Genomic DNA, 135,067 nt, shown 5'->3' on the forward strand with positions numbered 1-135,067 from the left:
TTCCATCCCCCACATGGGAAAATAATTATTCATAGTACTAAATACCGGTATTATTAGTGTGTACCACAGTTCTTTTACATTTTTAAAAAAAATGGACAAGGAGAGAATGATAACAATCCCTTCATGTTAAATCCAATGAAGTGTACAAAGAATGCTTCGCGTCCCCTAATTCTTCAAAGTTTTACATAACTTTTGTGTAAGTTCAAGCCCACAAAGAATAAAAGCCGGAAGGATAGGGCTAGCCAAGTTGGTCAGGTCAATTTGGTAACCACAATGTTACAAGTTCAAAATGAGTAATAGTTGTGGGTTTCCCTTGCAACTCAAAAAACTCAAAGGACAGGTTTACAACAGAATATCTAAGAAATTCAAAAAAGTTCACATATTTAAGATCAGAAGGACAGTTTTACAACACAATATCTAAGAAATTCAAGAAAGGTCACATATTTAAGACAATAAAAGGATGCAATTAACAGGAAAACAAAAAAAAAAACATACGAAAAAGGCAATTGCACAATGAACAGGAAGAAAATACTAATCATCTTACCTTGGTCGTATAAACTTTGTCGCCCTTTTCGTTTATGTAAAAATGGAGATACATGTTTGCTAGTTGTCTGGCAAGAGCAAGAGCTGAAAAATAATTAGAAAGAAAAAAAAAATGTAAACTTTATGAATACAAACCTGACTTCAACACACGCAAAATAACTAAATAAGCACTATACAGACGAATAGAAACGGAGAAACAGCAAAACCCAGATGGGAATTAACAAAAAACTTTGATCTTTTTTACTTGGTTTTGCTGTTTCTCTCTTCCATACACCGAAACCAGGACAAAAACCCTAGAGCTAGTAGCTCACCTTATTAGTCTCCTTCTTCCTAAGCCGTGGATGCAGAGCAGCAGAGGTTTAAAACCTAAGTAGGGTTTTAGAACACCTTCGTAAAAGAGCTGACAGGATAAATAGACAATTGCAAAATATACCAGGGAAGCTTTTTCAGCTTTTACCCCACAATTATAAAACCATTCTATATTTAGTCCTATATTATTAATTTTTGTTATATTTGATTCTATAATTTTTAAATTATTATCACAATTTGATCTCTTTGATTTAATTTTCTAGGTGATTAACTTTCAGACAAATAATTTATTTTAAAAGGTAAAATTGTCATTTTCATTTCCATTCTCGAACAATTTAAGAAAAAAATATTTCCTCTATCTCATTTTATATATTTGATTCAGTTAATGTGTTCTATTAAAATTATTTTTATTTAATTTTTAATAATAGTAAGTTTAGTATTTGTATATAAAATGTATATATTTAGAAAATAATACAACAGATTAAATTTAAAATACTTAAAAATTACTCAAGAAAATCAACAAATAATTAAGAATTAGTTTGATAAATGAATAATAAACAAGACAAGAAAGATGGCATATAAAGTAATAAAATGACAATTTTATCCTTTAAAATAAGTCACTTGTAACTGAAAATAGTCTAGAAAATTAAATGCAACAAGAATTTAAAGGTCATATAACCAAATCTACATCTCCATCATAAGAGTCAATAATGTTAGGGTTATAACGGGAAGATAAAATGATATTGTAATTATTTACTTAAACGAATAGTTCATATTATTTTGATTTTAGTAGTCTTTTATGATTTTCCTTCTTTGTCTTCTATTATATTATTTTATTCCCTTAAATAACCTCACATTCCGTTAACTTTTAACTTCAGTAACAAAAATTATTCATTATGGACAAATTTAAAAAGAGATATAATTTCATTAGTTATTGATAGGGAATATACCCCGAGTATACCACCATACGCGTACTATATGTATGTCCATCGTACGGTTATTAGCCCTATAAAAAAGACTTGGGTCCTTCATGATAGGGACTTTTGGCCCATCTTCACACTTTCTCTCTCTAACAAAAGACTCAAGAAGCCATGCTCATGTCTCTAAATTGTTCAAGGTTAATTCAATAAAAGATGTGAATTCAGAGCTACTTGATGGACCTTTTCTTCATTATTCATACCACTTTCATATACACATTATATACATAGATGATTTTACGTTATCAGATATATAGACTTTATTTTTTACAATAAAAATTATTCATTATCAAAAAATTTTAAAAAGATATATAATTTCATTACTTATATTGTCTTTGTTTTTTACAATGCAAAAATTCATTACATTCAATTCAAATTCATTAATTAATTATATTTCACTACATTATTCATTATTTTCGTTTTACACTATCTTGTAATTAAATATTCTGTATCAATGTTATAATACAAAATAATGTTATATATTTATTTACCAAGTATTCTATTAATAACATAGAAAAAATTTTAAAAAAAATTAAAACCAATCATATTAACTACTTAGGGAGGATTTGTTAGCAAAGAAGACATTTAAATAACCCAATAAATTGAAGCGAGAAACTACTCAGTAATATTTTATGGACTATATCGCAGTTGTTTACTTTAAAGGTAAATCGTATTTATTTATTAATATGCTTTAAAATGTATACATTTTTATTACCAAAAGTAGTATTTATTTATACTATCGTTTTTAGACTAAGTATTTTGACTATGGTTTTTATAAAATTACAAACATATATTTTAGTGACAATTATAATCAATCTTTCATATATTATCTTGTATTCATATACTTTGAATTATCGATTTAAATAAACAAATTGAACATTTAATTACATATGCATGAACATCTCTGATATAATCCTGTATTGATATACTTATTTAAAATAAATATTGAGCATTGTGAAAAACTAATTTTTTAAAAAGAATGAATGATCCGAAATCTCATAGAGTCATAGTTATGAGATTTATTTAAAAAAAAAAAAAAAATCTATTCGAGGGTACAAAACTTATTTCCTTTTACAGTGAAGGGCCGAGTTTTAAACTATTACTAATTCAAACCCTGTTGAGTTTATAATTTTCGCCGACAACCCCATTGCTCAGTAGACGTGTAAGCATTCAGTCCCTGGATTCCTGGAAGAGGTCGATTGAGGTGATTGGAGACTTTACTTCGTAGGCTGCTTTATAACACGCCACCGGAAACCCCATTGATCGAATACCGGAGCACCGGAGGCCGACGGAAAAGGGGAGAACATGGCGGCAGAATCAAAGAGTATACAAGTGAGTGGCATGCAATTCGGGTACGATTTCCAAACGCCCTTGTTCTTCGACTTCAGCCTCAAGGCTTCTCCCGGATCTCGATGTCTGCTCGTCGGCGCCAATGGATCCGGTATGCCCATTTACCCGTTCTAGACCTTCAGCGCTTTCAATTTCTCAAAAATGTCGTTTTTTTTTTTCTTCTTAAAGGGAAGACGACTCTGCTCAGAATTTTGGCGGGGAAGCATATGGTGGGTGGGAAAGATGTTGTGCGGGTGCTAAATTTTTCAGCTTTCCATGACACACACCTTGTCTGCAGTGGTGACCTAGCTTATCTTGGAGAATCTTGGAGCAAAAATGCTGGCTCTGCTGTAAGTCAATTCTGCTGTTTCTTTGTTCAATGTTCTTTAATGTTTGAGGTTTTTTTTTTTATTTAATTTTTTTTATTTTTATAAGTGCACTAGCCGGCTAAACCCTGTGGTCTAGTAGCACCGGTCCCACTCTCATATGGGAGGTTGTGCGATATTGACTCTTTGTGATTCAGTAGGTTGAGAAAGTAGTTATGTAAAAAAAAAAAAAAAACAAAAAAAAAAAAAGAAAGAAGAAGAAAGTAGTTATGTCGGTAGTACTAAAAAAAAAAAAAAAAATGCACTAGGCCCGCTTGTGACCCTAGCGGACCAGCCTAGGAGTTGACTGGCTCAAACCACCTACCAAATAGGCCGCTTCTGCTAAGAGTCGGCCAAGTCAACAGCCTGACCAATTTAGTTGGATTGCCCCCTATGTTTGAGGTGACAACTGATGTATGTATGTACTGGCTGTCTGATCTTCCTTGGTAGCATAAAGGTTGTTTCTTTTTTGTCAATTTTCAGGGGGAAATCCCACTCCAGGGAGACTTCTCAGCTGAGCATATGATATTTGGAGGTGAACTAAATCTTCTATGCTTTTTCTCTTTGTTCATCTTTATATGGCTTCTATGAGACTTATGGAATCACAAAAAGTGGACATAAAAAGTTTGGCTGTGTTACAAGTGATTATGTAATGACTATTGAGAAACTCACTGTAATTGTTCGCCACCATGAAGTTAAGTTGCAATGAATTCAAATGCACGGTTGTGCTGTTCATGATCCAAATTCCTGGCTAATTTTGAGTTTCAAAGATTCCATTAAAAAAAAAGTTAATATATTACTCCGTACAATGTGTTGAGTACTTTGAACTGTCCTGTCCTTGGAAATCTCACAGCGATTGCATTAATCACCATGTTAATAAGATTGGGATTTGAAATTCATTATTGCCTTAACTTTTTAGTCAGGAGAAAGGATATGAAATCCACAAATCTGAGTTCAATCTAGTATTTTCATTTTTCAGGATGTAGATTTTAGCTATTGTTTCTTTTAATGTACATCAATCTGTTTTTCTGTACTGCTGTGTATGACCAGCCACTTAGCTCATTTTCTCGTTCCTTGTTGTGGATCTAGTTGATGGAGTTGATCCTATTAGGCGAGAGAAGCTGATTGAACTGCTAGATATTGATCTCCAATGGCGGATGCACAAGGTCTCTGATGGTCAGCGGCGTAGAGTGCAGATCTGTATGGGCCTTCTTCATCCCTACAAGGTAAATCCCGTCCCATGTTTGTTGCTTTCTTGTTTGTCTATGTCAATGTGCGAGACATGAGTTTGAAAGTTATGTACTCCTAACTTTGAAGATGCCCTTTATATTATAATATATACATTATAATATTGGCAAATGCATTCATTGTAATGCCATGTTCATCTTATTACTTGTTCTTTTTTTATTTTCAAGATTTGTTTATAAACGGGTTAGGATTCAGGCAAGCCTCATCCATTTAACCAAATAAAGATATTAATTTGATTGAAAAGAAGGTTCAGATTCTGAGAACCTTGATGTGAGTCATTGCATGTAACTCTCTTTTTCCGTGCTCATGTTGTGATTAACACTAGACAGTTTCCTAATTTCGCTCTGTTGTCATCTCATGTGAACATTGTATCAACATATTGTTTTATAAAAGTTATGTGGTCCATTTGAGTATTGTTTTTTGCACAGGTTCTTTTGCTAGATGAGGTTACAGTTGACCTAGATGTTGTTGCAAGGATGGATTTACTTGATTTTTTTAAGGAAGAATGCGAGCAGGTATTTAATTGCTCTCTTGTTTTTTTAATACCGACTGTTGTTTGTGTACATATGAACTAAGCCGAGCCACTGCATCCATGACTATGACAGATCTAGTAGCTACAAATAGGTTTTGGATTTTGTTTTTCCACGTGACTTTACCAAATGCGTGATCCTAATCTTGCTAAGCAAAATGAAAACGTTTTGTGGTAAACCACACATTACTTCTGATGCGTGATACTGTCATAAGAAATTGAGTCTGTTTGAATATTTTCTTTGATCAATTCGTTGACAACAGAGAGGTGCTACGGTAGTGTATGCAACGCATATATTTGATGGATTAGAGACATGGGCGACAGATCTAGTCTACGTTCAAGATGGTGTTTTGAAGAGGTCTGAGAAGTTATCAGAACTTGCCGAGCTGAAGACTAAACCCAATTTGCTCTCGGTGGTGGAGACCTGGCTTCGGTCTGAGACCCCGATTGAGAAAAAGAAAGCCAGCAATAATCCAAGTGCAGTTAAGACATCTTCCCCGTTTGATGCTTCTCCCTTTCGCTCGACTAGACACATGGCGTATTATCGCTGACTACCAGTTCAGGGTCTATCACACAACAATAAAGAGCAGTCCAGGCCTGGTTTGTAAGGAGTCATTGCTTGTGACATTTTTTTTTTATTCATTTGAGGAAATTGTTTACTATCTCCATACACCATATTGTCCTGTATGTATAACAAATATAAACATCTCTGGCCTGTAAGCCTGTAATTTGTCTTGTTTGATGCTATCAAAATGGAGTAATGTTATGATCCAAACAATAAAAAAAATGGATTTAAGCATCTTGTGTTTACTAGTGTGGTGTTGTTTTTATAAATGTCTAATCTTTTCTGACGAATTGAGTATGAACTTTAAAGGATGGCAAAGCGCTCATTCAAAGGTTTTAAAGTAGTTGCATTTTTAAGACTCAAACCTGTTGATTTTAGGAATTTCGAAGAGTAGCAAATCACTCCCACAAGGTTTAAGATAGTTGCATTCTTACTCGTAAGTTTTAGTTATAAGTTAGTTGCATTCTCACTCATGAGTTTTAAAGTAATTACGGAATCAGACGAAGGTTGAATGGCCATTCGATTCATTAAGGGGCATAGTGATGCCCTCGCTTAGCACTATTCCTGGACCTAGCAGGAATAGCAACAAATGGGTGAACTATACGCATGTACTTTGTAGGGCTCAAACCTAAAGTTTTAATTACGTTAGAAAAAAAATCACGTAATCTTATTCACACCTTATAAGTATACTTTTGTAATTATTAATTCTTGAACATTTAAAAGAATGGTCACACTTGACTACGTGAAGGCACATCCATGTGCTAATGTTTGAGATAGTCAAACTATATGACCACTAAACAATGCATTTATGCAGCCTGCAAAACTCTGTGCTTATTGATTCATAATAAGATAATCAATATCATGATTTGCGGACAACAGCAATGGAATGGTCATAAAGCCTCATTCTTCTAACATTTTTAAAAGAAAACCAGGCCACATCCAACCAAGTTTGAAGTGCTATGATGTTATTGCATCTGAATATTGTCCAATTTCATATCAAGAGTATTAATAATTTAAAAAAAATAAAAAATAAATAAAAAAATTACAGTCTCAACCTGTACCAATATCTGTTCCATTAAGTAAAACTTTCAAAAAAAAATTTAAAATGGATTTGTCACTATCCGATGATGTGCAATAGATAAACTCCACTTCACTCTCTTGTAATAAATAGAAAAATCATGTGTGGCTGGCTCATCAGGGTGAGTGTTGACAATAATCAATATCGTGACACTTATGTATTAGAGAATGTTAGTTATTCTACACCCACTCAACCACCCATTTTGGGGTGAAAACTTATTGCATTCACTTTTGTGTTACATCTAATGCAAGTCACTAGTAGTGATTGGCACCCTAAAATTTCATTAATAATTGGATTAATATTTGATGCACCGCCGGTGTATAGATGCTATACACCGGCGGTGAAGGAGAAGATGCCACATCATTAAAAATAAAGATAAATATTGATCGAGTCCTTTTTTGCAAAATATTTAATACTTATATTTTATTAGGAAACTCTTTATTTCTAAGTAACAAAATATATCTACTTTCCTAAACATATTTATTACTTAATTATTATCTACCTAATTTCCTAAATATTTCTATTACATACATTATTAATTAAATTGATAAATGGTGAATATTAAATTAAATATATATTAATCACACGATGATGAGGAAGTTTATTCAAAATTAAACAAAACTCACGAGGGATGTTTTATTCCATCATTATGTCACAATATTAGTCAAAAAATTTTAAAAAATATTAGCCTTGAAGGGCCGTTCCAATAAAAATTGGGGCCCTATGCCATATCTTAAATTTGACCTTTTTTTTTCGAGTAATTTCTATATATAAACAATAGTTGTTCAAAAGTTATATCAAAATATAAATATTGTATAAAAAAATACATATAAAATTCATAATATAATTAAATATTTTACTAAACAAAGTCGTCAGTAACATTTATCAATTAATTTTAATTGTGATTGTTGATTTATTAATAATATAATAAATAATAAAAANGGGGGGGGGGGGGGGGGGGGGGGGGGGGGGGGGGGGGGGGGGGGGGGGGGGGGGGGGGGGGGGGGGGGGGGGGGGGGGGGGGGGGGGGGGGGGGGGGGGGGGGGGGGGGGGGGGGGGGGGGGGGGGGGGGGGGGGGGGGGGGGGGGGGGGGGGGGGGGGGGGGGGGGGGGGGGGGGGGGGGGGGGGGGGGGGGGGGGGGGGGGGGGGGGGGGGGGGGGGGGGGGGGGGGGGGGGGGGGGGGGGGGGGGGGGGGGGGGGGGGGGGGGGGGGGGGGGGGGGGGGGGGGGGGGGGGGGGGGGGGGGGGGGGGGGGGGGGGGGGGGGGGGGGGGGGGGGGGGGGGGGGGGGGGGGGGGGGGGGGGGGGGGGGGGGGGGGGGGGGGGGGGGGGGGGGGGGGGGGGGGGGGGGGGGGGGGGGGGGGGGGGGGGGGGGGGGGGGGGGGGGGGGGGGGGGGGGGGGGGGGGGGGGGGGGGGGGGGGGGGGGGGGGGGGGGGGGGGGGGGGGGGGGGGGGGGGGGGGGGGGGGGGGGGGGGGGGGGGGGGGGGGGGGGGGGGGGGGGGGGGGGGGGGGGGGGGGGGGGGGGGGGGGGGGGGGGGGGGGGGGGGGGGGGGGGGGGGGGGGGGGGGGGGGGGGGGGGGGGGGGGGGGGGGGGGGGGGGGGGGGGGGGGGGGGGGGGGGGGGGGGGGGGGGGGGGGGGGGGGGGGGGGGGGGGGGGGGGGGGGGGGGGGGGGGGGGGGGGGGGGGGGGGGGGGGGGGGGGGGGGGGGGGGGGGGGGGGGGGGGGGGGGGGGGGGGGGGGGGGGGGGGGGGGGGGGGGGGGGGGGGGGGGGGGGGGGGGGGGGGGGGGGGGGGGGGGGGGGGGGGGGGGGGGGGGGGGGGGGGGGGGGGGGGGGGGGGGGGGGGGGGGGGGGGGGGGGGGGGGGGGGGGGGGGGGGGGGGGGGGGGGGGGGGGGGGGGGGGGGGGGGGGGGGGGGGGGGGGGGGGGGGGGGGGGGGGGGGGGGGGGGGGGGGGGGGGGGGGGGGGGGGGGGGGGGGGGGGGGGGGGGGGGGGGGGGGGGGGGGGGGGGGGGGGGGGGGGGGGGGGGGGGGGGGGGGGGGGGGGGGGGGGGGGGGGGGGGGGGGGGGGGGGGGGGGGGGGGGGGGGGGGGGGGGGGGGGGGGGGGGGGGGGGGGGGGGGGGGGGGGGGGGGGGGGGGGGGGGGGGGGGGGGGGGGGGGGGGGGGGGGGGGGGGGGGGGGGGGGGGGGGGGGGGGGGGGGGGGGGGGGGGGGGGGGGGGGGGGGGGGGGGGGGGGGGGGGGGGGGGGGGGGGGGGGGGGGGGGGGGGGGGGGGGGGGGGGGGGGGGGGGGGGGGGGGGGGGGGGGGGGGGGGGGGGGGGGGGGGGGGGGGGGGGGGGGGGGGGGGGGGGGGGGGGGGGGGGGGGGGGGGGTAATATTGTATGTAATTGAGAACAATTAAGAATGTATCTAATAATTTAAAATGTGTAGGAAATTAAATATATAATAATTAAGTAATAAATATGTTTAGGAAAGTAATATATTTTGATGCTTAGAAATAAATGAGTTTCCTAATAAAATATAAATCTTAGATATTTTGCAAAAAAGGACCTGATTAATATTGACTTTGTTTTTTAATGATGTGGCATCTTCTCCTTCACCGCCGGTGTATAGCATTTATACACCGGCGGTGCATCAAATATTAATCCTTAATAATTTGTTCAACAAACTTAATTGTCTTGATATTTTAAAATTGTGAATATAATTACGGGATCTCTAATTCAAATTCAACACGTGGTAAGGTCATATGAAAATATTAGGGGTGTATAACAATCGATTGTTGATTAATAATTGAAAAAAACTTTAAAGATAGTTATAACCAACTAAAACTCTTCAAAAATTCAGTATTTATTTAACTTGATAACATCATTGATTCATTGTCGGTGGTTGCGTTTCTTCTTTGTTAAACGGTATGCAAATCGCGCCGTCCACTTACTTTTTCAAGCAAGCCGTTTCTTGGTCAAAGTTAGTTTGAAATTGTGTTCCGCCTTCTTTAATTATAGATATTTTGATTTTTGATAATCAATAAATTCTTCTACCATAAAAAACATCATTGCACACCTCTAAGTTAAGTCCATGACAACAATCCATCAAAAAATCCAAATATTTTAAACAATTTATCAAAAGATTCAAATATTTTTAACTTTGTAACTTATAACTGAAATTGTTGGTCGGTCAATACAATAATTGGTCATCGGTTACAATATCAATTAACTTTTTTTTTCCTGAATTACTACTCTCTTCCGTGTCAATTTGGCAAAAATTACAAGCCCAATGGACCTCCTGGTCAGCTAGCAATATTGTACGCTCACTCCCCCCACGGCAAATGTTGCCATTAGAAGATTCACACATACAACACTAGCAATCCACATAATGAACTTGCTCAGTCGATGCCGGCTTTTATGGCCACCTGAGATCAATAGCGTTCAGCTTTTTACTTCAAAACAAGGATGACTCCTTTAAAGTAGCATAAATGGTTGATCTTCGATGCCCACACGACCCTTTTATAGTTGAGGCTATGGCTGTTCCTGAGGCGCTATCATAACTACAGAATGAAGGCTAATCAAATGTCAAAATCCAATATGATAGATTAATTTTTTGTTCTAGCCTTCAATCTTCTAGTTTAATTCGGTCGTATGTTGGTTCAGTAATTTATTCTTGTACACAACTAATTAGTTATATTCCAGGTTGCTTAGTTCAGTTTATTAGTAAAAACACAAATCATGCCGCTTATGAATTGACCAAGGTCATCGGAGCTAGCACCACTCAATCGGTGTGGAGTGATGTTCCACTCCCATTTTTGAACCATTTGTTATCTTAATATATTCTTTGTTAGCTTTCAAAACATAATATGTTAGAGAATATTTTTAAAAGGTATATATGGAGTTATATATCTTTGCCACATGCTTTGGTTAAAAAAACATCATTATACAATAAATTATTGTATGACCAAGTAGATGAAACCTTGTTATATTTTGAAACTGACGAGTTTGAATAATGTGACAATGGCTTGAGGATGGGTTGGACCTGAACAAACGAAAGAATCGTCGTCGTCATGCGAATGACGAGGAGAAAGCCAAAAGAGAGAAGTCACCGTAATTTTCAATCATCAATAATACCGCTTTTAAGTGTCTTTCGCATTGCATTTCACATTTACTCTCTATTTTTTTTATTAAAAAAAAGTGTTTAATTAATTTTTTTTATTAAATGCACTGTAACAATCTGTTCATAAAATATAACGATCTTAATTGAACTGCATATACATATCACCATCACATATCTCTGTGCATTTCTTCTACGGGGTATTCCGAGTATATCTTGACGTACGCGTATAAATTTACTGTTTCGGCAACTGGGTTGATATCTCCTTCTTCTTCTTCTCCGTCGTCAGAATTTCGACGGTGAGCAGATCCATATGTTCTTCTTTCTTTTGCATTGGTTTAATGTTTTTTTCAGGATTTTACCCAGGAAAAATGTGCTTCAAATACGTCTAACTTGATCTATGTTCTTCGACCTTCTTCGGGTTTCGATTGAAATTCATAGGTTTCCCATTTCTTGTTCCTGTTTCTGGGAAATGGGTCTCAATGTTCATTGAATTTGAACATTATCATCTTTAGCACATTAAAGGCATGATCTTTTAAAACCGTATTCTTAAAGCATAATTGTTAACAGGATTAAAAAAAAATTCGAAATGTTGGTTATATTGTTGGCTGATACCTAGAAACTGGAGCTCAAGTCTATTGTTTTCGTTAGAAATGAATTGATTGGTTTGTGTTCTATATTGAATTAATGCGTGTATAGGTATTCATGTTTTCCTGTATTGAAATTCTTGTGTAGGCGTTGGATATTTGGGGAATGAGAAGAGAACTGGTATAATGATTATGGTTTTAGGAGAATTCATATATATAGCCTCATAAGTTGAGGGAAAGTAAATGGATACAGCAAGGAGTTGGTTCCAGAAGTTCCAATCACGGGATCGTTTGAGGGCGTCAATCAAGAAGAAGGATTCAATGGGTAGTGGAGTAGAAGATTCTAAGCATATATCAGCTGAAGAAGCCTCCAGTATTACCAAACAGAAAGTTGCTGCGGCGAAGCAATACATAGAGAATCATTACAAGGAGCAGATGAGGATTTTGAAGGAGAGAAAGGAGCGGTATGGTATACACATTACCTTTTGTTACTAGGCCTTCCCCAACTTGTTGGTTATAAATCTATCCCGTCCCTGGGTTGAATTGGGTAGTTTCGAGTTTAATGCATCTTGTGATGGTAGAAAGTTAGTGGTTGTTTCTAATTTTTCTTATCTGGCATGTAGCCGAATTTTACTGGAACAAAAACTTGCTGATGCTGATGTCTCAGAAGAAGATCAAAGTAATCTTTTGAAGTTTTTAGAGAAGAAAGAAACTGAGTATATGCGGCTTCAGAGGCATAAAATGGGTGCTGATGATTTTGAGTTGCTGACAATGATAGGAAAGGGTGCATTTGGGGAGGTAAATATCATGGGTCATAGATGTAAGATCCATTGCTTTTCATTTATGGCCTTTTTGCTTAGAGTATGGTAGTTCATATGGTTTTTTAAAAGAATCAATCAATTCTCTTTATTTTCCATGTTTAATTGCAATGCATCTGCTCAGATGATTTATTAGCAATTGACTTCTTTACTGTGCAGGTCAGGATTTGCAGGGAAAATACAACTGGTCATGTGTATGCTATGAAAAAACTGAAAAAAGCAGAAATGCTTCGCAGAGGACAGGTTTGTGATTATCAGCCTAGGATGGTGTTATCATGGCTCTATGCACTATGCCAATTGGTCATTTACTTGTGGATTGTATCAGGTGGAGCATGTGAAAGCTGAAAGGAATTTGCTTGCAGAGGTTGACAGTAATTGCATTGTCAAACTGTATTGTTCTTTTCAAGATCAAGAGTATCTATACCTTGTCATGGAATATCTACCCGGTGGAGATATGATGACCTTACTTATGAGGAAGGATACTTTAACTGAAGATGAGGCAAGATTTTATGTAGCAGAGACTGTCTTGGCTATTGAATCAATCCATAAACATAATTATATACATAGGTCATTACTTGTTCTAATCTCCTGTGTCAATCTTTTATTTTTTTTAGTACATATCTGCTCTAACTTATGATGTGGAGATTTTATTTGTTGCAGAGATATCAAGCCCGATAACCTGCTACTAGATAGATATGGCCATCTAAGACTATCGGATTTTGGACTATGTAAACCTTTAGATTGCAGTACCATACAAGAGGGGGATTTCAAAGTGGGAGAGAATCTCGGTGGGGCTTCAAAAGGCTATGACCAAACTGCTGCTCCAAAACGCACTCAGCAAGAAAAACTACAACATTGGCAGAAAAATAGGAGGACGCTTGTAAGCTTTTCCCATGCAAACTTCTCTTTTCTTCGTTTTCTGCGCCCTTTTATTAAACTTCTTATTGTTTTTTTGCTCCACTAGTTAACTGATAGAGTGATAGGTAATTCTATTTGATGATATAATAAATTGTTGCACTACGGCACCAGTTTAAACTTTATTCTTTCAGATGGTGGTAGTTTTCTTTGAAATCATCTTAATTCTTAGGAGGCCTGTGTATTTGCTGAATTCCCATTTTTCTTAACTTCATTCTTCATACTGGGGCATTACAGGCTTATTCCACTGTGGGTACACCGGACTATATTGCTCCAGAGGTTTTGCTGAAGAAAGGTTATGGGATGGAATGTGACTGGTTAGTTTGTTGTATGTTGTGAGGACTTACCTGAATCTTTATGTTTTATCATTTTCTATATGGCAACAGATCCTTTAAAGTACACTCTTGAGGAGACACAGCTTAACTTCAGAGGATATTTATGGTCTTTCTGTGTGGCTAAATATTTAATAATGTTTTATTAGATCCATTGCCATCTTGGATTTATATTGAACTTTGACATCACTATGGTCCAACTCACAGGCTGGAATAGCATTTGCTGCTCTATAATTTCTTCATAAAGTTTTTACAATGAGAACAAACATTCTGTTTCTGTTCCTAATCTATAATCATCTCTCTTGTTCCCCGCTTATAAGTTTTTTCTTGTTTGCAGGTGGTCACTTGGTGCTATAATGTATGAAATGCTTGTGGGCTATCCACCTTTTTATTCCGATGATCCCATGTCAACATGTAGGAAGGTGTGATTCGGACTGCTGCCAAATATTCATCTTTATTTCTAGTTTTAACATTTCTTTTTGTTCCTCACGTTTGTCCAACAGTACTTTTCTCATAAATAAAATGTTTCCGCTCTTTATATATTAATGGTTTTGCCCGCGTACAAGCAGATAGTAAACTGGAAATCACATCTGAAGTTTCCTGAAGAAGCAAGGCTATCTCCTGAAGCGAAAGATCTTATCAGCAAACTGCTTTGTAACGTCAGCCGCAGGATTGGGTCGAAGGGTGCAGATGAAATAAAGGTGTTGTATGGTGTGTCCTATGCTATGTTCTTGGATCAGTTACGGGGATTAATGTAAACGAGTAAATTAGCTGGTGGTATTTTTATTCTAGGTCCATCCCTGGTTTGAAGGAATCGACTGGGACAGAATATATCAGATGACAGCTGCATTTATACCCGAAGTCAATGACGAGTTGGATACACAAAACTTTGAAAAGTTCGAAGACGTAGTGGCTTCTTCTTTTCTATCCTATGCCAGTCGATTTGTTTGGTTATTTCTTGTTTTCTTTTTCCAGTTAGATAACCTTTTTGTTTTTCATATTTTCTTGACTTCAGTCCGATTCCCAAAGTGTTGCTTCATCAAAATCGGGCCCATGGAGAAAGGTAGTCATTCTGGTGCTTCCCGTTCCTTTATATAAATGTTGGGTATCTTACTGAGTATTTTGCCGTTCATTATACTCTTAGCTCTACGGTACTTATAATAAGATATTGCTATTTACCATTTCCATTAAAAATAAGAAGAGTTGTTCGGTGTTGTAGATTACAATATGAACAGCTAAAGAGTGAATGTTGATGTAAGCTATTAAGAGTTAACAATGAATATGAATTTACAGAATGTTATGTGCCGATTTCTGCTAGGTTTATATTTGATATATTAAGTACTGTTCTGAAAAAAATGGCTGTGTTGACATATTATATGGCTAATTTTTCAGTGTTGTTATAATGTACTCTAGTATTATATATCATGATTTTCATGTCGTCAATATTTTCCCCCTCACTGTGCAGATGCTGCCATCTAAAGACGTTAATTTTGTTGGGTACACATACAAAAACTTTGAGATAGTCAACGATTATGAAGTTCCCGGAATGGGTAATACTCTCCTGTCCCTCTCTCTCTCTCCCTTTATGCTCATGTGCATATACACAGGGTTGCTTGTGAATCTGTGCAAAAACGCATTCAGTAACCGAGAATTAGTGCATGGTTGGCAAAAGAATTAAAACATAAATGAGAAACATTTTTAGTATCGTAAAAATTTATAGTGGAGTAGCGAGCTGCATTGTAAAAAAAATCTGAGTCCTTTCTGAAGGGGGCGGGGTATTAATGAGGCTTAAGTATATCTGCATGTTTACAAATATAGTGCTTGATTTCTATGTTCTTTTTCTTCTCGTTTTTTCCTTTTAATAGACACCCCAAATATATACTCCATACCAAATTAACTATGATATAGGGATTAGGGACGCTTATTATTAGTATTCTTTTGCTTGACTGAGGTCTTATTCTGTTTACCAGCTGAATTGAAGAAGAAAAGTACCAAACCAAAGAGGCCAACCATAAAGTCACTCTTCGGTATGCTTCTTTTCATACTATTGACGATTTATTTTCTCTTTCAAAGTGACTCTTATCTTAGAGTCGAGATTCATGCTCTCTATTGTTTCTACAATGTAATGCACACATCAACCTTCTTTTTCCCGTTTTGCTATAATTCCCCTCGCCCTCCTCTCAGTTTTTTACTCCTTCGATTCTGACTGATTGGAATTATAGAAATACCGTGATGCTTTTTCTAGAAGTTGCTAGGAATAGAGTATCGCTATCTCATGCTCGTGTTTCTATCAACAGAGGACGAGTCCGAAACATCGGAGACATCTAGTCAGCAATCGCAAGGTAGCGTTATGGATCTCTTGCCTCCTCAGCTTGAACATTCAGAGTCACAGAACAAGTACAGATAATCGTGCTCTGCTCTCCAAACCACGTGTTGTTGTCGAGTTGCATTAAACCCTTAAACCAATGTGAATTCTAGACGAGTCGCTTCTTCGGGAACTCAACCGCTGACAGTTTTGATGCCAAAAAGAAGTTCAGAAAAGCCGCTGCATACAAAGCATCCATGATCCATGGTCAGTCTCCCTGGGCCGGGATCGCACTAATGCTTTTCTTTTATTCGTTTAGTGGATAGCTTAGGGCGAATAATCTGTGTTTAGAAACCATCTCTCTCTCTCTCTCTCTCTCTCTCTATGTTTGAAAGCCACAATTTCAGTGTAAGACAAGTATAGAAATCAAATTGTAGCTGTTAAATTTACAAAATTTTTGACAGAGCAGAGACTACTTCACATTTCAGTGTACTGTTTGTTAAGGTCATTTTCATTTTAGTTGGTTCTGCTCATCAGACTTGCTTTTGCCGGCTTTGCTTGAAGACACTGCCAAGTCTCTCATTATCTGAACTAATTCCTATTACAAGGAAACCCACAGATATACCCAAAAGTACATTTTAAAGTGGTTGGTATTACAACAACTTTTATTGGTAGTCCAAAAAGTTGGTTGCAGTATGAACCCTAATTTTTAAAAAATTTTGAAAACCATGAAAAAATTTTCAAAAGGCCAGTATACAACTCATACCGAAAGTTGAACTTGAAATTTATGTCCGATCAATTTGGGTAGAGTTGTCTCCTTTTTATAAACTCAGTCTCGTGCATGATAGTGGCCGAGTACGCACATGATATGATGATGAATCACAATATTGGCTGCAACCCAATGCATGCAAAAGGGCATAGTGCAAAGGTGGTGTTAGCAAATTAAAGAAATTTTTTTGTCATCTGATACATCCAAAGCTTGCCCATTTCAAGACCCAAATTAAAACACGTTTCATATATAGATTTTAAGGATTTTGTTACTAACGTCGAGAAAAAGGGTCTGTTTGTGAGATACATCCATGCTTTTGGAGTACTTCTAACCTTAAATTAACAGAAAATCACACTTCTGTAAATGACCTGTACTGTACTGTCATCTGCAGTCCTGCAGAAACTAGGATGTTATTTACTGGACCTTAACATTAAGCTTTGTGTTCGGCTTTGGTATGACCAATTCGCGTTGTTTCAGCTAACCACTACAACAAGTGGACATGGCTTTGTAGGATGCCAATTGCCAGTCCATGGTTGTTTCTGTTGGATGCTGCCATGCTGACAATTTTCCCAACTCTCATCTACTATCTCTACCATTATGAAATTAAGTCGAATTTAACTCGAGCCATAAGTGCTAACAAAATTTGACTCTTACTTGAGAAATGTTTGTCTCAAAACTCTTTAGCATGACACACTCCTACAAATTAAAGTATCTTACAATTGTATTAGTAGTCCACTCCAACTATCCAGGAATTCATTTAGCAAATAGTTTGAATGGGAAACTGAATATTACACATTTTTAACAAATCAATTCAAAACTAAATTCATTACCCAAAAAAAAAAAATCAAATTTATCTATAGAAAAATCAATAAGTAAATTTGAAATTTGTAGCTGGTGGATTGGATACAAGAGGACTAGTGGTTAGGCCCATTTTTCATTTCTAATCGCTGATGGGAGAAACGTTGCAGCACACCTATAGAAGGTACAACTAGAGGATATGATATTTTTCTAGAGATTGCGCCATCTAGAAGAGCACTTTACTTATTTCCGAAATTAATCAAATTTGTAATTAATAATTTTCTATTTCTATGTTACTTTCCTATTTTAGTCCAACAACTGTATCCCTTCGTGTTGGCAAGTGGCAAGCCAACGTTGTTAAAGTCATAAAACCAACAATAGGTATTTAATTTATCAAATAGATTGATATCAGTAGATATTTAAGTTTCACATATATAGCTAAATCTATAAATATTATTTACTATTTTCTTATAGTTATTATATATATTTTTGTATAATTTGAAGTTAGTCTTACTTCATTTTATTCTTTATTGGCTAATATGTAATGAAATGGATCATTGGTTATTGTATAGGGATGACCAATTTTTTTCTCTTATATATTCCTTTAATTTAACTTTCATCCAATCAATACAAATTATTATGTAACGAAAATAATATATATACTTTCTAAAAGCACATCTCAACATTTGTCCCTCATACATACACTCCAATAGTATGGTCCACTATACTCTTCTATAATCTATAATCTTAGTCTGCTGCATATTATATATTTTGATATTATATTCCTCCAGACCAGGAGACCAAGCATACACATATCTGGTCTATCACGACTTCAACATTGAACAGATAAAAGCAAATCTGTTTTAGTAGAATACGAAAACATCATAATAATTTGACGTGGTTTTGGATATTAGCAGCTTGTTTCATCTACTTGTCTGTGCCATGCCGGCCGCTCCATTCCCAAATAAACAATTCACCCTCAAATTTGTTGCGTTTGTGACGACCTTCTTCTTGGCTATAGCTTTCTGCAGGTTTACCTTCATATATGGCCTGCTGCATTATATTGTTTCATCCCACTAATCCTCCCTCCACTCTCCTTCTGTTCCTCTGATCTTTTTTCAGTGACGAGAAAAATTCACAGTCACTATCCAAATACATTTTAAGTAAATCCATTCACTTGTTATTTTAGTTGTCAATAGACACATAAACCTAACCTACAAAAAAATACATAAACCAGTCTTGTAATCCTTCAAATGACACGTGATCTTGTGACCTTAGGCAGCAAAAGACAGGTAAATCAGTTTTGTGGTCATAGCCAACAAAAGGCACAACCATAAACTAATTTTGTGATCTTAGTCGGCAAAAGATACATAAACCAACATAGTTTGCTTATAGCTAACTGGCTGAAAACAAAGAGTTTTCCTTGGTTTCATGATGAAAGGGGGAGGATTTGAAGTGATTCAACATGAACAGTTGTGGGATCATCATCATCATCATCACCGCTATGGTGATAGTGTGAGTGAAATGGGAATTTCTATTGTTGGTGGTGGTGGTGCGAGCTCTAATGGCGCGGCGGGGGAGCTATCCCAGTGGGTGGAGCATGTCACGCGCCAGCTGATTGAGGACTTGCCGGAAAGTGAAGAAGTTGCAGCGCCGCCGCCGCCGCGCGGCGAGGCGGTTCAGCCTTCTACTACTGCAGGCTGCCAAGAGAGCAAACGGAGCTCCGGCGACGACGACGATGATGGCGGTATGAGGCTAATAAGTCTCCTCTTGGAATGTGCGGTGGCGATTTCCGTCGATAATCTCGGCGAAGCTCACCGGATGCTCCTTGAGCTAACGCAAATGGCGTCCCCGTACGGCGCGTCCTGCGCCGAGCGAGTAGTGGCGTATTTCGCCAACGCCATGGCGAGTAGAGTCATCAATTCATGGCTGGGAATCTGCTCGCCATTGATAAACCTCAAAACTCTCCATTCCTCCTTCCAAATCTTCAACAACGTCTCCCCTTTCATAAAATTCGCTCATTTCACCTCCAACCAGGCCATCCTCGAGGCGGTTCACGCCCACGCGCGCGTCCACATCGTCGATCTCGACATCATGCAGGGCCTCCAATGGCCCGCGCTCTTCCACATCCTCGCCACGCGCGTGGATGGCCCACCTCCGCATCTCAAGATGACCGGGCTCGGAACCTCCATGGACCTCCTAGTCGAGACCGGAAAACACCTCTCGAGCTTCGCTAAGCGCCTCGGATTATCCTTCGAGTTCCACCCGGTCGGGAAAAAGTTCGGAGAGATCGACGATGTCTCCGCGCTGCAAATCCGGCGAGGAGACGCCGTCGCCGTGCACTGGCTCCACCATTCCCTCTACGACGCCACCGGGCCGGACTGGAAAACCATGCGGCTCCTCCGGCAGGTCTCCCCGACCGTGATAACCCTAGTGGAGCAAGAAATCGTGCACGGCGGTTCGTTCCTGGACCGGTTCGTCGGCTCGCTCCATTACTACTCCACCGTGTTCGACTCGCTCGGCGCGCTGCTGCCGAGCGACGACGCGAGCCGGCACACGGTGGAGCACTGCCTTCTCCGGCGGGAGATTAACAATATCCTGGCGATCGGCGGGCCGGCTCGGAGCGGGGAAGACAAGTATAGGCAATGGAGGAGTGAGCTTCTGGGGAATGGGTTTTTGCAAGTGGGAATGAGCAGAAACTCCATAGCTCAAGCTCAGCTCATCCTCAACATGTTCCCTCCCGGTCATGGCTATAGCCTTGTACAAGGAGATGGAACCCTAAGGCTTGGGTGGAAGGAGACCAGCTTGTACACTGCTTCTGCATGGACTTCACCTGCACCAAATTCTTGATAACTTTTATTATATTCACTTTGGGACATAAGTCAACTGGTTTATCACACAAAAAATGTTAATATCTCTAATATATTGGCAACTTCATACAATATAATGCTATGTTCAATTCTTACCAAGAGTACAGAATTAGCCCAATTGTGAATGTACCTATTTACATCTTGTAATTTATCTTTTTTTATTCCGTCCTTAAAATTAAGATAGTTGATTTTACGATTTTAGATAGTCAGGACCCTAAGATATCCACTTTGTAAGGTCAAGAAACAAAAGAATACTGCAAGGAAAGTAATCCGATAACAACAATAGTATTTTTATTGCCTAAAAATAGCTAGAAAAATGAACCTCTTACACTCTCCTGACCTCCAGTGGCATTTATATGTCTATTATACTCGTAAATTGTACTAATCATTACACATGAATTTAAGAGAGTAGTTGACATCATTTAAGCCTAGATCCATTATTGATTTAAAAAAAAATAAAAAAATTAAAGAACTATCTACATTTACTTTGTAACCGCCCTGCCGTGTTTCAAGTCCTTCTAACTACTACTTGGGTTGACTGGGTGAACCATCCAAATAGAACTAGTTGACATCGAGTACAACCTCTCGAGATGGGAGCCCATGCCCAGCCCTCCAACCCATCAATGATAGTTTCTAAACACACTCCGCAGTCGAGACAGTTAAAACATCATGCTTTGAGTTTAAATGACTTTAAGAGAGTAACTAACATCATTTAAGCATCCATTATTGAGGTAAAACCAAAGAACCAATTACATTTACTTTGTAATCGCCATGCCACATTTTGAGTCCTTCCGACTACTTGGAAGATTGGGTGAACCGATCAAGTACAACTAGTTGACATCGAGTACGACCTCTCGAGATGGGAGCTAATGCCCATCCCTCCAACTCATCAATGACAGTTTTTAAACCCACTCAAGTCGAGACAAGTATACTCTCATAATTTAGGTTCATTCTTAAATGATTTTTACTCAATATATACTAAATAACTTTAATTTTTACCTCACGTCACTTTAACTTTTAGAAAAATATACAAGGAGTACTTTACAAAGTTTGTATTGATAACAAACATGTAAGCATGCACAATGTACATTGATTTATTTGATTTCGTCATATAACTAAGCTCAATCAATCTATAATATTTGTCCTCTTTAAATTTCTCTTTCTGCTTTTTCTTGGCTTGTTCCATTTATTGTGATCAAAAAGCCCCATTAACATTGCTACAAATGTGGTTGGTTCCACATCAGATGATGAATTGGTTAATTTGGCATTTCGGATTAGTTGAGTTTGACAGTTTTGAAGCAAATACAAACTAATTAGTTAGTCTACAACATCATCATCGTAGTTCCTACAAAAATTTGACCCAAAAAACAGGAAAGAATTCAAAGAATACTGCGTATCTTTGCCACTTGGTTTCCTTTTTCAGGCGATACTGTACGCAGCACACCCGCACGTATTTCACTCCATCAATTCTCTCTTTCTCCTCAAAGCTCTTACCTTTTTCAGTTCTCCCTCACGCCAGAGTTGTTGGATTGCTTTTATTCCATCTCTCTGTTAAGCAACTGATAGATATATTGTTTTGCGTTGTTGATTCGTAAATTGATTGCCTTTTGATTGATCAAGTAGTACCGGTTGTGCTCGTCAATTCAGGGTTTGGATTTCGATTTTGGCGTTTCGGAATAGATAATCGAAGGATGTAGTTGAACAATACAGCAGCTTTCTCGATCGAAAATCTTAGGTTTCTTTTGGTGATTTTATTTTGGTTTTTGGTTGAGTAGTACAGTTGATCATTGTGTTTCTACCTGTTGGAGTGTTAGAGGATTTGACCGTTCTGTATTTTCACCAATTTTGTAACTCCAAATCCGAGTGGCAATCGGGGTTCTGGGCGTTGAATTTTGTTCTATATACTGTTCGAAACTCGGTTCTTTAATCGCCATGGAAGCTCTTATCGGCGATAAGTTTAAGATGGTGAGGAAGATTGGGAGTGGCTCTTTTGGTGAGCTTTATCTAGGTATGTCCTTCACTGTTGCATTTCTTTTCAGTTTCATTTCATTTGATTTAGCTCAGTAATTGTGCTTCTTTTCATTTACTTCCAGTACCCAAATTATGGTCTTCTACTTCCAGAAACTTTTCATCTTTCTTGCCCACAATTTCCCACCCAGAAACCAACTTAGCTTCCAGCTCTCACAGTTTTCATCTAAATTCATACTATTTTTTTTTTAATTGTTTGTAAATGATTGTGGTGTTTGCTGTTGGTTATCTGTAGGTATCAATGTACAAAGTGGAGAAGAAGTTGCCATCAAGTTGGTAAGCTCCTTTTCTTCTTTTATGTCTTAGCATGAAAGGAGTTGCTGTTAGATTGTGTGTTCATTTCATGATGTCCATGATAAATTGTAGAGATGCACATGTTTTAAATGTTGCTACAATTTCTTTCCAGCAGTTCATGTAAGGCTACACAATTGAATGTTGATGACTGAATCATTGTTCATCTTGGTGTTTTAGCTAAACGCGTGGACTGAAATAGTTTTACTTTGTAAAATTCATTTTCTTGGAGAAAGTGTCTAAATGGTGCAGGACACACCAATATACAGGCGTATCTAAGAAAATGCACTATCGTTTTCTCACGTTGATGGATGATGAACGGGCATTTGTTGTGTTTGTACTTACCTTTTGTACATACAATGTATTTAAGTTGTGTGCTGCTTCTTTATATTTTGTTTGACGGCAAGAACATTTCATGGAGAATGCATAATGCAAGAGTAACGTCTGTTTATTAATGTGGATAAATTGTTTATTTGTTTCCTTTTTTTGAGTTTTTGTTGTTGCTGTGTTTACTAGGAATCAGTCAAGACCAAACACCCACAGCTTCACTATGAATCAAAAATATATTCGCTTCTCCAGGGAGGAAGTATGTTCTCATTGTCTCCTTTTCTTGTTATCTTTGCACTTTCATTATCAACTTTCTTTCGACCTTCTTGGCCACATGCCACTGGTGAAGCAATGTCCAGTTAATATTGCAAATGAGATTCATGCTGATAGTTTACATCTAATGAAGAAAAAATAATACATAAAAAAAAGGGTTTTAATGAAGAATGTAAAATTTGAAATGTTTGTTTAATAATGTTAAAGAGTTAATTCCCAAAATGATCCTCGGACTATGGTCTTTTTTTAAATTGGTCCATTAACTTTTAATTGCACCCAAAGTGGTCCTTCGACTTTTGAATTTTAAGCCAAAATGGTCCTCCGTTAGCTTTGGGGTTAAGTAAGTGTTAAAATGAAGGGTAAAACTGGAAATTCAAGTTTTGCGTTCCAATTTAAAGCAATATGTGATTCCTTTTAGCAGTCTACGCACATATTTCTTAAAATTGGGTTTTTGCTCTCATAAATCTGCAATCAAAATGTGGGATAATCAACTAGAAGGCCAAAAACGTTGATCTTCAACTTCATCCACAAACTCTCCAAGACAAAGATTTCTGGCCTTCTAGTTGATTATCCCAAATTTTGATTGCAGATTTAGGAGAGCAAAAACCTAATTTGAAGAAATATGTGCGCAGGATGTTGAAAGCAGTCACAAATTTCTTTAATTTGGAGTGCAAAACCTGAATTTACAGTTTTACCCTTCATTTTAACACCTACTTAACGCCAAAGCTAACGGAGGACCATTTTGGCTTAAAATTCAAAAGTCGGAGGATCACTTTGGGTGCAATTAAAAGTCAAGGGACCAATTTAAGAAAAGACCATAGTCGGATGACCATTTTGGGAATTAACTCTAATGTTAAATTAGCAGCACATACAAAATTATGAATTGGAAGTTGAAGCTAGATAAGGAGCTGATCTTTTCATTTTTTGATGTTTTGATGTAGCCGGTATTCCCAACCTTAAATGGTTTGGAGTTGACAAGGAATACAATGTTATGGTCATTGATCTTCTTGGTCCTAGTTTGGAAGATCTCTTCAACTACTGCAATAGAAAGTTCTCTCTAAAAACCGTTTTGATGCTTGCTGATCAACTAGTACGTAATATTACCTATATACTCTAGATCTACATCATGACATCTACTTGGTGTCTTGGTTTGTTGCTTATCTATTTTAGGTTACAATTCTATCATGTTTCACGTTCAGATTAATAGAGTTGAATACATGCACTGTAGAGGATTTCTACACCGTGATATAAAGCCAGACAACTTCTTAATGGGCTTAGGTCGCAAAGCAAATCAGGTTTTTTATTTTTCCTACTTTATTTTGAAAAGTTGTGTTTTTGACTCCCTTACTTCCTTACATATGGCTTAGATTTTCTAAATGCAGTAATAAATACTTTGTAAAGATTTTAGCATGTCTTTAGGCTTGATAGCCAGATTTTAACAGTTCAAATTCTTGAGCAGGTTTATGCAATAGACTTTGGCCTTGCTAAAAAGTATAAGGATCTCCAGACTCATAAGCATATACCATACAGGTCTGACGCTATTAACTCTTTAATGCTAATGATCAGAAATTTCAGAATTTGAGTCTAAGCAGACGTTTTGTTGATACTCTAGGAAAAAAAAAACATTTTCTTTGATTAGTGCAATGTTTGAATCAGTCAAGATATATTAATACTTGTATATATCATATATGATATATATATGGGTAGGATTAAATGAGAACATGGTCCTCTTATAAAAAGTGAGGACTTATCTCAACCATCCATAAAGGTTCATCAATGGTTGAGGGTTTTAATAAAAAAACACGGGGTCAATTTTATAATTATTAAAAACTTTTAAGAGCGGAGTTCATTTTATAATTATTGCAAACTTGAAAGTTTAGTAATGGTAAGATACTAAGATCCTAGCCTTTGATTTATTAAGATGGAGGATGTGGATGTGTCCTCACTTTTTATAGGGGAGGTGTTCTCACCTGAACCATCCCCTATATATAGATCATTAGTCATTAAATATTGGCCTCGATGTTTACTATGGGGAAAGGGTATGTATGTTGCTGCTGCACTCTCTTTCTCCATGTTTGGGCAATTTGTCTCGTAACAACATCCTTTGCAATGTTTTTCCCCTTTTCAATATCCAGGGAAAACAAAAATCTGACAGGCACAGCTCGCTATGCTAGTGTCAATACACACCTTGGTGTTGGTGAGTTTACTTCCTAGGCAAGTTGTTTGAGTTTACTAAAAGGTGCATTTATGAATTACTACCGGAATTTCTGTTTTTATTTTCCTGACAGAACAAAGCAGGCGGGATGATTTGGAGTCATTGGGTTATGTACTTATGTACTTCCTCAGAGGAAGGTTGGATTCTGAGAGTTGCTACCTTTTCTTCTTCGTTCTTGTCCGGAGTTCTCCTCCCAATGTATATCTTGATCATATTGACATAACTACAGAGCTTTATGCATTGTTTTTTCTTGCTTCAGCCTTCCTTGGCAGGGATTAAAAGCTGGTACTAAAAAGCAGAAATATGACAAAATCAGTGAGAAGAAGATGTTAACTCCTATAGAGGTACTTCCTATGCCAATGAAAAATGCAATATAGGCGCATATCTAAACTTGTCAATATTTCTGAATTTTGACGGCACCTTTTATTTTGACTCTCAATTGCAACAACGGGTGCTTGATATCTCTGACTTTATGGGCTGGGCTTACTAAATGATTTTACTTGATAATTGTGGAAACAGGTGCTGTGCAAATCATACCCCTCCGAGTTCATTTCATATTTTCACTATTGTCGATCATTGCGCTTTGAAGACAGACCTGACTATTCTTATCTGAAACGGCTTTTCCGCGACTTGTTTATTCGCGAAGGTATGGGGAAAATGTGACTCTGTTCTCTTTTAATAGTCCAACAGACATAAGTTGTGGTGTCTGCATCTTGACCGTCTTATCTCCACAGGTTATCAATTTGACTATGTTTTTGATTGGACAATTTTGAAATATCCTCAGATTGGCTCCAGTTCCAGAGGGCGAGTAGGTGCTCATAAATTTTTTCCTGTAATTGTTGCTTAAATTTGCCTATGTATGTCGGTTTTACTTTGCATTTTCATTTTGCCAGAATCCTATTGGATTAAGTGCTAGGCCATCTGCAGAAGGACCGGGAAAGACAGCAGGTGTTTCTCTTGAAACTCACCAAATGTTATCTCGCCTTTACCAAAATCTAATCATTCGATATTTGACCTTTGCCCATTTCACCAAATACCTGGACCCTTTGTGTGAAATTTTGACCATTGCATGACAAGTGATATTTGATATTTTGATTCTGCAGGTCTAGATATTCGGGACAGGTTTTCTGGTGCTGTTGAAGAATTTTCTAGGAGAAATGCTTCAGGTTCTGGTCGGCATGGTGAACACTCGAGACACAAATCAGATGATGTACCTTTGTCTAAAGATGTGGTAAGCATTTCTTCACTCTCGCCGATGTTTTAATTTATGGGGATAAAAATTTCTGCTATCTTTTGTATGGTAAGAATTCTGTCTTCCATCTTCTCTTTCCTTTATTTAGGTTACCCAAGTTGCTAAACAGTCCTAGCAATGCTTTTATCCTATCAAATGATTTCTAAGTTTATCACGACCACATGTACTAAAAGTGGTTGTAATTATTATCTGCAGCAAGCCAATTCAGAGAAAGGCCAAACTTCCCGAAATGGTAGCTCTTCAAAGAGAGCTGCGATTTCAAACACCCGACCAAGTTCTTCTGCTGAAGCTACTGATGGTCACTCTAGCAGAATAGTGCCGAGCATTGGCCGTTTGTCTTCCACGCAGAAACTCAAACCCGATGGCAAAGTTAAACCATCATCCTTCTTCCGTACTGGACTCTCAAAGAGCACTCGAGATGATGCTTTTCGGAGCTTTGAGTTCCTCTCGTTAAGGAAGTAGATACATTTTAAAGAGAAATACCTCTTTCTCTAAGTTGGTGTTCAGGCCTGCTCAACATGTATCAATGCAAATTTCAAATGTGTCTCTGCTGCAACCGGAGCCTCTTCTGTTGCGTATCAATGTCTCGTTTTGTGGCCATTGCGATGCGCTTAGAAAACTCATCCAAGGAAATAATTTGAGTATAGCATAAGAGCTCTCATGTATTGTTGTAATAAATATTGTTTATGTATCAAAAATGTTGTGTACTTTACCTATAATCTGACAGGACATTAAAGTTGAATGTATCTCACCATGTTTCTTGTTGAATTAAGCACCTTTTCCTAGTGCCAAAGTAAGCTTTTTAATATGTTTCCTTTTCAAATATAATAATGCTTCTGATCTTGAGACCTCTTATAAATAGTTTCACACTGACTAAATACCATACTTTGAAGTAATAAAGATTTGAAATGAAGTTAACTCTCCTCCATATAATCTTTCATGTTTATTATTCATTGGTCACTCTTTCTTCTTTGCTTATTTACTTCAATTAAACCTCTATTAATTAAACTAGACACAAAATGGGACAGAAAGAGTACTTTTTGTGCATTTTATGCAACTTTCAGACCAAAACACTTATATAGCTTACAAATAGCTTTGCCTGTTTGCAAAGGCAAATGTTTACACAAATTAGTCATGTAATGACAAAAAGCAAGAACTGAGTGTCCAGCTGCCATAGGTGCATATGGGTGACAATTCAATCATCAATCATTATAGAGATATATCAAATTGCTGCATACTACACCATTCACATTGCTGGAGTATATCAACCAAACCAAATGCCAAACAAACATAATTTTATAGTGCCTGATAATATTTCAACAATCAACATAAGATCCACTGCAAAAAGGTTCCAAAAATGCATATGATAAATGATATGACAAAATTGTGTCTTTCTCGGTACAAGAGAAGCATAAACTAAAGAGACAATCCTTGATATAAGGCAGAAGACCTAATATTCTAAGAAAATGGATTTTAGGCTGTGCTCTCCTTCTTAAGCTTTGCAAGCTCCTGTCTCACAATTCCAGCCTTCTGCAGATATTGAATAAAAAACATGTCAGTTTGTTGACGGAGAGACAAAAATAGTCGCATTTTACTCTAACTAGGACAAAAAATAAAAATAAAACAACCCCAATATTTTATGCAAAAGCATGGAAAAGGTGAGCAGCAGAAAACATATGAACTCAATTTGATCAATGAAATTAAGATTTCGTTGAACAGAGTAGGTAAGATGATTCATTAAATACATAACAATCTATACAAACCTTGATTTTTGCCAACATGATCTTGAACCTGTCAAAATCATTTAGAGAAGCCCTCCTCTTCTGCACAATCAACTTCCTGCCCCAGGAGCTGTTCTCCCACTTGTTCTTGACATCTGACAGCAAATAGAACATAGAACATAGAACATAAATTAAATAACAATAATGGAAAGGAATAGACCCATAGTTTAAGAACATGGGCCCACCAGCAGCCTCCATGGCAGCAATCAAAGTCTTCTTCTTTGGGACCCTTTTTATGTCAATTGTTATATCTGTGAGTGTAAGCCTCTTGAAGTTCATTTGGCTCCGCACCATGTCAGGGGCATCAACAAGTGCCTATTAATTTGAAAAATGAACAAAACAACTTAAACTCCGAACAAACAAATGGAAAGATATGTATATAGAATTATCAGCACCCTAATAAAGCTACACTACCTATAGCACATATAGGCCAGGTAAAGATCAATACAATACAATAATTGATTACAAAATGCTATGCCCAAATCTATCAGTGATTCTAAAATCCCAGTGAAGAACATATAATATCATATATTAGACATGGCCTCAGATCATATACACATCTCTGTCATGTAAATATGATCAGACAATGTAGGCAAATATATATTTTCCCATCACAGGCCAAACTATAAATATACTTGCTTTTCAGCTAAAATCAACAGAAACACGAAATGAAATTAAGCCTATTACACCAATACTTTGCAAAGAAAATTCAGGCAAAGACGGAAGATATATCAAAACAAATAAGATTACCCTGTTCTGATCAATAACATCGACGATGACGACGAGCTTTCCATAGTCCTTTCCGTAGTTGACGAGAGCGACCCTTCCAATTTCAACGTACCTCTTGAACGGCTGCAAAATAGTATAAGAACGAAGATATAATCCAATGACACCAATATCAGAATTGCACACAGAAATAACTAATAGATAACTTCAGTAAAGACTCACCATTTTCGTCTACTGGAATGAGCAGGAGCGCCGGTTTATGCAGAGCGAGCTATCCCCGGTGTAAAATGCGGAGTTTTAGGGTTTGGATGGGAGGGTAGCGCTAGGGTTTTGCGGTGCTTCTTTGCACTTATATATACACTGAATCTGGGCCGAGCTGTTACCAACAATCCAAGATAATTCATCACTGGCCCGTTAGAATTTTAGATTCTACTATGTTTTGGTCCACTCATATTTATATCGTGGACTCTAGGTCAATACACCAAATTTGAGGTCATAATGTACAAAATTCATGTTCTCATAATAATACACATAAACATGATATAATGAACATGAATTAAACATTTAACATAATGCACAAAATTCATGTTCATAATACACATACACATAACACGGTATAATGAACATAAATTAAACACTTAACATAATACACATAATTCATACTCATAATGCACATATTTCATGTTCATTGTATCATGTTTATGTGTATGTGTATTATGAATATGAATTCTGTAGAATATGAAGTCAAATTCGGTATACTGTATCAAGGTATATAACGATTGTTCGTTATTCATTTATTATTGTATGCATTATGGTGATGTGAATCATAAATTTAAAAAATACGGAGTATATATATATTATTTGAGTACTCAACATATATTGTTTTGTATAATATCAAATAATGTATATTATTTGAATAATAAAAGTATTATTTTATACAATATACATTCAGTGTACAAATAATATACTTTGAGTACACTTGCTTATCTAACACTTTATAATGTGGACCATGGTCTATGGTATAATAAATGTTTGTTATTAACTAAACTGTTAAGCCGTTAATAAACCATAAAATTAGACCATCAAATCTTGTTATCTTTTAAAACATTCATGATTCTTTACAAAGTAGTATATGTTCTATAAAATATCAAATATTTAGATATGTGTCATGTTAAAATAGCTATAGGTCATACTTTAGTATCGAAAGATGTAATGAAGTAGATGGAACGTAATTTTATTATAAAGTCATAAATTCAATTATTTGAGAACACACTTTCAGTCAAACTTGTAATTTGTAAATACAGTCTTTCTAGTGTTATTTACATTTTTTGTGTGCTTTTCGAACGATTATACATGAATAATGTTTATTGTATTTATTGTACAATTTTCAAGTTATCGTACATAAATAAAAAATTGTAAAGTACAAAATATTGAGTCACTATGAATATTTTTCATCAGAGTAGCACTTGTGAGATACTGTGTCATGTGTCTTAATCTGTGAAATATATCGGATATTTAATTAATAGGTCAGATATTTGACCTCATTAATTAAAAACTCAACATGTTGACATATTGAGATCCGTGAGACAATATAACACAAGTTTTTGTATTTTCATCAAAGTGAATTAAATGTTGTGAACATAATAACTTGATGTATTCAGATTCACCTTATATAGGGTGAAGAGAAGGGGTACTTATATACTCAATCCTTCTTCCTTCTATATAATAAAGTCATATCACCATAGCCAATCACATTGCAGCATTTCCCGCCCATAAAAAACGGCGCCGTTTTGGTCACCTACATCTGTACACACATTTTAATATAAATGTATTGCTTTATATTCATTTCGTTCACACTAGGCCTGAATCAAATATTTATGTCTTTTGCATAGCTCGATGCACTAAATGATTCATTGCAATTACCGTTAACAAAATCCACAAAACGAGGAGGGGATAAAGTTATTGATTATTACTTGGGTATTGATCCATAATAAATATAATTCTTTATCCTTTCAAAATTAGTTGCTTATCTCTATCTCAGAGAATAATATATCTATAGATATGTATACATCTCTACATGTATATATATCCACCCTACCCCTATTGAGGACGTTTACAATTCCGTAGCAAAGTTAATGATTCATTCATTAATGCTGGAAGCCTTTACCAATGTAAAGGCTCCTTATATACCCAGATACCTGAGATAGGTGTAAAGGCTCCTTATATACCCAGATACCTGAGATAGGTATCACCAGTACGGTACACATCATCCCAGCAAGTCTCTCTCTCATTTTCTCTTCTGCTTTCTCTGATCTTCTCTTCTGCTTTCTCTGATCTGCATTCTTTTCTTATCCTTTGCTGTCCAAATGTCTCAGCTTCACGTCCTTGCAAGTAACATATGCCCTGATTACACGTCTAAAGCTATTAGACTACGGTTAGTAAGGACATATATTGTTAGCGAAGAAAGAAACACTGATGTAATCAAAAGTCAAGAATGTCTATTTCACGACTGTGAGGTCAGTTTATTATAATGCATTCACATCTATTTGTTTCTATCCACTGCAATGTTTTTTTTTAGTGTTTATGTACTAATGATTAGTAATATTTTTTTTTTTTTGAAAAAATGATTAGTAATATTTGATACAACTGTTTTTAAAATATTAAAATAAATGTTTGATATAGTCACTTACCCAATAAATCTTCATCTGCATTGCATTTGATAGGGTGATTCTGTGCCTAAACTTTGTTTTATTCAATCAAAGTTCGTATTATCTGCAAAATATGTAATACTGGACTTACAGTATATAAAGCATTATGTATGATTCACATATTTGTAAATGCATTAGGTATGATTCACTCATTGTTTCAATGCAAAGTTAACCAACCTGTAGGTATTCGTTCATAAAATATGCATTTCCTCTTATCTGCATTCTTTCATATATATATACTTTGCCTACTGGAATGCTAATTTACAAACTGATTGTCTTTTTTTTTTTTTTGTTATGTAATGCAAATACATTAGCTATACATACCAAGTTTGAAAGTAAAACTACAGTTACTAAAATAAAACTACAGTTACAAATACATTAGTAAGTGTTCTACCTATAAGTTCATTGTGGTAAAACCACAGATTTGTAGACTGGAGAACTATTAAAATACTAAAACTGTTGGTAAATTGCAGGGTTTTATGTGTTGAAGCTTACCAAGTCTGACAATGACAAAAATGGGAGATGCCACTGATTGCTCTGTCAAGAGATGTTTGCTAGATGAATTCTTAACTATCAAGGCCCAAGGGTTTCAAAAAAGTCAAAGAGACCTCCGTGAAACTGAAAAAAGATTTTACTTTATTGTGTTGTGAGGTCTAATGAGAGTTACACTGTTCTGGCCTGTAAATGCATAACTTTTAAATGTATGGCTTGGCATTTTTGCTTCATGTTGCTGAGTGCATGGGCTACTGTTTTCATTGTATGTTTTATGTGGTTCTGTGGGAACTAAACATATGTAGAACATTTTATTGGAATGTCTTAGGCCTTAATTGAAGGTTGTAAGTGTCGGTTGTTTATAATCCAGTGTCCTATATTTTAACTAAACATATGTAGAACAGTTTATTGGAATGTCTTATGCCTTAATTGAAGGCTGTAAGTGTCGGTTGTTTAATATGATTTCGTCTAACAAATGAATCCTATCACTGACTGTACAAAGAATTAATAAAAATTTGCAGAAAATCTTATTATCACCTGCAGAGACTATGAACAATGGTTAGAACATACATGCAACATATTATGAACTCAGTAAAGTAACACAGTTTGATACTTTAATTCCAAATGAAAAAACAAACATCCAAATGAAAAAACAAACATCCAAATGAAAAAACAAACATGTTCGAAATAATCTGTATGTACTGGGAAAATTCAGTTCAGTGGATTCAAATGGAAAAATATGTACTGTAAATTCAACTATGACAGATAATGGTTTTATTTTGAAAAAATCTAAACATATGGGATGCATGCAACATATGGTCCAAAGTTAATAATATTATATAAATATTTAATATATATTCACATTAACATTAGTAGTATATAAAATTAGTTAATTCATTTATATTAGGAGTTTAATGGTCCAGAATTATATTAACGTTATTAATAATAAAATTTGAAAAGTTGTATACTAAAGTATTTCAATATTAGTAGGATATTAGTAATATTAAGTAATTGGTATGCAATCAACAGTATTATAAAATAAAGAACAATGTTCAAAATATTAGGACAATTTATTATTGCTATATTAGGAGTTTTATATAATTATTGTATAATTATTGTTTGAACATATTTTCTTATACCATTGACTTACTTGGGGTGAGATGTAATATTGTTAGATATAACAATTAGCTTTATTTGAGACGTGAATAATTAATTCTCATTGAACCATATTAGAAAAATTATGTTTTGATTGAAATTAAGAAATTGCTTAATACATAGAACAAGTCATCATTAGATGATTATTCACCTATGCCAGTACCGAATGGAAGTAATGCATGCATGTCGAGTAATTGAAGGAGAATGCAATGATTCAGAAATTGCTTGAGAGAAGTGGGAGCACAATAGAGAGAAGGCAAAAGGTCGGACAATGCTTTTTAGGATCATTAGAAGAAAATATTTTATATATAATTTTATTGGGTTCGGGTTATGGGTTGCATTACTAGGTTAGTACTGCGCCAAATTATATAGAAAAAGAAAAATAAAGCTTGGCCAAGAATTTGTTATATTAAGTAGTATATTTGTTTATTAAATATTTTAAAATAACATTTATATTGATTTATTTTATATAAATCTGTAATTTCTATTTATTAGTTAAGTTTTTTCTAAATTGAAAAGTAATATGAATTAGATTCATGTATTTTTTACACTGTTTTTAACATTATTGTATGAACTTTCTTGAATTAAATTCATATAATTGTTATACTATATTTAGTATTTTGTTGTATTGCACTTGGGTTTGTTTTTAGAAAGTCTACCTTTAATGATGGTCAAATATACACATCACTTTGAAGCTAAGTAATTCAAGAGGATTAAAAGTTTTGATTTGTGGGGATAATAGACAATCTGTGAGTACACTAAAAATGTTGTATACAAAAAACAAAAATCAATAATGTGTAATACAATTTCAACGTTAAAATGTTATTAAATAATTTACACTATACAAATTTTCTTATTATTTTTATTATTATGTTATATTGTTTAATTATATTATTATTATCTATGGCCGTGCATCGCACGGGTGCAAATACTAGTATATCAAAACAGCAATAAACATACTCTCCGTAATCTGTTACGGAGGAGTTACGGTCTTGACACAAATCGAATCGGAGCAACGATGTGATCTCATCACATTACGTCATCGGAAGAGTAGAGCGTAAGCTTTACCACCATCATTTCAAAACCCCTACCAAATACCAATACATTCCTTTTGTCATTCTGCAAAACTTGCATCGATTTCCGAAGCCACTCAAATCCCTGCTATCACCGTCGTGGGAACTGGGAAACGTCGCGATCTTTTGATAATTTGAAGAAAGCATCAAATCAAAGATTAATATATTTCAATCAATTTATCAATTCGGATGGGAAACTCTTCCTCCGGTGCCTCCTATGGCTGCGGTGGGTTCACTGCCTTTCAATGACTGAATCTTTATTATTTTTTTCACATCCCATTTTATAGTATTGTTGAATTTTGAAATGTGGATGATATATTAATTGAGGATTTTTTTTTTTGGGAGTGGCAGTGAGTTGTGTTGGGAGGAATTCGTGGTATGAGGATTTGGATTCATATTTCCCTATTAGACCAGAATGCCAGGCTGATGTTCCCAAGACCCGCTTCAAAACAAGGGTCTGTTGATCTTGCCATGTTTATTACATTTCATTTCATTTGGACATTTTCTTTGTTTATATAATTGTTTTTAATGTTGTGTATGAGTGTTAAGTTAATTGGATGCAGTGATCATTGAAGAAAGTTTCTTATTTATTAGTATTTATTAGGTCTTTTGGCTTCTTAAATTCTGTTCTATGCCCTATCAGTTTTGTTATCAGAAAGCAGGAAAATCTTTTTTGATTGTAGTTTATACTTGGCAAAGCTGTTTTCTAGAAGTGAATGCATCTTGAACTGAAGCATTGAAGTTTGCCTTGTCATTTGTTTAAGATATTGGTTTTTTTTTTTTCCGTTCGTTTCTAATGCCATTCCTATCCTATTGTATTCATTGTTGTTGTTATGTGTCTTTTACAGTTCCAATTCACGCTTGTTTATGCTATTTATAACAGGCAGGGAAAACCCTTAGTCAGAGAAGATGGAATGCTGCATTCTCTCTAGATGGCCAATTGGATATAGCGGCTGTTCTTAGAAGGATCCAACGAGGGGTAGAGTCATTGTTAGCAGTTATTTAATCCTTTAAAAAAAAATTGTTTAGCTAATGAATTTGACTATGAATTTGAGCAGTTTAGATCATGTACTTAAGAGCTAGATTGGCACATTCATGCTTGCAAAGTTTCTTTTAAATGCAGTTGGAGCAACCATTTCTTTTGTAACCATTCTTCACAGGTTTGTCCATCATTAAGTATTCTGAACAGGCATTGATCAGTTTTGTTTATTTCTTTTACATGCTAGGGTATTCATCCTTCAATCAAAGCAGCAGTATGGGAATTCTTGTTGGGTTGTTTTGATCCTAGTAGCACATTTGAGGAGCGAAATGAACTCAAGCAGCAGAGGAGGTAAAATGAATTCATTTCAGCTTATTTTGAACAGTATGATACCAGACCACCAGTAACAAAATGTCAAAATCACTCCTAAACTGGTTGGTTGGATGGATTATGGATAAGCAGCTACTTTCTACTTCTGAACTTATGATTTCTCTACCAGAGCCTATGATTCAGTATCTAAGTATATGATTTCTCAACTTATGGTGTCTTGCTTCTTTTATTTCTCACAATGTTATGCATAATTTTATTCGCTTGTCTATCCATTTTATTTTTGAAGTAGACTAAATATCTTAAAACGTGACTCTCTAGGGAGAAGTATGCTGCATGGAAGGCTGAATGTCAGAAGATAGAACCAACCGTTGGTAGTGGAAGATTAATGACATCAATCACTGATAATGGCCAAAACTTAGAAAACATTACAGTTCCAGGTTTCTCACAAGGCAATAATGATTCTTTTGACAAGACACTGATCCAATGGAAGCTGAGCTTAAGCCAAATTGGTTTGTATTTGCTCACATTTATTATATTTGGTGGTGTTCCAAAATATTGTCCATCTCCAGAGTTTATGCATATTCATATGAATACTTTGTTCTCTTAATAACTCGAGATGCAGTTTGAGCTTTACTATTCCCCCTCGCCCTCTGCCCCGGTGAAACCTAGAACCTAATCTCCATTGAACATGAACCCAAGCACTTTTATCTTAGTATAATTTCAATATTGGAAGTTGAGTCTCTCTGATACCTCGGTGACAAGCTCCATTTTTAACTACAAGCCTCCCCAGGGAGTTCATGCAGGCAATTCATTTATCACTTATTGACAAGTTAGAATAATAATAAAAAGAAAAAAGTATTTGCTTCTATGATTTCCATTGGTGTTTTACTCAATCACCTTACTGTTAATGGGTTTGAACCTATGTAATTGGTCCTTATAAGTTATATATATAAGAGGGTCATAATCTTTAAGTGTATATCCTGTTGATTGACAAAGTCAGTTTGAAGATACATATTGTACTACAGGTCTGGACGTTCTTCGCACAGACCGTAGTCTCGTTTTTTATGAGAATGAAGCTAACCGAGCAAAACTATGGGATATCCTCGCCGTCTATGCCTGGGTGGACAAAGATATTAGCTATGTTCAAGGTAGAATATTAATATCAAAACATACACTCTTAAACGTATATTTATGCAAGGTTTTCATAGCTTTTCTCTTTGATCAGGAATGAGTGATATATGCTCTCCCATGGCAATTCTTTTTGAAAACGAAGCAGATGCATTCTGGTGCTTTGAGCATGCAATGCGGAGACTGGTATCTTATCGTCATTTCCTCTAGTGTTTTATTATGATCTTTGTATCTTGTGTAAGCTCTCTTCTTATAGCACTTATGTTTTTCGTTTCCTGGATACTGAGTCCTACCCATGTTTATTTGAACAGCGAGAAAATTTCATGTGCACTGCAAATTCAGTGGGAGTGCAAGCTCAACTGAATACCCTTTCACAAATTGTTAAAACCATTGACCCAAAGCTTCATCGTCACCTTGGTATGGGTTGCTAATCCCAGTATGTAACTATCAATATGAAATGGATTGTAGAGTGCAAAATCTTGTGCACGTTAAAACAGGCCATTTGGAAGGGGTATCTCTTTCCTCCCTCTCTTTCTCAGGCTCTAAGTTTGTTTGACAGAGGAATTGGATGGCGGAGAGTATCTATTCGCCTTTCGTATGCTGATGGTTCTCTTCCGCAGAGAGTTATCTTTCGTTGATTCACTGTATCTTTGGGAGGTGCGAATGCTACTATACTCTCTTTATATTTGGTTAGGAAGCATAAATCTGTGTAGTGGGATATGATCATTTTTATTTAGCCGCTAATTCTCAGGTGATGTGGGCAATGGAATATAATCCTCATATATATTCATCATATGTGGAGTCCCATCACACGACCGAAAATGTCAAGTTAAGCAACAAGGAGCTAAAGCAGTACGGTAAATTTGAGAGGAAATATGCGAAAACTGGTTGGACAGACCACAGAAACGCTCTTGCTGTTTTCCTTGTTGCTGCTGTCCTCGAGACTAAGCAGAAGCGGCTTATGAAGGAGGCTAGGGGCCTAGATGACATTGTCAATGTACTCTCTCTCTATCTATCTCGACTTATGTATACATACATACACACATGTCCATACACACATATATGATATATGCACACTTGCATATTATAGATTTCTAATTCCTGTCGTCTTTTACATGCATGTTCTACCATACCTGCAACTTCCCCTAATTTGGTCGAGCTTCAGATCATGGGTGAAGTAACTGGGAACTTGGATGCAAAGAAAGCGTTAGACGGGGCACTGAAAGTTCACGAGAAATATTTGAACAAGGCGAGTTTTATTGCACTGATAGTATACTGTTAGTCTTTTCTGCCCCACTTATATCTTATGGCATACTGTTTTTTGCAGGTCAAAAATCAATAATTTTTTCAGACAGGTCACAGCAAGTTTGGTTGTTCACTGATATGTTGTGTTGATTCTTTAACTCTTACATTATTATTATTATTATTTTATTCAAAGATTTTTGTTGTAGAATGTGATGTGAGAAATCCATTCATACACTTTGTATTACAAATATATGATGATATATGCAATGCCTTGGAAGGTTGTCTTTTTCCTTCTCCATTTTCTTTGTGGACATTTCCAAATTTGGTTAAATAATATCAAATTAAGTTCAAAATAATCATAATTTGATAATCGGCATTTCAATTGTTGTCTATTGTTAAAAAGATCAAACGTTAATCATTGTCTATTGTTAAAAAGATCAAACTTTAATCATTGTTTATTGTCAAAAGATCAAACACTAATCAATAGGTCATTTAGAATCCACAAATCAATTAAATTGCACATCATTATCTAATTTACAAGACATCTAGAATTCACAAATTAACCAAAGTGGTGCAACCATGAATGACTCCGATAATATACACTGATCAACTCTCCTTGACAATATAATCATGCACAAATCCACCAACACTATCATTACCTTTTCTGAACACTCTACACACAAAAAGTTTTTATCACATCTGCTCAATTTTTTGTACTTTGGGTCTCCTAATAACCCTTCATGTCTTCAGTGGGAATCGTTCCCCCACTTGTCTTCCCACACTCCGTTGGTATTGACTTTTAATATTTAAGTGCATTAGCTTGCTCCATCCTTCTAAACTCCAATAAACTCTTCTTTTTGAAAAGCAAAGAGAACAATATATATTAAAGCTCATCAAAAAAAATTGGGGGAACACTGTCCCAGTACAAACATTCAGTCTGGGATCCAACAACTCTAGCCATCTCATGAACAAATTAGTTCCTAGAACGTGGAATAAAAACAAACGAGATAGACAAAAACAAACTACTAATAGATCAGATAAACAATTGAAAATAATACTACCATGGTAGGATCTATTGGCTTCCCTCCTACATAGGGCATGAACCAAATTTAGACAATCAGACTAGACGCATACTTCTTGAACATCACGAGCCTTCAACCAAGACAAGGCATCCTTACATGCCATGGCCTCAATCAACAGGGGGCCTTGCAAACAATGTAACCTTCATGGACAAAAAATAAAAATAGACAATACTCTTTTGTTTGAGCCTGTCACATGAATCTTTATAGTATGATTAATCTCTCTGGTGATTTGCAAGTTACTACACAACAACAGAGTTTACATAGTACATACCATTGAGCAATTAAAAAAATAATTTTTTATTATTATATTTTATTTATATATCGGACATTTTTATAAGCTTGTTAGGTAAAGTCCTACCATGTGGGACATGGAACAAGACAGCCCCCTGATATTGAGCATCGTGGCAGACTACCCGCTTTCATGGCGACGGATAACCTCGTACGACCAAATTCCATTTCATAATAATGCCTCTCCTATTTATTTATCGAAACTCCTAAATTATCGATGAGCTTCAGGTTTGGATTAACGGGCATCAGCACCCAACAATCCATCGCCATTGAATTAAGGAAGCATCAGCTTTAACATCATTTTCCTTCCCAGAAGAGTCAACCTGGAGATTCCAGTCAACTTTTTTTTCTGTCCATAATCTTCCGTACAAAACCCAATCAGATTCTCAGTTTCAATAACCCCCCAATTTCTTTAGCGAAGGTTTGTGGTTTAAATTTAAAGATTCCGTTTTTTATGCTTCGCTGCATTTAATGTTTTATGATGTTCTTATCCCTGTCGGAAACTTTCCAGATAGGATATTAAGAGAAAGCTGGGGAAAAGTATATGATTTCCACTCGGATTATTGTTCATTAGAGGTGAAGGACGATGAGCACAAAGGTGAAAGGCCTCATCAAGGGCATCAAGTACATATCCCATCAGATATTTGGTGAGTTATATGACCCGTCTTACAACCAAAAGCCAAAAACATGTATAGTTTGTTTCGTTTCGATTAAAAAAGTTAGCATATGCTCAATATGTTTCGTCAAGATCCCAAAATATGTGTTGTCAAAGAATGATTTTGTTTCAACTAAAAATTTACATATGTTTCATTTCGAGATTAAAAAAAAAACCTAAATATTTATTGTTTAAATTAAAAATTTGAATCTGATAATGCAGATGAAGAAAAAGAATCAGAAATACAGATTGGGTTTCCTACAGATGTAAAGCATGTGGCTCATATAGGGTGGGATGGACCGTCTGCTGTGGATAATCCTACCTGGGTACGATGAAATTTTTTGATTTGGTTAAGAAAATTTGTGTTTTGTGTCTTGTTTTTTGAGGCAATATAATGTTGAATGGAGGAATGTGCAGATGAATGAATTCAAAGGATCTGGAGCGTTGAAGTCTGCGCCGTTAGGCCCTCCGACGGACTCCAAAGAGAACCCAGAGATCAAATGGGTGTCTGAAGGTTTGATTACGCCAAGAAATTGTCGTTTGAGGATTTTTTTTTTGATTATGTTAAGGATTCTGTTCGTTTAAACATTTTGATTTTGTTTAAGAATTGTGTAACGTTTTTCCATTTGGAAAACAATTAATGATAGATTCGAAAGGACGACGTGCGCCGAAGTCGGAGAGCAGAGACGCCGGTGTGGAAGGATCATCGAAACCCAGGCGCCATTCTGTCGCCAACGACAGTACCGCCGCCGCCGCCGCCGCCGCAGGCGGCGGCGGTGGAGATTCCCCAAAATCCTCCAAGCCGCGGCAGACGAGGCGGAGCAAGGCCTCTTCCGACGGCGCCAAAATCAAGGACCCCGCCGCCGCCGCCGACGGCGGCCCGGACGTTCCGAAGAAGTCCCGGCGAAAGAAGTCCAGGGATTTCAACGCCGACGGCTCCATCCGGTCCACACGAACATCCAAAAGCTCCGGCACCGCCGCCGGCGCGTCAACACCAGACGCAGCCGCCGATCAATCCTCACAGGATTCAACCAACGCCAACCCCCCTTCATCAAAGACTCAGGAAGACGGCGAAAACCCCGTGCTTTTTTGAGCCAAACCCCATAATCCCCACCGATCCTATTCTTCAAATTTTCCCCTGACTAAACTCAACATTTGTAAACATCTTAAGACCACGATTCATGTTATTTATGTAAAAGAATTACTGTTTCCCTTTCTTGTACTGTCTGTAACTTCATCATCTCCATTACTTCCCAGAAACCATATTATTATAAAGCTTTTATAGTTGATCATCACTGTACCTGAAAATGAACAAAACAGAGTTCTCTGCACTCAAGCATTCATATGTATACACTTATCATTACATTAATTACCCAAACAATTCCAAAAATGTCCTATCAACATGTCATAGAATTGAAGTGTTCTTGTAAAGGTGATTAGGAATTTTTCTAAAGACGTTTTTGGAAGGTTTCTTAAGGACCAGGGTAATGGGTGCACGGGAGTCGCACGAAAGATATAGAAATAAGAAAAAAAACCAGATTAAGACTACGGGGGAGTTGGAAAGAGGGGCAGATTTGGGAGTATAACGTCTAAGTACATAATTTGAGGTTTTTCAAACTGCCACTGACTTTAGTAGATCTTAGCCCTTCATCCACGCAGGGGGGAGGGTTGCCGTGTAATTTCAACTTCTCACCGACCCTGAGGGCAAATTTGACAGAAAATGAGATTTTTCCGCTCAGATTATTGTTTTCCAAATTTAGCTCGTTCACAAACTCTAATGCGCCGAACTCCCCGGAACTGTTCCTTCCAAATAGTTGTTGTCCAACCCAAAATAACACACATTTCTCAAATGTACCCCATGAAAACTGGAATATTCCCAACGAGTCCCATCCTTGATAATCCTATTCCCTGAAGACCTCTCATGTTTTCTCATATTTTCGGAATTCCCCCTCCCAACTTATTCCCGCTCAGATATACCTCTTTCAGTTTCGGCATCGTCGGGATGAACGCCGAAAACTTCAGCGAGTTTAAGAAACCGAGAGTTTCCTATTGGTGGTCTATCGAGTGATAAGGCGGTTCGGCCGACCTAAGAGCCGTGGTCGAGGTAAAGAAGGCGGCGTGAGGAAGGCAATTACGAGGTTTCCTAAATGCGTTTTTGGAAGGTTTCTTAAGGACCAGGGTAGTGGGTGCACGAAAGTCGCACGAAGGATATGGAAATAAGATCAAAACATATTAAGACTGCGGAGGAGTTGGAAAGAGGGGTAGATTTAGGAGTATAATGTCTGGTACATAATTTGAGGTTCCCCAAACTGCCAATGACTTTAGCCGATCTTAGCCCTTTATCCACGCAGAGCAGAGGGTTTCCGTGTAATTTCAAATTCTCACTGACCTTGAGGACAAATTCGGCAGAAAATAGGACTTTCCCGCTCAGATTATTGTTCTCCAAATTTAGCTCGTTCACAAACTCCAATGCGCCGAACTCCGCAGACACTGTCCCTTCCAGATAATTGTTGTCCAACCCCAAATAACACACATTTCTCAAATGTACCCCATGAAAACTGGAATATTCCCAACGAGTCCCATCCCTGATAATCCTATTCCCTGAAGACCCCCCGTGTTTTCTCATATTTTCGGAATTCCCCCCTCCCAGCTTATTCCTGCTCAGATATACCTCTTTCAGTTTCGGCATCGTCGGGATGAACGCCGAAAACTCCAGCGAGTTTAAGAAACCGAGAGTTTTCGGTTGGTGGTCTATCGAGTGATAAGGCAGTTCGACTGACCTAAGAGCCGTGGTCGAGGTAAAGAAGGCGGCGTGAGGAAAGCGGTTACGAAGTTTCCTAAATGCGTTTTTGGAAGGTTTCTTACGGACCAGGGTAGTGGGTGCACGGAAGTCACACGGAAGTCGCACGAAGGATATGAAAATAAGATCAAAACATATTAATACTGCGGAGGAGTTGGAAAGAGGGGCAGATTTGGGAGTATAATGTCTAGTACATAATTTGAGGTTTCCCAAACTGCTAATGACTTTAGCAGATCTTAGCCCTTCATCCACGCAGAGGAGAGCGTTGCCGTGTAATTTCAACTTCTCACCGACCCTGAGTGCAAATTCGGCAGAAAATGGGACTTTCCCACTCAGATTATTGTTCTCCAAATTTAGCACGTTCACAAACTCCAACGCGCCAAACTCCACAGGCACTGTCCCTTCTAGATAATTGTTGTCCAACCCCAAATAACACACATTTCTCAAATGTACCCCATGAAAACTTGAATATTCCCAACGAGTCCCGTCCCTGATAATCCTATTCCCCGAAGACCCCCCATGTTTTCCCATATTTACGGAATTCCCCCTCCCAGCTTATTCCCGCTCAGATATACCTCTTTCAGTTTCGGCATCGTCGGGATGAACGCCGGAAAGTCCAGCGAGTGGTCAGTGGCCTAATTGCACTTTGTTTTCATTCAGTGGCCTAATTGCATTTTGAAGTTACGTTCAGTGGCCAATTTGAACCTTATTCATTAAAAATAATATTATTTGCCTAAAAAAATAGGTCTCCGGCGAAGACCAAACTTATGATTTTTGTTGAAAACCTTGTTCTGAGTGTGACAGAAATGACTTCCGCCAACATGACTTGATTTTTCCCAATCATCGAAAATAATTTTCCGTTGACTTAATTTTTCAATTGTATTCAAACACTGAAAATTCGAAAAAATGATTTTTCTGAATTGTAAAACATAGCCTAAAATAAACTTGTAATACATTAAAAATGAATATATAATATATACTAAAAATGCATACGTATCGAGAGTATCACGTATCGAGAGTATATCTTGTTACGTAAATCTTAGTCCATAGTATAGGCATTGAATTTTTAGGGGTTTAAGTGAAATTATTACAACATAGGAGGGGCAAGCGTGCAACGTGGGAAAGAGGTGGGGCAAAAAAGGGACTTCGAGCGGTTAATTTAGGCGGGGTTTTAATGGCGGATGGAAAACGCCAAAAGCTATCAAACCCTTGGCAGAGCTCGGCAACAATGGCGATGGTTAGTCTCTACCCACGAATCCTTAAGTCATCTCCGGCTATCGGTTTCGCTTCCGTTGAAGGAAATGTTAGTTTCATTCATCTCTTCTCTTTTCTCTGCATTGAGCATTTTGGTTTTAGCTTTAGCTTGAATGTCCGCCTTAAGCTGTTATTTTATTACTCCTCTGTCCTTTTCGTTCTTTGCCGTCAGATCAGCTGTCTTTGAATTGATATGTATATTGTGTCATCGAACGGGAACTGATCAAAAATTTCCAGTGCTGTACACAGAAGTAAGCTTTGTGTTTGTGTTAATGCTTCACAGAGCTCCAGCGCAGCTTTATACACTGTATGATTCAAGTAACTTCCATAGCATCCCTAACTTTTCATCACCGCGTATGAATATGTTGAGTCTGAACAGAACTCCTGATTTTCTTACACGTTCGTAGACGATAAAAGGAAACTGATGATCTGTATAAGCATGTGACGAATACTAGCTTTTATCTTTAGAAACATCTATCTGCGAGATGAGAGCGAGATTCTGTTACATATACATCAATTTGCCTGATATTGCTGCAGGAAATTACTGCGAATGGGCAGAGATTTTTGCCTGGAGATCTGATCTGGTTCATCTGATAGGTTCTATTGTCGGGAAGCACGCAAGATGTTACAGATCAGAGCTGATGGTAACAGGCCTAATAAAGTCATGTCTGGGATGGTCCGATGGTCCTAAACGGCAATGAAGCACAAGGCTGGAATGTTTTTTTTTTTTTTTTTTTTTGAGAACACAAGGCTGGAATGTTCTTGTCTCCATATGCCATTTAAACCTAGCTGTTGTGGTTCTGGCACTGTAAGTTGCTCACATGCATGTTCACTCAACAAACAGTGAAGTACACAAGAGTCATGGACTGATATCAACGACGAGAGGTTTTACACTTTTACGGCCGGGAAGCATACAGGTTCGTTTCAACAGAAAACCTCGCAAATATCACTATATCAGCTAGCTAGAATCTCATTTGTTTATTTATTTAAGAGTTATTTATAATTTCAGTTCATCCGCTGTTAAAAATATACTACTTTTTAATCATTTATAAAAGACTAAAAGTGACATATTTTTAATACTCCTAATTGGGAATCACATTTTGTTGATTTTGAATATCAAAAGTGAAAAGCACAATAGTTAGGAGGTCAAAAACTTAACTACTCCGTATAATTAACTCCTTACATAATGACATATTATGTCTTTAAAAAATTAGTGTACAAAATAAGGTAGTGTTTGGTTGGAGTCCACTCTGAATAGAAGCCCTTACTTTATTTTTGTTTTTTTTTTTTTAGTTTGTTAGTTTTCTTTTTTCCTTTTAGTTTTTCTCCTTTTCTTTTTCTCCATCTTTTATTTAATGTCACTTAAAAAACTAAAAAAAAAATCAATATTGATGTGGATACTCTTAGCGCATGGAAAACCGTTGAATTACCCAATCATTTTTTTCAAAAGATAGACTTTTTGACCAACTACCCATCTTATCCTTCAGTTTTGGTCTTTTTGGCAAAACCTGACTGTAGCCGAAAGGGATACTTTTCTACACTTACCCTTGTTTTCATGAACACACAGTAAATTTGATTTCTCGTGTGATACGTGCTTCAGTTATGTCTTCCCAAACCTTATCTTAACATCTTGGAGTTTGACATTATTGATGATATAATATGGATGTATTGGAAAGAATAAAATATCTCTTGACTGTCCTTTTCGTGACTTTTTTTTTATTATTATTATATTTTGGGGAGTTGTCATCAGTCCAAATCATAATTTGAGTTCGATACGTTCACGGAGGAGTTTTGTCCGAACCCCGCATGTGATTTGTGCAAATATGAAAGGTTCAGTTTACCAGCATGAGATTAATGCCTGTGGAAAAAAAATAATTAAAGAAAAATCAATCCCTTTCCAGAAGAAATTATAATTTAATTTGAATTTTAAACGTAGAACTTTATCATAATTTGGATTAGTCTTACGTGGACTCTGTAGTCCGTATTTAGCCACACAGTTCATTTAGATCGTAACCTATTGAAAGGGCTATTCTTACTGCAGTTCCTTTGGCATTATTTAGCTGTCAGAGGATAGCATAACTGCATTATTAGAGAAAGAGAGAGAGGGGGGAAAAGATTTTCAAGAGAGAGAAAAAGATGAATGAAAGAAAATGCCATCCATTGTTGAGGGGAGGAAGGAGAAGAAACAGCTATAATCATGGCCTGTCTTCATCTCAGTATCAAGCTTTAGCTGCTATTTGCGAAGCTCTCATACCTCCCATTCCACTCCCTCAAGATTCCGATGATGAAGCTGTGTGTTCCTTCTACAGCTCTTCAGCCTCTCAGCCTCCTTTCCCTGATGAGGTGACTATTTTTTCAAGAATGAATCAAAAGTTCTGGAATCTAATTATTAAATATGTGTATTTCTCTCTGTGTTTTTTCAATAATAGGTAGCAGATGTGGTGGCGAGGAGGTTCTTACCTGATGCAGTGTTTATATTCAGATTGGTTCTGATGATTCTATCTACCAGACTGGGAAGTCTTCTGCTTTGTGGGTTTGTTTGCTTTGATGGAAGATGGCCCTTCATTCACAACTTCTCTGAGTTACCCTTGAAGCGAAGAGAAGCCATTCTCCAAAAATGGTCAAGGGAAACCCGTATACTTCCTCTAAGAATTGTGTTCATGACCATCAAAATTGCCTGCTATTTCATTTTCTTCTCTTGGGTAATGCCTCTCCCCAATTTTACTTCCCTAATTTTCGAATTTTACTAGGCTGATGAGTATAGAGAAATGTACTGTCTATTCTTTCAATTCAGCTATGCATTTAGTGTTCTATTCTGGATTTTCTGCAGACTGATGAAAATTCTAATAATCCGGCATGGGAAGCAATTGGCTTCCATGTAGACACCAATGAAGTTCCCCCAGAACAACATAGAGAAAGGCCATTAGAAAAGGGTATCATTGAAACCATAAATGAAAATGATACCACCTTGAAAGAATCCCTGATCAGGAAGGGCCTAAATGTTACTGAAAGCCAGAATGCCAACACTCTTACAATCAGATGTGACGTTGTAATCGTTGGTTCTGGTTGTGGTGGAGGGGTGGCAGCAGCAGTCCTTGCAAACTCCGGTCAGAAAGTTGTCGTGCTCGAGAAAGGTCACTACTTTGTGTCAGAAGATTATTCAGGCGTGGAGGGACCTTCCTTGAGTGAACTATATGAATCTGGTGGAATGTTAACTACCACAGATGGGAAAGTAATGGTTTTCGCTGGAACAATGATAGGTGGTGGGTCTGCAATAAACTGGTCAGCTTCCATTAAAACTCCTAACAATGTTCTCAATGACTGGTCTTTGGAACAAAAGATTCCACTATTCGGAAGCTCAGAGTATCAATCAGCCATGGATGCAGTCTGCAAACGGATCGGTGTTACTGAGGTTTGCTCCAAGGAAGGACTTCAGAATCAAGTGCTAAGAAAAGGGTGTGAAAATCTTGGGCTTAAGGTTGAGTCAGTTCCAAGAAATTGTTCTGAGAAACATTACTGTGGTTCTTGCGGCTATGGCTGCAGAACAGGTGACAAGAAGGGAGTTGACACCACTTATCTAGTCGATGCTGTTAACAATGGTGCAGTCATCTTAACAGGTTGCCAAGCAGAAAAGCTCATATTGGAAGAAGATGAAACGGCAAGAAAGAAATGCTTAGGAGTGATTGCCACAAGCAAAGGTAACAACAAGATACTTCTTCGTATTGAAGCACGAGCAACAGTTTCAGCTTGCGGATCACTCTATACACCGCCACTGCTGATTTCCAGTGGATTGAAGAACAAAAACATTGGCAGCAACCTCCATCTCCACCCCGTCCTATTTGCGTGGGGATACTTCCCAGAATCCATGGCAGAAATGGAAGGCAAAAATCACCAGGGAGGGATAATCACCTCTATCCACAAGGTGGTCTCTGAAGAAACAAAACAACAGGCAGCCATTATAGAAGCTGCTGCACTAGGACCTGCTGGGTTTGCAGCTGTGTCTCCATGGACTTCAGGTCTTGACATGAAGGAGAGGATGAGGAAATACTCTCGAACTGTGAACATATTCTCAATGGTCCGAGATCATGGCTCCGGCCAGGTGAAGAAGGCCGGGCGGATACAATACCGTATGGATCAGATTGACAAAGACAACATCCGAACTGGTTTAAGACAAGCATTGAGGATACTGGTGGCAGCAGGGGCCGTTGAAGTAGGCACATTTCGAAGCGATGGCCAGAAAATCTGCTGCAAAGGAATCAAGACTGAGGAGTTGGAGTCGTTTTTGGACGGAGTTGTTGCCACGGAAGGGCCAATGTCTGGAGGAGAAAACTGGACTCTGTACTTTTCAGCACACCAAATGGGGAGCTGCAGAATGGGGGTTACTGAGGAAGATGGTGCAGTTGACAACAATGGTGAATGCTGGGAAGCTAAGGGACTGTATGTCTGCGATGGAAGTGTGCTTCCCACTGCAATTGGTGTGAATCCAATGATCACCATCTTATCAACTGCCTATTGCATCTCAAATGGAATAGCCAAGTCGCTCAATAGCGGAAAAGCGTAAAATTTGATGAAAAATTTTCATCTCTATAATAAAGATCTTGCAGTCTATTGTCATAACAATTAAAACTCAATGAAATAGTATTCCTTGGCAGAACAAAAAGAAAAAATGTACATCGTCCGACACTATGGGACTTATTGAAAATTTTTATGGAAAAAACACAAGCAAATCACCACTTTCTTAATGTGGTGTGAATATAGTGCGTGCATTTAAACATTTAATCACCCATCCAAAAGTAGAATCATTGTCAATATCTCGTGTAAAATTTCTTTTAGAAAAAACAATAATAAGCAAATGAAGAATGTTTTATAACTTACAGGACCAGCAGATGCATGATCAAGAATAATGGAGAAGTACATTTCATTGACTAAAGACAGTTTTTCACATAGATAAACCTGTAATAGAAGCAATTGCCAACATCAACTTCTTATATTTCAAATGGGGCCCAAAATAGGCATCTACACCTTAATTTTCAATTCAAGTTACATATTTTGATGGTAAATGAATGAGAGGTCAGAACAGTCAATTAATTAGCCTACTAATGTTAAGTATTATTGATAATGTTGTAAACTTTATGAAAAAGTTCCATGAAACTGATGACGGAAAGACATGTCAAACCTTGCAGACAATTTTCCCTTAGGCCCCAGTTTGTTTAGAGCATCACCATCAATGGTGATTTTTGGAGATAATGTTAGATAAATGTCATGTTAGCATGAGAGAGGAAAGGAGAGAGAGTGAGAAGTGAGCATATGCAAATTGGAGTGAATAGAATAGTAATTTAGATGAGCATCTAAGACAAGCCTCTTCTTGCTGTGCGCGTTATGCCCACAGCAGGTTCACGGTGGGCGCCGCACGTTATGCGCACAGCAGGCGCACGGTGGGCACGGACCTGACTTTTAATTTTTTTTCCTTCTCCCCATTTTCTCTTTCATACTCACACTTATAAAAAGTTCTCAAAAGTCGCGAATAAACTCCATTGATAGCGGAAAAAGAAGGTAGCAAGTTTTATGAAACGAATAAACTCCATTGATAGCGGAAAAAGAAGGTAGCAAGTTTTATGAAACAAGTAGCTTTGTTAATAGAAGTTCCACCAAAACAAGATCTAAATGTCTCATAACCATATTCCAAAACATTAGGTCACAAGTATTAGTGCTCAAAGCACTATAATAGCTGAATTTCTTGATTGCTTTGAAGCAGTTCAACAAAGATGATTTTACATGAGAAAGTGAAAGAAAAGCATGGCAGGCGTCAAAGTTTCAGTACTAAAGCATCATTGTACCTGAAAATGAACAAAACAGAGTTCTCTGCTACTAAAACATTCATATACATGCACTTATCATTACATTAATTACCCAAAAAAAAAAATACAAATCCAAAAATTTCCTATCTAACATGTCATAGAATTGAAGTGTTCTTGTAATCACCTTCCAAGGGTGAAATGACAAATTTACCCCTAAGAAAAGAGACAGAGAATCCCAATGATCAGGAAAGCAGTGGAAGAGTGTAAGACTGGAGAGGAGTTGGAAAGAGGTGCAGATTTGGGAAGATAATGTCTACTACATAATTTGAGGTTTTCCAAACTGCCACTAACTTTAGCAGATCTTAGACCTTCATCCACACAGAGAAGAGGGTTGCCGTGTAATTTCAACTTCTCACCGACCTTGAGGGCAAATTCAGCAGAAAATGGGACTTTCCCGCTCAGATTATTGTTCTCCAAATTTAACTCGTTCACAAACTCCAATGCTCCAAACTCCGCAGGTACTGTCCCTTCCAGATAGTTGTTGTCCAAACCTAAATAACACACATTTCTCAAATGGATGCCCATAGAAACTGGAATATTCCCAACAAGTCCAGTCCTTGATAATCCTATTCCCTGAAGACCTCCCATGTTTTCCCATATTTCCGGAATTACCCCTCCCAAGTTATTCCCGCTCAAATATACCTCTTTCAGTTTCCGCATCGCCGGGATGAACGCCGGAATCCCTGAATTGGTGAACCTGTTGTAGCTCAAATCGAGAAACTCTAGCGAGTTTAAGAAGCGGAGAGTTTCCGGGATTCTCCCGGAGAATTGGTTGAAACTGAGGTCGAGTTTCAGGAGCTGAGTTAGGTTTCCGATTGAAACCGGGACAGCGCCGGAGAACTGGTTCTGGCTCAGATCAAGGACTCTCAGCCTGTTTAACGCCTGGAAATTTGTCCGGACATAGCCACTGAGTTTGTTCCTCGAGAGAGTGACTTGCTCCACGTTGTATAAATCCCCAAACCCTACCGGCATTTCTCCAGAAACATTGGTTCCGGTGAGAACAAACCTCCTCAGGCTTCTCAAACGGCCAATGTCGCCACTGATCGAACCATACAACGCCGGATTTTCCACGAACACCGCCTCCTCAAGCGAGACAAGGGAAGATAAATCCGGAAAGGAAACAGGAGCTTCCGTAAAGCATTGGAAGAAGAAGAGCTTCCGGAGATGCGTAAAGGGAGCGAGAAGCGAACTATGGATGGTAGCTTTAGGACTACAGGGCGGGTTTGGTGTATAATCGGAGACGTAGCCGAAGTTGAGCTCAGTAACGTGAGAGACACCGCCACTATCATCATCATCTCCTTCGTCACAAACGACGCCGTGCGGGGCGGAGGAGCAGAGATCGTCGGGGAAGAGAGACCGCCATGGAATCTCAGGGTTCACAGCCTCCAAAACCCTATAAACACCTTCCTGCTCAAACAAACCGAGAGGCGGCTGCGAAGCAGCCAAGGCGGCGGACATCACCATAACGAATAAGGAGCAGGAGAAAACTGAGCAGAAAGAAGAGGAGGAAGAAGAATAAGAAGAAGCGATCGCCATTAGAGTAGAGTTTTGGAAGAAAGGGGGGAAAAGGTTGTTGGTATTTAAGAGTGAGAAAATGATAGATGAGGAAAGGCGAAGGGGCATAAAAGGAGCAGAGAGAAAAGCATGTTTGTCTTGAAAAATGAAAGAGAAGATCAGAGTTCAGGTCTGCCCCTCGGATTTGCTTCTCTGTTACCACTCCTACCCGATTTTACCACTTTGACCCTGCCTCTACTGCTGCTGCAGGAAGCTCTGAAAATATTGCTTCTTTTTTTTTTTTTGAAAGTATTGTTTTTCATTCCCATAAATACATTGTGCATTATTCTTTATTTATTCAAATTAATAATTATATATTTTGGTTTTACAACCTAAGCAGTGATTACCTATCAATAGTATCAGTTGACCAGAGCAATTGCTCGAAAACAAAGTATAAAAGTTCAAAACAATTAAGATAAAATAGGGTATTGTTATTACTTTGAAGAAAAAAAAAACTTTGTTCATTGTAGCCTTGTAGGTCATTTTTAAGAGCATTTATACCATTTAAATTATCAATTACAAACTCAAAAGTAATATGTAAAGTAAATCCCTTCAATCAAGGATATTAATTATAAGGTCATCCCTATTAATAATTTTTTCACGAGTTTTTATGCAAAAAATACTAACTTGAAAGAGGAAGAGCGAGGAGAGAGAGTGTATTGATACTTCCTGCAAATATGGAATTTTATCACATATCATGGGACCCACCATTTAAATTCAGAGTTGTGTCTCACGTTTTATCACTCAATAGTTTTATCACATACTCCCAGCATTTATACCACTCAAAATATTTTTTTTATTTTTTTCTTGTTTTTTTTTCTTTTTTTTTTTCACTCTCATTTTCTCTTTTCTAATCACACTTAAAAAAATTCTCAAAAATCACACCAAAATCTATACTATTGAGGAAGGCCTAATATGATGTTCTTTCTCACAAAATTTTATCGCATTTAGCTTTTCAAACCCCAACTCGATAAGATAATAAATGAGTAAATAAAAGTGAATCAGCACCCCAATAGGTGAAAGGATCAATGATTAGTGCCTATAAGAATCTCAACTCCCAATCTCCCATATTACGATTGTCAAAACTCAACTAATCTTCAAAATTGAACATTTTCATATGCAATTTTTATAAATGATATTTTATATCTTCCCAATTTCATATTGTATTGAAGTTAGATCGACCAATTTAATTGAACTCGAATATTAGATAACCTATATTTAACCCAACACGTAGAATTACATCTTTTTCTAAATGTTTTGTGATATTGGGCTAACTTTAAAAATTGCACAAGAAACAAAAATGAGGGCCAGAAACGTCTTTTTCACTAGAAGATAGTACAACGACCCTTTTTGCATGAAGAAAGAAGCGTGTCGGGGTCAATGCCAAGGATATGTACAGTGCACATTACCATTAATACACACACGCCGGATATTCGAAGGCGCCGGAAAACGAAACGGCGCGATTTTCGAATCTGCGACGGCCGGCTTTATTTCATCCGCGGCTCGAATATCGACGGCGCTTGCAGCCTTCCTGCTGCCGTGGAACGACACACACACTCTTTTAGCGAAGAACCAGCGGAAATAAGGTTGTCTCACTTGTTTGTCTGTCGTGGATCGGCTCGGCGAGGTTCAAAAAGCAACCTGCGGGCATCCACTACTGCACCGCCGGCATCCGCCGACCTGTCTCCCCCAGTTGTGTGTTGTTGTGTTCTTTTGTCATTTTTTCGACACTCGAAAGCGACGTTTAACAAATTATGGCATCTTCTTGACACGCGTCTTGTCTGATTTGGGGCACCCTATAGTACCGCCCTGCCCAATTCCTTTTCCAATCCGGGCATTTCATTTCTCCCAATACGGATTTTGGGTGTGCACTTTATGCTACATTGTATTAAGAATGTTTTTTGACATATATACAAATAATAATGTAATGTCTTGTGCTTATTTTAACGTTACCATTTAGGATGATTAATTGATATCGGATAAAATATTCGTTGGTTTGATCAAATTGTAAAATTAATTACCAAATTTGATGGGAAAATTTGGACCAGATTAATGTAGGGTACGTGTATTTGTTATGTTCATAAGTAAAATTAAATTTGATTCGATTAGTGATAAACTACTATAAAGTATAAAAATAAGATATTTATATTTGGATAACAGAGTCAGCGAGCTATTTTAGTAAATCTCAATAGATTATGATATGATGGAAATCTACAAATGAGCTGATGAGGACACTTAACGGTATGTCATCGTTATCAAATAGCTATGACTATCTAGTTCAACGATGTGATAGACATAAGTTGCACGAAAGTTGGGAGAAGTTAATTTGGTCATCATCTATAATGATAATTTTTTGAATTTGATATTTAACATGTGTTATGATGATAATTTACAAGTAAATTAAGGTGACACATTCAAATAGGTTAATATGATTGGTTGGATAGACAATGTGTCAGTGTTCTCAAATAACTATGGTAGCCTAGCTCAGTGATGTGGTAGACATATGTCGACTAAGCTAGTCTCAATATAAAAATTCATAAGACAAGTTGGCAGATCAATTATGTTGTTCATAATGTTCATTATTTAAATTTGATATAATATATCTCATGTTTAGATTATAGAATTAATTAAAATATATATAACCAAGTAAATTAAAATAAGTTCTCGAGTAAATTCCTAGCTAGTTAAATTTCTAATTACTTTTACAGACATTTGAACAAATAATTTGAATGTTTGTATTACTTTTTAAAGTATGATATTGTACAGATAAATATCTTTATAAAATTTACCTACTTTATTGTACTTACCTTCTCATTTCAATATTTTGTCAGGGACTGTAAATGCTTTTTGAGACGGTGAAAAAGTCGAATAGAATGGGTTAACGTAGAAGTAGAAAAAAGAGTAAAAAGGAGGTGGAGTGGGTGAATTCCTGGGGTGGGTATTTACTTGTCCGCCACGGTAGCTTGGTACGCCGGTATGTTTGTCCGGCGGCGACCATTTTAGAGGCATGATTACATCGTGAGCTGCTAAAGTCCGCCATTAAGATTTCTACTCTAGCAGTGGGGTCTCTGTCGGAATCGGAATCTATCAAACGTCAATTGTCAAGAGGTTTTGGTCGTCACTATCAAAGCTCAATAAATTGGACAATTATTGATGATCCAACGCAGCAATTGATGTATTTATTGAACGAACGGCTCATGAGCCAGGTTGCAAAACTGGGCCACATATAAAAGCCCACAATAAATTGTAACTTTTTTGAACAATCATGTCGGACAAACTATTGTTTGGACCATGGACCAGTCCACATACTATGTGGACTATAAATATAATATACATTTTTAATATATTAAAAGTATATTATTTGTGTACTAAATGTACATTATTTGATTATATATAAAAATAAATCATGTAATCTCAAATAATATATTTTTAGTATATTAAAAATATACTTTTTATTGATGGTGAACCATGGTCCTTGGAATAATTATTGAAAAATCCGTGGTCATTGTGTAGTGGATAAAACATTGTTTATGTGAGCTAAATCACATTTGGCAAATTTTTCGTGACAAGGGTGACACAAATCAAACGCATGACCTTTTTAAGTACAAAAATTATATTTCACCCATTTGAGCATCATTTTTTAGGCACAGAACCACAACCAGTATGACTATGGATACAGACTTGTAACACACAAAGTCACGAGTTTGAATCTAATCCTTCTTTGTTTTATCCGGTGGTTTTTAGCCGGCTAAGGTCACAAATCAAGATTTACTCAGTGCATACTCTCGGATAGTGGCTATTGATTTCCTTTTGTCATCCAAAATTACAACTACCAAAATCCTTAAGGCAATTATATTGTACTATCCGAAGTCTATCTCTAAACATGTTTAATACACTGTTTGTTTTCATTGTATTATATGTTTATTTTTTTTATGAATTGCATTTTTGTTTTTAATGTATTGCAATTTAAAATGTGTAATACATTAAAAATAAATATATAATATATACTAAAAATCAAGGTTGAAAAATCGTTAGGCACTTTAAGTCTTTACTCTTTACACTTTAATAGTTAAATAGTTAATACTTAATAAGTTAATAGTTATTACTTATTATGTTATTAGTTATTATTTATTAATTATTAGTGCATTATTTATTAGTTTAATTTATTTATTACTTATTATTTTAGTAAGTTATTACTTATTAGATATTAGTGTATAAGTTAATAAATTATAAGTTTATAAGTTAATACATTATAACATTAATAGTTTAAAAAAACATTCGGTAAGCCAACCGCTTAGTCGGAGACCAATTTTGGCCTTCCTCAACGCAACTAAGTGCCACCCCCTTTTGCAACCTTGCTAAAAATATATATGTATCAAGTGTATATCTTGTCACCTGAATGACTGAATCTTAGTCTACGGTATAAGCATTAAATTTTCATCTCTATAATAAAGCGTGAAATTTGATGAAAATTTTTCATCAATATAACAAAGATCTTGTAGTCTATTGTCACAAGTTATAACAATTAAAACTCAATTAAAACTCAATGAAATAGAATTCTTTGGCAGAACAAAAAGAAAAAATGTACATCGTCCGACACTATGGGTTCTCATGCCCATCCAAGGGATATCCTCTGTATAACAAAAATGAGGCTTATTGAAAATTTTTATGGAAAAAACACAAGCAAAACACCACTTTCCTAATGTGGTGTGAATATAGTGTGTGCATTTAGACATTTAATCACCCATCCAAAAGTAAGCCAATGAAAACTAATAATATTTAAGCAGTAATTGCTTTAACTGCTTTCTCAGCTGCATCGTCCAAATCTTCAGCTGTAATAAGGGTCAAACCACTTTCCTGCAGACACAACACCAGAAATGAAATTATAAGAAAAAATGGCGTAACTGAATAGGTGGGAATCAATCTTGGGGCGAGAATAAGGATCTACCTTGAGAATTCTCTTGCCTTGGTCAACGTTGGTTCCTTCGAGACGAACCACGACTGGTACTTTCAGTTGAACCTTGAAATAGCATGACCAAAAGAGTCAGCATTTTGTAGCATGTATAGAAATGATCAAAATTCAGTTGCACGATCAGGTAAACTAAATAGTATAAGACTATTATGAACGAGTAATGATGACATCCATCTAACCTGTTTTGCAGCATTCACAATTCCACTGGCGATTACATCGCATTTCATAATCCCTCCAAAAATGTTCACCAAAATTGCCTTCACCTTGTCATCTGAGGTTAAGATTTTAAAAGCTTCCACGACCTATACCAAATAGAGCAGGAATTAGTTTTTCACGGCATCAAACCTCTCTGGATAAACATGTCAGTTAACATAAATGTGTGTATATTGAAGCATATGTATATAAGATTATTATTACAAGATTACCAAAGACTATAGATATCCCAAAAGACATACCTGGCCTTCACTAGCATTCCCACCAACATCAAGAAAATTGGCTGGAGTTCCGCCATGTAGTTTAATTATGTCCATGGTAGCCATTGCCAATCCAGCACCATTTACCATGCAACCAATTTCTCCATCTAAGCCAATGTAATTTAAGTCAGCTTTTGCAGCAGCAACCTAAAAACCATACGAAATACCATTAGAAAAAAGTATATATAGAAAATAAAAACGGATGCTTGTAAATGATGATCGAGTATTTATTAATAGTTTTTTTCACATGAGCTCCAATACTGTAAAGGCGGAGTGTTCAGTCTCATTGATATCCCAAAATTGCAGGTATACCTCACGAGGATCCTCCTGTGTTGTATCACGTAGGGCAAAGATTTCTTTCTGACGGTAAGCAGCATTATCATCAAAGTTCATTTTTGCATCAGCAGCTACTAGCTTCTTATCAGAAGTTTCAGCAAGGGGATTGATCTGATCAAAGGAGCAAGTAGTGAAAAATCCAGAGAAGAAAAGGCTTTAGTTTGAACCCTACATATCTACAAAAATTTGCTAGATCAAAGAAAACGTTTTAAGCAAGAAATATCAAATGGTCACCTCCAATAATGTGCAGTCACATTGACAAAAAAGATTGTACAACTTCTTCACTTGTTCAATTGAGTCATTTCTATCAGCAACCTTAGGAGCCAAACCATCAACAACCTTTGCTGCATCTTCATCCGTAATGCCTTTAAAAACATCAATAGGTACCTGGTAAAGAAATAAAGTAACAGAAAAACTTAACTACCGAATAACAACGGCATATAAAATAGATAAAGATAATGGACTTGAAAGGAACCTTTATAATCATATCAGGGAACTTTTCTGCCAGGTCTTCAATACTGGTTCCTCCCTTCCTGCAGGCAATAATAAGCTGCAGTGGACAAAAGACAACATGCCATCTTTAGATTAGAATCATTGTCAATATCTCGTGTAAAATTACTTTTAGAAAAAACAATAATAAGCCAATGGAGCATGTTTTATAACTTACAGGACCAGCAGATGCACGGTCAAGAATAATGGAGAAGTACATTTCATTAACTAAAGACAGTTTTTCACACAGATAAACCTGTAATAGACACAATTGCCAACATCAACTTCTTATATTTCAAATGGGGCCCAAAATAGGCATCTACACCTTAATTTTCAATTCAAGTTACATATTTTGATGGTAAATGAATGAGAGGTTAGAACAGTCAATTAATTAGCCCACTAATGTTAAGTATTATTGATAATGTTGTAAACTTTATGAAAAAGTTCCATGAAATTGAAGGCGGAAAGACATGTCAAACCTTGCTGACAATTTTCCCTTGGGCCCCAGTTTGTTTAGTAACAAGTATCTGCCCAAGCATCTTTGCTGCAGAAAAAGAAGGTAGCAAGTTTTATGAAACAAGTAGCTTTGTTAATAAAAGTTCCACCAAAACAATATCTAAACATCTCATAACCATATTCCAAAACACTAGCAAACACTAGGTCACAAACATTAGGGCTCAAAGCACTATAATAGCTGAATTCCTTGATCGCTTTGAAGCAGTTCAACAAAGATGATTACATGAGAAAGTGAAAGAAAAACATGGCAGGTGTCAAAGTTTCAGTACTAAAGCATTGAGTGATATCCATAGTGGAAACGAATGGCGGTATGCATTTACTCTAGGCCCTCAATTACTAAAATGTATAGAAAGATGATACGTCAAACCACATTCTAGTTAATAACAGAAAACAATCTTTATTACCTGCAATATCTTCAGCTTGATCAGCCTTGACAATATGAACTCCACCTTTAAATCCATTTTTGAATGTCCCCAGACCCCTTCCACCAGCAAGCACTTGAGACTTCACAACAATCTAAAAGACCCAAATAAAATAGAAAGCACCATCTTTTATCTTGAAGCAAACAAATATAAATATTACCGGTATATAAATAGAACAACAAATTTAGGCAAGTGAAGTTTAGGTTCCCACTAAAGGTGAAACTAGATGACACATTTTGCTGCAAACATTCAAAATGTTCTTCAAAATTACCTCATTTTCATTGGGGAATACATCCTGAATCGCCTTTTTCACTTCTCCAATGGTACCAACGGCAACACCCTTTGGGACATTGATCCCATATTTTCCCATCAACTGAGCACCCTGTTATCAAATGCCCCAATAGAAATATTAACAGCTATATATATATTAAAATCTCTCTGAATACTTCCCTAACTTTTTGCGGCATTCAAACTGTACAACCCTAACCCTTAAACAATTAAGCCAACGCTCCATTAACACAGATAACCTCCTTTCTCATCCGAGTTTCGTTTTGAAAAGTCACAAAAATATCAAAATTGAGATTCAAAAGCATCATAGCCACTGTATGCGCATCGGAAATGAGATCTACGTAGTAAAAACAGCATAGTATGGGAGGGAAAAAATGCAGGGAGGCGAAATAAGATACCTGGTATTCATGGATATTGAGGCGGCGGAGCTGTTGTTGCTGCCATTTCCCGGCGACGGAAAGCGAGCGGGCGGCGAGTTTTCCAAGCAATCCTCTCACCATTCTTCAGATCCTAAACACGATTGAATCGAAGAGTATAGAGGTGTTTAAGCGATCGGAGAACTATGAAGCAGAGAAAGACGAGGGTGGAGGACTCGGAGGCTCAAACGACATCGCGTCCGTCTAAAGGTTAGGTTCCATTCCTTGACTTTTCTTTTCGGCATGGCCCTTGTAGTTTAAGCTAATTCCAAATTATGCATGGATTTTCTTGAACTTTACAAATTTGAACCCAACAAAGTAACTATCAAAGTGGATGACCGATTCATACTAAATTTTTGGTTTCCTCACACAAGATGATAAGATACACTATAATTGCGCATACCGAAATTAATTATATTCATATCGAGTATGCTTTTAAAATGCGACAAAATACTTATGAGTTTTAAAGTAATTGCATCTGACTTACGACATCTCATACGCACGTCGCACTACATGAGTAGTCTATTCATGAATTTTAGTTAGGTAGTAATGCATTTTAAAAAAACTCTATTATAGTTAATCTAAATATGAACTGTATACTTTTGTCCGTTATAATTCTCCACTATAATAGGGTCAAACTTTTGTAGGAGCAACCTCAACTAAGTTGATTAGACAATTAGATTGATAACCTCAATATTTTAAGTTTGACTCTCTATGAAGACTATATATTAGTCATATTAATTTAAAGTAATCATCATGAACAACTTAAGTTGTTTTAAGTCCTTGTGATACTTTTGTTAATTTTGGTCATAAGGCAATTCTGTTTGTCACCTTTTATACATATCAAACTTGTGTTAGTTCAAAATTCATTTTACTTTGACGAATAATATTATTATTTAAACATAAGATAATGTCATCTAATATATCAAAATTTGAATATTTCAAATATATGAGATGAGATAATTTAACCATCAACTCAATGTGTTATTATTGACAATGTCAATTACATCACGAAGATGTTCATAATACATTTTTAATAGATCATTGGTGATAACACAAAATTTTAACATTTTTACGCAACTATAACCAACATATAAAACTTAACAAATTAACAGTAAAAATTATATTTGTATTATATATCTGAAACTCTAAACAAAATCAACTTTTTGTATTGGTTGATTGTGTAATGTTTTAACTTCTTCTGTTTTTGGTAATCTTTTTTTTTTTCTTCTTTTGTGATGAGCGAAACACACAATTACTAGAGGGGTATGCTCTGAGTAAACATTCTCATGCTTAATAAGCAACGAACTGTACAATAGATATAAATCACATTGATAAAACAATATACAATGACATAAATCAAGAAAGTATTGACAATAATTAATCTCATGACATATTAATTATTTTATAATTTTGTATCCTGCCCCCTAATAAACAACTCTCATAACATCTATAGTCTCTATCGACATTAATGGCTAAAGTCAGTTCATCAAAGATGTGCATATGAGATTGAGAAATGTCAAAAGTACAAGCGATCCAATTTGTATGTCTATTAACGTTTTGTGAAAATATTTTTTGTTACACCATAAAATGTCATGAATATACCCTACAATTTTATTATTATTATTATTATTTTTGTGTTAGTATTTAAATTATATGAGAAATCTCATTATATATTTAAAAATTCATAGCTATCAGCCACCATTGTCTATTCGGAGTTGCAACAGGGGAGCTTGTTTTTATCTTCACCGATCTAAATACACTTTTTTTTTAAGCACAAATATAGCTCCATAGCCCATAATATACTGTATAAAAATGTAGTGGATAATAGATGCTCCCACATCACATCTAAGAATCCCTAACGACTCTTTTAACTACCACCCCTTCAAGTTGACTTAAATTGTAAATGATTATATATATATATATATATATATATATATATATACTAAAATCATCCTTGGAGTTTTTTTCGCGGTTATTGAGGAGTTTTTGTAAGTGTAATTAGGAAAGAGAAAATGGGAGGGAGTAAAAAAAAAAAACAAATATGATTTTAAAAAAAATTAAAAAGAGTGGGCGCCTGCTGTGTGATGAACGCGCACAACAGCCTTCCTTTCATTCCTTTTGCACTGTTCCAAGCACCCATATTTTGCAAGAGCTCTCCACCCTCTCTCTCATCTCTTCTCACATATCAACATGACATTAAATCTGACATTATTCAAAAAAAAAATCATTGATAAGGGTGCTTTAAAAGATTGTGGTTTAATGGCATGAAGTTGCATTTCCATATGAGAGATATGAGTTTGAATTCTAGTAGAGACAATATTAATTATTTGTGCTTTGAGAAAGTAATTATAAATAAATACTGTATTCAAGTTTTAATTAGCAACAAAGACGGTCCAATAAAATATGTTAAGAGGAGAAGAATTTCTCGATCGGGGATCTAAAGCAATCATCCAGTAAAGCGTCTGAGCATCATATGCACTATAAGATAATGATATGTAAGGAATTTCCTTTAACCACGTAATTAATTACCAATTACCAATTAAAGATTTGAGAGTAAATGGACAATTTACATTACCAAAATTCATCGACTTCAAAAGAAAAAGAAAAAAAAAAGAAGGTAAATCCACGTGGCAGAATATTAGCCTCAACAGCATTACAAAATTTCCCGATCGGGCCCCACAAATAAAATTTCTTTCCAGAATTTCACCTGTGCATATTTTATTATTAAATCATTTTATCATCTCTCAAGTCTTTCATCAAAGTAATCATTACGTTTTCATTCACGATTTCTTTCTGCGAATGCGCTTGTGGGCATTTCTTGATAAACCCCTTCCTTTTCCACAGCCACGAACCGGGAAAATCATCATTGAATTCCGAGACTTTAACCCAGTGGTTTGCTGTAAAATCAGCGAAAGAAGGAATAGTTCCCAAGAAAAGGAAAAGGGGAGGGGAAAGAAAGGTTAATTGAAACCTTTTAGTGGAGTATTAGTATACTCGCATATATTTTTGGGTTGATCAGAGAATTTCGCTTTCAAGAAATTCGGAGAGATAAGCTATGGTGCGTGGGTTTTTCAACCACTGCTTCCTTTACGCTTCCAACAGTGAAAGGTAAAGATTCTTCTTTTGTTTGTAGTTGCATCTCCTTTTTCTTTTGGGTATGTAGGACTTTATTTCATTTCAAATTTCACTGATTATGAACTGTTGGTTGGAGTGGAAGCTTTTCCCCTTTCGCCTTATCAGTGTTCTAGGGTTTTGTGAAGTGATTTCCAAAAAAAAAAAAAAAGGGTTTTGTGAAGTGTGATTGCCAGTCCTGTCAAGTTGTAGCTGAAAGTTCTGATTTTTATGAACTTTAGTCAGAATTTGGCTGTTGACTCGTTGTTGATTGAGAATTGGGGGTTTAGATCATCATGTGATAATTGTTTGCTATGATGAGTTCATAAGTATTTGTTGGGTTGTTAAGTTATCAAGCATTTCTTGACAATGTGGCAATACCTTCAATGAACTCTATTTGTAAGTTGCTGTCTAGATGTGCATGTGCTTGGATATAATTATATAAACCTTCTTTGTGGTTTATCTTATCCCTGTATCTAGATGATGAATTGCTCATAGTGATATCAAAGAGCTTCTTGGTAGAGTATATTTTTCTTAAGAGGTGATTGTAATTTGTTGCTTTTGGTGTTGCTCTTTGTTAAAGAGTTGCTAGAAATGTCGTATGGTGTGAGGAATGAGAGATCGGTTAGAGAGCCAAGGAGCAGGTCTACTTATGCAAGGTTGAGGAAGATAATGAAGTGCCTATGTTCAGGGGAACAATTAAGGGTAGATGAAATGATCCCTTCTTCTGAGTCACTTGCAACGAAGGATTATTCAGCAAGTATTCATTCATCCCTAGTTGGAGAACCTGAACAGAAGCCTGATACTGGCAACATTGAAGAAGCAGAATCGTCTTTGCGTGAGAGTGGTTCTCTGAATTATGAGGTTGGTTTCCCCCTTTTCTCTTGTTTTTGATTACCTCAGTTTTTATATATAAATCAATCAATCTTGCTTGCATGTTCCATAATTGGCTGTATTATTCGTTGTTGCAAAATAGTGCAGTAGATCCATTTGGCTTGGGAGGGACTAACTAAGTCATGTATGTTCTCTCCAGGAAGCAAGAGCGTTGCTTGGAAGATATGAATACCAGAAGGGGAACATAGAAGCTGCTCTACATGTCTTTGAAGGGATAGATATTTCTGCAGTTACTCCTAAGGTGAAAGTCACGCTTGCACAAAGAGCACAACCTCATAGGAGGCGATCACAAAATTATGCTTCAACACCACTGTCCATACATGCTGCAAGTCTGCTCTTGGAAGCGATTTTTCTGAAAGCAAAATCATTACAGGCTCTTGGGAGGTATAAAGGTATGGTGCTCTTTAAGTGTTCTCACCTTCTCCCTCTTCCTTGTTACATCTTTGTTGCTGGGAAAACATTAAACATATACTCTGGTAATCATGTTTGAATGTTTTGACAGTCAGCTGGCCCAACTGCTGTTCAGATGTTTGCTTCTTTCTTCTTTTTCGTTGATTTATTTTTTAGTCTTAGATTTCACTTCTTGCCACACACACACACACACACACATATATATAGTATGTATGATGTGGACGTAGCTTCAAATGCTGTGCAATATGTTCACTATGATGTGAGATTTAGATCTTATTGATTATTATTTGAGTCTATTCTCTACTGTGTTCATGGTGAAAAGGAATTGGAAAGAACTTCAGGGCTTGATGCCCTGTCAATTTTAGATGTTTAGCTAATATGTCCCCAATCATTTTGCAGAAGCTGCTCAATCATGCACGATTGTTCTGGACATTGTTGAATCTTCATTACCCACAGGTTTGCCTGAAAATCTTGGTGCTGACTGTAAATTGCAGGAGACTCTGAACAAGGCTGCTGAGCTGCTTCCTGAATTATGGAAACTTGCCAGTTCTCCACGTGAAACAATCGCGTCATACCGCCGGGCTCTTCTTCATCAGTGGAACCTTGACACTCCAACTATTGCAAACATTCAAAAAGAATTTGCCATATTCCTCCTGTATAGTGGAGGTGAATCAAATCCTCCTAATCTTCGGTCTCAAATGGGTAGTGCTTTTGTACCTGGAAACAATATAGAAGAAGCTATTCTACTCTTGATAATTCTATTGAGAAAAGTCTCTCTCAAAAGAATAGAGTGGGACCCAGAAATTTTGGACCATCTATCGTATGCATTGGCCATCTCCGGGGGCCTAAGAGCTCTAGCTAATCAGGTGGAGGAGTTGCTTCCCCAGACGATAGATCAGAGTGAAATGTATCAAATACTTGCGCTCTGCTATTATGGAGAAGGTGAAGACCAGACTGCTTTGAATTTGCTGCGGAAGTTGTTGAGAAGCACAGAGCACCCAACTTCTGATCCAGTGTTACTGTTGTTGGCTTCAAAGATCTGCAGTGCAACTCCAGAATATGCAGGGGAGGGGGTAAACCTTGCTCAGAGGGCCATTGCAAACATGCAAGGGAAATGCGATGAGTTGTTTGGTGTTGGCAATTTTGTATTAGGCCTTTCACTTTCAGCTCATTCCAAGTCTTCTGCACCAGATTCTGACAGAGTACGGAGACAAACTGAGGCACTTCAATCACTCGAAACAGCTGGGAGAATGACAAGAATGAACAATTCAAATATCATTTACCATCTGTGTGTAGAAAATGCTGAACAGAGAAAGCTAGATGCTGCCCTTTATTATGCAAAGTGCTTCCTTAAATTAGAAGGCGGATCTACTGTCAAAGGATGGGTGCTGTTGGCTCAGATATTATCAGCTCAAAAACAGTTTTTGGATGCTGAAACTGTAACTAATGCAGCTCTTGAACAGACTGGAAAGTGGGATCAGGGAGAATTGTTAAGATCCAAAGCAAAACTCCAAATTGCTCAGGGTCAAGTGGGAAATGCCATAGATACATATTCTCAACTGCTTGCTGTTCTTCAGGTTCAGTCCAAAAGCTTTGGGGCAATGGCGAAGCTCAAGGTATGAGATGTTACTTTATTAGCTGGATGGAGCTTTTAGATGTAGCTTCTCAGAGTTTAGTCGAATTTACCGTTAGCTCCTGTTTTTTTTTTCCTGCATTATCTTTTGGTGAAAGAACTAATGTCTCTTTACATTTCTGCTAACATATGGAACAGGATGGTCAAAACCGTTGTCGAACTTTGGAGCTGGAAATCTGGCTTGATCTTGCATCCATCTACATTAAGCTGTCTCAATGGCAGGATGCAGAGATCTGCCTTTCCAAAGCAAAGACTATTAACCATTATTCTGCTTCTAGGTTTTATACTGTTGGTATGTATATATGATTCTAATAATTCAATTCTTAAACTTGGGTTCGGCATAGTCAGATATGCATGAGATGTTTTGTTTCATGCTTATTTGATTGCTGATGATTCTACTCCGGGTGGCTCTCAGGTTTACTTCATCAATCGAAGGGCCAACACAAGGAAGCACTAAGAGAGTATAACAACGCTTTGACTGTTGATCCAAATCACGTTCCAAGTCTAGTCTCCACCGCTGTGGTACTCAGGCGGAGTGGTGGCCGATCTCCTCAAGTTGTCAGAAGCTTTCTGATGGAAGCACTGCGGCTTGACAAAATGAGTGCTTCGGCGTGGTATAACCTTGGCCTACTCTATAAAGAAACGGGCGTGGGATCAGCGTTAGAAGCAGCTGAGTGTTTTGAAGCCGCTTTAGTGCTTGAAGAGACTGCGCCTGTTGAATCCCTCCAGATGACCCATCAATCCTGTATATGATTCTGCTGTGATTAACTCTCCCATCAAAATATCTGATATATAAAGTAGAATTTTTGTTTACCATTCTCCCCTGCCTGACATTATACTTGATTTTTGAGTATACTTCTGTTGTTGCAGAGCAATTAATATAGATCAATTGTTTATTTCTTCTGTTGGAATGTATCATATCATGGAATGATTGATGAATAGTCAAACTGTGACAGGTACTTGAATCTGCAGCATTTAGACAAGGATTGATACCATAAATTGGTCAAAATTTTGAATAGACAAACTTCAAGTTGCCCACTGACAAAATGCAGAACTTCTTAGGCCCCACATATCTTTGAAAAATTCAATCTTTATGATACCCTTCAAGAATCAAGATTTACAACTATTTAGGCAAAATTCAACATTAGCATAGTCTAAAGCTCACATTTTAGACTTGTTTGTTTGATTGTTGAATCTTGTTTCTTTAAATCATTCAGTACTGAGGTGTAGGGTCAATACAGAGAAAAGCCAGAAAGGTGATGATGGCAGACACAGTCAGACAGACAGGCAAGAAGACAATAATAGCATTGGAGACTGGGAAGTGTGAATGTTTAGAGAGGGAGAGAGAAAAGGGACTGCAGATTTTGTCTGTCTGACTGACTGTCTCTTCAAAGTTAAACCTACCACACTTAAGATTCTCAGTTGCCACTTTCCACAGCCTTTCTTGAATGAAACTGTTGAGGCCTTGAGGGAAATCCCAGTAACCTTAGTATACTGAGATTTTCAAGGAGACCAAGTTTTCAGGAGAGAAATGGAGGCTGGACCATCATTCTGTGGTGAAGAAGTGGAGAACCAGAAGGTGGCAGAAGATGAGGAAGAAAGCATCACAAGCTATACCCCTGGTCCTTTGCTTTCTCTTAAAGACCAAATTGAGAAAGACAAGGTTTTTATTTTCTTGATTCTCTATATATAACAGTGCTGTCAGCTCATTAGTCTGAGATTGATTGTATGTGTTTGTATGTGTATCAAAGACTGTATCATTCAAGGGTTCACCTAACCTATGCTTATATCAAGATATATGTTCTTGGTTTTCTTCAGGCGTGCGATGTAAGTACTTTATTTTGTGATAGCTATTACTTTGCCCACATCAAGAAGTGGGCTTCTTAGCTTGAGAAAAGAGAATGTTTCTTGATTGGTGATTTTGGGGTTCATTTGCTTTATGGCTCAATGGGATTGAGATATGTTTATAAGCTTTGCCATTAACTTCTTTGTATTAGTCAACCAATTAAACTGTCCCGGGATTGTTTCTGCCTCCTGGCTGATAACATGATTCTTTCTTAAATTTGTGACAGTTATCCATTCTGACTTGTGTGTTGAATATATTTCTTCCAGGAGGATGAGAGTCTGAGGAGGTGGAAAGAAAAGCTGCTTGGATGTCTGGAAAGTGACTTAAATGGTTTGATCTAAGGGTCTGAATCTCACATTTTACAAATTTGGGTTCTTGAAAACTCCATCACTAACTTGGTCTGTTTGGTAAGGGCAAATGGAGGCTGAAGTGAAATTCCATTCTATTGGAATCATATCCTCTGCCACTGGGGAGATTACTGCTCCATTACCCATTAACAAAGCCCAAGAAGGAGCTGTGCTGTTCACTCTAAAGGAAGGGTCTGAATATCAGCTTAAGCTGGCATTCACTGTAATGCACAACATCGTATCCGGCCTGGCATACACAAACACTGTATGGAAGGGTGGTCTTCAAGGTTAGCAGTTTCTACTCATCAACTCCATGGTTAAGTAGATATCAAGCAGGCTTAGATTGCTGCAGTTATGATTGCAACCTTAAACTGTCATTCACTGTTTTGTTTTGGTTGATTTGAATGTCAGTTGATCAAAGCAAAGGAATGGTGGGCACATTTGCTCCTCAAAAGGAGCCATATGTACATACTTTGGAGAAGGAGACAACTCCCTCGGGTGTACTTGCCCGAGGAGTGTATAAAGCAAACCTTAAGGTGAATGCAAACGTATTCTCTGTTCTGCATATTTTGATTACTGTATATTTCATAAACGATAGATAGAAAGTCATACCTCTGGTTTCTCGTGGCCATTGTTTCCTGCAGTTTGTGGACGATGACAAGAGATGCCATTTGGAGCTCGGTTATTCTTTTGAAATCAACAAGGGCAAGTAGTCAAGTTGAAGCCAAACTGCTTTTTTGTGCCTGTTGGTATATTCATATTGTCCATTTCATGTGGACATTCCCGAGAATTTGATTTACCATCATCATGTATACACAGGGTATTATTGCTTCAAATAACACTCTGAGCTTTATTATCCTATGGGACTTTGTTGGTTAGTGCCAAACAACTATAATCTGGGCATGCAATTTACTGCCTTTTATAGATTACTCATATTCACCTGGCCATCCATTTTCTCACAACTTAACAAATGCAAACTAGGAGCAATACAAGTACACTATCTTTTCATAAAGTATATTCATCACATAAGGTTTCATTCACCCATTAGAATAACAATAGGGTCTTCTATCAATACTGACTATGTATTTACCGTGTATTCTCACGACGCCTTACATAACGTGTTCTATCACTATATCTGGGTCTATCTTGTGCTCTTTGGGGGACTGGCTCCACTCTCTTCTGTCGTTCAGGTGACCTTTGAACTATCTCTCCATTCACAAACAGCTCGGCTGGAAAATCACCGTGTTAAAAGATATATCTAGTCTATACTAAAGCAACGTGAAAGAAAAAAGAAGCATTTTTCAAAGAGCATCATAATTCATAAATAACTCCATATGGACAATAAATGTTGTTGACTCGGTTCATAAACAGTAATGGGCAAAGAAATGCAGCAACTATATGTTCACTTTGGAAACAAGGTCCAAAGGACTGGACTACCTGGCTCAAAGGCTAGCAAGTGAGATAACATGTAGTAGGGGTTCAATAATCATTTCGTCCTAGTCCAAATTAATATTTGCAGCTAAGCAACTAATATCAGTGACACAAGACTAACAAATCAATGCACAGATGAGCATAGCCTGCCAAAAAATCAATGTCTTCCAGAGTTCATGAAGAATGACTAAAATTGTAAGGTTCTTAATTCAGATCCTACATTTAGAGGAAGAGACTATGCCCCTAGTTTCTTCCAAGAGTCTCGTTATAGACGCCTATTTGTTATATACTTACATGTACTATACAACAAACATTTTTCAAGTTCATTCTCAAAATAACAAGTTAGACTCTCAACGGGAGCAAATTGGCCTTCTTGGTTTGAGTTGCTAAACTATGGGCAAGCTAGGTTGGTTTAGCTACTTGTTTGTGGTCTTTTGCCAGCTAAGGGGTCTCATGTAGTGAAGGAGGGTTAACAAGATTCAAGGTGGCAAAGCAACAAAGTAGTAATGGCACAGCATATTTCCATAATTGACTCAAAAAAGTCCAGAGTGGATAACTATAGCAAATATATACAAGTTTTCAACTTAGAATGAAATATATAAGCAAAGTAGTAAAACATGCATATACCTCCATAGTCCTTGTTTTCAGGGTCAACATATGAATCTGGAAGAACAAAGAGAACTCCAGGCAAGCCTGCACAGACTCCACAAAACAATGTCTAAGTAAAAATTTTCACATTAAAAAAAAAAAAATTTATTTGCATCCCAAAGAAATGGCAAATTAAACTATGGAACATTGATAAATGTTCATTTTTAGTATTCTAATTTAATATACTAAAAGTTCAATTTTAAGTAGTATAACAAAAAATACACCTTCAACAGACTAAAAATGAACCTTCAAAAATTGAAGGTTCAATGTAATGAATGAACATTACACAATTGCTCCACTTCATGGTATAATGATTGCAACAAAATAAAAGCATTACCTTCAAGCTTATTTGATGTCTCCTCATCAATCTCACATCCAAACCCGAAATACCTCTCACAGGAAACATTGTATATCTTCTTCTTAGCCTCCTCTTCACTGACATATACAACAAAAATCAGTACCTTTAAAGCTAGAGATAAAGAACAATACAGATTGAGTTTTTACTAACAATTACTGATCAATCAATACCTTCCGACAACTTTGGCTAGGGTTTGAATGTAACAATCAATCATTTGCTGCTTGGTAGCCCCCTCGCCTCCAGGTTTATCCATGACTATGAGCCAGTGCTCGTAGTCGCAACCAGGAAAAAGCGGAGCCATCTCGGTGGGCGGGCGGTTGCCGAAGTTTGAACTGGAATTGAGAGGCGAGTAGGAGGAGCGGTTAGCTCTGCATCTGAAACCATCGAACCGCGCCGGGTCAGAAGCGATAACCCGGAGCGAACGAGTGGGAGAACCGGAGAGACTCGAGTTCTTGGGTAGAATAAACGGTCCAAACCGTTTGTGAGTAGTTATAGAAGGAGTGATGGGTGTGTTGGTAATTACTGATCCGGTCACGGTTGCCGCCGTCGCTCCGGCCATGGTGTGTGGCTTCGCAGTAGGAGACTAGGAGTGATGGTGTGAGTGACTTGAGTGCGAAGGGGATAAGGATTTCCACTGGGCTTTGGCTGTTTCATATGATATTTTCCATTTAGAAATATTACGGTTTCTTGATGGGGTGGTAGGCCAATTCGTCTTGACGTGGTATATACAACCGTTCTCACAAATACGTACAAATAATAAATTTAGCTTGTTTGGTTATCAGCGATTAGCAGTTAGCCATAGCGGATTGTGTTAGCGATTATCAAACAGTAAATTGTATTAGCAAGTTTGACCAGCGATTTGTAAAAAATTATTTACTAAAATTATCTATTTAAATTAGCGGTTACTATGTAAAATGACTTAAAAATGTATTAATAATAATAATTATTATTACATAATAATAAAATAAAATTTACAATAACAATTACAACAACAACAATAAAATAATAATAATAATAATACAAAACAAAAAAAATAACAAAATAATATACAAACACAAACGCAAGTTCCACTTGCGTTGCTTTTTTCAATTTTTTTTGTCTCCGTCGACCAAATATGTCATCGGCTTCTCCGACGAAGGAGAAACCAACGACCTCTAGCAAAGGAGAAGGCTTCTCCTTTGTTAGAGAAGCCATTGACCGGCTTCTCCAACGACATATTTGGTCGTAGGAGACCAAAAAAAAAAATTGAAAAAAACAAAGCAAGTGAGACTTGCGTTTTTCGAAAATGCAAGTCTTACTTGCGTTTGCGTTTAACCCATTCTAACAATAAACTCATTTGGGAATGGAGTTTTTCACTTTTTTGTCCCAAATTTTAAAATGTCATATTTTGTTTCAATTGTATTGTTTTTGGTTTCATTAGTGTCTTTTGCCCTCCAGTTTTGAGACTCTATTTGATCCTTATCCCATTTTTTTTAATAGTTTTTTATTTTTTTTCGAGGAAGGCCGTAGGGAGTACAAAGTTTGTGGGCCCAATATGCAGAGTGCCAAAGTCGGATCACAGCGGCCCGCGTGGGTGAATGAATTCGAAGAGGCGGGAGAAACATCATCGAAAAACTGGTGGCGGGTATGGCGGGAATTTAGAACTGAATCCATGCCCACGTCTATATCTGTTCCCGCAACGCCTCTTCTTCTCCTCTGCATTTACAGTTTGGTCTTTGGATGCTTAATAGCACTATAGCAGCAGTCCACTGAAGAAGAAATCTGTAATGGCGGATTCTCAAAGCATCGCGAGGTTTCTCAACCCATGGACTCTTCATCTCCAGAAGCTCGGCCTTGAGCTCAAATGCCCTCTCTGGTATACCCATATTCCGTTTTCTCTCTATGTATTCAGTATACAGTGTTCAGACCTTGTTGCTATTTCGGTGTTTCCTGATTTGTTTGGTGTTATGTGATTTACAGCTTAAAGTTGTTGAATAAGCCCATCCTGCTTCCTTGTAACCACCTTTTCTGCAAGTAAGTTTCCATTCCCTTATTTTTTTTTTTTTTTCTGGGAAAAAGTACTCGTTTTTACAATTAGTGAAAACTCGACGAGGCCATATTGTTACAATGGAAATAAGGGTAAAATTTTTAAAGAAGATTTGTTTTTGCCAAGTGTGAACTAGCAACATGTGCATCTGCTATGCCTTATGGAGATTGTGGAAATTTACTTTTGCATAATATATGTGTTTATTTGTTTTGAATTAACAAATTTTGTTTCTTTCTGGTATTCTGATTTTCTCATTTTTTGGTAAAATTGAATTCTTGGTTCAGTTGTTGCGTTCCAGATTCAACCCAATGTGGATCTGAATGCCCTGTTTGTAAACATCAGTTTGCTGATAGAGGTACTATTTTGAAGCTTATTATTGTTTTTTTTTTTCTAGAAATTTTCTATTTTTTTTTTATGGTGTGCAGTTAAATTCTGTCTGTTGATCCTAGTGGGCAAAAGACTACAAGCTCATAGCTTATTCAAACCAAAAAAGCTAATAGACTCATCATGCTAGGAGCCACACTTGTAATCTTGTTGCTACCTATTTAACCATCTGACCAACTTGGCTTGATTATCCCCAATATTTTTCAAAGCAAGAATTGAACTCCACCTAGGGGATTGAAATTTTCTGCTCCCTGGGATTATAGATATCTAATGGAGTGATAAACTGAATGATAATGTTCTCTCTTTGTTGGTCTGTGCAGACATAAGGCCTGCACCTTATATTGAAAATATGGTGTCTATTTACCAAAGCTTGGATGCTGCGTTTGTTGCCAATGTCTCGTTGTCTTTGTCTTCAGGTAAAGATATGTTTTATTCTCATAGGATCTTTTTACTGTCAACATGATTATGGTGATTATGATCTATTTATTGACTTTTTGTTGGATTTAATTGGGCATTACTTGCCTTTGATAACTGCATCAGCTGTAGGAAGATCATTGGAGCAGTCTCCTGTTTCTGTTAGTTCTGCTCAAGGGAAATCATCAAAGGAGATGCGATCTGACAAAGCTGTAATGTCTAACCCTTGCTTAAACAAGGGACATATGCAGAGGGATGGGCGCAAAATAGTTTTGAATGGTGAGAAAGGTTCCAATCCCTTGCCAACTTCTGTCTTGGCAGGGTATATAACTGATGGGAGGCCTTTGGCAGAGGAAATAGATGTGAATCAATTGCCACAACAATCACCAGTTAGCTATCTTTCATCAGATGACAACAAAGATGTGGATGGCAATACTTGTGAATTGGCGTGCAGGGATTTGGTAAATTTCTAACCTTGAAGAGTTATAAGATCAGTCGCCACTTGTTGCCTTTCACTTCTACTCGCAGGAATTTCATTTTTGTATGCTGGTGATGTTAGGATGAATTAACTCTGATAATTAAATTGTGACTTATAATGTGACTCCTGTTACCAAATTTTGCGAAGTGGGATAGTACAAGCCATGTGTACTCTTCCATTGAATAGCTAAGCTCATTAAATTATTAACCTTTTCATTGAAAGTAAACTACTTTGAAGTATAAAATTTTACATACTCCCTACTAACATTAGAACACAACAATATTTTTAGTTTAAAAGATCTGGCAGGAGATTAAGCTATGGTAAAGTATACTTGGCCTTTCAAACAGTATTTGCTATATTCATAAATGATATGTTGATCATGTTACAGGGTTTTCGGAAGACAGCAGTAAATGTATCTGCTGTGGATGGTCGAGATATGACTACAAGTGAAATTTGCTGCAGAAGTACAGATGATGATGCATCTCTAGAAAGGGATACTAAGAGACAGAAGAAATTGAACTACAGATTGTCAGGGATGGACAGCCAGATTGGTGGCAATACTAGGAAGGAAATTGCTTCTGAATGCAATATGGAACATATAGCAGGTGGATGTGCTGCTGCAGATTCTTCCCTTGATGTGAAAGCTACTTGTGCTTTCTGCAAGTCCTCAAACACAACAGAAGTGAGTTTTAATATGAAATTGAGTTTTCCTTTTCCTTTTGGTCTCGAATGATATTGCTATACTGATTACTGACAATCAATTGTCTATTAGAATTGATTTTTCTAACTAATCTTGTAGGTTACCGGACCAATGTTGTTCTATGCAAATGGAAAGGAAGTTGTGGACTCATTTCCTGATGCCACACCTGCTCACAGGCTATGCATTGACTGGTATGCCATTCATGTGAATTTTGCAGCTATCTGTATTAAATTTGTTAAAGCAGTTATCCTGTATAAAGGGTTAATTTCTTGCATATTATGCCATAAATTGAGAATTTCAAACTGCAGCTCATAATTTCTTTGGACTTCATATCTCCACTAGAATGATTTTGATTTGTACTCACCAAACCACTTGTACCAGACCAATTTGCTTATATGAAACATTCACCATAGTATACTTCAAAAGCCAACCCTCTCTATCAGTTCTGGTCATTACAACTTTTGCATCAACAGTACCTTTTCTCAATTTGCAGGGCACCTCAAGTATATTATGATGGAGAAATCATTAAGAATTTCAAGTCTGAATTGGCTAGATCTGCAAAACTCAAGTGTAATATCTGTGGACTGAAAGGGGCAGCTCTTGGCTGCTATATGAAATCTTGTCAAAGGACTTATCACATGCCCTGTGCATTTGGAATCCAAGAGTGCCGGTGGGATTTGGTAAGTTTCCAAACGGTTATAGATGATTTATGATCAAACTCTACAAAAGCTCACTTTTATGCTCTAGTAATATGACATTTTCTTGTTAATTTGCAGGATAACTTTTTGATGTTGTGTCCAAGTCATAAGTCTGTAAGATTTCCAAATGAAAAGCTGAAGTCTCAGAAGTGTTCCACAGTGGAAAAGAACAAGTCCTCTAAACTGTAAGAGCACTCTCATATTTCCAGAAATTAGCACTTGTAACTGACTACCAACTAAATTGTTTTTAACATTATCCCCTTGGTGGAAAATATGTATGGTGGGCTGCTGGCTCATAAATTACCATAGTTTGAATAGGTGTTAATTTATGAGGTTAGCCTTGAACTTGGCAAACTTGGTAGAAAATATGTGAACTTGAAAGTTGAAACACACTCCATTCTCCCTCTACTACTGGATCATATACCTTTTTTTTTAAAAAAAAAAAAAAAAGTGAAACGAGAAACAATATGTTTATATGCTTGATATTTCTAGGAATTGGATGCATAAACCAGCATGCTTAAGCTAAGATTTTTCATTTGGTGTTTTTTTTTTCCTTTGGTTCATGCAGAGTGACTTTGCAATTTAACTTTTGGGCAACATCACCAGATGGACCAAAGCAATGGGTTCTATGTGGGTCTGCTCTGTCATCAGAGGACAAGGTAAAACACAGCTATGCAACCCTGTCAACAGTGTCTTGCATGTTTATCTGATTTTTTGTTAAATCTTTGAATGGAACATCAAAGTTCAGATTATTTTGAAGCACATCCTAATTGATGGTTTGAAAAAATTTTCCCCCATGCAGTATACTTTGGTAAAGTTTGCTAAAATGTGTGGTGCAACGGTGTCCAAATTATGGACACCAAATGTGACACATGTTCTTGCCTCAACAGATGCTGAGGGTGCATGCACAAGGACACTTAAAGTTCTCATGGCCATTTTAGGCGGAAAATGGATCCTTACAATGGACTGTAAGATTCATCTCTTGTTAATCCCGACTTTTACATTCACTTCCATTTGCATCGAGCAATGAGTAATATATGGTTTAACCAAATGCGTTTTGTTTTGGTTGCGTGTTTCCCAATGCCATGCCCAAACATTAGGATATAAATTCAACTTTGCCTATTTGCAGGGGTAAGAGCTTGCATGGAGGCTAATGGTCCTATGAACGAAGAGCCTTACGAAATTACCTTAGACAATCATGGCTGCTCTGATGGACCCAAGACTGGCAGACTTAGGGCTTCAACCAATGTAAATGCTTACTCTGTGCATATCCAAACAGGAATGAATATGCCAAAAAGGCGAAACACATAATCTCCACTGTGAATAACGCTTTCTGAACCGTTTCATTTTCCTTGCAGGCACCAAAACTCTTTTTAGGTTTGAAATTTTATATCAGTGGAGATTTCTTAGCACCTTATTTAAAGGACCTGCTTCAGCTGGTTGAAGTGGCCGGGGGGACCATCGTGGAGAATAAAGAACAGTTGATAGCTGAAATGCGTGATTTGGCAGCAACTGATCCAACTTATTGTGTGATTGTTTATAACTGTGATCCTCCCCGGGGCTGCATGCCAACAGAAGAAAGCTCCATTCTGCTGCGAAGATTTGCAGAAGCCGATGAGTTAGCTAAACAGATTGGTTGTCTGGCCATTAAACACACCTGGATTCTGGAATCCATTGCAGGATGTAAGCTGGTTCCTTTTGTGTGTTGAGAACAAGGCTAGCCAGTTAAGGTTGTAGGTTTTTCCACATAGTTTAGTGGTTTAAAATCCAGGTTGCTGTTGATGAAACTGTCCAGTGAAAAGGTGAATAATGCCATGGCTTTCCACATGGTAATTGTTAGCATGTTTGTAAACAAAACCACTGGCAAATTGTGATTTACAGCTGTCTATGCCTGAGAAACATATTAAATGAGATTTATATTAATTTGATTTTAAATTAATTATCATTTTTACTCTTGTTAGTTTGGTATATTTGTACGTGATTGTTATAAGAATGTGATTTTTTCTCTTATCTTTGGTAGTTTGTAAATTAGACAAGAAAAGCAAATTGTATTAGGCAAGTTTTGTGTGACAAACTTAACAACTCAAAGTGTGTTGATAGAATGACAGTAATTGAATTAATATGAAAATACAAGAAAAAGAAGAAAAAAGATAGCCAATTATAATCCGATCTGTAGGACACTGATAGTTTATTACATATTTATTTTTAAAAAATTATACTAAAAATAAATATTTAATACATTGATAAATATTTTTTTTTAGTATTACTAATTTTGTTACAATGCAGTATCTGTTCATAACTATTTTTTTAACTTATCAAAGCACAAATAGTTAATATCACATCTACTGAGGCTGAAAATAGACTTAGTAACACTAGACTATAAGATCTTGACATTAATAAATATTTATTATATTAAAAATAAATATTTATTGGTCTACAACTTTACATTACAGGACCCACGATATAATTTGTGGGGTCTACAGGCATTTGACGGCAACGGTTGAGATGATGTGAAACAGGCTGGATTGGCACAAAATCCAGCGTCATCATTCATCAAGAGCTCAATCGTAACGGTAACTTTTGCCTTTTTTTCAAACATAAACAACCAAACAAACCCTTAGCATGGCCTACAAACACCACTCGACCGTTTCACGTTCTTCTTCTTCTTCTACTTCTACTTCTTCTACCACTTCCGATCTAAACGCTCCTCTCTGCCATTACTCTCATCAATGAAGACCCTTTAACCGCCCTCACCGCCGTGGCCGGAAGGGAAGAATAAACAACACCGGAAAATCTCAAAGCAAGAGGGAAGAAGAAGGGCGGCGTCTCTGTAACCATGGGGAATTTTCTTGGTTGCTTTGGTGGTTCTGACGACTCTCGCAAACGCAGAAAGCAGAGAGAAAATGTCGTTTCTCGAGAACAAGTAAGCCCTAGGGAAGATCGATCATTATATTTGGTGTTTGTGATGAGTTATGGAATCTGAAATTGAAATTGATGTTGTGAACTTCCAATTTTGTGGTTTTTATTTGTTTTTGCTTTGATTTTTCTGGGATTCCGGTGATCTGAAAATCGAAATTTGTGTAATCTTTTTCAGAGACATGTTGTTCAGATCACTCCGGCGACGCCGCAAAGGACCATCTCTGCAGAAGCGCCACCTGCCAACTCGGTTTCACAGTGAGTCTTTTGCATTTCTTCATTTTTTTTTTCTTTTGAGTGATAGGAATATTGAATTTGTAACCTTGTGGTTACGAAGTCAACAAACCGACCAACTTGGCTAGGTTTGCCCTCCAATCCCATGTTTTTGAAGGCCTATGCTTTCCATCCATTTAGTAACTCAAATTTTGTGAATTTTTGCATTTTAGGGACAGTTTTGAGGAGAAACTGAGCTTAAGTGCCAGAAAGAGGGTTACATTTGATGAAAATGTAAGAACATATGAGCATGTTTCAGTTTACGAAAGCACTGAAACTTTGCCAGAGAAGACAGACATGAGTGAAAAGGAAAAGGAAAAGGAAAAGACAATCCACTCTAGCTCTTCCACTGAAGATGGTTCTGTCATTTCCAGTGTTGGATCATACCCTTGTAATCACAGGTACCAGAACTGCAAAGAAAGTGATGATGAAGGTGAGGAGTTTGGTGATAGTGACTTGGACGAGGACGAAGATTTCGTTGAAGATGATGATGGTGATGAATATTTTGATAATGAAGGTAAGATGGCAGTTCATGAAATCTGGTCTGAAGCAGTTTTGACTGCACCAATGGAGTCAAGCTCTGGGAAGTCCTTAGCAAGGGTGAATTCTGAGGAAGTTGACAGTCCTCTGATCCCTAGTTTGGCAGTGGAGGAGGAAGAGGAAAGGGGAATGGCAGAAACAAAAGGATATGTAAGAGACAGAAGTGCTTATGTTCATCCTGTGCTTAACCCTGTGGAGAATCTTTCCCAGTGGAAAGCTCTGAAGTCCAAAGCAGCAGCACAGCCAGTGAAGCCACTGAAGGAGAACTTGCCTGCAGAGCAAGAAGCGCCCCGCATTTCATTCAGTTCAGAACCAACATTGAAGCAGAACCCGAAGTTTGATCATTCCAAGGTCCACAACCAAGAGATTGCAGTCAATGCCAGCCTTTCAAATTGGTTGGTTTCATCCGAAACCACCTCTCCTGCAACGAAGACTAGCTTCAGTGGGTTCGAGACTGTTTCATCTGCAAATCCCACATCAGGAGGCTCAAATTCAGCGAGGAGCTTCGAAGACAGACCAATTCTAGGTGCATTAACCGTCGAGGAGCTGAAACAGCTCTCAGCATCATCTGCATCTCCAAGGCGATCTCCCAGTCGAAGCCCTGACGAGGTTCCTATCATAGGAACTGTTGGGACATACTGGAATGACTATGACTCAGGAATAAAGAATGGCTCTAAGACACCCTCTTCTTTTAAGGGAATACCAAACACAACCAGCAAGTACAGAGAGGTAAGAATGAAGTGAGGTTTTGTGTGTAAAGTCATTTCATAGATAAACTAATTTTCATGGAAATGCAGGATAAGAGAGTGAATTGGCATTCTACTCCATTTGAGACAAGGTTGGAGAGAGCCTTAAACCAAGGTGCTGCTGAAGCCTAATTCTACATTCAAAGTACAAATTCAGAAGATTGTGAAGAGATGTTGGAGTTTTTTTTCCCATGCTTGATTTATTTTTTCATTTTTTGGGTACAATTCTTTATTTTTTCATTAGAATTCTTGAATTTGTTTCTATGCAAATTTGAGGGATGGCTGATGTGAATTTGCTTGTATGTTGTAAGTTTACATACTGGTGATGTAATTTATTTCAGATTTGTTTGTGTCAAAAATATGTAGAGCATATAGTCATATAGATGTCAAGATGTGTTTTTTTTGCAAACATGTATAAGAATTTCAATTGCCATATAAATGTGTTTTCTGCAACATATATGTATAGTTCAAACCCTAATCAATAACTCAGTTATTTTCATGAGTTATGGTTATACACAACAATATAATCACGAGAATATGAGATGTGACCTTACGGTTGTTTTTCCTTTCATTCCTATGACTAAAATATGTCAAGATGTGTTTTTGCAAACATGTATAAGAAATTCAAGTGCTATGTATAGCTTAAACCTAATAGAGGTGTAAAAGCCTCGATACTAATTAATAAGTTAATTATTTTCATGAGTCAAGCGTAACAACATAGTCACAAGAAGTGGCCTTAATAGTTGCATTGCATCATATCAACATCTATTTTCTATGACTAAAGATTGCATCATATCAGCATGTGTTATCTATGACTACATATATATTCGCATTTGATATTCTCACCACTATTAGACAGTCATGATATTCTCACCACTATTAGACAGTCATATATATTCGCATTTGATATTCTCACCACTATTAGACTGATATAGATCTGACTATATTACTTCCATAAATTTGACTCTGAGGAAAGTTCAAAACTTTTTAATATGGCATACCCCTACCAGACTGAAGTCACTTTCTCACTCTTCAAAGACTGAAGGACACTTTGTTTGACCATTTTGTTGTTACTATCATGTTTTAAGCAAAGCTTAATAGACAGACACTACTAGGGCAAAAGGGGCAGCAATACTTTTTGCACTGAATTTCCTCATTGTTTCCATGGAGCATAACACTCACAATGACAAAAGTCATAAATTCACTTATCAACTACAGTATGGTGAGGATGCAGCTTTCCCACCAGAACTTGTCTAAAAAAAGATGAACAAAAAGTTCTGAGGAGTTCACTATGTACTACTGAAAGCTTTGATGTTCCAAGCATCAAATTAAACTGGAGGTTCTTAGCAATATCAAGAATTGGTAAATGATATTTTATTAATCTACTTTGGTGCGCTTTGAAGGTGGTGGCGACTCTGATGAAGCGGCAGGAACTTCTCCTGTTTCACATTCCTTTTGTTTCTCTTCCCTCGTCTCTGAGTCGTCTCCCGTCTTTGGATGATTTGCTACTGGATCGCTTTTGCCAGGGGAGGTTTGAACCCCATCGGTCAACTGTGCAACGGGGTTCTCACTTGTGGGTGATGATCCCTTGCCCATCTCGATATTTGGCATTGACTTGCATTGCTTCTCAAACATCATTTGGAGATATCGCCCTTGTTCTTCAATCCTCAGCTGCAGGTTTCGTTGAATCTACAGACGGACATAATAAGAAAACGATAAATGTGCAGGGAGTAGGTTAAGACCACTAGAACAGACCCTAAGAGCTTCATACTTTGGCAGTTCAAAGAAATGTATGAGCCCACAACTCAATATCTCAGTGTATAAGAATAGTGCAATAAATTTTAGTAGAAATCAGGTTACATTTTCACAGCACTAATACATACCTCAAGCTGCTCATGGAGCCGCTTTTGTACTTCCATCTGTAACCTCAGCGCTTCAGTGATCTCAATACCCCTGTAACACACATCCCGGTATTTATTTATTTATTTATTTTGTGTTAGTAAATCAGTGTATACAAGAGAATGAACAGATATCTGCATAAAAATGTTTAAGCAACAAAACATTCACTTTTTAAAAATATTTTGATGAGTATTAAACAACAAAAGCTTCACTGACAGATTCATCAACTTACGCTTTCAAGTCCAGAGATGGAAAATCATCAATAGCAGACTGTTTCTTCTCTGAAGACGCTGCGACAAAAGAGGAAAAGGGAGGAGGCCTTATTAGCAAGCAGATAAGATCATCCGTGTAAAGAGGACAATGAGAGAAGAAATTTCGGTATGAGTTTGAGGATAAGGATACAAAAGTTGCAGGCAAAAATGCAAAATAGTGCAGCAGTGAACATTGAGCCAAAGAACCCATCAAATAAAGACTCTTATTGTGTGCATTATATGCATATATACAAGTATGCATATGTATATTTCAGCCTCCTTCAAAAACAAACCAACACATTGATGGCATACCTTCTGATGATTCAGGTTTATAGCGGGCCGTACGATATTTCTGCAGTTCACAATTATAGTTTTTAAAAGACAAGGAGAGGTCCATCAACGAGGAAGCAATAAGAAAGCATCACAAACCTGCAGGTGGCTTTTAACATGATAGATGGTCAAATGGTCAACTTTCATTAGTTTTAGGACGCCCTTGGGAGTAGCTCCTGAAGTTTAAAGTAAAAAAAATTAATTCAAAGCAAAAACACTTCTCGACTATCATCATTTTAACATGCTCAGCAAGGAGAGAAAGATCACTTTCGCTTCCACCAAGCTTGTTGACAGCTTCCACGAATGCTTCATGAAGTTCGGGTGTCCAACGCATGCGCTGCTTGGTTGGAGCAGCACCTGCAGTGGATGATAGAGGAACAGTGGCTGAAGTTTCTTCGGGAAAAGCAACGAGTTGCTGGCTTGCCTGGGACTGCTGGATTTGTAAATTTGAAGATTGTTTTGACACTTGATATTGCACCTGTAGCTACAGAATGGCAGGAAAATAAAATTAAGAATGGGTATAGCAATAAAATAAAATAAAATAAAAGGCAGATGACAAATGTTGTAGAAAAAACCATCTTTCCAAAGGCAAGTACAACAGCTGAAGCATCTGATAAAACACTCGAAAAGAATAAATTGCTCTCATGAGATGGTTTCCTCTATGGGGGAATCATCTCGGTTAGAAAAAGTAAAAATAACAAAGAGGAATGGATATCAGAACACACACTAGCCCTTTTTAAAAAGTGAAGCTACCTTTGGTTTTGGATCTGCAGTGCTTGTATCGGCAATGATATCACTCCAATTAGCAGCCAGAGCATCATCGTCAGTGATTAGCTGGTCAGCCCATTCTTGCCAATCGTTGCGTTTACCAAGATCCTCGGAAGTAATGGCACAATCGGCATTGTTACTGCATTGCAGCTGACCACTGTGTGTAGGGGTATTTATTGGGTAATCAAGAAAATCAGTTAATGAATCCGTAGACCATGGGCCAATATTTTCCTTAGAGTAATGACTTGATGCTGTGGATTGAAGAACTCCAGAATCAGGCAACAACATGGATGACTCATTATTTGTTGACTGGGAAATAAAAGGAGGTTGTCTCGAATGCTTCTCTAGTGGTGAAGCAGATGAAAAATGAAGATCGCTGGAAAATCCAGAAGATGAAGAAAACATAAGACCAGCAACCTCACTATTTGATGACAATGGAGCAACAGCTGGAGGACATTGCATAGTTTCCCTTTCCAAGGAAATCTGCTGCGAGTCGGGCAACTTGGGATATTTCCCTTCGAGATTTGTAGGAAGGACTGGTAAAGAAGAAGAAAGAGCTCCAGATGCACCAAAGTTATTTAGTTGCCTAGACCCCACTCTTTGGATGGATAAAGCTGGTCGTGCCTCCATTACTGCTTTTTCGTGTAGATAGTTAATTATCTGCCTGAATCAGTATCCTCTTAATTTCAGTCAACTAAGATGAAGCTCAATACCTACACCAAGAAGGATATCAAAAATTGTTACACCAAGACGCGGAAACCTGAAAATAGTCTTAGAAAATAGCTAAAAGCTTCGCCAAGTAATAACGTTGCTCAGTATTACACAAACATGACTTGACGAAACCACATTTTTGAGTGACGAGGAAAATCTGCAGCCACTACCCGAGAGTGTGCACTAGGTAAATCCCCCCTTGTGACCCTAGCCAGCAAAGGACCACAAGGAGGCAAACCAACCTTGGTTGTCTATAGCTGGCCGGCTCAAACCAAGAAGGTCAATAGGCCATTCCCACTAGGAGTCGAACTTGTGACTTATGGTTACCAAGCCAACAGCCTAACCACATTTGATATTGAGTAGCCAAAGGTTTCTCTAGTTCCCCTATACAGTGAAATTGGAAGAACCGAAAGCTCCTAAACACACTAGTCTGGAAAAGTAAAAGCTACAAACTTACAACCAAGGATACAGACATCAGTATTAGTTGATCTTTTCTTTCTCCCATTTCAAAACCTTCAGGCTTTACAATTCCAAATAGTATGAGATTCGAGGTTTTAACCATGTATATACATAAAATTACACAAACTGCCTCTGGTTCTAAAATAAACCAACCTCTTTTAAGCTTAAATGACCAGGAATCAACAACCTACTCCAATCATCCAGGACACAAATTTCAGATACAAACCAATAGAAACAAATGCTAGCCCCATCACAAGGAGCCAACACCATGTTTTGAGCAATGCAAAAACATGAATAATTCATTTCTTACAACACATAAATCTTCAAAAAAGGGTTTACACATATTACAACCCAAATGCAAGTATGCAACAATCTTTACCCCCCAAAAAAAAAATCTGGGAATGGAAATTACGCAAAGCTATTATTTTTTTATTTTTATTTTTATTTTTATTTTTTATTTTTAAAGAGACAGATAGAGATTTTTTTTAAGCAAATAAATGAAGAAAACCAATTAAGCCAAAAACGGATGAACTCAATCAAATTAAGTTTCGAAATTGCATCAAATACAGACAAGAGCAAGGGCAATTATTACCTAAAACGCTTAGAAAAAACACAAGCTAAAAATCAGACAGCTCCACATATCGAGTAAAACAAATTGAAATCACAGGCAAGCGTCAAGAACACAGCATATATATGTGTGTGGGGATAAGATAGCCACGTACAACAACAACAACAACGTAGGACACACATGTGGACTCAAATTGCACGTGCGGTGGTTCCGTCGCCGGCGCGGCCGAGAGAATTGAACGGTGCCGGTGGTCTCGCCATCTTGTCGCCTGTTTTATTTGGGTTTGGCTTCTAAATACTTCGGTGTTGCACTGCGCTCATCCATCTGCGTTTCGATTCATCATAGCCCACGCGCGGATCTCGGTCGCGTGGGGGATGTGCGGAATATTTTGACGGCCATGTGTGTGGGCCCCACTTTATGGTGCAATGGATTTGTTAAATAGAAATTGCGCACTTTGCTTAAATAACATTTTATGTGTGTGTGTGTAAGAAATTACATTTTTTTTTTGAGAATGTGTAAGAGATTACATAAAAATGAAAATTTAGTCATTTTAAATTTTTGTATATTGAACGTAATTTCATTAATAGTTAGTGTGCTAATTGACCTAAATAAATATTAGTTTGATATTTTTTTTTGAGTACTACTAACTTGAAATGTTTATACTGAAGTTTAAACTTGTGATATTCTAGTTGTGAGAGTCACACAGATGTTATTGTGCTATAAGTTACCTGGCTTAGTTTGGTATTTAAATAATATATACACGCGATAACATTTATAATGATATAAAACGAACATTGTTTTAATGAAACTTGACTCCATGTTTTTTTTACACAATCAAAATGCTTAATAAAGAAAGTAGAAATTTTAAATTCGACTTTCTGTGAGATATATCTAATGACCTTCTGGATTTGAGTCAATTAACTATGAACAACCTAGACTAATTTATTTTATTATGGCTCTTCAAGTAGCGATTACGAACTTTTGCATTAATCAAAGAAGAAAAATAACCTCTATATTGCAATCATAATAATTAAAGAATCCTAATAAATATAATTTAATATTTACTAAGATTATACTACAATTATTCAAAAAAAAACGTTTAATAACTCTATTTTGAGGATTTATTTAAAATTCAACATATTAATTAATTATTAAAAATCACATTTTTCATTAATGGTTTTGCAAGTTTAGCTTATGGTGCATACATGTATAGTTGACCAATTTAGTAAATTATGATTAAAATTTTTTGGTAAATTCTTGAATACAAGGTAATACTTTTTTTTTTTTCTACTACTAGTGTCAAGAAGTAGAAATTATAGTAGAGAAAATATTGTGAAGATATGATTAGCAAAATGGGTTGGTGGATTATTGTCAAATCCACTCTTCCTTTCTAAGATGGTCTGAACAGTTATACCGATAAGGCTATAATAACTTAACCACAAATCAATTAAAATGAGATGATCTTTTCAAATCTTCTTTCTTATTTTAATAATGAAACAATAAACTCTTTTTTTTTTAAAAATTAAATCTAAAAAATTCTCAACAATACAAAATTACAAAGCACCATGACAAATAATTATGTGAACCCCGGTCCACCTTGCAAGGTGAACCCGGATTCAAAATACACAGGGCTTGTTTGGTTATTAGCGGTTAGAAGTTAGCGGTAGCGGATTGTGTTAGCAGTTATCAAATAGCGGATTGTATTAGCGGGTTTGACCAGCAAAATGTATTAGCGGTTTGTAAAAAGATGTTTGGTAAAATTAGCTGTTTAGATTAGCAGTTAACATGTGAAATGACCAAAAGGGTATACATAATATATATATATATATATATATTATAACAATAATAATAATAATGTTTATTTTTTTTTAAACAAGGGGGAAACATTAAAGCAAACATTACAAAGAAATTAAAGCAAACATTTAAAAAAATAAACAATTGAGAAAAAAAACAAAGAATAAGGGGAGCCATCCACTTCTCCAAAAAAAAAAAAAGAAAAAAAGAATGGATGTAATGTATGATTTTTAAATTTAAGAATTAAATAAAAGAGTGGGAAAATAGTCATTAAATTTAATTATAGGAATGCAAAGTTGAATTTTAGAAAATAGCAAGTCAGCCATATGAAAAAAAGAGAAACAAGGGCAAAATTGGAATTTAGAAAATAAAAGGAGAAAAGCTAATGTTAAACGCTGCTCCTAACAGCGTTTCAATTTTGGCGGTTTGGACAGCAATTCACTAAGTGAAAAAGCCATTAACCAAACGTTGTCAAACCGCTAAAGATAGTCAAACCGCTAAAAAATGGCGGATAAGCTGATAACCAAACATGGCCACAATTTATTCACAATTTACATACTAAATATGTTCACAATTCAAATTATAAACATTCAATAAATTTTGTATTTTGAACACAGATTCATCTTACAAGATTGAGCGAGTCTATAGTATAACGGTTGTTGCACCAATATAGCAAGATGAATCGGGTCTATGGTATAACTATTGTTGCACAAATATACGGAGTACTTTCCTAATCACTTTGAGTGACCACTTAAGAGTAACTCTTCAATTCCACTATTTGAAAGTGCTTACGCAATATAAAAGGAGTTTGTGTAGTTTTAAGGTTTTTGCAGCCCCTGCACCATGTATGAATCCACTAATATCTAATCTAATTAATATTTCCATACCATAATATATATTTGAGTGATTAGAGAAATGGTATTTCAGGAGGTCAAAGGGGCAGAGAGAGGAGGTGAACTGATCCGATTCGTTGTGCCGCATATTTTACTCCAAAAAGATGTGGTCATGTGGAATCTTGGTGTACACGTGTCATTTGTGCAGTGGACAGTTTCATCAATGAAAAATGAATAAAATTAATTTTCTCTATTTGAAGCAAAAAATACTCTTATACAACAAGATCTTGAAAATATGCCTAGAGAATAAACTTTCCTAGATTTGGAACACATGAGAAGAGTCTTAGGTTTCATTTAATCATTCATTGACCAAAAACACATACGGAGTAAAAAAACAAATCAATATACTAACTTAAAAAGTAGTTATGTTGGTCTAAACTCAACATGTTCATCCATCACATCAAATGGCAAAGGATTTTAATCCAAAAACAACAAAAAAAAAAAATAACAAAAGATTTCCCATTCTACATTTCCACATACATGTTATAATGTTTAATACTGCAACATAAAATGCATATTGTACTATTAGTTACATCATGCTATACAGGATATGAAAGATGAGACATATGGCATACTCCCTCAAGTGGGATTTTCCTGGCAAAGTAGAATCCAAAGATGTTACACATGTCACCATAGAAGGAAAAAAAGCAACACAATAGAAGCTCCATATGCATCCACATTCCATGGATTCATGTTAAGCAAAAGATTAAATGGCATTTTACTAATCATCATGGGCAAATGCCAAATCACAAATATGATGAAAAGTTTATAGCTTATAGAGACATAATTATATGATCACGCATTTTGAAAGACTGAAAAAATTGAAGATCCAACATCAACAATAAAACAAAAATTCAGAGTCTTACAACATTTTAGATAGCCAAGTAATGTGATCTGTGCCTAACGCAAAACTACAACTTCTGAGTCTTAAAACCAACCAAAATTAAAACACAAACCCAGTTCAGATAATGATTCTAAACGATAGCATTTGCAGCACTGGCAATCCTAGGCCAAAGGTCAGCACATTCTTTCCCAATAGGTCCAGTAATGGCAGATCCTACAATAGCAGAAAATTCAGAGATAGGTTTAAAAACATAGTAATTGAATAATGCTACTTGAATGAAATATAAACAAGTTTTTATCTTTTTTTTCATATGATCATATTTGGAGCGTAAGTGATCTATATTCTTCTGTTCAAAGACAAGAATGTTACCTTTCATTTCACCCTTAGGATTCACAATAACACCAGCATTATCTGCATAAACAGTTCAAGGATCAGTGACAAGTTTGTATTACATTGTGTTAGCCAAACCTACAGAAGGCATTATTGATATCTTTAAAGTTGCGAGCATGAACCAAAAGATTGTAGACATTGCCTACAGCTGTTAATTCAATAGCAACAAGAAACTAGAAAATAGATGCAGTATACAATCATTCCATAACAGACATTAAATCATTAATGTGCTATGAGAAAGCAACATAAACCAATCATAATTTCAATTGAACAAAATATTTTGTATACAATGACTATCAATCACAATTGACTAATAATCTACACAAGGATGACAAATATCCATCACAATTGACCATCAATCACGGAATTCTGGTAAAAATAGCAGCCACAAAGCGAGCTTAAGAACAACTTTACACTCACAGATAAACAACAACAAAAACACAGTCGGAATTATACCTTCGAAATACATATAAACGCCATCCTTTCGGCGCCACGGCTTGCGTTGACGGACGATGACGGCCGGCATGACCTTCTTCCTGAGATCGGGTTTCCCCTTCTTCACTGTAGCCATGACCATGTCACCAACGCAAGCAGAAGGCAACCTGTTGAGGCGACCCTTGATCCCCTTCACTGATATGATATACAAGTTCTTCGCTCCAGTGTTGTCGGCGCAGTTCACGGTCGCCGCCACCGGCAGACCGAGCGACATCCTGAACTTGTTCCCGGCGGAACCTCCGCGTCCTTAAAATCACATTCTCACAGAATTAGCGAAACGATAACTGAAAATCAATCGGAAAATAGACAAATAATGAAAATGGAGGTGCTAAGCTATCCAAGAGAACTCAGCTCACCTCGCTTCGACATCGTGAATCCTCTGCTCCCCAGAAACTAACGACAAGAGTATGAGGCGAGGGTTTTATACGGAGCTCGCTAGGGTTTTGTTTAAATTACTAAACTTTTGGATTTTGGGCCACTTGGGCCTTTATAACTAGGATTGACAGCTAAATTGCTAACGTTCTTGAGTTATATATAAAGCCCAAGAAGTACTTCGGCGAAGTAAAAAATGACTTCGGCGAAGTAAAAAATGGATTGTTATGCTTTTACAATGTGGGCCCGGGTCCATATTTACAATTTAGAATTTTATGTTCACAATTTTAGAAGTTTATATTCATAATTTTAGAATTCTATGTTCACAATTACAAAACTCTATATTAACAATTTTATAACTCTATATTCAATAGTATAACACAATTTTTGAATCTATATAACAAAATTGTTAATATAAAGTTCAAAAATTGTGAATATTGAGTAATGTATGTTTGTATATTGATATCTAAAATTGTGAATATAGAGTTTTAAAATTGTGAAGTTGTAAAATTGTGAACATGAATCTGGATCCACTGAGCCCATTGCATAAATTGCTGTAAAAATGATGCAATAATTATACCCGGACTATTGTCCACTTTGTCAAATGGCAATTGTTATACAATGCACCATGGCAATTGGCTCCGGCATTTTCTCTCCCGTCACCCTTAAGAAGTCTCGAACTAGCGAATGATTTGCAAGAATCGCTAAAGCTGTTTTGAAATAAGTAACTTGACTCATTTATTTATATAGTGTGCAGATCATGTGTATAATAAATGAGTCAAGTTACTTTGAAACAACTTAGACTTCTTTAAGGGTGGTATTTGGAGTTTGCAAATCATCCACGAGTAGTTTAACAATTTCAATTATTAGTGATGACCTGGCCAATACCTGCTCTTCCTCTAATAACAATTTCAAATATTAGTGATGATCTGGCCAGTGCACCCCCTCCCCTCCAACGTGGAGTGGCTTTTACCTTTCATTGTTATGGCCTCCAGGCTACTGCCTGATAAATAATATATGCGATCATAGAAAGATAAAAGAAGACTTCACCATTCATGGTCTCTGGCCCCAAACACCAAATAGCCAACAAGGGGAATTTTTTGGCCATTTGGTGTTTGGGGCCAAAGGCCATGTATGGTAAAATCTACTTTTATTTTTCCCTAATCACATATATTATTGATCAGACAATAGCCTGGAGGCCACAACAAAGAAAGATAAAATCCACTCCACATTAGAGGGGGAGGGGGAGCACTGGCCATATTATCACTACTATTTGAAATTGTTAGGGAAAAAGTAGGTGCACTGGCCAGATCATCACTACTATTTGAAATTGTTAGGGAAAGAGCAGGTGCAGTGACCAGATCATCACTACTAGAGGAGACATAGCCATTTCTCTGGTCTATATTGAGAGAATTGGGGTGGTATTGAGGGTGGTATTTGGAGTACGTCCTTTTTATAGTAAGATATAGGCCTAATTAGTTTGCTCATGCTCTGCATGTGTATAATAAAATTATGGTGTTTAGTTGCTTCATCAAAATAATGTGAGTTTTGATTTTTAATTTAGTTGCCCTTTCTCTTATCCGTTTTTCACCTCCTATATTCCACCCAAAAAGAATAAACACATCAGCTGCAGATTGGGATACCATTACCAAAAAAAAAGGAATATAAATCATCATATGCTTATAATAAATCTAATAAGAATCAATTACTAATACATAATAATAATCTTATTTTTCGAAATATATTGTTTTATATCTAGGAAAAGTAGTTTTAAGCAATTTACTTAGTTAAAAAAAAAACACAACAACTCTGATCTAACTGGAACACAATTGCTAGGAAAATTTTTTACAATATATTATTAACATAGAACTAAAAAAATAAAATTCTTTCATTATATACTTTATCACCTATATTATACCCAGACTATTGTCCACTTTGTCAAATGGCAATTGTTATACCATGCACCATGGTTTATATTACATTGTGAATTCTGATACAAAAATTTATGTAGCTTAGCTTCAAATAACATATTATGTATTTACAATTAAGTATTTTTGTACACGTAGTAATTATTGACACATGATATGCTAGCAATAGCCTACAGGTACAAAAATTGTCAAATTCAGGTACATAATGTATCAACTACAAATACAGAATCTGAAAATTATTTTTAGAGCAAGGTCTATAATGCAAGGTAGACCCCTAATTCATGGTATAATTTGCTGTCAAATGAACCATTGACAAAAAAAGATTATTTTTTGAATATTGGATATTCATTTTCTAAATGTTCATTTGTAGATATACTATTTAAAAATAAACTTTCAATAAATTAAAAAGAAATTTTAAGTGCTTTTTTTTTTTTAATAATTTCAAATACTAGTAGTGATAATCTGGGTGCTCCCCCTCCCCTGGAAGGTGGAGTGGATTTTATCTTTCTTTGTTGTGGCCTCCGGGCTATTGCCTGATCAATAATATATGTGATCAGATAAGATCAAAGAAAATTTCACAAGGCCCCAAATACTAAATAGCCAACAAGTTCCAACTGCACCACTCTATGATGATTAACGGGTAATGATTATTATATGTAACACGGTATATACCAGTTAATCGTCGTAGAGTGGTGCAGTTTGAACTTGTTGGCCATTTGGTGTTTGGAGCCAGAGCCTGTGGATGGTGAAATTTTCTTTCTTTGGCTGATCACATATATTATTGATCAGGCAGTAGCCAGGAGACCACAACAAAGAAAGACAAAATCTTCTCCATGTTGGAGGGGCAGTGGGTGGGGGAGAGCGAGCACTGCCCAAATTATCACTACTATTCGAAATTGTTAGAGAAAGAGCAGGAGACAGTCATTTCTTTTGTCTATATTGAGAGAATTGAGGGTGGTATTGAGGATTTGAGGGTGGTGTTTGGAGTCCTTTTTATAGTTAGACATAGGCCTAAGATTAAGTAGTTTGCTCATGTAGAGGATGTGTATACGTTTAGTTGCTTCATCAAAATAATGTGAGTTTTGATTTTTAATTTAGTTGCCTCATCACTTCACCTCCTATATTCCACCCAAAAAGAAAAAACACATCAGCTGCAGATTGGGATACCATTGCCAAGAAAGAGGAGAATATAAATCATCATATGCTTATAAATCTAATAAGAATCAATTACTAATACATAATAATAATCTCATTTTTCGAAATATATTGTTTTATATCCACTTTTCCTAAAATACAGCAACTCTGATCTAACTGCTAGGAAAAAAATTTACAATATAAATTATTAACACAGAACTAAAAAAAATTCTGTAATTATATACTTTATCACCTATATTGTTTCTAACTCATCTTTTTGAAAGAAAAAGAAAAAAAAAAAGGAAAGAAAGAAGAGATATAACATCTTGAAAGCAAGTGAACTTAACCATGAAGGATAAAGATATTTATGTTGAAAGTTAATATAAGTACATATATAGTCTATAGCATCAGAATAATATGTAATCATATGCTTAATGCTCGTGAAACTCAATTTCTAATATACAAGTTATTTTGATAAACATTTTCCTGGAAAGTAAAACTTTATGAAACATCAGACTAGGAATGTCATCATCTGCCATTTTCGTGAAAATTCAAAAGTGTTAGTAAATCTTAAAATTACTAGCAAATTAAATAGAAAAAAATTGCACTTTTCGTCTCTAAGTTATAGGGTAATTGTAGAATTCGTCATTAAGTATTGGTCATACTCACTTTTCGTCCCTAAGTTATAATTGATGTTGCACTTTTCGTTCCTAATAATAATAATAATAATAATAATAATAATTTCCAATAATAATAATAATAAGTACAATAATAATAAATCTTTCAAAAAATAAAAATAATCCTTTTATAATAATAATAATAATAATTCTTTCAAATTTTTTTTAAAAAAAAAAGGTATGGAAGGAGGGGCAAAATTGTCTTTACGCCAAGAAATTGCCCCTCATCTCCACCTAATTGCAATTCATCATTTGGAGGCAATTCCCTCCAACCAAACAATGTAGTTTGGGAATTCACTCAATTGCAATTTCCCCCAAACTACATTCAACCAAACATGCCATTAGGGTATAAAGCCTCGTACTCGACCCATTTATTAATATTTGTCCGTATTTTTGTCCGTATCTTTGCATTTTACACTACAAAAATAATGTACCTTCATTATAAAAATAATGTACTTTTTATTTTTGGTCCACACAACTCTGTGGACCATGGTCCATGCAATAATTTGCCATGTAAGTATATAACCCTGTCATAATATAATAGGATTAATAGCCCAATGGTCCTTGCATTTGTTAATTTTTTTCTTTAAAAATAAAAAAATAATAACAGCCCAAGGGCCCTTCCCTGCGCTAAGCCCAACCCATTATCATATAAAAGGGCAAACGAAAATTCAGACCACCATGACCACATTTCATTATCTCGCCTCTCTCTCTCTCTCTACGCTATCTAAACGCTCTAATTCGACTTTTCAAAATTTTCATCCGGAATATCAATCGGAAATGGAAAACTGCAAATTACCTAGCGATCTGATGATTAACATTTTGGCCAGATTGTCGGTAACATCTCTTATGCGGTTGAAATGTGTTTGTAAATTTTTCTATAATTTAATTAAAAACGATCATCAATTCATACAAAAACACTATGATTTTAGTCGAATTAGAACTTGTGGTACTCTTCTAACGTTTAATTCTGCCGATTTGAAAAGTCTGCTATTTTACTTGGTCGACCAAGATTTAGCGTCTAATGAGACTAGATGCATATACCTAGACATGCCAAATTCAATATTCAGTTACATCAAGTGTTGTGATGGTATGCTATGGTATGCTATGCCTGATTGTTGGCAAGGGTGATATAAATAATATCACTTCCTTGGACATGACTGTTGATGTTTTCATATTGAATCCATTCACTATGGAAATTAAAGCCTTACCTTCAATCAAGGTGCCTAACAAACCACCCAACAAACCACCTATTGAAGCTGATCTACGTATGGCGTTTGGATTTGGGTTGTCTAACAACATGGCTGGGAAGGTTATTATGATTTTGAGGTTTGAACATGTAAAGTGGGATTGTGATGATTGTTATGAAATTGTAATGGTTTGTAGCCAAGTAGATAATTCATGGAATTGGAGGCAAATTGATGTTGTTACATAAGGTTCTAAATATTCTCTTTTCTCTGGAATGACTCATGATTTTTAGTTAAAAGGAAAATACTATTGGGAGGGTGCTCGTGAATTGGTTTGGTTTGACATGGATAATGAGGTTTTTGGTAAGGTTAAGCTTCCATCTGGATTGAACTCTAATTTCGTTGCGGTTGTGAATGAGACTATTGTGGCTGTTAGTTCACCCCATCCCAATTGTGATGATGAATCGGATGGGAATTATATTGACATTTGGTTAACGGATGAAAATAATAATGTTTTTAATTGCCATAAACAAGCAAGAACACCCGACGATATTTGTTGGATGCCAATAGGAATTTGGAATCCAAGTGGCCATTTACTATTGTTTTCGAGCTATATGGACTCAAGGTATGATGAGCTTGTAGATAATGATGATGATATGCCTTTTTTCAATGACGGTTTTAAGATGGATCTATTTTCTATTGATATGGTAACTCAAGAAAAGAATATTATTTGTACTAGTCAAGAAAAAAAGAGTGCCATTAATATTGTTTTGAATCCAAGTGGGTATGTTCAAGTTTGCAAGGATGTTATTAAAGCTCAAGACTGGAATGGTAGTAACATTTTCTGGCATTATGGAGCATATGCTAGGGTTTTCAATGAGAGTTTGAAAATGCTTTAAAAAAAAAAAAAAAAATTATGCACGGAGGGTCTTGGTCTTCGTTTGGTCTGTTGATAAGAAACATTAAATCTCTTTTAAAGAGTTTCTGAGTTTGAATTTTATTTTGTAAAACATTTTGCGTACCAATTCAAATTGTTCTTTGTCTAAAAAGTTTACTAATTTTGAATTTCTATTTTGTAAAACTTTTGCGAACTAATTCAAATTGCTCACTTGCTTACAAACTACAAAGTATGTCGTTTCTTTGTCTATGAAATGGTACTCCATTCATCATATTTTTTTTGTATGAGAAAAATGATAATTTACTTGTTTTTTAATATTTTTTAAAAAATTGTGAGTAAAATTTGATACAGTAGGTAGTTCTCATCAAAATCTTAATGATGAGACTGTGCAATGGAGTACGGCATTATAGCTCATCCTTTCCAAAAATGTTTTATCTTCTCCTTCAAAGAAAACCTATCTCAACAAATCACTAAATATTTTCGCACCTTTGTATAAAATTCACCATATTCATACTTTCACTAGTATAATAATTTATTGAATGAATAAATAAAACATAAAATAAGGTAAATTTTATTTATTTTATTGAATAGTTCACGGCTTCAAGCCCTCTTTATAATAAATTGAACAAATAAATTTTATTTGTGGAGAATGACTAGTAAAAGGACAAGAGGAAACATATTCATGTCTTTTGTCTATAATGAGAGAATTGAAGGTGGTATTGAGGGTGGCATTTGGAGTCTCCTTTTATAGTAAGATCTAAGCCTAAAATCAATTAGTTTGTTCTAGTGCAGATCATGTGTATAATAAATTATTAAGTTTGGTTGCTTTCATCAAAAGAATGTGAGTTTTGATTTTTAATTTAGTTGTCTTATCTCTTATATGTTTTTTCACCCAAAAAGAAAGAACACATCAGCTGCAGATTGGGATACCATTACCAAGAAAAAGGAATATAAATCATCATATGCTTATAAATCTAATAAGAATCAATTATTAATACATAATACGAGTAATAATCTCATTTTTTGAAATATATTTTTTATATCTACTTTTCCTGAAAAGTAGATTTAAGCAATTTACTTAGCTAAAAAAATACAGCAATGCTGATCTAACTGGAACACAATTACTAGGAAAAAATTTTACAATATAAATTATTGACACAGAACTAAAAAAAATTCTTTAATTATATACTTTATCACCTATATTATTTCTAACTCATCTTTTTGAATATATATATATAAAAGCTCGTGGACGTAGTTATCCGATAAAAAGAACCACCTGCCATATAAGTACTGTACTGAAAAATATATCTTGAGGTGATTCTGAATCTATAAAGCTCAATTTGTTAAAAAATCGAGATGAAAAAAAATGCTACAACTATGGCATATTATGATCGCCATAATAGAGAGAGTTTGTGGGACAAAAAACAAATCCACTTAGTTTCAGACTTGGTACAACCCAAGATCATCATTCCCTTTGGTTTTTACAACCAAAAAATTATTCTGAAAGTCTACAAGAAGATAAAGCTCATGAAACTAAATTACTAATATATAAGTTAATTTGAGAAACATTTTCCAGGAAAGTAAAACTTTATGAAACATCAAACTATGAATGTCATCATCTGCCATTTTCTTGAAAATTCAAAAGTGTTACTAAATCTTAAAATTACTAGCAAATTAAATAGGAAAAATTATACTTTTTGTCCATAAGTGGTAATTGTAAAATTTGTTATTCAATTACACAAAAGGTAAGAAGTTCAGAGGTCTATTTGACGCATTTAAACATTTATGTCTATTTTGCAACGTAAATATGGGTTTATAGTAGAATTTGCCAAAATGATGAAATGACATAAATACCCCACCAACAGATTTTTCTTGCCGGCAACTACCATTGTCGACTCATCAACCATGTACTCCACTGCTTCGCCGCTTGGCTCCGGCGTTTTCTCCCCCGTCACCGTTAAGAACCCTCGAACTAGCGGCGGCGGCGCCATTACGTCGAGAATCCGCCACCGCTCCCCCAGAATGTCCGGCGAGCGCCAAAGCCCCACTACTAGCCTCGTCACCGGCATCACTAAGCTTCTATGGGGCAACGCCCTGCCACCTCAGCTCCTCATCTCCACCGTCCGTTCAACCTGGTCCACCGCCTGGAATATCATGATGTCACAGCTGGCGCCGTCGGATCCAACCGGCAGCTACACCCGACCCGCTTCCCAATTCCGCATCCCCAATCCGAATTCCTCCGGCTTACAACTCTCCCCCGGGAACATCCACCTGTACGTGGGCCTACCTTGCCCCTGGGCCCACAGAACTCTAATTGTCCGAGCTCTTAAGGGCCTGGAAGAGGCTATTCCTGTCTCAATCGCCTCTCCCGGCGCTGATGGTTCTTGGGAATTCCGGTATAGCCCTGTCCCGGACACGGATAAGCTTGTCCCGACTCTGGACAAGTCCAGCGGTCGGAAAAGCCTCAGGGAGGTTTATCAGTCTAGCCGCGGCGGCTATAGCGGCCGGTCCACTGTCCCTATGCTATGGGATTCCGACAAAAAACAGGTTATCTGTAACGAGAGCTACGACATCATTGAGTTCTTCAATTCCGGGTTAAACAGAATGTCAAATAATCCAGAATTAGACCTTTCCCCACCCTCACTCACACATGAGATCGCCAAATGGAACCAGATCATATACCCCAAAGTAAACAACGGCGTTTATAGGTAATTATTATGCTCATCATTCTTCATTTTTCAAGCATGGTAAACATCGCTTGACTGTAATAATCCTTCCAAATTAGGTCCTAACTATCAAAATTTTTAATTTTTATACATGAATATTCAATTATTTCCACATTTAGTCGCTCACTCAAATTTTAGGCCAATTTAAGCCGGCAAAAAAGCACAAAACAACTTTGAGGTACTTAGTTTTCAGCTTGGTTGTTCTTGTTTTTACTTTTCGGCTTAGGTTAACCGACAAATTGAACGAAAGATCAAATGTGGAAGAAATTGAATAGTCATGCACCGAAATTGAAAAATTTAATAGTCGGGGACCTAATTCAGAAAGGTATTATAGTCAAGGAAAAAAAAAACTCCATAGTAAGCAGACGATCAATGCAAGTGTGAAGTTTCGCAAAAAAAAAATGTGTCGACGTCAATGTAACTATAAAGTCGAAAGAACTTCCCATCGGAGAGACTTTGCGAGCGTGACTAAGTGTTTCAAGTGATTTTCTTGAAGTAATTTTGTTGTTTTGCATGTTATAGGTGTGGGTTTGCCCAGAGTCAAGAAGCTTATGATAGGGCAGTAAACGAGGTGTTTAGTACATTGGACATGGTTGATGATCATTTGGGGAGCTCAAGGTATCTGTGTGGTGATGTGTTGACGCTTGCAGATGTGTGCTTGTTCACTACTTTGATCAGGTTCGATCTGGTCTACCATGTACTGTTCAAGTGTTCAAAGAAGAAGATCATAGAATACCCAAACCTCCATGGATACATGAGAGACATCTATCAGGTAAACCATAGTATACCAACACAACAATCTGAGACTTCATATTGTTCTGTTTTGTTCATGACTCATTCTTGTACAGATTCCTAAGGTTGCAGATACTTGCAATATGGGAGCCATCATGGATGGATACTACAAGACTCTTTTCCCACTAAATCCTGGGGGCATTCGACCTGTAATGCCCTCAGATTTCCAGGATGATACACTGTTGAAGCCACCTAATAGGAACTCCTTGATGAAGATGGGAGAAAAGTTGCAGCTTTCTGTTTCTTGAAAGCAGATAAAATGGATGTATAGTGATGGGATATGCGTGGGATAATTGCAGAGCATCAATGCATGATGTATTACTGGTAGATAAACAAACTAGGTTATATATATCATAAAATTATAAAGATTTGCTGCCACTGGTACAAAGATGTACAAGTCTGCAATGCAGCTAGAAAAAGTAATCAAAAAGTTGGGAAAGTTGAATAAAGAGAGTTGGTTTAGCAGCAGCAGATTCACACTGATTACAAGTGCAGACCACAAGTTGTCCACCAAAAGTTAGGCTTATCACATTATGGGTTGCATCATATCTCTTTGAGCTTGATTTACCTTCTTCCTCTGGACCCTAAAACATAACAGGCATGCAGGTTATGACATGGAAGAATGAGGAATAAACATTATATCGTTCCCTTGGTACTTACTACTCAATCGCTTGATATTTCGGCAGAACTGGCTTCCACACTGGCATTGGAATGCTTTTATTGGATAATCAAGGTCATCAAAATCAATTCCATAGTCCTGCAAACATACACAAACTATCTGATTAGAAAATATGATTCGACTCTTAGGTAGTTAGTTGCCTATGCATTACTACCAAGTAGTTGTTCCAGTGAACTAGTTTTGTTGTCAATGTCTAGATTATGTACGCGATAAATTCTTATTTCACATATATAGATAGATAGACACTTGTGCCCAAAGCTACAATCTCACTTTATTGATCCATGCTCATGTCTGAATCCCAGATGTAAATTAGCCCTAATTCTTGGCCTACCCTGACATTTCCGATCTGTAGTCAAAGCATTTTCATCAATCTGCCACTTTAGACCTGCCACTGGTGGCAAATGTGCATCGTCTCACATTGACTTAACATCTTTAAACATCATTTATAACTTAGTCATAACTATCACATTACTCCCTTCCCCAGTAAAACACCAACCGTCTTAAACATGCTTCACTTACTCACCCAAGTCAATTCTTCCATGGCTTTAACATCCCTTGTAGTGAAGAAAGCAAGCTGTATCAAGGTAACAAACAAACAATTGGAAGAAAGCATCAAGATTAACAACAATTGAAATGAATAAACAGGAAAATGCAGCAGAAATATGAGTCCATACATGATAATAGTGGTGATCAGGACTCTCTATCTCAACAGGGATCTCAACCAAATTTGAATCAAAACATCTGGCAAAGCACCAAATCACTGATAAATAAATAATAAATGCACATACCGATATATAATCAATAAACTAGTGGCCTGAGAGGTAGAAATTTTTTTTAAGGCCATAGAGCATGTAGTCCTTTCAAATAATCATTACCTGTGATTAATAAACCTTGCAACATTCCCATAATATGTAGCATCTAAACAAAGAGCTTCTTCGTCCTTTAACACACCTCCTGAACCCCAATCTGCATCAAGTAGCACTGGATGGAAATGCTTCTCACCACTAAGGCTTCGTGAAACACGACCAAAAAGTTCAGCATTAGTAAGAACTTCTCCAACATATTCACAAACAAATGTGCCTCTTGGTAGGTCCTCAAGAGTACGAAGGCCCCATCCTTTTCCTTCAGATGTCATAAACACCTGAAGATGTGAGAATAACACAGAATCAGAAGAAATTAGTTAAATGAATTATAACAATGTTTTATAATTCAGCATGTAGCATGGAGTTTACTGCAAAATCAGAAACTTGTAGTAAGATGTGACTCAAAAAGTAGAGCATTTATGACCAAAGTATTAAAGAATAGATATGGAACAAGGATTGTTAAGTGCAAAGTTGGACCTGTAACTTTCGACTTATTCCGCGTTGGACCACACGATTGCCACACTGTTTATTGCATCCACATTTCCACCAGCATTCTTTGATGAAAGTCCTTGCTACATGACCTTTGCAAGGTTCTACAATATCATCATTTTTAGATCTCTCTAAAGGGCACACCTTGCAAAAGAACTGGCTGTGTTTTTTGGGGTCCTGGTTTATAGAAATACAGTCTTTTAGAAGGTCCTCTTTGAGAAGGCCATCTAATGTGTATGCAAAATCTCCCCTGTTTTGTTGTGCACAAACACAAGGAACAGACAATGACAGACAATCACCAGAGCAAGTTGAACAACTATGATTATCCCCAATACACGCCAAGGAGAAATTCACATATGCATTCTGAAATACTACACTCTGAGCTATATAGTGGAATGATGGGGGAACCTCGCTATTAACCTCATTCACTATTGAAATTACCATCTTCTCTTGCCCGTTAGTAATGTCAATAACATCATGGAGAGACCATACTTTATCAGAAGATGGTTGACATGACTCCATCGGGACCAGACTTTGAAAATTTATCTGTTCAAGATCATCCTGAGCAGCAACTCTGTCACTGTTCTCAGATGCAACTTCCTCAGGTATTGTGCTGTCATGTACACCATTGCAAGGTAGAGGTAGGTGTGGTGTTTGCAGCTGAACCAATGCAGCATCAACTTCAAAATTTATCAGTTCATTTGTAGAATCAGGAAGCCTGCCACTAGAATCAAAATCATCTTCCATAAGAGATGTTTCCAACCGAGTAATAGCTGTCATCATGTTTTCTGTTTCTGTCCTATCACTATAAGTTTTGGTCCCCAATATTTCAATGCACTCACACATATCTTTCATCAGTTTCATCACAGAAAAGTTTGGGTCCAGGAATTTGTAAGACCTCAGGCACCTATCTTCCACCAATTTAAGCACTTCGTTTAGATTAGGCAAATGAAAGTCAGGTCCTCCAACGGTAGAGGAACAATTTATAGATATTTTAACTTCTCCAGAGGGAGAGGAAGCAATCTCTAGGTTAGATGAAGATCCATCCTCAAACCTTGCCAGCTGTTGATTTGACACCATTTCAGTAGATGCAGCTGCAGTATAATTCCTTGCATCCTTCCCCACACTGGATTTTGATGCTAAGGTTTCTGGAGCATCTAGATCTCTGCGCGAACAATTTCCATTTGGTGCACCAGACTCATTTGTCGGCTCTGTAAATGTTGAAATAATGATAATCAAATTGAATAGTTTATGGAACAATTCATATCAGGATACCCAACAAAAGGAAAATCTATTAAAAAAATAAATTAGAACATAACACATAAACTCAACAAGTGACATTCATCACAAGTGTTGAATTTGGAAGAAACACAGGTCTGGCGGGTGGAGAATAACACCACCCGCCAGTTAGGAAGAAGCTAAATGAATAATCAAGGATGGAGAAATGGTTATAATTCTTATATTTCTATATCTATTACTTCACTGCATACTTCATACTCCATACACTAATATACACACATATATATAGTCATGAGCTACACACTGCTCAAGACTATCACACTCCTCTAGGAATAGCACAATGCTCAAGACTGCACATTACTGTAGAATACACATTGCTCTAGATTATTATTTTAACATTATTGAAGCATTCCTGATTTTGCTCCATGATGTTTCAACAACAAGCAAACAATTACCAGGGGGAAGACATGCAAGAGGGGCCTCATAGTGTGGCATATCATCAGTGAACGGTTCGTCCTTAGGCTTGATCAAAGCAAGAGTGCCAGAAGTTTTCTGAGATGCAGAATGAATCGCTAGATGTTCTTTGCCTCTATCTCTCGGTTGCACTGGGTGAGAGTTTGGTGAAATAGGTTGCTTTCCTTTGTTTCTGGCATAGGTGGCGGGTTGGGACTGAGCTGTCCTGCCTCCATTACTTTGCTGCTGACTCTGATGATCATTGGGTACTTCATCAACCTCCACTTTAGGCTTTTTTAATTTAGATCCAGTCAAGGCGGTGCTAGCATTGTTACATGAATGTGGAGGTTGACCATCTTGATATTTTAACCGCAATCGCTTAAGTGGTCGTTCTGGCTCCTCTTGTGTTGCTTCATCTAAAGCTTCCTCTCGCTAGATAAGTGAGAAGGACGCCCAAAAAGAGAAGAAATATAGAAGATAAATCAATGAAAAGTTAAAAGTAGTATCCTGAATTAGCATTGAAAAGCAAACAAATCAGAAAGGAATCCCAATTACTTCAACATCACTAGGCTTCTTGAGTTGTGCAGCAGCCTGCATGTCAGAGAAGAAATCATAAGTCAGAGGGAAGCCAATAAAGAGAAGAAAGAAGAGAAATCAATGGAAAAGTCAAAGTAGTGTCCTGAATTAGCATTGAAAAGAAAACAGATCAGAAATGAATCCCAATTACTTCAGCATTATTAGGCTTCTTGAGTTGCGCAGCAGCCTGCATATGATATAAAATAAAATGCAGATTTATAAAACAAGGTAACATAACAAAGGAAGGAAGGTGAGAGAGTAAAATTAATAATGGAAGTAGGAACAAGAAAAGATGAAAAAAGAAGACCTCGGCTTCGTCTTGTTGTTCAAAAATAGCATCTGCAAGGGCTCTATAGTTCTCCTCTTCAATGAGCTCCCAGTTTTTTTCATATAATTTTAAAAGGTTTTTCAACACAGGTTTCACCTTATCTTCTGATATTCCAATGCTCTTCATTGCCCGAAAGGCACTTATAACTCTTGGGTTTGGTGCCATTGTTTATTTCAGAAAAGTTTCTAATGCAGCATTCAAAATCTTCAACAAACCTACATTTTAGTTTATAATAAGCAAACCAAATAATAAGAAAAATCACACAGCATAGCTTTATTTGTTTTAGCTCCTCTTGTCATGTTTGTCCACTCATTTCTATATTTTTGAACCAGCAACAAAGAGTATAATGGTAGATAAAGAAAGGCTCAAATTTAGGCAAGCATTGGCTGCATTGCACAATTAATTTGGAATGTTACTCTTTGGCACATTCCCACTAATTATGATTTCATAGTTCCCTCTTACCACAAAGATATAACAAATTCCAGAGAGCTACCTTAGCATCTCTTTTGACCTACAAGAACTATTGCATCTGTACGAACATTTCAATGGCCAACCTTCAACATGAATAAGATACATTGAGAGGGTACCATGAGTTACATGCAAATGTAGGTACTTGAATATAACCAATTTATATTTCTCCATACTGTATTCCATCATTGTGGTGATGCAGGTTAGGGGTTTAAGTTAGTGATAAACTAAGCCCCTTTCCAGATAATTGGATAATTTCAAACATCTAAGTGTGTTGCTAATTTTTTTTGTTGAATTCCCAGTTTAACTCTACAGTGTAAAACCTTAAGTAAAATCAGCTGATTAACCCCCCCCCCCAACCCCCCACCCCCAACACAAAAGCTTCTTTTTTACTCCAACCTATAATGTTGTCTTCAATCTTTCAGAAAAAAAAAAAAAAAAAAAAAAAAAAAAAAAAAAAACCCTCTAAGACACATGAACATGCAATTTCATAGTAAACTATATTCAAAAACGCATTCTCTTATTCGCATCATTCTGCAACCTAGTCGCAGACCTAATGAAATATTTACACGGAATGTACGGCTATGCCACATTGGAGTAAAATATCAGCAGTAGAATCTCTAAACCTTGGATTATTCACGGGCACGGACAATCAAAGAAGTTCCAACCGTAACGCAGAATCCTCAAGAACTGAAAAATCGAGGAAATTTTTTAAAAAAAATTGCGACGAAATTCCCGGCGAAATGAAGGGAAAACAAGGACTCACCGGCCGAAGAACGACGATCAAAGGAAAATAACGGCGAAGCGCATACCGGAAGCGTTTCTCTGAAACAGCTCGAGCTCGATAGTGAGTGGAGAGTGTGAAAAATGAAAAATAGAAAAGGGCGGACTTGGCGTAGAAGTTCAGAGCGAAGGCAAATGGGAGAAAAGGGAGCGTGTTTGTACGCACCGAGCCACTGGTGCGTCTGGGAATTCGAGACACTGTCGAGGGACGTACTGGCACGTTGCCCACGCTACCATAGGGAGCGTGGCGAACAGCTGTAGCGTTTAAGTCATGAATAGTTTGTAGGACACCAGCCCCAACAGAGATCATTTGAAACTTGATAGTGCATCTCAAGTGTTCTTTAACAATATTCTAAGGGTGCATTTGGTTCGCACATAGGAATCGGAATCGGAATGGGTATCAAATACTTGGTAAGGGTAATGGGTTTTGGTGAAAGTATTTAGCATGTTTGGTAGTTGTGTGGAATGGGAATTATTATTAATAGTTGGGGAAGAAATGATGAAGGAAGATGAAACCCTTATTTAATAAGGGTATGGGTTTTGTCATTAATGGGGTATTCCAAACCCATAGTAGCATTCACAAAACCTATCAACCAAACACTAACAATCACTTTGATACCCATACCTTATGCCTAAACCCCTCAACCAAACACACCCTAAGTAAATTCACTTTTATTGCACATTGATGCTGTTACACATCAATTTCACAAAATATTATAAGGTGATACTTAAAATGGGATTTAACTTCTACTGATAAATTAATTTTTATGGTGAAATTAAAGTCTTAGACATGAGTGTTATAGAATATTAATGAAGTTAAGCGGGTTAATCCACAAGGCATGTAACCTTCGAGACCGACTCAAATGAGATAGCGAGAGGGTTTACTAGCAGCTCTGACATTAATATCACAATCTTAAATATCATCAAGGCATGCAAGCATGAATTGAACTACTTTGAAACTTGGAAGGTTGTTGCTATGGAGCGATAACAAAACACCATAGCAAATTACCTAGCCAAAAGATGTAAGGAATTCCCCAAAGGATTTCATGTAATAAACAACCCCCAGGGGAACTGGTAAACTTCCTAGAAGACGATTTAGATGGAGTCCCGTCTTGGTGAAATGTGTGCAAACTCAATTGAGTCTTGTACAGTTGATAATAGGTTTCCCCCTTCCTATATAAATAAAAAAAAATGAAGTCAAGCGAAAAAAAAAAAAAAAAAAAAAAAAAGAAGAACAGGCAAGTTGCTAGCGACCACCTAGTATGCATGCCCTACACGCGTCTACTAGGCAACGCAACAGCTGTATTTTCTTTTCTAACTTTTTTTTTTGGAAAACTCATACCAAAACACACGTTAGCTATACCCCCCCCCCCCCTCCCTTCTCTCTCTCTTCCCTTCCCGCCTTGGAAAGAAAGAAAAAAAAAACCCTAAAACTCATCTTTTTTTCATCAATGGGGATGCTATTATATTACACATTATAAGTTCGTTCAGATCCTTAACTCATAAACCACGAATCATATTTCAATTATATTTTTCAATTAACTTTCATAGTTACGTGTTGTGATGGGTTAAAAGGCAAAGCCGTACAATAAGGGAAAGACATTCGAAAACAAAAGTAGATCGAATCAACAATCGAGTCACCAAAGAAGAAAAAAAAACATCGATAAACGTCAAATTGCTCAGCAGTTGATAATAGTACATAACACTCAAAGCAAAACACCAAAATGAAACATGTGAGAGAAATTAAATACCTGAGTTGTTACTTTGTCGAAGTACAACCTTGTGTCGTTGTTAAATTACGTATTATGAGTTGTCGTTAAGAACTAATGAATAGAAGATTCTAGTTTTTCAGTACCAAAATGGAGAAGGTTGAAAGACTTAGCCTAATATGGAATAGTTTTTTTTCTTCTTCTTCTTTTGCCCTTTTCACTTGTAGCCTTTATATGCCTTTTTCATTTATTTTATTTTTTTTTGCTTTTGGTATAGATTATTAGGACTATGTATTCTAGTTATACTATAATTCACTATATAGACTATGTGGCCTAAAAATTTACTCTTAGTGCTTTGTGTATGCGTGTGAAAGCTTAACCTTTTTCAATGTGCTACAATCACATTTATACAAGCTATAGAAGGCTACAAATTTGATAACCCTAATCTACCATAAATACAATTGATTCGCTTTCCTTTTACCTTCCATATTTCCCTATTCGCCATTCGTAAGATCCGCCTCAAATCTCTTATGGATACGGCTTGCGTCTCAATACTCGCCCCGAACCAACCCTGAAGTCAGCTCATCCTTCAATTTGCCGACTGACTAACCCATTCGTCCCTAACCCAGCAAACTATTGAATATATGTTTGAGTATTTCTCACGGGCACGCACTCTAAGTCTCCTTAGTTCACTACAATCATTTGCATACAGGGAATTCCACTTTGAGTGAGTATTTTGGCAAAGTCAAAGTTTTAATTTGACTACTTACAAAAGTCGACACACCAATTGATTTAGATGAACAAAATCTATACTTGTTTAAAGGCCTCTGCCATGAGTACCGAGCAATGGTCTCATAATTGATCACAACAGAACACATGACAATTGATCAACAAAATTATTATCTCACCGCCCATCAATTCATCTACACTAATGACATTCTTTTGTCGATCCCCACAACCACTTGCAATTCTTGTTGCTCAACATAAACCACATGCTGCCTCACAACCGAATCAATTTGCCTAGAGACCCCATGGTCATAGTATTTGACATAGAGGATGTCAAGGTCGCGGTCGCCATATCTATGTTCTGAAGTGCCAAATCTGCAACCATTTTGGCCATATGCATTGCAATGCTACATGAGATATTCATGAGCCCTTGTTCCTCAAGCATTGAGGAGCTGTTTTGGACTTTTGGTTCCTTAATTAAAGGAGGCTTAATGACTCCTCATCAGTGAATATATATATATAATTTTGGGTGTTTTGGAGAAAGAAATACATTTTCCCAAAACACTAAGTGCAAAGTTACATTTAACTTTTCTCAAAATGTTAAGTGCAATGTAGCGTTTGCATTTCAGCAATTTGGAGCAAAATGTTGAGTTACCAAATGTATTTTTTGGTGCCTTGACTTAGGTTAAAACATTGAAAATCACATATTTGTCAAAATTTTGACGGATTCGTTATTTACCAAACAAGGCTTAAAATAATTATATATCATAACATGCAAATATTAATGTAATGACATCCTCATTTGTGATTCTTTCAATTTTTTTTTAGACTAAAAATGCCAACATAGAAGAGAGTGAGTGAGGAGAGAGAAGGTGCAAGGTTCTAAGAGCATCCTTATCAGTTGGAGTTTTTTTTTTTTTTTTTTTTTGCCCCATCTTCCACCTCATCATCCACTATCTCATTCAATCACAATAACTCTTCTCCACACTAGTTTGAGTTTTTTCTCAGTTTTTTGTGGACCCACAATTTTCTATCATATATTTTAATTAATTAATTAATTAATTATTTAAATTATAAATTTATAATTATAAAAATTAATTACAATAAACATACCTATATTTAATTAAAATGATAATTACAAACATTTAAATTAATTTTCGTTATTACTCTTTTTATTTTAATATTTTAAATTATATTTATAATTAAATCATTCAAAAATTAATTCAAAAAAAATATTAAATTTGGTATTTTATAACAAAAACAAAGATAATAAAACAATGAAAAACAAAAAAAATTAAATGAAAAAAAAGAGGCAGAGCAGAAACGAAAAGGGAAAAAAAGAGCAAAAACAAATGAAGACGGGTTGCCACTGGGTTGCAGCGGGTGCATGTGGTTTCTTTTCAAATATAAACTGTCAAGCAGGGCTCACAAAAAAATTTGTTTTGCAGGAAGGTTAACTGCCATATAAACCTGGGTTCCCATCAGTTAAAAACTGTACTACTGTTCCAATAACTGAGAAAACACCGTTGATATAGATGCTCTAAGAGCATCCTTATCAATTGAGATATTTCGCGATTTTTAATGAGTTTTTGTAAGTGTGATTAGGAAAGAGAGTATGGGAAGAAAAAGAAAAAAAATGAAAAAAGAAAAGAAAAAAATCTGACAAAAGAAACAAAAAAAAAGTAATATTAATGTCAGGGTGGCCGCCAGTTGGCGGCCAGCCTGACTCCTCATGCGCCCCTGTGGCGTGATTTGCACCTGGGCCCAGATAATTCTATGCCAATAACTTCTTATTCTCCACAGATGGAGATGCTTTAAGATAAATGTGGAGTTTTTTTAGAAATGTTGGGCCCACCTGGGAAGTGGAGAGTTTCTCCTCACCATGCGTGAGGTGCAACTCTCGCTCCCAGGCAGGGGCATAAATCTATTTTTTTTATTTTTATTTTAAAGATTTTGATTTTATTTTTCTTTTCTTTTCTTTTTTCTCCACTTTCATTTTCTCGTTCTTAGTCACACCTGTAAAATCTCATAAAAAATTCACACTATTGAGGATGACCTAAGTATGTCAGGAGGAAAAACAAATAAAAGATATGTTTTTAAGTCACCGATTTAGTAAATGAGAAATCTCCTTTAAAACATGTACGTAAATGTACAATTTTATGTTGAATATTGCCTTATCGAAGTTACAAATTAATTTTTCTCAATTTTTGGACGGGTTCATGGAATCAATAATTAAAAAAAAAAAAGTTTCCCAAACAAGTGTAGTGACTAGTGCTAGTGCGTCCATAGCAAATCAAAATGATTCATAAGACAATAGAATAGAACCGAATATTCCTTACATATACTGTCTGTCGAGCATCTCGCTGGTGCCACGCTGCCCACGCGGCCCACCCTCCCTCTCAGCGTTTTCAGTTTTCTCATCAGACCGTACGGCGCCATCGGCACCGGTACACTAATCCCCGTCCGATAATCCCAGTCAATCATTATCTTCACGCGTAAACCTCAGTCAAAACCCTTTACCACAATCCTTAACAACTAATTAATCGCCGAACAAACCAAAAAAAAGTTCTCGCCGGCCGACAAGCGGAGCCCAAGATGTCATTTGGTTCAATTGCAATTTAGTGCATGCATTATCATTAGCGTTTGGATTAAAATAATTGAACGGGAAACAGCGTTCTTTAGTGATCTCTGTCCAACATTATTGTGATCTATGATTAATCATTTGCCAACTATTGTGTTGGACATGGAGCTAAGGTACTTAAGGAGAAAGGCACTCAATTACTAAAAAGGGTCTTCCCCCAGAAATCTTTTTCGGTTTTTCTTTCCCCACACGAGAACTTTTTTGACGCCAGAGGCCCAGAAGTCCAGAACGCTCCTCTCTTGATAAACCCCCACAATAAGCCAATTCTCAGATACCCATCATAATCATTTCTTGGGTTGTTCTTGTTCTAGAAAGAATCTGAGAAATCGACGGTTTTCGTTGGGGATTTTCCCAGAAAAGGTGTGATGTTTGGAGTAATATCAGAGGATTGAAATGGGTCAGTCTCGAATTCTCTCCCCATTTTCTCTGGTGTTTTTGATTCTTGGTTCTTTCGTTGTTGTTGGGTTGTGTTCGGATTACAAGGAATTGGTGTTCAAAGGGTGTGCGAACCAGAAATCCCAGGATGGAACTGGGGTTTTCTCTCAGAATCTGGAGACCCTGTTTGAGACTCTGGTTTCCCAATCATCCGCCGCTAAATTCTACAAAACCGCCGCCGGCAGCGGCCAATCGAGCATCGCTGGGCTGTTCCAATGCCGGGGCGACCTCTCCGCCTCAGATTGCAGCGATTGCGTGCAGAAAACCACCGACATGTCCAAGAACCTCTGCGGCGACTCGATCGCGGGTAGAGTCCAGCTGGTCGGGTGTTACATCAGGTACGAGGTGTCCGGGTTCCGGCAAGTCGGCCCCACCGAGCTGCTCTACAAGCTCTGCGGGTCAACCCAGGTGAGCGGGTCGGGGTTCGACGATAGAGTGGAGACGGCGCTCGGGGAGATCGCCAAGGGCGTGGAAACCGGCAACGGGTTCTACACCGGCGGGTATGAATCGGTTTTCGTGCTCGGCCAGTGCGAGGGCGATTTGGGAAGCGGCGACTGTGTGAACTGTGTGAAAAACGCGGCGGAGAAGTCAAAGAGCAGCTGCGGCTCCGCCATTTCCGCCCAGATATATCTCCAACAGTGCTACATTAGCTACACTTACTACCCCAACGGCGTTCCCACTAAATCATTCCCCTCTTCCTCCTCCTCGGGTAACCCTCCAAAATTTAACAACATTATCCTCTATATGACTATATTCATCATTAAAATACATTGTATTAATGGTCATTCATCGGATTATAGGGACAAGACATAACACTCAAAAGACAGTGGCAATTATCCTGGGAGGATTGGCCGGTGTGGGGTTGGTTCTTGCTTGCCTGCTATTCACAAAATCGGCTTTCAAGAAAAAGACTCATTCCAAGTACTATGGAGGATAAAGGCCAGTAAACCTATTCTAATCTGTTTCTGTTTTTTCATTTTTCTTATCAAGATTCACTTTACAATTTAAATATAATAATGAAGCTTATAATGATGTTCTGTGGTGTTCTTCTGGGATTTAGGTAACTGAAAAGAATTGCAGAAGTTGAATCTCAGGGCCTCAATGATTGGGGAAGAGTAAAGAGAAAGGGGGGAGAAAGTATATGCATCTGCTTTTATTCACCTTGAGATTGCTCCTGGGAATTTCCTTCTGCTCCAAGTTTTGGTCATCATGTTTTCTCCCCATTTCTTTTTCTTCATCTTCTTCTTCTTTTTTCCTTTAGTAGTTTGGACAGCTGCCTCTCTTAGGAAAGCAGTATTAGTGGTTTAGTGCTATTGGTGTTTTTCTTTCTGATGGAGACATGAATGTATATCCAGTATCTACAGATTGGCTAATGGAAGATGACATATGATTCAAAAGATAGTAATATAGTAGTGTATGATCCTCTTTTTCTCTTTACTTTGGGGTCCGGGACCCAACTAGTCCATGAGATACTACTTTTTTTTTTTTTTTTTTGAGAAAACATCATATATTAAACTAAGTCCGAAGATAGAACAACAATCTAGCTATCTCGCAAGCTGCTTGATTCGNAACAACAATCTAGCTATCTCGCAAGCTGCTTGATTCGCTGATCGTTTACTAGTAGGCTTGATCGACTCGTCCTGACCAAAGAAAAAACCCAGGGTAAAACACATTACGTTTACTGAGCAAGACCTACCATAGGGAGGCGACCGAACAACTGACGCATTAGTGGTAACGATCGATATAGCTGGGGTCGAGGTTCAGAGGGTCATGGTTGACATCGGGAGTAGTGTCAACGTTCTATATATGGATGTTTTCCGGAAGCTAAAGCTTGAATTGACACAAGTCTGAACCCCCCTATCGGGCTTTAGCGGTGATACGGTTCACCCGGAAGGCGTTGTTAAGTTGCCCGTTGAGGTAGGGACACACCCGGAAGGCGTTGTTAAGTTGCCCGTTGAGGTAGGGACATACCCTGAAGGCGTTGTTAAGTTGCCCGTTGAGGTAGGGACATACCCTGCTTGAATTGACACAAGTCTGAACCCCCCTATCGGGCTTTAGCGGTGATACGGTTCACCCGGAAGGCGTTGTTAAGTTGCCCGTTGAGGTAGGGACACACCCGGAAGGCGTTGTTAAGTTGCCCGTTGAGGTAGGGACATACCCTGAAGGCGTTGTTAAGTTGCCCGTTGAGGTAGGGACATACCCTGCTTGAATTGACACAAGTCTGAACCCCCCTATCGGGCTTTAGCGGTGATACGGTTCACCCGGAAGGCGTTGTTAAGTTGCCCGTTGAGGTAGGGACACACCCGGAAGGCGTTGTTAAGTTGCCCGTTGAGGTAGGGACATACCCTGAAGGCGTTGTTAAGTTGCCCGTTGAGGTAGGGACATACCCTGCTTGAATTGACACAAGTCTGAACCCCCCTATCGGGCTTTAGCGGTGATACGGTTCACCCGGAAGGCGTTGTTAAGTTGCCCGTTGAGGTAGGGACACACCCGGAAGGCGTTGTTAAGTTGCCCGTTGAGGTAGGGACATACCCTGAAGGCGTTGTTAAGTTGCCCGTTGAGGTAGGGACATACCCTAAAAGTTTGAAGGTTGAAATGGAGTTCATAGTGGTCGACCTAGCCTGTGTGCATAACATGATACTTGGCCGACCAGGAATTGCTCAGTTGGGAGCTATAATTTCCATGCCCCACCTATGTATGAAGTTTCACACGCCTGAGGGGGTGGGGGTGGTTCGAGGAGATCCTAGCTCGGCAAGATGTTGAAAACTCATTTTACTTGTGAATAAAATAGTCTCATATCTATCATACTCTTTGCTAAATTTATTCAATCATGTGAATCTAAACACTATCCGAGTCTCAACTTTACAGTGTCATAATTGCGAATCAATAATAAAACACATGCATTTTATATCTTTCTCTATATAATGTAAACACAAACTCATCTAATTTATAGAATCAAATAGTAATTATTTTTAGTGAAGTGATATTATTATTATTATTAGGTACTTCAGAAGATGCATACAACGTCTTATCTAATTCGGAGAATATTATGTATACTCACATTTTTACTCTACACACAATTTTAATGTAGATATTTATATTGAAACTCACATAAAATAACTTATCAATACTGGCCATATATTAAGAAATAAAATTTAGGGAGTTAGATTTGTAGTAGAACTCTATCTAATAAATTGTGTCCAATCTACGGAGTACTTACTAATTCAAAAGATTTTCAATTATTTATTTTGTGGGCTTTACCCAATACCGAATGAAGCCGGCCCAATGGTCCGTTTGGGCAACACAATCAGGTTCACTTAGCCGCTCTAAACAACAGTAGCGAACACACATCAACACTTCCCAGAATAAGTTCCGATTCATATCTCTCCTCCACAAATCGAAAACCCTCGAAACTCAATAAACCTCAATAGCCAAACCAATACACATTCCTGCATCCGCTACACACTGCCGGAAGCTCTCCTTCAACCGCTCGTGGCCGCCGTCTCTCTCGTTTCCTGGTAAACTTTCTAGTCAGTACATACTAAACGCTCTTCAATAACCGGGGTTCCTGAAACCCTAGGCGCGCAGCACGTAGATATCTAGAGCTTTGCAATTAGCTAGCGTTTCTAATTGTTGCATTTGGTGATGTTCTGAAAATTTGAATTTGAATAATGAATCTGTATGTTGCTTTTCTCACTCGTCTGCTGAGATTGTTGAGCTCTAGGTGGTTCTGAGAGGAATTTGTACGTATTTATTAGCTATAACTTCTAGCTATTATACATCATAGATAATAAATTGTGGTTTTCAACTCATAGTTCTGAAATTTAAACGGTGATGCTGCTTTGAGTTGTTATCTCACACAAATTTTACTCCATTTGCCTTGTTTACCTCTGTATTCAGTGACTTAAATTTTCAACTGATCCTAAACTTCAGTTAGGATTAATAATTAGTGAAGTATGTATATTTGAAATTGACTAGGCAACCACTAGCTCATGAAGTCATGTATTGCCTCACTTTCCTAATTATATAGATCAGTGCCTTAAAATTGATGAGTATCATTGGGAGGAGAGAATAAGCCCCGAGGTATGACCAAATGAGTATTGGATTGTAGACTGTACTACTGTAGTGGTTCTCCATTGATCCGAGCCACCCCAAGATGGAGCACACGCATAACTACTATGATATATTCTTCGGGTTATATACGAAGCTAGTGAACTGCCAATTTCTGGCGCATGTAACCTTATGACATCATGCTTCAATATTCCACTTATCTCATGAAATTGCACACAGGTCTTCTCTTAGCAATGGCTGACCATGGCACTGTGGTGACTCAATCATCTGCTGTGATGGACTATGTATCTGCTGATCATAGTAATGCAGGTTCAAATGCGTCTGATTTGGAGAACACTGGCAATCCTGTGGTTCCTGAGACCTCTATATCTACTGAACATTTAGGGACTCATACTGGTATTGGAGATCCTGTTACATCCTCCTCCGTTATGGACTCAACTCGCAGTTCTACTGTTGGTGCAGATAGCATTACAGATTTGACTCAGCAGGATACCCCTACGGTTGTGACCTATGATACCAATGAAAATGTTGGTGGACATTTAGATGCATCTCAAGTTGCATCATATGCCACTTCTATAAACGGCACTAATAATGAAGCAACCGATGTTGCATCCACTGGTATTACAGAAAATGGAATTCCATCAGACAATATTCATGATGCTGCCGCAATGCACCAGCCAGTGGATGGATCTGGTATGGTTTGCAATCGATGATATGCTAGTGGCATTTATATTGTCATTATTTATTTGGTGATCATTTGAATATTTAATCAACAGATTAACTGTAAATTCAATTGTGTAATTGTGTGAATGCACTATGTTATTGATTGTTATCATGCATTTATGAATTCTATAGCTAGAACATATTCATTATGGAATTTTAAGGACATCTTATCTATGTGCTGACCATTGGCAGGGGCTTTTTTTAATAGTTTCTAGCATTTTCTTTTATAATAAACTGTGATGCACAAAAATTTACTGAAACTCTCATGGGTTCGCATTTCTTCGTTTCGGAAACATTTCCTCCCAAAAATTTAAACGTTTTAGGGTCGTTTCCCTAATTTTTAAAAATTCAAATATTATTTCCTTAGCAGAAACTAGTAAATAATTAATGTTTCTACATACGTAAAGAAATAATATTGACAAATGCACATTTATATTTCTTATATTTGTACATTTTTCTTGCATTTCATATCCTGTGTTTCCCCATTTCCTGTTTTTGTGCTACCACGATCATAGGATATTAAAGATTGAATTGTGATTTGTACTGGTGGACAACTATGGCCTTATTATGGTTCTTTACATTCCTATTGAATTAAACATATGCAAATTTATTTTCTGCTCGAAATGTTAGCTTCTTCATGGTCTTGTTTTTACCTCTGGCATTTTAGCTGCTTAAAATTTCAAAATGCTTTAGACAATAATTTATTTCTGTTGATAGCTTTATCTGCTGAAGAAGAACGACTATGGAGCATAGTGAGAGCAAATTCTCTAGACTTTGGTGCATGGACTGCTCTTATAGAGGAAACTGAGAAAATGTCAGAGGTATGCATTACTGACCTAACAATTAGGTATTGTTACTCAGTTACCAGTATTGGTTGCATGGCCATCTCAACCTCCTCCCAACCTAAATAAACACAATTAAAAGAAAGAAATAAGGAAGAAACCCAGGAGTGGAGAATGGTTGCCTGCATGATCCTGTTTCTGTTAGTTTCTTATAATCAATTTTAGGTCTGTGGTTGTTCTTTGTACTGGTATACAGATAATTTTTTTCTATATGTGCAGGGAGACATTATGAAGATTCGAAAAGTTTATGATGCATTTTTGGCAGAATTTCCTCTTTGTTATGGTTACTGGAAGAAGTATGCAGATCATGAGGCACGTATTGGTTCTATGGATAAAGTTGTTGAGGTCTATGAAAGAGCAGTTCAAGGAGTGACATATTCTGTAGATATGTGGTTGCACTATTGTGTATTTGCCATAAACACATACGGAGATCCAGAAACTATTAGAAGGTAATTTGCATTGGATATTTTCATTTATTAGTTTTATTGGGAGATTATCAGCAGAGGAGATCATTTTTCAATGGTGTCCCACTCTCCCAAACTAGAGTGTGTTTCTGTTCCCCTCTAATCTGATTTCAGCATACTTGCAACTGTGCAACAGCTGTTTCTCACGTGTATGGCGTAAAGGTTTGTTGGGAATGCACAGCAGTGTTAACGTGTGATTCTTTGGCTACACTATCCGGTAGCTGTCTGAATTTATTTAGGGTTTAATTCAATTATATGGCCTTATCTCCCCCCTTATATTTTCCATTCTCCTTAGGGCTGTGTCATAGTCCATGTAGTTCTCCATGATTTTTTGCTGTTTTTAACGCACATGAGGTGCATCAATATACAATTGCTGCTGAGAAGATCCATCCAGTAAGGCTAAGATGATGTATGAGTGCTCTCTTTCACAGACCTGGTATGATAGTGTTGAGGAAGGTAAATGCAGAGTATTTGTGCAAGTTTGGAAGTATCACGTTCTTGAGTGAATCAATGCTTCCTCTTCAATGTGCTTGCTCTTGTAGTGTATTTGTCGTTTGTATTACATGTTGATTGTTGATAACTTGTAATTTTACCATTGCTGTTCTTGTGTTACTTTAGGTTATTTGAAAGAGCATTAGCTTATGTTGGAACAGACTACCTATCATTTCCTCTGTGGGATAAATACCTTGAATACGAGTACACACAACAAGCATGGTCTCATGTTGCTGCAATCTACACACGGGTTTTAGAGATTCCGAATCAACAATTGGATCGCTACTTTGAAGGGTAATTTCCTTTTTCTTATTTTAAAAAAAAGTAGTCAACTGAAATATGGCTTTGTATCTTTCTGTTTGCACTAGTTTCTTGGATCTCATGATACTGAAGGTGAAGTTATACACTTCTTTATGACCTTATTTTTATTTGTATCATCTGTCTTTTACCATTACCCCTAATGAACATGAAATAAGACGTTAATCATGGGGTTCTGGCTCATTCAGTGGATTAAATGATCACTTTGGACTTTTGGTAAATATGAAAGAGATGCTAACTATATGCTCAGTATTTTATGCAATGTACTATTAATTCACTTAACAATACTGTGCTTATTTTTTTTTTGGCTTCCATTGCAATAAAAGTGATTTCTCTTTTGGTGGTGGTAATTGTTCCTCAGTTTTAAGGAGCTAGTTGCAAGTAGGCCACTATCAGAATTGCGTACTGCTGAAGAAGCTGCAGCAGCAGCAGCTGCTGATTCTGAAGCCAGTGGTGAGCAAGTTGAAGGAGAGGTTCATCCTAATAGCGAGTCTTCTAAACCTGTAAGTGCAAGCTTAAAAGATGCTGAGGAGTTGGAGAAGTATATCGCCGTTAGAGAAGAGATCTATAAGAAAGCTAAAGAGTTCGATTCTAAGATCATTGGTTTTGAAACAGCTATCAGGAGGCCCTACTTCCATGTACGCCCCCTTAACTCAGCAGAGCTTGAAAATTGGCATAATTTTCTAGACTTCATAGAGGGAGGCGATGACTTTAATAAGGTATTTGGTGAATTTTGTTATTTTCGATGCATTTCAGTTTCTCTTGATTTATAGCTTTAGTTGTCCTCGTTATGTATTGAATTACAGTTAAGTAGTATGCCGCATCATATGCTTTATTGGCTAAACCATCGGATGAAGCATCTTTAAAACGGGATATTGAACTTGGACTAACGCATGGACCATCCAATTTGCTTTCTGTAAGGCTAAGTATTTCAAACCCTCATTGTGAATCGACCTTCTGGGTTCATGATGTGTTGATGGTGTAATACTTGCTTTAAAGTCAGAATGTTATGCATGCAGGTGTCTTGTCTTCCTAACCATGTCAGGCAAGGATGGTCCCTCGTTTCATATTAGAGGGGCCTCCCTGTTTCGCCCAACGGAGTACTCGTTATGCATTTCTCCTTATTTCTATTTGCTTTAAATTTATTTATTTTGTATATTTGACAGGAATTTAAAAATTCTGATCCATGCATTTTTTGTGCAAACCAGGTTGTCAAGCTGTACGAGCGATGCCTGATTGCTTGTGCCAACTATCCTGAATATTGGATAAGATATGTTTTGTGCATGGAAGCTAGTCAGAGTATGGATCTTGCCGATAATGCCCTTGCTCGTGCTACTCAAGTTTTTGTGAAGGTGTACACTGATGCTATAGATCAACAATTTATTGTGCTCTTTGTTTAGTAGGGTTTGATTATCATAATGCTGTGTACTTGTGATTGCTTGTACTTATTGATTTAGTTTTACTCCACTAGTACTTCCATTGTGTTTTAATCAGCTTTTAATTTATACAGAGACAACCTGAGATCCACCTTTTTGCTGCTCGATTTCGGGAGCAGCATGGTGATATTCCTGGAGCTCGAGCTGCTTATCACCTGGTGCACACTGAAATTTCACCTGGGCTTTTGGAAGCGACCATTAAACATGCCAACATGGAACATCGACTTGTAAGAAAATTTTATCAGCATGCTTGGGCTTTTATATCCTGTGTCCATACTGCTGTGTATTCTGTTATATATATATAAAAATCATCTGTATTGCAGGGAAATCTTGACGATGCCTGTTCTTTATATGAACAAGCTATTGCAATCGAAAAAGGAAAAGAACATTCACAAACATTACCTCTGTTGTATGCCCAGTACTCTCGGTTTCTATACTTGGTACATCTCTTCTAAACCTTTTATTCTTGAATGTGTTATATCTTATACTTTTTTTCTACCTTTTCCATTTTGTTTATTTCTGCAATTTTAAGACACTTGGACACCCCCTCCCCAATTTCAACCTGCTTGATGTTTCTATTCAACAGTTTTTAACATATTCATGGACTTTTGTTGCTACAGTAGTCTTAGGCCTAATAATTGCTGGCTTAATTAGTTCACGATTGTATATAATTTTTGCAATTTCTAGTTAATATTAATTCTGCAAAGAATCTTAAATAGAAGGATTTTGAATTAAATGGTATCTGTTAAGTGCATCTCTCTTGTGAGTCGTGATCATTCATCTCTCTTTCTTGAATAGTATCTTAAACCGACGGATTTCAGACATGGCTTTCTTTATCTGTTTATAAAATTGTTTCCATGCCTGACAATTTTGTTGGTAGCCAGATATATGCCCTCTTGCTTTCCTTCATTAATGCCCTCCCTTTTGCAAGAGAACTTGGTAGTCATACTATGTTTGAGCATCCTCGTGGATCCCTCATAATTGTTGCATTACTAGCTTGTCTTTAATCTTTCTGATTTTTTATTTTTATTTGCTCATTGTACAATAAATTTGTGAAGGTTTCTGGCAAAGTAGAGAAAGCTAGAGAAATCCTTGATCAAGTGGTTGAAAATGCACAATTGTCTAAACCACTACTTGAGGTATTCCTCTCTCCCCTTACCTGTTGCTTTATGCACACTCAGATGACCCAGAACATGCTAAAATGATAATTAAGTTCCCCCATTTTTTTAGTGTTAATTTAGCTTTGTTAACCAATTGATGCTTGGGTTGCAGGCAATCATCCATTTAGAATCAATTCAACCACAGCCAAAGAGAATTGATTATTTAGATTCATTAGTTGATAAGTTTATAGTTCCTACAATTGATACTTCTACTGTTGCAAGCATTGATGAAAGGGAGGAATTATCAAGCATCTTTTTGGAGGTAATTAATTATCTGTTATGCACTTATGTTTTACTTTACAATGCTTTATGATTTGAGTTCAATTCCTGCATATGAATTTTGCATTATATTTCATAGATGTGATGGGGGTCTCATTACTACTTAGACTCATCTGGTTACGGTTTGCTATAGATTTCTTACATTTTTTTTTGTTTTGTTTTGTTTTTTGTTTGTTTGTTTTGTTTTTTTTTTTGTTTTTTGCAGTTTTTGGATCTTTTTGGGGATGCGCAATCAATTAAGAAAGCTGATGATAGGCATGCCAAGCTCTTCTTACGAAACAGAACCTCTTCAGAGTCTAAGAAGCGACATGCTGAAGATTATCTAGTTTCAGACAAGACAAAGTTGTCAAAAGGTGTTGCTCCTGCAGCTGCTGCATCAGTAATGGGCTCATATCCTGGTGGGCAGAACCAGTGGCCTGGGGGTTATAGCTCACAGCCTCAAACATGGCCACAAACAACTCAAACTCAAGCTCAGCAGTGGAATCCTGCCTATACCCAACAGGTAAAGTTACTTCTACCAACTATATAGATTGGACAGCATAGTGGGTGTCAGAATTCTCAATTCTCTTTGCTCTTTCTCATTCTCTCTCTCTCTCTCTCTCTCTTTTTTTGGGGGTGGGGGTGGGGGGGTAGGGGATTTTAGTTGGGATGCTTTGCCAATGACAACAAAAGCAAAGCTGGAAGGATAATTAGTATAGCTTTTTTATTTAATAATTAAAAATATAAAGTATAGTTAGCTTAATATTGGTACAACCTTTTGGTGGAGAGCGAGCTTGTGACTTCATTTTGGTTTTGCTGGAATTATTTTAGGCTGCATATGGTGCTTATTATGGAAGCGGTTATACACATCCACAAGCACCTACATCTGTACCCCCAGCTGCACCTTATGGTGCTTATCCTTCAACATATCCAGCACAGGTAAACCAATCTGTACACCTTTGTTATAAATTGCTCAGAAAATTGCAAATTTTAATGTTTTCTGTAACGATTTAACTTCTGATGCCATTCCCTCACTGCAGAGTTATGCACAGCCAGCTGTTGCTGCAACTTTGACTCCTGCACAGCCAGCTCCAGCAGCAGTTCCTCCTACGGGCTATTATGGTGGTGGTAGTTACTATTGAGTAGACGACTCAAATTTAGCTGATTGAGTCAATTTTGTTGGCCTAGAAGAAACTGAGCCCATGAGTTTTTTGGCGTGGATCTAGTGGAGTTGACAAGATTTCAGGACATGAAACTATGAGGCACACTAGTAGTCTGTTTAGATGAATGTGGTGGCTTGTGAAGTTGTATTCTAGTTATTGCTCTATTTTATTTTTAGATGTTGCGTAACATTTTCTTGCAGTAGGTTGGACAAGAAACTACTTAGGATGAAACATATTGCAAGACATACAATGATTCTGTGTTTGCTCAGACCCCCTTGTATCACTGACCCATGCTTCCCCATTCAGTGAATGGTGTATAAGAAAATCCTTAGGTTATTCTGAATTGGATTTTCTTCCTGTGTTATACAGTTCATCTTTATTTATAATGATTAGTTCTGCTTCTGTGAACAGTGCATAAAAATCTTAAAAAGGAAACTAATGGTGTGCCTCCAGATATTTTATAATAAATATCTTGCCTGACAGTGTACGCTTGCAGAGATGCCCGTCTGATAGCTCTTCTTCCAATTTTTGTTTAACGTTACTTATGTTCATTTCCTTGAGATAGTTGTTGTTTAGGTGCACAGGATTTTTTGAAGCGGTTGCTTTTCTCATGTTTGATATAGAAGATCTCGTACGCACTATATTTGTTTCAAAGACATTATGGCACGAGGGGTATACCAAAGACTAGTGTTATATGAACATCTTATAAACGGCAATGAGTTTTGCTGCTAATAGTATAGAATAGTAAAATGCAGCTAGGGCCTAGGAGCTAGCTAATAAGATACCCTCTATTGAAAAAAAAAGGAGATTTCACAACTTAATTATGAATTGAAGTCCCTCCCTTGCCTTCTAGCAAGCAGATGCAGAAGCCATTGGTCGTTGATGGGTGATTGTCGGCATATGAACACCATCATCATCTTCTTCTTCCTCGTTGTCTTCCACCTCCCACAGAAAATTAGCGTATGCAGCTTCAACATGACTACAAAAGTCAAAAACAATAAAGGAACTTACTATTAGTGGCCTCGCCAGTAATGGCAGATGGCAACGGATGTATTTACTTGAGCATACAAACCTGTCTCCTGCAGCGGCCTGAACCGCCCGTTCAAAATAGCTCGTCGCGTTTTCTGCATCGCGGTGGACCTCCCAGATAAGCTTTGCGTACTGTGACAGAACTTCTCCATCACCCGGGTCCGCTAGAATCGCCCTGGAGTAATATTCCTCTGCTTTCTTAGCATCCTTCTTCGTCTGCTTGTCACGGATGAACAATGATTAGATCAAAGGTTTCATCTTTGTAGAGGAACATTTACATGACAATATATTATATATTGGTGGAAAAATTGCACTTTTGTCTTTTAATTATACAAACTTAATGTTAGGTAACATATTATAGAGGACTAAAATCTTTAGTTCCCGCTTGGGGTTTAAGTGCATATTTAGGTATAAGTGTATAATTGAAGTTGAAGGAATGAAAATGTAATATATATAGTTATATATATACCCACTTGGTATAAGAACTGAGCGTAATTCCTTAACAGCAGAGGATTGCTCGGATTCTCCTCCACCATTTTCCTGTAATGCTCTTCTGTACTAATCCCATGGCTGTCACCGCCGTCAACCCCACCCCTTCCGCCGTGGCTTCCTCCGACAGGATACCCGCCGCTACCAAATCCAACGCCGGCGACTTCCAAAGCTGGGAATTTGCTGAGACACGATTTCAATTCCTCACTCAAGCCGGAGTTAGCGCTACCAAACGCCTCCCATTCCTCATCCGCTTCTTCATACTCATCACTCTCCTCCTCGTCTTCCCCGTGACTCCTCAGCGAGAAAGACGGAATGGCTTCCAAGAACGACGCGCGAGGCTTGCGCGCAAATTTCCGCAGCGGAACTGCTAGGCTGAATTCATCGGCGTTGTTGCACAAAGCATCGGCTGTTAAACCTTCCAGATTCCCCTCCGACTGAGCTCTCCGAAACCCGTTACCGGAAAACGGCAGGCTAACTGCGGGAGAAATATTCGGAGAAGAATTGAAAGAAAGTTTAGTGAAGCTCTGGAATCCGATATGGGCATGGTTTACAGAGATCAATTTCTTGTGATGAGCAGAAGATGGTGTTTGGTTTGGGGTTATGCTTTCTGGTAATTGGTGGTGGTGGTGAAGTTGGGCGCCGCCGCTGTCTCCATGGGAAGAAAGCAGGGATCCAAGAATGGGCGTAGAAGAGCTCCTTAGCATCATGTTTCCGAGGGTATGGGGAAGTGAATCAAATAAAGGGTAGAGATACAGGCATCTTATAGGATGTTCCAATCGTGATCATCAACGCTGCAGATTTTTTTGGGGGCGGTGAGGTGAGATAAGTTTCAATGGTGGAGAATGAATGGAGAAGGCGAGTTGGAGATGAGACGAAGACTGGTAAGAATATGGATGGATCATTCAACTTCATGTACAACACCCGCCGACCAACGTCCCTACCCTGCTTACACGCTTTTCCAATTTTCACGTGTACCATGCTACCATATTCATGAGCCTCCCAACACTTTCTTATTTATTTTTGTATTTCATTATTTGGAAATATGCATAATATCAATACTCAAAAACAAAACTTTCCTTTCGATTTAAAGGAAAGCTGACAATTAGTAGGTGAAACTTACATTATGTTTCTAATTGACATTGTGAATTATAAGGAAATAAATCAGTCTATTATTGACTAACTTAAACAAAAAATGTCAATAAATAGTTAAATTTCTTACTGTTGACCGACTTAAGTCAAGATGACCAATAAGAACAATAATCAACTATTTTAAAGTTCAACCCAATAAACTAATATACAGTTCTTATGGATGAAATGACTACAATTAAATTTATTAAGTCAATTATCTCATTAATTTGGCTAGGTTGCTTTTGTGTCATCCAAAATCGGTCATTGCCTATAGTTAGTGATTTACAACCACAAAAGCTAGCTCATGTCACTATAAATTAACTCATATTAGCTCATGTCACTATAAATTAACTCATATTCTTATAAGGAAATGATGGGAAGCATCAATACTTTAGGTTTCAGCTACCATGGAGAGATTTTTATTTTTTCTTTTTTCTTTTACGTGACTATAAGTCACAATCTACATACAATGTTAATTGCAGGAGGAATGGTTGCGTTACATCAATGCCATGCTAATTGCTAGACATGCATGCATACAGATTCTATAGTTTACAAAACCAATAAAGAATTACGTACAAAATTAAACCTTAGAAAATACATAAAATTACACAAGGAATTAACGCTTTCCTGTTCTGATCTTACATAAGGAGGCCATTTACAGGCGACGTGCTAAAAACCGGCGGCATGTCTCTGTTTGCAGCGCCGCCAGCTCCGCCGCCGTTGACGCTGCTGCTCTTCCGCCGAGGTTTGGCTTCTCCGAGCATGGTTAGAACATCCCTCATGGAAGGTCTTTCCTTGGGAAGCTTGGCTGTACAGACTAGGGCAATTCTCAGAACTAGCATCATTTCTTCTTGAACATGTTTGGTGTTACCTACGCTAGGGTCTAGTGCCTCCTCTAATGATCTGTTGTCCCTGATTTTCATGCGAATCCATTCTACTATGTCCACTGATTCTCCGAATTCCGCCTCCAATGGCCGCTTTCCGGTTAGAAGCTCCATCAGGACAACCCCGTAGCTGTAAATATCACTCTTCTCATCAACTTTTAGTGTGTACCCGTACTCTGCACAGAAGGTGTTTGATATTAGTTCTGATCGAACCAAGAGTGTTGTTTATAAATCTTCTGTTGGGCGGAGGCCAAGTCCAACACAGATGACTAGGGGATTATTGGGCTTAGACTTGAAGGTCCAAGTCTAGTACCATGCCTCTCGAAATGTGGCAGGTGTAAGGAAATGCATTCGCTACGAGCTATAGTTTTTTGGCGTAGTGATAAGTGCTAAAGCAAGTTTGAATTGTTAAGGCTAGCAGGTGATGGGGAATTATTGGATAGAGACCGTGAAGGACCAAGTCCAGCACTAGTTGCATAGGAGATGTATAAAGAAAGTTATAGCTGTAGTGATAAACATTTGATCCTATATATAAAACTCACCTGGGGCAATGTATCCGTAAGATCCAGCGACCATGGAGACTGTCTCATTCTTGGTGAGCATGGTTTTGGCCAGCCCGAAATCTGCAATCCTTGCTTCTAGATTTGAATCAAGCAAGATGTTGTTTGATTTGACGTCGCGGTGGATGATCGGTGGATGGCAATCATGGTGGAGATATGCCAGGCCTTGTGCTACCCCGAGCGCAATGTTGTACCTTGACACCCAATCTACAAGCAGTCTTCCTGCTTGTTTGCCATGTAAAGCTTCCCAGAGGCTCCCATTTTGCATGAACTCATATATTATCATTGCTTCATGATCATTGTACAGGAATCCTAGTAGCCTGACAACGTTTCTGTGTCTTAATCTTCCTAGGACGTTAACCTCGCCCACCAGATCTTCACTTCCTGCAGATCCCATTTCAATGTCTTTTGCTGCAGATTTCCATAGTTTCTTGACTGCAACAGTGGTGTTTAGCCTCTGCATTTCAGTCTTGTAAACTACTCCGGTTGCTCCCATTCCTATCACGTTTGAGTCTTTGATGCAGGCCAGGATGTCGTTGCTTGTGAATCCTAGTCTCTGGAATGCCATCAATCTCCAGGGCCATTCCCCTTTACCTGTTTCGAATCTTTCCTCGAAGCAGCTCCCATTCTGGTACCATCTTTTGTGCAGGAATCTGAGCCCGAAAGCTGCTGAAACAATGGCTAGAAGTGCTGTCATTCCAATTAGCCATCCTGCTACGATGTGTTTCGTGTGGAGACTCTTCTGCCTTGATACATATGCTGCATTCTGGGAGCATGGAGGAAGCACTCCTCCACAGAGGCCGGGATTGCCTTGGAGATCATCGGGGTTGATAGTCCTGAGCATCCCATTTGCAGGGACAGGGCCGTCTAGGTTGTTGTAAGAGACATTGAGCATTTCCAGGGCTGGGGAATTCCCGAAGTTGTAAGGTATTCCACCTGTTATGGTGTTGTTTGACAGATCAAGAACTGCTAATGTGGGCATGCTGGCAATTGGTTCTGGGATTGGGCCACTTATTTGGTTGTTCCTGAGATTCAAGGTCACCAGTTTCTCACATGAAGCAATGCTGGCTGGAATGTTTCCAGTGAGATGATTTGAGGACAGATCTAGCACAGAGAGGGTGGGGCAATCCTGGAACTGATCTGGGATTTCTCCTACCAAGTTGTTATTCGAGGCAAGGAAGTTCTGCAGAGATGGAATGGTGAGAATGGAGGAAGGAAGAGAGGATTGGAGATGGTTTTGGGATAGATCAATGAAGGAAAGAGAGTCAGAAGAGGCAATGTCACTTGGGATTTGGCCTGTGAGACTATTGTTGGCAAGTTCAAGCCTCTGAAGCTCACCAAGTTTGCCAAAACCAGCAGGGATGGCCCCTGAAAGAAGATTATTCTGCATTCTAACGCGAACCAGGGAATCACATCTGGATAAACCAGGTGGAATTGGACCTGAGAACGCATTGTTGAATAGAATGAGCTTAATGAGGTTACCTTTGCTGCAAAGCCCTGCTGGGATTGGACCAGAGAACGAATTGGAAGAAACGTCGAGCCATTCTAGTGGGGAGTTCAGGCCGAGATCACTTGGCAAAGAACCCGAAAAGCTGTTGTTCCAGAGCTCAAGAACTTGCAGTTGAGTCAAGTTTGCAATTCCATCAGGTACTGAACCTGATAACCGGTTTCCCATCAAGTTCAAGAGCTCCAAGTTCTTGAGATTGGCGATTTGTTGGGGAATTTCTCCTGATAACATATTATCAGAAAGATCCAACTGCTGTAATGAAGTCATGTTCCCAATCTCTTCTGGAATCTCTCCTTCAAAACTGTTCTGGTACAAGAAAACAGTTTCGAGAAGCTTCAGATTCCCTATTTCAGCTGGAATTGACCCTGCAAGATTCCCAACAGCCAGGTCAAGATACCTGAGATTGGTCAGATTCCCAAACTCTCCTGGAATTCCACCTTCAAACTCATTGTACCCAAGAACTATAGTCTCCAGTGACAAAATCTCTCCCAGCTCTCCTGGAATCTGGCCAGTGAGATTGTTCCCAGAAAGCCCCAAGAACTTCAACTTCCTCAAATTCTTGTATGACTTTGGAATTGCCCCCTCAAAAAAGTTCCCCCTGAGATCCAAGCTCTCCAGCAAGGCTGCATTGCTAAGCTCCTCAGGCAGATAACCCGAGAAGTTGTTACTCGAAGCATTCAACGATACCAATCCAGCAAGCCTTCCAAGCCCAGCAGGAAAGCCATCAACAAAGAAGTTCTGGCTAACATCAATTCTCTGCAGGGCACTGAGATTAAACAGAGATTTCGGCAACGAAGACGAAAACCCATTGTAGGATAGGTTCAGAGAAGTCAAGCTTTTGAGTTTATCAATATGATCTGTCACTCTGCCACTGAGATTCATGTGGGAAAGATCAAGCTCCTCCACAGCTCCATTAAGGCTGCACTTCACTCCTCTCCACCTGCAGTGATGATCAGAGCCGTTCCCGGGCAATCCCCAATCTCCAAGCTGGCCCAATGGATCAACCAGACCTGCTTTTATCAACAGCAAAACTGCCCTTTCATCATTGGCCTCAACTTTAGCAGAAACAACAATATAGTTGTCCCAGCCAAGGTGGCAGAAGTACAAGGAGAAGACTATGAACACCACTGTAACATCCAACTTCATCTTCTTTTTTTGTTTTCCTGCTTACTTAATCTGATGATATCTTACTGTTTCATGATTGAGGATGGCCACAACAGCGAAGAAAGGCCAATGATGGGGCCAGTGAGGAGAGTGAGAATTGAGAGAGCAGTGAATTATATGAAAAGTTGAAGGAAAAAGTGGGTAGTGATGAGATTAATTAATTAACAATCACATGGGGATTAGAAAATTAATCAATGATTAGAAGGCTCGTGAGATCTTGGGTTCAGCAACTAACGTTGTTGATCTGCAACATTTTGGAGTTTAACGTGGGTGAGTCCGACATGAAACATGGGTGGAATGTGTTCTTCTTTACTTTTATTTATGCTCATAAACACTTCCTTCCTCCCTCCTTCTTGAATAGTCAACAAGCTGCGTTGGTCAAATTAAAGATTCCCACTCGAACGAGATCAAGAGTTTGAACTCATGCACACTACTTGACCTGACCGAGCAAATGCTTGATTAATTTCATCTCGCGGAATGCAAATACCTGGTAGGTTGGTATTTAAAAAATTAACGATACCCTATAAGTTTCTTTATTTTTCATTATTATTTTATCATTTTTATGAAGAAAGATAGCTAGGTATACCCTAAATCAGAGTCACATCCCACGATGGAGCACCACTGGTTGATCCATAATCCATGTTAAAATTTAAATAGGGTCTGATGAGTGGCTAATGATACTACCTGTCGAAAAGGCAATAATAGAATAATAATAATATTTTTTGATTGATTGTTTGTTATAAATTACGGAACTTTTTAGTTAATAATCAGTCAATCTCAATACACGAAGTAGGTTAGACAAAAATTTTATTGGTATAGTGCATGTAATGGGGTGTTAATGGAGCATAGAAGGCAAACATTACAAATAGTGGAGAAGATGGGGCAAACATGGTAGAATAATCAACGCATCAATCTGGGTAATTATCCTTAATAGTTTAATGAAACATTATTATTTAACGGAATAAACTGCCAATTTTCACATGCAACCATGTGGGCAAAAGTAGGGCAGATTAAAACATTAATTTTAAAACAAAGTTAAATTATTAGTGCTGTGTCACTATGCCATGTGCAGCTAGCTACTACTAATAGTAATAGCAATCTCAAATGGAGGCCCTGTGAGACAAACGACCCCTCTCTCTCTCTCTTTAAATTACAGAAAACTTTCCACCGTTATTTGGATGTGTTTTAAATAGAGTTTATTTAATAATCAAACCCTAGTCGATAAAGGATAACAAGGAAACAATAAACTAACTTAGATTTCGAACTTGAAACATTGTGATTAACAATCTAATTGTTCAATCAACTTAACTCGAATAGGTTGCCCCCTCTCTTTATCTGATATCTTTATGTTTTGGACAAGTTTTATATTTATTATTTTACAAAATTATCTCATCGATCACTAAAAAAATTTGATTTAATTAAGGTTTGTCATTTAGAGTTACGTTGATTTTAGAAATTAACCATAAATATGAATTTAGCTTCAATTTAATTAAAATAGACCTAAGACAAACGGAGTAAAATTGTTATGAAAGCATGGATGTAAATGAATGACATGGCAATTTTTATGTGGAATAAATCAAATTGAAAAAAATTACAAGTCTATTTTGTCAAGTCAACTTTACTATTTTCTTTCCGTATTATATTTAGTCAAATTTTTAGCTTGGTCTTTTTCTTCTCAAGTAAACACTTCGATTTACCTGACCAATTGAGAAGATCGAATGATATTATCCCATCATATATATGAACTCTAGAAACCTTGTAAACCTCAATAATAGCTACGTTTTGTTGTAGTTCACACACACGTATATTGGTAATTAAGAGTAAAAGATGACATATTAATGTATATGTACATGTTGGTACTTGGATCTGGAAAAGAAATAAACAAAATGGAGAAAGGTAGAGAATACATGGAGATGGAAGTGAATGATTGATTGAGAATAAGGGGGAGTGCATGCATGCATGCACATGGGCTACGTACCATAGCGGCATGGCCAACCTTGCATTATTCTGCCATTATATTCCATCAATGTATGATTGACAAGCCAGAAATCTACAAGAAACATGCTAACAGCTACCATCAAAGAAAATCACAATAATTATATTATATATACCCTAGTTGTTTATCTCTCTCTCTCTCTTTCTTTAATCCCATTTTAATTGCTACCTTAGGTGATGATGGTGTTGAATACAAGTGGTTTGATATTTGAGGCCTTGGGCCGGATAGTTTCACTCAACTCAGGTGGTCGGCTCAAGCTTAGTATATTTTGAAAATTGTGAGGCATGTTATCTTTAATTGCTACCATAGGTAGTGATGTGTTGAATACAAACAGTCTAGTATTCAGAGTCTTGTCCCAAATGGTCAAGCCAGACCAATCTGAAACTTGAGAATACATTATCTCATTTATGAGAAAAAGTACAATTGTTAGATCCTAAACCTATTTTAAGATATCATTTTCCTTATTATTTTGGAAATTGTTTTTCTTACATTTTTAACTATTAATTGTAATTTTTTTTTTGAAAGAATTAACTTGTAATTGATACATTGATTTGAGGGATTTACTTTCCATATTCACTCCAAGTTCTTAATGGTAGTTTGAGTTGTATAAATAACCTAATAAAGGTTTATAAAGATCTTATTCTTGTAATACTCTCTCACTTTCAAAAGTGGTTTCCACTTCCGATCATCAAATTTGTAAATTCTTCATTATTTTCTCTCAATTGAGTTGCTACGATTTATATCCTTCTCTCAATTGAGTTGCTACGATTTATATCCTCCCATATGCTTTGTCGGGCCGGAACTTGGGGTTGGCCATTGGGGATTCAAACTTTGGGAAGAACTCAATTCATATTACCTTCTGATCCCACTAAATTCATATTATGAGGATAGCCTAAGGGGACATGTTATTCTTGATTGAGAACAATAACAACACTCTATTTTTTCAAATTTCTTTAAGCATTATACAATTTGTTCCCAGCCCATTCTATGTATTGGCCAACCGTGGATTGCATTATTGGTTGTAAAACCAATTGGTAGGATAATGTTACTTGTATCCAACACTTTGCTCCCGACTGGTTCTGTATCGAAATTAAATTTGTATTGTTTGAATTGATAAGCCATCTAACTTCATTGTTGTCCTACTGATAAGCCAAGATGAAGATTACCAGACAGACACTACAATCCATATAAAAAGCTGTATATGAACCTTCATAGTAATAGCTGTCTCACACTCCAATCATTCAAATAAGCTGCATTTTTATTGACATAAAATGAATCCATTTCATCATCAAAAGCATTCTAATATAAATTAAACCTAAAATATAATTCATAGTTATGGAAATTCTGCCACTGATCTGAGCTGACAATGTCAACTGCAATATATATATAAGATGAAATCAAATATGGATCAACAATTAAGGTTGTCTGACCCAACAACCATTCAACTTCCATTTCTTTTCTTTGACACCCATGTCACTGAAATTGGGCTTCTCACTCTCTGAACTCCATTACAGGTGTTCACCCATGTCAACTGCCCCTCTGCAAAGCTCCTACTCATTTGCTTCCCAAATTTCTGCCTTGATGTGAACCACACTGCATATTTCAGGCTCTGGTTCGCCCGTTTGAACTTCAGGCGTTGCGGTTTAACCCTGACTTTAACCCCCTCAGGTGCCACAACTTTAGCTGTGTAAGTGGAACCAGGAGCCCCTACATTGGTCACAACCCTGGTGATTATCTTTCTGGTCATTCCAGGCCTGAAAGTTATGGAAATGGAGGGGTAATTCAGGCTGAACCCTCGGTTTTTGCGCAGGGTTTCGCGACAGCTGATGTTCTTGTGTGTGATGCTGAGGATCTCTGAGGTTGTGTAGCCCAGAGAGCAGAGATGGGTGATGTAGTCATCTGTGTGGATGTCATATATGAGCCCAGGGTCTATGGCCTTTCCAGGGTTTACATGCCCTGCTCCCATGGCAAAAACATCTGCAGCCTTGTCCCCATCCATGATTGGTTTTCCTTGGTGGTCTGTTGTGTCTGCAGTTGTCACGAGTGCTGATTTTATAGCAGCGGGAGACCATTCTGGATGCGCAGCGCGCAACAGCGCTGCCAATCCGCTGACATGAGGGCATGCCATGGAAGTACCTGTTGAGGTGAAAATGCCTTAGTCCTATGAACAGAAAGCAATGATAAATGGGACAACTCCGACCAAATTGGTCAGACTAAACTGTTGACGGGGTAATCACAAGGTTACAAATTGAAACCCCTAACCAAAGTGACATATTGACTTTCTTGATTTGAACTAGTTAGTTACGAACAATTTAGACTGGTTTACCTCCTTCTGATCATTTACTAGCAAACTAAGGGTCACACACTAGTACAAAATTAGCTATTTGCGTATGCATACAGACCATTTTGCGTCTATTATACAACAGACGCAGATTGTACCAATCTGCGTCTGTTGTAAAAGTCAAAATTTATTTAGTGCACATCTTTAAATAATGGCTACGAGTTTCACTCATCATCCAAAAAAAGCAATGATAAATAGGACACCCGAGATTTATAGGGATTGTTTACTGATTACCACAAGGTTACAAGTTCAACTCCAATATTGTGAACAATCTATTGGTATTCTTAGTTTGAGCCGGTTAACTATAAGAAAACTATAATGATTTACCTCTTTATGGTCTTTTGTTGACTAGGGTCACAATACAGAATTTACACCTTCCACACCCCTCAGATAATAACTGTAAATTTTTCTCGCCACAACAAAAAAACAAAAACAATGATTTATAATGACTCACCTGACATGACTGTGAAGTTTACCCTTCTGGGATCCTCCGGAAGGCCGCTGGGGCCTAAGTTTTGAGGCCAGGCTGCAATGATATTCACCCCTGGGGCAATCACATCAGGCTTGAGAACTGCAGGATCAGTAAAACTTGGCCCCCTGGATGAAAACTGTGCCACTGCTGGTGCCCTGGATTTCCCAATTCTTGTTCCTGCAAATATGATCCTGGCTCTCGGCTTTCTGGTGGAGTTTATGTAGCTTTTAAGGGTTATGGATTCGTCGAAACCGATCAATGTTGCTGGCAACAAATGCACATCTACTGAATCCTCTTCCAGGTTCAAAGCTGTATTGGCTAAGATCATTGCAATCCCACCAGCTTCTTTAACAATTTCACCTTTTTCTGCTCTCCCATTGATCCCTCTGTCACAAACCACCATTTTTCCCCGGACTAAGGTTTTGGGCAGAGAACCTCTTAGACAGAACTCACTGCCACTATTCCCACCTGTTACATAACAAAACTGATAAGTGTACTCCAAAAAAGTAAAACTCCCGCTATTTCTCTTAATTTTAATGGAAAAAGAAAAACCAAATGAATCAAAAATGGAATATACTTTCCACCCAACTAGTGCTTAGCAGTCGAGTAATCTAAGTATACCATCTCCACTTTTTTCAATCGACTAGGAGTTGTTAGACTGTTATAATTTCCAAACTAGTTAACTGCATATATTAGATGGTGAGAGGAGTAGCCGAACGGACAAAAAACACGGGCCCGAGTTGAGTGCTGATTCAGTCGAATTGGGTACTGACTTAACCATGTTAGGCACCGAGTTAGGCGCCCAACTCGGCTCCTAGTTGGTCGGACCACTAAAATGTTCACCTTAACCTAGGGGCACCTAAAGAGCCGCCTAGACTGATTTTTACAACACTGAGTGTGAGTATGTAAGTATTACCTGTTACATAAACAAGATCGAATTTTTTCTGGGATCCTGGAATTGCCTTTCCTGGAAACAGTGATTCCCCGTAGAGGAATTTGCCATTTCCGAGATGAACGATTCCTGGGAATCGCCTGTCGAGGGTGCTGGCGCCGACGGTGTTAATCCATGGAGATTCGTTCGAAACTGAGCTTGCAACCGGGCCGTTGTTCCCGGCGGCGGCCACCACGGCTATGCCGTGCTCCGTCGCGCGGAAGCTGCCGATGGCGATGGTGTCTTCGAAGATGGGGACAGGGAAGCCGCCGAGGGAGAGGGAGAGGACGTCGACTCCGTCCACAATCGCGGCGTCCATCGCGGCGAGAATATCGGAGCTGTAACAACCGTTGTACCAGCACACTTTGTAAATGGCGACGTGGGCGCTCGGGGCCATTCCACGCGCTTCTCCCGCCGCGTTTCCCAGCACGCTCGCCGTGGACACCGGCGAGCCGGCGGCGGTGGACGCCGTGTGCGTGCCGTGGCCGTGGGAGTCCCGCGGCGAAATGTACTCCTCCACTAAATGCGGCGAATAAGACGGGGAAGCCGCCACGTGGCCCTTGCTGAAGAATCTGGCGCCAATCAGTTTCCTGTTGCAGCTTGAGGAGTTAAATCCCTGCCCTTCCTGGCACACTCCCTTCCATTTCTCCGGTGGCGGCGGCATTCCGGCATCGTCAAAGCTCGGACTCTCCGGCCAAACGCCGGTGTCCAATAACCCGATTATCGTCCCCCGCCCAAACCTAGACTTCACCCAAGCTCCCTCTGTAACACTCAATCCCAGAAACTTGTAAGAATAAGTAGTCTGAACCTCAATCTTTCTGTCCGGTTTTATCGCTATTACATCAACAGAATTCCTCAACACCTCAATCTCAGCTTCAGAGAGCTGAGCAGAGAAGCCTTCCATGGCGGAACCGTAAGAGTACAAGAGACGAGAAGCCGCGGAATCTTCGGATGAAGAAACGGCTCTGTCAAGAACCGAAAGGTGCCAGTGAGCCCTGGACCCGAACGGCGATCTTGAAATTCCGTTGGGGTGGAGCTGAACAATGTAGGTCTGTAAATCCTGAGAGCTGTGAGGAACAAAGCAGAGAAAAAGAATGGCTAAAAGGAATTTGGTTCGGGTTTGGGACTCCATTGAAGCACACAAAAAGCTCAAAGAAAAGGTGGAAAGAAGAAACTTGGGACGAGGAAGCAAGCATGATGATTGTGGGTATTTGAAGGCGATTCTGGGAATTCAAAACAGAAGCTGGGGAGAAAGAAGAAACTCGTGAAATCCAAGAGCTCTTCATCACGAGTATCATTTGTGATCGAGAAATTGAAGATCGAAAACCCAATGGGTTTTGTTGTTGTTCCTCTTTCTTCATCTGCAGGGGAGCTGCCATGGTGTCCGAGGTTTCACGGGATGTTTTCGCCGCGTTTATTATACAGCAGAGATGAG

The 135,067-nt window shown here is 37.7% G+C and overlaps 24 protein-coding genes and 1 non-coding gene across 30 annotated transcripts; 14 read left to right on the forward strand and 11 right to left on the reverse strand.

Annotated features, from left to right (window-relative positions):
* Nucleotides 1–2,974: 2,974 nt before the first annotated feature.
* LOC116014760 (ABC transporter I family member 19-like) lies at nt 2,975–6,110 on the forward strand. Its single transcript, XM_031254708.1, has 6 exons — nt 2,975–3,270; nt 3,348–3,508; nt 4,007–4,058; nt 4,613–4,749; nt 5,200–5,286; nt 5,564–6,110. The coding sequence occupies exons 1-6, from the start codon at nt 3,135–3,137 to the stop codon at nt 5,849–5,851; spliced, it is 861 nt and encodes a 286-aa protein (XP_031110568.1). The 5' UTR covers nt 2,975–3,134; the 3' UTR covers nt 5,852–6,110.
* A 5,106-nt stretch (nt 6,111–11,216) lies between these two features.
* LOC116017188 (serine/threonine-protein kinase tricorner) lies at nt 11,217–16,483 on the forward strand. 2 transcript variants are annotated; one of them, XM_031257720.1, is made up of 14 exons: nt 11,217–11,338; nt 11,775–12,090; nt 12,250–12,424; nt 12,604–12,687; nt 12,770–13,011; nt 13,105–13,324; nt 13,597–13,676; nt 14,029–14,113; nt 14,261–14,392; nt 14,484–14,597; nt 14,707–14,754; nt 15,157–15,241; nt 15,662–15,718; nt 15,989–16,483. In XM_031257720.1, the coding sequence occupies exons 2-14, from the start codon at nt 11,870–11,872 to the stop codon at nt 16,096–16,098; spliced, it is 1,653 nt and encodes a 550-aa protein (XP_031113580.1). In that variant the 5' UTR covers nt 11,217–11,338; nt 11,775–11,869; the 3' UTR covers nt 16,099–16,483. The 2 variants fall into 2 exon arrangements, with proteins under 2 accessions (XP_031113580.1, XP_031113581.1); XM_031257721.1 differs by lacking the exon at nt 11,217–11,338 and adding an exon at nt 11,370–11,564.
* A 2,514-nt stretch (nt 16,484–18,997) lies between these two features.
* On the forward strand, nt 18,998–20,413 carry LOC116016145 (protein SCARECROW-like). Its single transcript, XM_031256308.1, has one exon. The coding sequence runs from the start codon at nt 18,998–19,000 to the stop codon at nt 20,411–20,413; it is 1,416 nt and encodes a 471-aa protein (XP_031112168.1).
* Nucleotides 20,414–21,770: 1,357 nt separating this feature from the next.
* Nucleotides 21,771–27,612, forward strand: LOC116016588 (casein kinase 1-like protein 11). Its single transcript, XM_031256923.1, has 14 exons — nt 21,771–22,441; nt 22,697–22,737; nt 23,269–23,338; nt 24,294–24,442; nt 24,552–24,647; nt 24,812–24,882; nt 25,488–25,549; nt 25,641–25,704; nt 25,827–25,911; nt 26,087–26,213; nt 26,302–26,375; nt 26,461–26,515; nt 26,671–26,798; nt 27,015–27,612. Exons 1-14 carry the CDS (start codon nt 22,366–22,368, stop codon nt 27,279–27,281), a joined length of 1,365 nt encoding a protein of 454 aa, XP_031112783.1. The 5' UTR covers nt 21,771–22,365; the 3' UTR covers nt 27,282–27,612.
* Nucleotides 27,613–28,097: 485 nt separating this feature from the next.
* On the reverse strand, nt 28,098–29,660 carry LOC116015287 (60S ribosomal protein L14-2). Its single transcript, XM_031255327.1, has 5 exons — nt 29,549–29,660; nt 29,351–29,452; nt 28,786–28,915; nt 28,583–28,695; nt 28,098–28,349 (listed from the first exon to the last, which is right to left on the reverse strand). Exons 1-5 carry the CDS (start codon nt 29,549–29,551, stop codon nt 28,293–28,295), a joined length of 405 nt encoding a protein of 134 aa, XP_031111187.1. The 5' UTR covers nt 29,552–29,660; the 3' UTR covers nt 28,098–28,292.
* Nucleotides 29,137–29,223, reverse strand: LOC116018036. Its single transcript, XR_004098071.1, has one exon. It is a non-coding gene; the product is annotated as a small nucleolar RNA SNORD34 (small nucleolar RNA).
* A 4,989-nt stretch (nt 29,661–34,649) lies between the features above and the next one.
* Nucleotides 34,650–38,734, forward strand: LOC116015364 (TBC1 domain family member 15-like). The gene is made up of 12 exons (XM_031255407.1): nt 34,650–34,980; nt 35,106–35,209; nt 35,638–35,733; nt 35,981–36,084; nt 36,382–36,572; nt 37,089–37,211; nt 37,289–37,377; nt 37,503–37,608; nt 37,751–37,848; nt 37,943–38,188; nt 38,357–38,440; nt 38,519–38,734. The coding sequence occupies exons 1-12, from the start codon at nt 34,944–34,946 to the stop codon at nt 38,531–38,533; spliced, it is 1,293 nt and encodes a 430-aa protein (XP_031111267.1). The 5' UTR covers nt 34,650–34,943; the 3' UTR covers nt 38,534–38,734.
* A 1,266-nt stretch (nt 38,735–40,000) lies between these two features.
* LOC116017692 (CRIB domain-containing protein RIC7-like) lies at nt 40,001–41,855 on the forward strand. The gene is made up of 5 exons (XM_031258317.1): nt 40,001–40,227; nt 40,318–40,453; nt 40,684–40,787; nt 40,879–40,975; nt 41,109–41,855. The coding sequence occupies exons 2-5, from the start codon at nt 40,393–40,395 to the stop codon at nt 41,552–41,554; spliced, it is 708 nt and encodes a 235-aa protein (XP_031114177.1). The 5' UTR covers nt 40,001–40,227; nt 40,318–40,392; the 3' UTR covers nt 41,555–41,855.
* Nucleotides 41,856–46,596: 4,741 nt separating this feature from the next.
* Nucleotides 46,597–49,268, forward strand: LOC116014955 (long-chain-alcohol oxidase FAO2-like). The gene is made up of 3 exons (XM_031254931.1): nt 46,597–46,858; nt 46,945–47,217; nt 47,346–49,268. The coding sequence occupies exons 1-3, from the start codon at nt 46,652–46,654 to the stop codon at nt 49,074–49,076; spliced, it is 2,211 nt and encodes a 736-aa protein (XP_031110791.1). The 5' UTR covers nt 46,597–46,651; the 3' UTR covers nt 49,077–49,268.
* Nucleotides 49,269–50,219: 951 nt separating this feature from the next.
* LOC116014956 (piriformospora indica-insensitive protein 2) lies at nt 50,220–51,998 on the reverse strand. The gene has a single exon (XM_031254932.1). The coding sequence runs from the start codon at nt 51,994–51,996 to the stop codon at nt 50,527–50,529; it is 1,470 nt and encodes a 489-aa protein (XP_031110792.1). The 5' UTR covers nt 51,997–51,998; the 3' UTR covers nt 50,220–50,526.
* A 4,435-nt stretch (nt 51,999–56,433) lies between these two features.
* Nucleotides 56,434–59,923, reverse strand: LOC116014957 (succinate--CoA ligase [ADP-forming] subunit beta, mitochondrial). Its single transcript, XM_031254933.1, has 12 exons — nt 59,822–59,923; nt 59,407–59,517; nt 59,118–59,229; nt 58,677–58,741; nt 58,376–58,453; nt 58,184–58,258; nt 57,943–58,095; nt 57,685–57,819; nt 57,355–57,519; nt 57,079–57,201; nt 56,876–56,947; nt 56,434–56,784 (listed from the first exon to the last, which is right to left on the reverse strand). The coding sequence occupies exons 1-12, from the start codon at nt 59,921–59,923 to the stop codon at nt 56,707–56,709; spliced, it is 1,269 nt and encodes a 422-aa protein (XP_031110793.1). The 3' UTR covers nt 56,434–56,706.
* A 2,694-nt stretch (nt 59,924–62,617) lies between these two features.
* LOC116017425 (protein NPGR2) lies at nt 62,618–66,787 on the forward strand. Its single transcript, XM_031258012.1, has 6 exons — nt 62,618–62,950; nt 63,537–63,817; nt 63,987–64,239; nt 64,658–65,874; nt 66,030–66,183; nt 66,307–66,787. The coding sequence occupies exons 2-6, from the start codon at nt 63,548–63,550 to the stop codon at nt 66,642–66,644; spliced, it is 2,232 nt and encodes a 743-aa protein (XP_031113872.1). The 5' UTR covers nt 62,618–62,950; nt 63,537–63,547; the 3' UTR covers nt 66,645–66,787.
* A 109-nt stretch (nt 66,788–66,896) lies between these two features.
* LOC116017429 (rho GDP-dissociation inhibitor 1-like) lies at nt 66,897–69,013 on the forward strand. The gene is made up of 5 exons (XM_031258015.1): nt 66,897–67,554; nt 68,004–68,067; nt 68,150–68,371; nt 68,496–68,620; nt 68,729–69,013. The coding sequence occupies exons 1-5, from the start codon at nt 67,423–67,425 to the stop codon at nt 68,795–68,797; spliced, it is 612 nt and encodes a 203-aa protein (XP_031113875.1). The 5' UTR covers nt 66,897–67,422; the 3' UTR covers nt 68,798–69,013.
* A 22-nt stretch (nt 69,014–69,035) lies between these two features.
* On the reverse strand, nt 69,036–71,187 carry LOC116017427 (multiple organellar RNA editing factor 2, chloroplastic-like). Its single transcript, XM_031258014.1, has 4 exons — nt 70,692–71,187; nt 70,501–70,598; nt 70,143–70,208; nt 69,036–69,313 (listed from the first exon to the last, which is right to left on the reverse strand). Exons 1-4 carry the CDS (start codon nt 71,078–71,080, stop codon nt 69,171–69,173), a joined length of 696 nt encoding a protein of 231 aa, XP_031113874.1. The 5' UTR covers nt 71,081–71,187; the 3' UTR covers nt 69,036–69,170.
* Nucleotides 71,188–72,096: 909 nt separating this feature from the next.
* Nucleotides 72,097–77,176, forward strand: LOC116017426 (BRCA1-associated RING domain protein 1). The gene is made up of 13 exons (XM_031258013.1): nt 72,097–72,376; nt 72,481–72,534; nt 72,832–72,902; nt 73,252–73,347; nt 73,472–73,806; nt 74,212–74,505; nt 74,623–74,714; nt 75,017–75,203; nt 75,300–75,406; nt 75,790–75,880; nt 76,024–76,189; nt 76,351–76,469; nt 76,580–77,176. The coding sequence occupies exons 1-13, from the start codon at nt 72,288–72,290 to the stop codon at nt 76,928–76,930; spliced, it is 2,052 nt and encodes a 683-aa protein (XP_031113873.1). The 5' UTR covers nt 72,097–72,287; the 3' UTR covers nt 76,931–77,176.
* A 674-nt stretch (nt 77,177–77,850) lies between these two features.
* LOC116015538 lies at nt 77,851–80,143 on the forward strand. The gene is made up of 4 exons (XM_031255638.1): nt 77,851–78,144; nt 78,316–78,395; nt 78,584–79,679; nt 79,748–80,143. Exons 1-4 carry the CDS (start codon nt 78,058–78,060, stop codon nt 79,826–79,828), a joined length of 1,344 nt encoding a protein of 447 aa, XP_031111498.1. The 5' UTR covers nt 77,851–78,057; the 3' UTR covers nt 79,829–80,143.
* Nucleotides 80,144–80,808: 665 nt separating this feature from the next.
* LOC116016930 (protein PHOSPHATE STARVATION RESPONSE 1) lies at nt 80,809–85,000 on the reverse strand. 3 transcript variants are annotated; one of them, XM_031257395.1, is made up of 8 exons: nt 84,837–85,000; nt 82,930–83,657; nt 82,444–82,654; nt 82,276–82,352; nt 82,159–82,198; nt 81,828–81,885; nt 81,580–81,649; nt 80,809–81,385 (listed from the first exon to the last, which is right to left on the reverse strand). In XM_031257395.1, exons 2-8 carry the CDS (start codon nt 83,572–83,574, stop codon nt 81,074–81,076), a joined length of 1,413 nt encoding a protein of 470 aa, XP_031113255.1. In that variant the 5' UTR covers nt 83,575–83,657; nt 84,837–85,000; the 3' UTR covers nt 80,809–81,073. The 3 variants fall into 3 exon arrangements, with proteins under 3 accessions (XP_031113255.1, XP_031113253.1, XP_031113254.1); XM_031257393.1 differs by having other exon boundaries at nt 82,444–82,660; nt 84,837–84,994; XM_031257394.1 differs by lacking the exon at nt 84,837–85,000 and adding an exon at nt 84,707–84,827 and having other exon boundaries at nt 82,444–82,660.
* A 3,149-nt stretch (nt 85,001–88,149) lies between these two features.
* On the reverse strand, nt 88,150–89,581 carry LOC116015121 (60S ribosomal protein L23-like). The gene is made up of 4 exons (XM_031255134.1): nt 89,455–89,581; nt 89,060–89,344; nt 88,583–88,624; nt 88,150–88,426 (listed from the first exon to the last, which is right to left on the reverse strand). The coding sequence occupies exons 1-4, from the start codon at nt 89,465–89,467 to the stop codon at nt 88,344–88,346; spliced, it is 423 nt and encodes a 140-aa protein (XP_031110994.1). The 5' UTR covers nt 89,468–89,581; the 3' UTR covers nt 88,150–88,343.
* Nucleotides 89,582–97,163: 7,582 nt separating this feature from the next.
* On the forward strand, nt 97,164–99,748 carry LOC116016339 (glutathionyl-hydroquinone reductase YqjG). Its single transcript, XM_031256557.1, has 3 exons — nt 97,164–98,002; nt 98,543–98,792; nt 98,869–99,748. Exons 1-3 carry the CDS (start codon nt 97,200–97,202, stop codon nt 99,058–99,060), a joined length of 1,245 nt encoding a protein of 414 aa, XP_031112417.1. The 5' UTR covers nt 97,164–97,199; the 3' UTR covers nt 99,061–99,748.
* Nucleotides 99,138–104,938, reverse strand: LOC116016338 (probable inactive histone-lysine N-methyltransferase SUVR2). Of its 3 annotated transcripts, XM_031256556.1 has the most exons (12): nt 104,674–104,935; nt 104,534–104,597; nt 103,419–103,654; nt 103,263–103,298; nt 103,091–103,126; nt 102,538–102,967; nt 100,832–102,054; nt 100,367–100,632; nt 100,166–100,232; nt 100,015–100,065; nt 99,473–99,569; nt 99,138–99,396 (listed from the first exon to the last, which is right to left on the reverse strand). In XM_031256556.1, the coding sequence occupies exons 3-12, from the start codon at nt 103,602–103,604 to the stop codon at nt 99,377–99,379; spliced, it is 2,412 nt and encodes an 803-aa protein (XP_031112416.1). In that variant the 5' UTR covers nt 103,605–103,654; nt 104,534–104,597; nt 104,674–104,935; the 3' UTR covers nt 99,138–99,376. The 3 variants fall into 3 exon arrangements, with proteins under 3 accessions (XP_031112416.1, XP_031112413.1, XP_031112414.1); XM_031256553.1 differs by having other exon boundaries at nt 99,138–99,569; nt 104,674–104,937; XM_031256554.1 differs by lacking the exon at nt 104,534–104,597 and having other exon boundaries at nt 99,138–99,569; nt 104,674–104,938.
* A 4,753-nt stretch (nt 104,939–109,691) lies between these two features.
* LOC116015128 (plasmodesmata-located protein 2-like) lies at nt 109,692–111,636 on the forward strand. Its single transcript, XM_031255140.1, has 3 exons — nt 109,692–110,910; nt 111,002–111,140; nt 111,262–111,636. Exons 1-2 carry the CDS (start codon nt 110,160–110,162, stop codon nt 111,136–111,138), a joined length of 888 nt encoding a protein of 295 aa, XP_031111000.1. The 5' UTR covers nt 109,692–110,159; the 3' UTR covers nt 111,139–111,140; nt 111,262–111,636.
* Nucleotides 111,637–113,567: 1,931 nt separating this feature from the next.
* LOC116017831 (pre-mRNA-processing factor 39) lies at nt 113,568–121,536 on the forward strand. Its single transcript, XM_031258473.1, has 14 exons — nt 113,568–113,719; nt 114,492–114,965; nt 115,713–115,816; nt 116,057–116,286; nt 116,920–117,087; nt 117,473–117,830; nt 118,320–118,463; nt 118,622–118,774; nt 118,871–118,987; nt 119,606–119,686; nt 119,820–119,969; nt 120,192–120,488; nt 120,797–120,904; nt 121,006–121,536. The coding sequence occupies exons 2-14, from the start codon at nt 114,506–114,508 to the stop codon at nt 121,105–121,107; spliced, it is 2,472 nt and encodes an 823-aa protein (XP_031114333.1). The 5' UTR covers nt 113,568–113,719; nt 114,492–114,505; the 3' UTR covers nt 121,108–121,536.
* Nucleotides 121,537–121,771: 235 nt separating this feature from the next.
* On the reverse strand, nt 121,772–123,536 carry LOC116017832. The gene is made up of 3 exons (XM_031258474.1): nt 122,631–123,536; nt 122,201–122,373; nt 121,772–122,107 (listed from the first exon to the last, which is right to left on the reverse strand). Exons 1-3 carry the CDS (start codon nt 123,354–123,356, stop codon nt 121,978–121,980), a joined length of 1,029 nt encoding a protein of 342 aa, XP_031114334.1. The 5' UTR covers nt 123,357–123,536; the 3' UTR covers nt 121,772–121,977.
* Nucleotides 123,537–124,172: 636 nt separating this feature from the next.
* LOC116015030 (MDIS1-interacting receptor like kinase 1-like) lies at nt 124,173–128,235 on the reverse strand. Its single transcript, XM_031255014.1, has 2 exons — nt 125,204–128,235; nt 124,173–124,837 (listed from the first exon to the last, which is right to left on the reverse strand). The coding sequence occupies exons 1-2, from the start codon at nt 127,872–127,874 to the stop codon at nt 124,416–124,418; spliced, it is 3,093 nt and encodes a 1,030-aa protein (XP_031110874.1). The 5' UTR covers nt 127,875–128,235; the 3' UTR covers nt 124,173–124,415.
* A 2,893-nt stretch (nt 128,236–131,128) lies between these two features.
* On the reverse strand, nt 131,129–135,034 carry LOC116015082 (subtilisin-like protease SBT1.2). Its single transcript, XM_031255082.1, has 3 exons — nt 133,618–135,034; nt 132,684–133,169; nt 131,129–132,024 (listed from the first exon to the last, which is right to left on the reverse strand). The coding sequence occupies exons 1-3, from the start codon at nt 134,762–134,764 to the stop codon at nt 131,330–131,332; spliced, it is 2,328 nt and encodes a 775-aa protein (XP_031110942.1). The 5' UTR covers nt 134,765–135,034; the 3' UTR covers nt 131,129–131,329.
* Between the last annotated feature and the right edge of the window lie 33 nt (nt 135,035–135,067).

The sequence above is a fragment of the Ipomoea triloba genome, chromosome 4, assembly GCF_003576645.1.
Source record: "Ipomoea triloba cultivar NCNSP0323 chromosome 4, ASM357664v1".
NCBI classification, from domain to species: Eukaryota; Viridiplantae; Streptophyta; class Magnoliopsida; order Solanales; family Convolvulaceae; genus Ipomoea; species Ipomoea triloba.

Excerpts from the sequence above, each read along its gene's own strand:
- LOC116014760 (XM_031254708.1), top strand. The coding sequence starts at position 3,135 with ATGGCGGCAGAATCAAAGAGTATACAAGTGAGTGGCATGCAATTCGGG. Across the intron at positions 3,509-4,006 it reads GCAAAAATGCTGGCTCTGCT|GGGGAAATCCCACTCCAGGG; the intron begins GTAAGTCAATTC and ends GTCAATTTTCAG. Across the intron at positions 5,287-5,563 it reads TTAAGGAAGAATGCGAGCAG|AGAGGTGCTACGGTAGTGTA; the intron begins GTATTTAATTGC and ends CGTTGACAACAG.
- LOC116017188 (XM_031257720.1), top strand. The coding sequence starts at position 11,870 with ATGGATACAGCAAGGAGTTGGTTCCAGAAGTTCCAATCACGGGATCGT. Across the intron at positions 13,325-13,596 it reads AGAAAAATAGGAGGACGCTT|GCTTATTCCACTGTGGGTAC; the intron begins GTAAGCTTTTCC and ends GGGGCATTACAG. Across the intron at positions 14,598-14,706 it reads ACTTTGAAAAGTTCGAAGAC|TCCGATTCCCAAAGTGTTGC; the intron begins GTAGTGGCTTCT and ends TCTTGACTTCAG.
- LOC116016145 (XM_031256308.1), top strand. The coding sequence starts at position 18,998 with ATGAAAGGGGGAGGATTTGAAGTGATTCAACATGAACAGTTGTGGGAT.
- LOC116016588 (XM_031256923.1), top strand. The coding sequence starts at position 22,366 with ATGGAAGCTCTTATCGGCGATAAGTTTAAGATGGTGAGGAAGATTGGG. Across the intron at positions 22,738-23,268 it reads AAGAAGTTGCCATCAAGTTG|GAATCAGTCAAGACCAAACA; the intron begins GTAAGCTCCTTT and ends TGTGTTTACTAG. Across the intron at positions 25,550-25,640 it reads CAATACACACCTTGGTGTTG|AACAAAGCAGGCGGGATGAT; the intron begins GTGAGTTTACTT and ends TTTTCCTGACAG.
- LOC116015287 (XM_031255327.1), bottom strand. Across the intron at positions 28,916-29,350 it reads ATGTTATTGATCAGAACAGG|GCACTTGTTGATGCCCCTGA; the intron begins GTAATCTTATTT and ends TCAAATTAATAG. Across the intron at positions 28,696-28,785 it reads TGCTGCCATGGAGGCTGCTG|ATGTCAAGAACAAGTGGGAG; the intron begins GTGGGCCCATGT and ends ATTTGCTGTCAG.
- LOC116015364 (XM_031255407.1), top strand. The coding sequence starts at position 34,944 with ATGGGAAACTCTTCCTCCGGTGCCTCCTATGGCTGCG. Across the intron at positions 35,210-35,637 it reads AGACCCGCTTCAAAACAAGG|GCAGGGAAAACCCTTAGTCA; the intron begins GTCTGTTGATCT and ends TATTTATAACAG. Across the intron at positions 35,734-35,980 it reads TTAGAAGGATCCAACGAGGG|GGTATTCATCCTTCAATCAA; the intron begins GTAGAGTCATTG and ends TTTACATGCTAG.
- LOC116017692 (XM_031258317.1), top strand. The coding sequence starts at position 40,393 with ATGAGCACAAAGGTGAAAGGCCTCATCAAGGGCATCAAGTACATATCC. Across the intron at positions 40,454-40,683 it reads CATATCCCATCAGATATTTG|ATGAAGAAAAAGAATCAGAA; the intron begins GTGAGTTATATG and ends CTGATAATGCAG. Across the intron at positions 40,788-40,878 it reads CTGTGGATAATCCTACCTGG|ATGAATGAATTCAAAGGATC; the intron begins GTACGATGAAAT and ends AGGAATGTGCAG.
- LOC116014955 (XM_031254931.1), top strand. The coding sequence starts at position 46,652 with ATGAATGAAAGAAAATGCCATCCATTGTTGAGGGGAGGAAGGAGAAGA. Across the intron at positions 46,859-46,944 it reads AGCCTCCTTTCCCTGATGAG|GTAGCAGATGTGGTGGCGAG; the intron begins GTGACTATTTTT and ends TTTCAATAATAG. Across the intron at positions 47,218-47,345 it reads ATTTCATTTTCTTCTCTTGG|ACTGATGAAAATTCTAATAA; the intron begins GTAATGCCTCTC and ends GATTTTCTGCAG.
- LOC116014956 (XM_031254932.1), bottom strand. The coding sequence starts at position 51,996 with ATGCCCCTTCGCCTTTCCTCATCTATCATTTTCTCACTCTTAAATACC.
- LOC116014957 (XM_031254933.1), bottom strand. The coding sequence starts at position 59,923 with ATGGTGAGAGGATTGCTTGGAAAACTCGCCGCCCGCTCGCTTTCCGTC. Across the intron at positions 58,454-58,676 it reads AAGGGAAAATTGTCAGCAAG|GTTTATCTGTGTGAAAAACT; the intron begins GTTTGACATGTC and ends TGTCTATTACAG. Across the intron at positions 58,259-58,375 it reads ACCGTGCATCTGCTGGTCCT|CTTATTATTGCCTGCAGGAA; the intron begins GTAAGTTATAAA and ends TGTCCACTGCAG.
- LOC116017425 (XM_031258012.1), top strand. The coding sequence starts at position 63,548 with ATGTCGTATGGTGTGAGGAATGAGAGATCGGTTAGAGAGCCAAGGAGC. Across the intron at positions 63,818-63,986 it reads GTGGTTCTCTGAATTATGAG|GAAGCAAGAGCGTTGCTTGG; the intron begins GTTGGTTTCCCC and ends TGTTCTCTCCAG. Across the intron at positions 65,875-66,029 it reads GGGCAATGGCGAAGCTCAAG|GATGGTCAAAACCGTTGTCG; the intron begins GTATGAGATGTT and ends CATATGGAACAG.
- LOC116017429 (XM_031258015.1), top strand. The coding sequence starts at position 67,423 with ATGGAGGCTGGACCATCATTCTGTGGTGAAGAAGTGGAGAACCAGAAG. Across the intron at positions 67,555-68,003 it reads ACCAAATTGAGAAAGACAAG|GAGGATGAGAGTCTGAGGAG; the intron begins GTTTTTATTTTC and ends TATTTCTTCCAG. Across the intron at positions 68,068-68,149 it reads TCTGGAAAGTGACTTAAATG|GGCAAATGGAGGCTGAAGTG; the intron begins GTTTGATCTAAG and ends CTGTTTGGTAAG.
- LOC116017427 (XM_031258014.1), bottom strand. The coding sequence starts at position 71,080 with ATGGCCGGAGCGACGGCGGCAACCGTGACCGGATCAGTAATTACCAAC. Across the intron at positions 70,209-70,500 it reads GACATCAAATAAGCTTGAAG|GCTTGCCTGGAGTTCTCTTT; the intron begins GTAATGCTTTTA and ends GAGTCTGTGCAG. Across the intron at positions 69,314-70,142 it reads TGAAAACAAGGACTATGGAG|CCGAGCTGTTTGTGAATGGA; the intron begins GTATATGCATGT and ends GTGATTTTCCAG.
- LOC116017426 (XM_031258013.1), top strand. The coding sequence starts at position 72,288 with ATGGCGGATTCTCAAAGCATCGCGAGGTTTCTCAACCCATGGACTCTT. Across the intron at positions 72,535-72,831 it reads TGTAACCACCTTTTCTGCAA|TTGTTGCGTTCCAGATTCAA; the intron begins GTAAGTTTCCAT and ends TTCTTGGTTCAG. Across the intron at positions 75,407-75,789 it reads AAGAACAAGTCCTCTAAACT|AGTGACTTTGCAATTTAACT; the intron begins GTAAGAGCACTC and ends TGGTTCATGCAG.
- LOC116015538 (XM_031255638.1), top strand. The coding sequence starts at position 78,058 with ATGGGGAATTTTCTTGGTTGCTTTGGTGGTTCTGACGACTCTCGCAAA. Across the intron at positions 78,145-78,315 it reads ATGTCGTTTCTCGAGAACAA|AGACATGTTGTTCAGATCAC; the intron begins GTAAGCCCTAGG and ends AATCTTTTTCAG. Across the intron at positions 79,680-79,747 it reads CAACCAGCAAGTACAGAGAG|GATAAGAGAGTGAATTGGCA; the intron begins GTAAGAATGAAG and ends ATGGAAATGCAG.
- LOC116016930 (XM_031257393.1), bottom strand. The coding sequence starts at position 83,574 with ATGGAGGCACGACCAGCTTTATCCATCCAAAGAGTGGGGTCTAGGCAA. Across the intron at positions 81,886-82,158 it reads TAAACCTGAATCATCAGAAG|CGTCTTCAGAGAAGAAACAG; the intron begins GTATGCCATCAA and ends CTTTTGTCGCAG. Across the intron at positions 81,386-81,579 it reads GGCTCCATGAGCAGCTTGAG|ATTCAACGAAACCTGCAGCT; the intron begins GTATGTATTAGT and ends GTCCGTCTGTAG.
- LOC116015121 (XM_031255134.1), bottom strand. Across the intron at positions 88,625-89,059 it reads CGTTTATATGTATTTCGAAG|ATAATGCTGGTGTTATTGTG; the intron begins GTATAATTCCGA and ends CTGTTTATGCAG. Across the intron at positions 88,427-88,582 it reads TCCTAAGGGTGAAATGAAAG|GATCTGCCATTACTGGACCT; the intron begins GTAACATTCTTG and ends CTGCTATTGTAG.
- LOC116016339 (XM_031256557.1), top strand. The coding sequence starts at position 97,200 with ATGTACTCCACTGCTTCGCCGCTTGGCTCCGGCGTTTTCTCCCCCGTC. Across the intron at positions 98,003-98,542 it reads GTAAACAACGGCGTTTATAG|GTGTGGGTTTGCCCAGAGTC; the intron begins GTAATTATTATG and ends TGCATGTTATAG. Across the intron at positions 98,793-98,868 it reads ACATGAGAGACATCTATCAG|ATTCCTAAGGTTGCAGATAC; the intron begins GTAAACCATAGT and ends ATTCTTGTACAG.
- LOC116016338 (XM_031256554.1), bottom strand. The coding sequence starts at position 103,604 with ATGGCACCAAACCCAAGAGTTATAAGTGCCTTTCGGGCAATGAAGAGC. Across the intron at positions 102,968-103,090 it reads AGAAGCCTAGTGATGTTGAA|CGAGAGGAAGCTTTAGATGA; the intron begins GTAATTGGGATT and ends TCACTTATCTAG. Across the intron at positions 99,570-100,014 it reads CCATGGAAGAATTGACTTGG|GACTATGGAATTGATTTTGA; the intron begins GTGAGTAAGTGA and ends GTATGTTTGCAG.
- LOC116015128 (XM_031255140.1), top strand. The coding sequence starts at position 110,160 with ATGGGTCAGTCTCGAATTCTCTCCCCATTTTCTCTGGTGTTTTTGATT. Across the intron at positions 110,911-111,001 it reads CCCCTCTTCCTCCTCCTCGG|GGACAAGACATAACACTCAA; the intron begins GTAACCCTCCAA and ends ATCGGATTATAG.
- LOC116017831 (XM_031258473.1), top strand. The coding sequence starts at position 114,506 with ATGGCTGACCATGGCACTGTGGTGACTCAATCATCTGCTGTGATGGAC. Across the intron at positions 115,817-116,056 it reads AAACTGAGAAAATGTCAGAG|GGAGACATTATGAAGATTCG; the intron begins GTATGCATTACT and ends CTATATGTGCAG. Across the intron at positions 117,088-117,472 it reads TTGGATCGCTACTTTGAAGG|TTTTAAGGAGCTAGTTGCAA; the intron begins GTAATTTCCTTT and ends ATTGTTCCTCAG.
- LOC116017832 (XM_031258474.1), bottom strand. The coding sequence starts at position 123,356 with ATGATGCTAAGGAGCTCTTCTACGCCCATTCTTGGATCCCTGCTTTCT. Across the intron at positions 122,374-122,630 it reads ACGCTCAGTTCTTATACCAA|ACGAAGAAGGATGCTAAGAA; the intron begins GTGGGTATATAT and ends CGTGACAAGCAG. Across the intron at positions 122,108-122,200 it reads CAGGCCGCTGCAGGAGACAG|TCATGTTGAAGCTGCATACG; the intron begins GTTTGTATGCTC and ends TGACTTTTGTAG.
- LOC116015030 (XM_031255014.1), bottom strand. The coding sequence starts at position 127,874 with ATGAAGTTGGATGTTACAGTGGTGTTCATAGTCTTCTCCTTGTACTTC. Across the intron at positions 124,838-125,203 it reads TTACGGATACATTGCCCCAG|AGTACGGGTACACACTAAAA; the intron begins GTGAGTTTTATA and ends CCTTCTGTGCAG.
- LOC116015082 (XM_031255082.1), bottom strand. The coding sequence starts at position 134,764 with ATGGAGTCCCAAACCCGAACCAAATTCCTTTTAGCCATTCTTTTTCTC. Across the intron at positions 133,170-133,617 it reads CGATCTTGTTTATGTAACAG|GTGGGAATAGTGGCAGTGAG; the intron begins GTAATACTTACA and ends GTTATGTAACAG. Across the intron at positions 132,025-132,683 it reads AAACTTCACAGTCATGTCAG|GTACTTCCATGGCATGCCCT; the intron begins GTGAGTCATTAT and ends TCACCTCAACAG.